Raw genomic sequence first — 144179 nt, forward strand, 5'->3', positions numbered from 1 at the left:
GCAGAAGAACCACCCAGCTGGTTCACAGCCCAAATTGCCCAGCTACAGAATCAAAAGCTAATAAGTGTTCACTAAAGGCACTGAATTTCAGAGTGGTTTGTTATACAACTGAAATAAGGCCCATTTACTGTCCCCATCTAGGCCAATCCCTCATACAGATGAGGAAACTGAGACCTGGCAAGGAAAAAGACCTGCCAGGGTCACAAGCCTTACTGGCAGCAGTAAAAGGGGGAAAGCGTTAGCTCACAATCCAGGAAACCCATTGGCTATGATAGTCCTGCTAGGATCACAATCGATACTTAAGATCTTGAAAGTATCTAGAGAATATCAATGCTTTGGGCAGAATCTGGTATCACATTTCTTCATGATCTCCTTTTGTTTTTCAGAGGTTGGAAAGAAAAATGAAAACTATTGAGCAATGCAACTGGAAATGTCTTTTCTGGTCCCAGACACAGGGAGGACAGGCAGGTATATGCAGGGTTTTGTGGATCTGAATCTCTCAACTCAAGGGCCCAACTGTGAGCTTTCTTAGCAGCTGAAGTAGTTCGGGGGCTTTTCCGGGGCGCCAGGTTGGGGAATCCCATTTTTACTCTGTCCAGGATGTTTCCTGGTGCCAGGGTGATAAGACAGGGCCTCTGGGTAGGGCAGATGCTTCCAACTCTGGAAAGGGTCTTCCCTGCTCTTCTCATGGCCTCTATGCCTGGCATACTAAGGAAGCCCATGGCCCATGCTGTTGTACCTGTCCCCCCAGCTCTGAAAAGTGAGTGCCTCAGTAAAGCATACTGAGTAGTCCTTGTAGAGTGTAGAAGTGTTATTACAGTACAATGGGCGCACAGCACTACGCTCTGGGGACACAGAACACAGTACCAGCCCTCAGTGTGATATTTGCCAGGCACCAAAACCCCTTTGGACTTTGCCCAAGTTCCAGTCCAGGGCAGCAGTTCCCCACCTTGTAAGGGGAGGGGAACATAAAGACCTACCCAGCTAGAGCTGGGCTCTGATGTCCTGGGTGCAAGGACAGATTGTAGGTTCAGGGATTGTAGTGGTATGTGCCACCAAGGGCTCTTCAAGGGGATGAGACACTCCCTGTGGACCTAGCCCCTTCTTCTAGACACCCTCTTCAACTCTCCAACTCTCCAGATTGAAGTCTTTTGACCAGTTCCAAGGGGCTACTTTTCACTCCAGGTCTGGGTCTCTGACTGAAGGCCTCAGCCTCTAGCCTCTTTCCCCTTGCTGCCCAAGATCCCTGTGAAAAAAACACTGTCCTAAATCAAGACACAGAAGAGGAGGAAGTGGCGAGTTCTAGAACCATTTTAGAGCTGGGAAACACCAGACGTAGAAACTGAGGGCTGGACCTACCACTGCCTGACCAAGTGGATCAAAATCGCTTGGCACTTCTACCACGAAGGTGCTCTCGTGGGTACTGGCACATCTGACCCTCCCGAACAACCCTACTGGTCATTTTAATCCCCATTTTAGCCATGGAAACTTAAGGTCCAGAGAGATCAGTTTCAGGCACCCTAGACAATGCTCTCTCTGGTAGGGAGGAGTGAACGAGGGAACAGAAGCGGGTGTAGCAGACCTGCTTTCTGGTTGGACAGGAGGGCCAGGGTACCTTCATGAGAAAACACAAACCATCCCATCTCAGAGCAAATTGGGATCCAATCTCTTTATTGTCAGGGTCCCCTCCCTGTGGGCCCCACCCCGCTCCAAGCCTATAGAAAAACCCCAAGCCTGGGAGTGTCCTGGGCAGGGGAGGCAGAGTGTAGGGAAACTCTGTGCTCTGCCCTCTGGCCTGGGCAGTGCCAACAGGGAGGGAGGGTACATGAGAAGGGGATGCTGTAACTCCACCTGCAGAGAATGTGGCATTGGCTGGGACACGTGAGGGAGGTGGTGCTTGCTGCCAGCTCTCCTCTGGGACCCGCTGGGGGTGGTTATCCAGGAGTGGGTGCCCAGCCTGAGGCCTGGTACAGTGTACGCCCTTCTCCTGCTGGTGGCCATTGCTCCTGTCAGACTGAGAAAGAGACACAAAAGAGACTAAGGCTGAGAGGAAGAGCCCCTTCGTGCTCTTGATAACAGCGGGTGGGAAGAAGAAAGAGTGGAATGGTGTTTGCTGTTTGCAAACAGAGATATGCCTGCGCTCTGGCTCGGGCCTCATAACTTTCTGGCCATGAAACCTTGGATGAATCTCCCCCTTCCCTAAGCCTCAGTTTCCTCACCTGAGTCCCCAGCACCTCTCCTGCAAACTGGCTTAACAAGGTAAAACTTAGCCTCCCAGGTAAAACAAACCACGAAGATTGCCTAAACTTAAATGTATGGTGGAGCATCTCATGGCATGAATGTGTCATGCGTATAGACACCTCTGTTGTTTGAGGCGTTCCTCCACCCAAGCCTGTCTTACTCTGGAAACGGCCCCCAAAGGAATGGGGCAGAGTATGGGCAGAGCTGCTGTGGCCTGGTTTCCCTCTAGGGTCGGGTAGAGCAGGGTGGTAAATACCAGCCAGAGAGTGAGCTTTGAGGCCCACACTACCTGGTTCAAATCTAGGCTCCACCAATTACCACCTGGGGACCTTGTGAGATAAGTGGCATCTCCCTGCCCCCTTCAGTGCCTCAGTTTCTACATCTGTTACACTGGCACAGTCACGACCTTGTAGGGCTGGGGTGCACAGGGCATTTCCTCCTGACAGGATCATATCCCAGCACCTAAGTCTGGCATAATCATCACCCTCTGATGATGAGCAGCTCCCTCTCCCCACTGTGCAGAGCTGGGACTGCAGCCACAGGAGGCTCCTGGCCATTTCTCACACACAGAGGACTGCCAGCGTTCTGTGCCTCTGATAAGGGTGTTCCCTCAGACACTTCTCCCTCAATCTTCAACAGGCTCAGCTACACATCACCTCTTCCACCACACCCCTCTTTGAGCCCCTGGCTCTCCAGTCCTTGTCATCCTGCTCACGCTGGGTGGTAATGGTTTGTCTTCCTCCACTAGACTCGGAGCTCTTTACAAGTGGAGACAGGCAACGTGGCTCGGAGTATTCTGAGGGAACTCCTGTTGGGCGGACCTGGCTAGCCCATCCACGGCTGCCTGCTCTGCAACCCACCAAGCCCCTACAAATGGGCATGGCAGGATGTCTGGGGACGACAGAGCCTTCATTGCTGGCCACAGCACTACCCTGCCAGGTCTACTCCACCCCTCCCCACCAGTACCCCCGTACCTGCTTACTGCAAGGCCCCATCCTCCGCATCTGTGTCCTGGCTGTGCTCCTGATAGGGAGGAGACAACAAAGGACCACATATCACTCACTGCAAGCTCTGTCCTACCCTGGGGCCCAGAGCACATATGGAGACCACACTCAGAAAGGGGGAGGGACAGCCAAAGGGAGTAACTATGGGACCAGTCTAACTAAAGGCTGGCTTGGGATCCCAACAGGGTAGTCTGAAGGCCCCACAGGAGAGAAAGGACCAGTCAAGGAAGTTCTAGGTGTGCCAGGGGGCACATTCTGCATAGAAAGACCTTCTTAGGTTGGAGTAGACTGAAAGTCTAGTAGATCGGTGAGCTCCCCATCTTAGGAGCGTCGAAGCCTTCGTTAGGGCCTCTATGGAGACTACTATGCCTGAAAGAGTAAGATGGGGTATCAGGCTAGGTTTAAATAAGAAGAGACAAGCTGGGCATGAGGAAGACCTCTCAACTGTTATGGCCATAAGCCCATCTGTCCTCACACCAAGAACCCAGCCATGTGGAGAAAATTCACAGACCCGCTGAAGGCCAGGCTCCAATCCTGGCTCAACCCTTATTAGCTACAACGCCCTGGGCAAGCTACTTGACTCCTTTGAGTCTCATTTTCTTCATGGTGTAAAATGTGACAAGAGTAATACTTTGCAGAGTTCAGGGCTGCTGTTAAGGTTAAATGAAGTTTAAAAGTGTGAACTACAGGGCCTGGTGCTCAGTGTTAGGTAACTGAGTACCAGGCACACAACAGACATCTTATAGACTCAGAATCTGGTCTACTTTCCCACTTAATATGAGCTCCTTGCCTCAATCTGAAGAATTCCAATAACAAACAGAGAGCTCACTCCCTTTTGAGACAGCCTGTTTTCATTCTGAGGCAACAACGGCTTTTAGAAAATCCTCAGGTGGAGTAGATACCCACACTCCCTGTGGCTTCCCCAGGCAACCCCCTCGTGCTCCCTGGAACTCTGCAGACCGTGTGTGTTTCCTTGAGTCCGTGACTCTTCCCTTCTCCAACTCATGTAGAAGACAGAGTCTAGAATGGGCCTTAGGCTAGAGAGAGGTCTGCCCCAGTCCTCAGTGGGATTTCTGACCAGCAGCTGAAATAGCTAAGTACTCCCTGTTCGTTCCCCCCTCTTCCTCACAGGACTAGAATCCCTGGGAAGGAAGGAGGGAGCTCATAGGGCAGCCAACCAGCTCAGAGGTTCCCCTTCTCCCTGCAGCCCTCCTGCAACCAAGGGTGCAAAGTCCAGTCCCAGTCCCAATTCCCCCTGCCCACCCCCGCATGCCCTCACCAGCTCTTCCTCGCTGTGTGTTAGCAGCCCCTCCTCATCACCGTCGTCTCGAGCCTGTGCTTCTCTCTGGGGCACGCCCACCTCAGAAGCTGTGTCCTCTTGGGGGGCCGGTGGCCGGCTGCTGCCACCACTATTGCCACTGCCACTGCCGATGGCGCTGCCACTGCCACTGCCGCTCTCGCCCTTCTTTTTGCCATCTTCAGGCGGAAGCGGGGGATGAGGGGAATAAAAATCAACCTGGGGCAGCTGCTGGGGGTAGCACCTTAGCAGAAGCTAGGCCTCAGCACAGTGGGTCCAGGTGGGATTGGAGGCCACAGTCCCTCTCTGCCCCATGCACTGTCCTCCCCACACTCTGCCCTGTGCCCCTGGCCACTGATCTGGGCAGGGACCCTTGGAAGCTGACCTGGATTGGACTTCTGCTCCGCGGCAATCTGCTCCAAGCGACCCAGCAAGGCATCGATGTTGGACTTGATCTGGGTCAGCTCTGTCTTGATGGCATGCAGCTCACTGCTCTTTACTGAGAGTGGAGGGAGTACAGGGATGTCACCTAAGGGCTGGGAGCTTGACACTAACACAAGACCCTAGCCCCATTCTGTCAACTAGGAAGACAGGCCAGTGACAGAAACTATCCTTGTCCTCGGTCTTTTTCTGGCCAGGGAAAAGGCCAGAGCTGCCTGTGGCTTCCCCCTGAGACTTTCTGGAGGCCCTTCTGAACCTGGATCTCCCCCACCATCCCCAACCCCTCCAACTCTGAAAGGGACTGGGGATGGATAAGAATGGAGGTGTGTGGTGTGTACCTCTGTGTGCACCTGAGCAAGCATGTGTCTTTGCTTATGTTAGAGAGTGGTATCTTTCAAGGTGTGTAAATGTGAGTGTTTTACAATCAGATTTCCTGGGTGCCTGACCACGTGTGCACACCAGAATGAATGTGGAGTAGCGAGCCTGTGTGGACCTGTCCTTGTGCTTACTAAAGGAAAGATGACACCATTTCCTCCCTGGGCTCCACTTCACAGCACTGGACTCTGTGCCTAACCCAAGACCCTCCTCCACAAATGTCGGTCTTTTCCTCTTAGAAATGCACGAAAATACTCACTTGGTTGTGTTAGAGCTGCAGAACTGTGGGAGATTTGTTCCTTTATCTATTTTCCAATGTAAAAAAATGTGATTCTATTATTTTGCTAATGACAAAAATAAAAATTACCTAGGAAGAAGATATAGTCACTCACACTTGATCTTGGCTGAGCCGGTGGTGGTGATGGCTGTGGAGCGGGCAAAGAGCTTGACAGGTATGGTGGTTTTCACACGTCGGACCAAGGGGACTGTGACCCGGGGTCGCTTCACAGGGACTGCCCTGGGCACTGGTACTGGTGACAGGCGGCCCCGATAGTCGAAGAGCCTGTGAGAGCAAACGGGCCAGAGGCTGCAGCATGGCCTGTGGCCACCAGGGGGCGCTGTGACCCTGGACCAACACATGTAGGGCTGGTGAAGGGCTGGGTAGCCTGTACTACATACCTCATCCTGCTCCCAGTTAGGTCCTGAGGGTGAAGAGGAAGGGCTTTCTGGACCTCAGTGACCTTACTACATCCACCTTTCCTACCATTCAAGCTGGGTAAGAGCAGGGGAGGTGACAGGTGGTAATGGTTATAGCCCCATTCAACAGAGGAGCAAACTGACAACAGCCCCAGAAAGGAGACTTCCCTAGATCACCCTGATGCCCAGTCCTGCTCTATTACCTGACCTACTTCTGCTCAGTCAACTGTACCCCAAGCTCTCGTCAGAGTTTGCAAATTTCCCTAAAGCAGTACAAATCCCCAGCTGGAAACAGAGAGGTGACGGAGTGAGAGTCAATCCCTAAGCCTGCCTAAGCCTCAGTTTTCCCATCTGCCTAGTGAGGATGGCTACCCCAAACTCTGTGACCCCCCACATCCCCCAAGGCTGCTGTGAGGGTAGAGCATGAGAGAACTTGGTTAAAAACACACGTTAGAAGGTGTGATAGGTGAAGGGCCAGGGTACCGAGACCCTCAACTCAGGGGCCTATGACCTCAGAGGCATGAGGCTGGAGTCCAAGCCCCTTTCCTCATTCTGGGCCCCCAGTCACCCCATCCTTCTCACTCGACTTTGGAGATGGAGGGGCAGGGGGCCCAGTGGAGTATCAAGGTTAGGCAGCTCGGTCAGACCCTCTATACCAGACAGTATGCTGCACCCCCGACGCCATCACCCAGCCCTTTCCAGGAGGGCTTCTCTTCCTGATCAGGCAGAAACTCAGTAAGCCAAGTAGGGGTTTCTCCCACTGCTGCTGCTACCATCTTTCTGCACGGAACAGCAGCCACAGGGGTATACTATGGGATCACTTTCCTGATGACAGCCAGGTTACCTGCTATCACTAGGCAATTCAATGCCCCATGCCTTGGTACTCCTTTGTTTAGGGAGCCCCTGCCCTGGGGTGGTGATGGCTGGAGATGGAGAGTCTCTGGGAATGGACCCAGTCCCAGACCCTGCATTTCTGCCCCTAAGGGGAGGGGGCGGCTCTGGCCTTGGTCAGAATCACTGAACCACAGAATCCCAGAGCTGGAAGAGCCCTGAGGGATCACTTGGTACAAGCCCATTTCAGACTGGGAGGGGATTTGCCCAAAGTTGTGTAATCTATTCAGTGGCAGAGCTGAGATTAGCACCCAGGTCTTCTGACTCCCAGGCTAGGGCACTTTCCACTACATTGCACTGTCTTCTGAAACCACTCACAGGTGAGAAAACTGAGGCTCAGAGAGGTCTGTTCTTCCGGGACAGCCTGGGGCAGGCTGAGAGGGAGGGAGGGAGGGAGGGAGGAAGAGAAGCAGGAAGGAGGAGAAGCTTGGGCCAGCCCCCACCATTATTTCCAGAAGAATGGCTGGTGCCATGGACGCTGGGGTCTGGGTAGGCTTGGGGGTGGGCCACAGCCTACCAGGGACTAATTCAGACCTCCAAAGGACTGCTGGCCTCTTGGCTATAAATATAAGGCTAAGAAGTTCAGACTGAGCTCTGAGGTTCCTTCAGCTGGCTGGGCACCTCAGAGAGGTAAGGAAACCGAACAGCAGAAGCGTGAGGGCTCAAATTCCCTGCACCTGGCCCTGTACCTGTTTTGTATTCCAACTTGTTACATTTACAGGTCCCCTGGCTGTCCAGTCCCATTGAGTCCCACCCCAGGATTAGGAGGGGAAGGGGCAGTCAGAGAGTTGGGAGACAGTGTGGGCTGGGGAGAGCTCTGGCCTGGGCACCTATAGAACTGGACCCTAGTCCCAGCTCTGCCACTAACTTGCGGAGCAGGCTTGGGCAGATGCCTGTCCACAACTCTGGGCTTCAGTTCCCACTTGGAGGACTGAGTGGGCTGCACCAGCAATCTCTCAGGACCCTTCCAGCTTGGCTGTTTCATGCCTGGGCACGCCCCTTCCCCGCTCACCTGTCGTAGAAGTAGTCCCGGTAGTAATCATAGTCAAAGCTGTAGCCACTGGGGAAACAAAGGGGAGAGGGCCGGGGCTTAGAGACGGCCACTCAGCCCACTCTTCGCAGGCCCTCATCTCCAAACACCTCCCCAAATTCTAGGCTTGGCATACTGTCACCACCAGTGTTCACTCCCTCTGTGGAAAGAGGAACCAATCCCACCCAGAGACAGACAAACAAGACAGAGCGCCCCACCTGTATATGGCAGATGCTGCTCTCTTTAGCCCCTTGGGTCTGTTGGGCTTTGGCTCTCCAGCCATGTTGATGTCTGTATGGAGGGAGAAGGCAGAGTCAGATGCTGACAGGATATCAGCACCCATACACATATCACCCTCATGCACGTGTGCAATTTATGTGTTTACATGAGATACACATGAACTTCACTCACTAACATGGACAACAGAGGTCTTCACAAATTAGACTCATACCCACACATCACATGCATATAGTTGTTTATATATTCATATACATTCAGATACATGCATGCATGCTCACAATCACACACGCCACGTACATCAAATTATATGCATTCTCAAGTACACTCACATAAACGCATACGTCAGACACACATCCTCACACATACGTTCACATATCCAGGAAATAAGATCACACACTCTCAACTACACTCAGACGTGGCTCCAACATCCTATACTTAGCTGCCCATATGCAAATGAGCCAATGCACATTTACACAAACCTTCTACCAAACATCTTTATGCCTAGAGCAGAGTTCAGCAAATGTTAGGACCTCAATAAATATTTGGTAAATGAATACATGAATATCTGCTTACACACTCAAGTATATTCTGATACACACATAACTCTACATATATACATGTAAGTAAGGTATGTGTCCACATATTCTCCACATGTTCAGTTACATCCACATACCACATATTCAGGAATACATATCCTCTCAAACATACACAAATATACCGAAGTATGTGAACATATACAAATACTATACAGGCTCCAAGGTAGGCCTCCAGCACGGCCACATCTCATGTACATAACACCGAGACCAAGAGCACCTGCTTCACCTTATGCTCCCAGCCCCTCCTCCTGGCTCTCAGAAAGGGTTCCAACCTAAGCCAAATGCAGCCCAATGTAAGAGGCTGTGCTAGTCCACTCTGTTCCCTTTCTCTGGGGAATCTGCATTTTAACTGGAACCCTTACACTGTGAAAGCAGGGACAGAAGTGTTTTCCTGAAACTTCTAAAATTTTCCCATACAGGCACTGATCTTATGGTGGGTAACGGTTGGAGAAGACAGAAAAGAGGATAAGAGGGAAGCTAAAGAATGCAGGTCAGCACCTGCCCAGGAGAAATCCAGGGGCAGGGCCATGGAGAGATGCTTACCCAGGGTCTGCCCAGCCAGCACCCGCCCATTCTCTCCCAGCACAGCTGCCCGGGCATGGCGCTCATTGGCATACTGGACAAAGGCATAGCCCTTGTGCACGGAACAGCCGGCCACACGGCCATACTTGGAGAAGATGGTCTCCACATCAGACTTCTTCACCACTGCTGTGTTGAGGTTTCCAATGAAAACCCGAGAGTTGATGGATTTGGGGTCATTCTTGTTGGTTACGTTGCTTGTCTGGATCTTCAAGGACATGGTGGCCACCTGAAGAAAGAAAGCCACTGTGAGGCTGGGAACCCGGGTTGGGCTCAAGGGCTACTACCCATGGCCCACAACCTGACTAAACTGGATTGCTTTGTGCCTTCCTACACACACGCCCCTACAGCATACAGCTTCCTCATTTTTGTTCATTTCACTGGCTTCTGACCTCATATAGGTGGCTTTATATATGTCCTGTCATTTGGTACTGACATGATAAGCAGAATTAGGACATTTTATAAGGGAGGAAATGCAAAGTCAGAGGTCACAATGCTAGTGAATAACAGGACAGGGATTTGAACGCTGGTCTGCTTGACTCAATTCTTCTCTTTTAACTGAGGTTACACATTGGTTTATAACATTACGTAAGTTTCATATTGACTCCAATTCTTTCAAATCCACTCTTTCTTTAATGTTCATCTCAAATGCTACCCCTTGCAGGATCTAAAGTTGAAGCTCTTCCACAGCTTTTCTTCTGTTCCTTCAATGTAGAACCATGGTAAAGAGGTCACATGGTAAATGCTAGTAATGTTTGCTCTAAAACAACTTCATATTAAGAAAATTGCTCAGTCTGATCCAGACATGGACCATGACTGTCTTTATTTGAACCAGCCATTTCGAAAAAAGTGAGCTAAACCTCACTGAGCACTCACTGTGAGCTAAGGGTGGCGTGCAATATTGAATAATTCCAAGCCTCCATGAGTTTGACAGATGAGTGGATAAATTAGATGTGGCCCATATATACAATGGAATATTACTCAGCCATAAAAAGGAACTAAATTGAGTTATTTGTAGTGAGGGGGATGGACCTACAGTCTCTCATACAGAGTGAAGTACATCAGAAAGAGAAAAACAAATACTGTATGCTAACACATATATATGGAATCTAGAAAAATGGTACTGATAAACCTAGTGGCAAGGCAGGAATAAAGATGCAGACATAAGAGAATGGACTTGAGGACACAGCGGGGAAGGGGAGGCTGGGACGCAGTGAGACAGTGGCGTTGACATACATACACCACCAACTGTAAAATGGATGGCTAGTGGGGAGCTGCTGCATAGCACAGGGAGGTCAGCCCGGTGCTTTGTGACCACCTAGAGAGAGGGGATATGGGGATATGTGTATACTTATAGCTGATTTACCTTGTACAGCAGAAACCAACACAACACTGTAAAGCAATTATACGCTAATAAAGATGTAAAAAAAAAAAAAAAGACTCCATGAGTGTTATCATTATCCTTCATATTTGACCAAAATCAGACTCCAACAAGTTCATTAACTTGCCAGGAACAGGCATTCAAACCCAGGTCGTTGGTCCCTAAAGCCCATTTCTATCAAATTTATCACTCTCCTTCCCAGAGCTAAATCCACTTTAAATACAGTTGACCCTTGAACAACACAGGTTTCAACTGCATGGGTCCACTTTTATGCAAATACTTTTCAACAGTAAATACAATACTGCATGGTTCCCATGGTTGGTTGAATCCACAGATGCTTAAGAACTGTGGATGTGGAGGGGGCTGACTGTAAGTTATACTCGAATTAACCCCTGAATTGTCCAAGGGTCAACTGTACTACAGTAAGTCAGCATATTTATCTGAGAATTGTTTTTAATAAATTAATTTTTTAGAGTTATCCATTTTACACTTACTATTCAAATTCTGTCCCCTTTGCCTAGAGATGATACTATACCTGCTCTTTGCTCTCTATACTCAGGCAGTGTTTTTTACCCCAAAGGGCTGTACAACTCTCTCCTACTCCCCTTCCTGGACAGGTTATAATCTGGGCACAGGCTCCAAAGGGAAAGGGAAAAGGAAGCTCAATTTCAGTAGGAAAGGCCTATGTAAGCCTTGGCATTTATACCTCCTGGCCATCTTCTGCTCACTGGCATGGGCTGGTGCAACTCCCTTTTGGAACACTCCTATCTTAAAACCTGACCCTAGAGCTATTGCAGAAGGTGCTGAAGAACCACCAGGCAGTATGCATAAAAACTCTCATCAGCTTAGGCTAACCATAAACACCTGCCTATTTACCTAATATTTTAGGGCACAGGGGGTTTCTTTTTAGTGAATTAGAGAAGAGCTGAGTATAAGCTGGGATATCTGTTATCTTTTGTCCCACTAGGGTAAAAAGACCCTTTTCTCCTCAATCCTCCCAGCTTAGAAGTTAGCACTTTCTGACCAGCAGATGGTACTGTTTGCAAGGAAACCATACGCTGGACCTGAGAACGATTCTGGGGAAGAACCTGCTCCTATTATGGGCTTGCAGTAGCAAGGATACTACTCAAGTGTGTGTCATCGCAGGTAAAGGCTGAGGGCTGAGAGGGCACTGCTACTGATGAAGGAGCTGGTGCCAGTTTTGGAGCTGGCGTGGCAAGACAGACTCTTCTGTTACTCAGTTTGCCTTTGAATCCAATCATCAACATTTATAAAGCAGTGAGGGACACAAAAGAGATTGCCCGTGAAAACACTTAACACACTGCCCCTATGCGGGAAGAAATGCTCGATGTATGTGGGTTCCCCATTCCTCACAGTTCTCTGACAATCTCTCTCCTACCTGGATGACAAGCCATTCAAAGGTTAATTCCTTGTGCATCCATGGGTATACAAGAAATTTGTGGGGCTCCTCCATGGGCATCAGATAACTCTCTCCTTTGAGCTATCTCCAGAGCTATCTCCTGGAGACAGCTCAAAGTCATGAAGTTTTGGCCCAGGGAGATGCCACCTGCTTTGGCTGGAGGGAGCCAACCAGGTCAGGTGTGTGGACCAAGACAGAAAGAAGAGAAGGGGGGATGACGGTTCAGAGATCTACTGACGACTGCTAGCTCTGCCACTGCCCTGGCAGGGACATGACCATCGCTGGGTTCCCTCAGACCGCTTCCTGTTCAGTAGTGTTAGTGAGCTCTAACACTACTGAACAGGAAGCACTGCTGAGCACCTGTGCTTGGTGCTATAGTGGGATCAGCATTCACTCCTTGGCTGGTGAGCAAAGTCCTTTGGGTTTGCCTCTACCCAGTCTTTTCTCTCATCACCTGGGGTTTGGGATGATGTATATAAAAGGCCTTTGCAAACTGTGAAGCTCTTTATAAGATCTAAAAGTTACTCTAGTTGAACATCTCTGTTCTACTAATACTGCCATTTCTGGGCCCATTCTAGATGAGGGTCAAGGTCAGACTGGAGCACATTCTGTACAATGCCAAGGAAAGGCAGTCAGAAGCCATGTCACACGGGGGTCAGTTTTCTGATCTGTAGAGAAGACACTTAGGAAATATATGTACGTGGCTGCCCTGCACTGCCAAGGAGAAATGTCTGCCTGAAGCATGCTCCGGGACCCTAACTGCTGTATTCCCCAACCAAATAGCCCCCAATCTGCTTTCAAGGCCTGCACACTCTTCAGAGGGCAGGCTGTGCTGCTGTTGTGCATAATCTCAAGGGGTAGGTATCTCTGGGGGTTCAGAAAAGCTTAAGTATCCACTAACATGTCCATGAAGCTCCTCAAACTGAGGAATGGAGTTGGGGGTGCAAAATGAAAAGAAAGCGTGCTCAGACTAGCTCTCCTAGAACTGCTAGGTTCAGGTACAGAATCCCAAATCCAGATACGGTCTTTCAGGTTATGAAAATACCAATTTGTTAGCCTCACTTATAAGTTATAACCTTTGAATATTGAGACACATGGTACGTGGGTCTCCATCTATACTCTTGTTCTACCCTGCAAATGTTAGAGGCAAGCTTGACAAAGTTGCACAGTAAATGCCCAATAAACATTAGGGAGGAAGCAGTGAGGATAATATCCCAGAAGGTTGTGAGAAGGGCTAGCTGTGGCCCTTAAGTAGGGGTATGGAGGAGTTGGGGGGACTACTAGAGGCTAGGGTTCCAGGCACCTTTTTCTAGCCTCTGACCCAAACACCCTGGTCTGCACACCAACCATCCCCAACTCAATCCTCTCCACACAATTCTATCTTGGCTCTTCTGGGCTTCCCACTAGGTTAGAGCGGGAGCCCTAGAAAGTACTGACATCCTATTCAGCAGAAGCTGATTGACTTGATAAGCTATTTCCCCCCTGGGCCAAGCTCTGCCTCACAGATTAGCTGTGTAATGGACAGCAAGGTGTTTGTAGTCCCCAGAGGCCCCATGCTTAGCAATGAGCTAAGGGGAGGTGGGTAGAGGGATTGTTCTTGTGGAGGTGGGTGGGGGTGGCGGGGCGGGGGGGAATTCAAGAACCCAACTTGTTCCCAGACACTTCTGCAATGTCAGATTAGCAGGGACCTTAGTGAGCATGGAGTTTATATGCCCTTACTCTGAGGAACAGAGGGGAATGGACATGGCCAGGATGCCGTAGCCAGTGAGCAGCAGGGCCAAGAACCCCATAGGTCCTCTGATTCTACGTCTAGGGTTCTTATATTTCATTTTTCCTTCTGGCTGCTAAGAGACAAGCCCCAAGGACAGTGAGAAGCTTGGAGGAGGCAGTCTAGATACGCTGTGTTTGAGATAACTGGGAACTGGCTCCCAAATAAATATCTTCACTTTTACCTGCTAAAACAACTGCTGCATAAAAGCTGGGACCTTAAGCTAATTAAAACCCACCAGGAACACAGGCTTTGAAATGTAATTTACAGCTCAAAGGGATGGGCTGGCTCCTCCAGGCTAATAAGAAAAGAAGAAATTTGGCAAAAAACAAATCGTGTTCCCCAGATGAAACATTTCAGATGGAAGCTATGTTTTGGAAGAGCCAAGCCCGAACATGTGGTAAAGTGACAGGGCTTTGTCAAGGCAGAAAAGCCCTAAAAGGTACCTGAACCCCTGAACTTTGAGTAAATGAGACTCCCAGAGGGGCATCACAATAAGAATAGCTTCTAATTACTGACTGCCAACTATGTGTCAAGAGACTTTACAAACCTCACCCTATTTAATTCTCACAACAGCCCTATGAGGAGGTAATTTAGATAGGGAAAGAAAGCTCAGAGAGACCAAGTAACTGGTTAACAGAGCAAAACCAGAACTGGAACCCAGGTCTGTTTGACTCCAAAAACCTATGCATAGAGATGCCTTGGGTACTGATTCCCATGGTAAGAGTGTGTCACCCTGAGCCAGCCACACCCTCTCCTTGGTCCTCCTCGCCCCTTTCCCTTTTCTACTACAATGCCTCATATTTGCACAGGATTTTAGTAAAGAAAGCCCCAGTTTATTTTCTTGAGCCTGACATTGTTAATCCCGTTTTATAGATGAAAAAGCTGAGGATCATCAGCAAAGATATGTGACTTACTTAAGGTCCCCCAGTTGGTGAAGGGAGTAGCTAGGGGACTTGAATCCAGGTTTCTTGTTTGACACTCTACATGCCACTGTCTCAACTATTCTAAGCCTATGACTCTGCCTTACCAAACCTCATGCCCTCCCAATGCTGCCTATCAGGACCTAGTCTTCAGCCTGACCTCTGAGGCACTCAACCATCAGAACACCCACTTCTCCAACTCTGTAAATCCTCCTCAGCACTGGATCTCTGCCGCTCTTGGTCCTCATCCCCCCCAGCCAGTGCTATCTAGAGCCTCTGTCTGGGCCAGTTCTGCTGGACATCTCCAGCCTTATTCCCAAGCATGGGGATGAGTGGTCATACCAGCCTGTGGCCAGACCTCTGCCCTTAGATAACCCTGGAGCCATCTGGGTGACTTTAAAGGGAAATAGCTATCAGTGATGGGGAGAAGCCAAGCAATTATACTGATCAGTACCTAGGGCCTCCTTGGTCCAGAGGCTCCTGGTTACCAGGCGGCTAGGGATGACAGAACATCTGTTAATCTCATTAAACTCTCCAGGCCCCAGCTCATTATCACTGCCCAAATGATCATTACTGGCCAGACAGGACTAATTTCCCAAGGAATGCTCTTTAGTTCTTGACCATTCCCACTCCCAAGAGAAATCCTAGTTCCCATCAAGCTGAACACTGAGGGCCCCTGGGATGGGTGGAGAGTTTAAGGGGTCTAGACTGCAGGCCCAGGAGGCTTGGCTCTGCTGCTCTTAGTCATGTGACCTGAAACAAGTCTCATAATTTCTGAGTCTTATCAACCTATTCTGAAAACAGAAATAATCTTTTTCCTGATTACCTTTCAAATCTGATATAAAAATCAAATAGTCTAATTGATGTGAAAGTTCTCTGTACATCTGTAACATACTATAAATGAATAGGGGATTATACCTATTTCTATTATTACCCAACTTCTATCCCCTTCACTCATTCAACAAACATTTTTGAGTATTCTCCTCTGTGCTGGCACTGTGGAGGTGCTGGGGAACAGTGTTCACGGGCCTGGTCCTCTACTTGTTTTTAAGAAAGCCTTCTCTCCAGGAACCTGTTTCTTGACTGTTTCCTAATAACAAAAGAATGCACATGAAATAGCAGAAACAGCACAGGCTCTGCAGTCAGACAGGACTGAGTTCTAATTCCAGTCCTACCACTTATGAGATATAGCCCTGGACATGTCTCTTATCCTCACTGGGCCTCAGGTTCCTCAACTGCAAAATGGGAATTATACCAACCTCCCAGGATTAGTGATAATATTTGTAAAGTGCCCAGTATAATGGCTGAGACCAGTAGATACTTACATAAGAAACTCAAATGCCCAATGCCCTATGAAAAGAGATGAATCTAGCCTGGCAGTCTAGATCCTCCACATTCCAGCCCTAATCCTCCTTATCCAGGTTGTCTCCCAATGCTCCAACGCTTCACCTGAGAATAAGGGAGTCAGGGGTAGGGGGCCTATGCATGCTCTCTCCCTTGTCCTAGTATCTGGTACCAAACCTAAAAACTTCGTAAAGTGCTCCCTCCCCATGCCTGTCAAATCACTACTGTATGGGACTGAGAGAGGAAAGAACACTGGTTGGGAGGAGTTCCAGGCTTTGCTGAGCCACTGACTCACCTCTCCACCACACCATGAGGTCTCTAGTCCTACACTCTAACACTAGTATCAGCATCTGTTAGGCCCTGAGGGGAGACCCCAAAGCAGAAACAGAAGGTAGAGCTGGGGCCTCAGCCATCTCTTCCCACAGTGTGGTTTGAGTACATACTCCACCCTCCCTGCATCTTGCACTCTAACCCTACCCTTCACTATGGCCTTAGGCTGAGGTTTAGCATCTGTGACAAGCAGCCCATATAGCTATGGAGGGAAAGGCAACAAAGGGTAGATAGGTATAAACTTGGGCTTACAATCCCCAATAGTGAGTTAGAGCTGGGGAAATGCAAATGATTGTCAGCTTCTTTATTTTTGCCAGAGGTCATCCCCTCCATGCCCCAATAGGAAGACTGGTCCTGGCTTTGCTGCTGATGTACCACATGACCATGAGTTTGGGAGCATGTGACCACGAAGGGCCCTTCCAGGGTTAACATTACCAATACTTGCTGAGCACTTACTACATGTTAGGAACTGTACTATGTCTTCTGCTATGAGGTAGGTGGTGGTATATATAGTGTCCATTTCACAAATGAGGAAACTAAGCTTAGTTGGAGCTTAGTCCTACACAAGCTAGGAAATGGCAGAGCTGGGACCAGTCTGTATGAGACAAGAGGTAGTGCTCTTAACCTTGGCCCAGAATGGCTTTGTGCTAGGCATGCGCTCTACCTGCCAGGAGATCAGTTTCTAACACTTTCTGATCCTTTGGGAAAAAACTCATGGAGCCTTGCTGAGTGCATACTCTCAAGTCCAAGAGCCAATAAGCACTTGCTGTGAGCCTGGGGGATGGACTCCTCCCCCTTCCCATAACTCAAGGGGCTGGCTCCTCACAGTGATGTGGCAAGATTAGTCACTGCTTGCCGTTGGTTGATTATAGCTATTCTTTTCTGTAAATGAAGTTTAGAAGTCATCAAAGGGTTTGTCAGCTGTGACTTATGAGCCTCTTTCCCCGCAGGGAAGTCAGGCAGTGACAAATGCCCCTCTTGTTCTGCCATCCATTACAAGGCAGAAGGTGCCATGTTCCAATTACTGGAGACCCCGATGAAGTTCATGGAAAACCCTGCTCCAGGCTGCAGCCATTAGTCAGGCCTGGCAGGGCTGCCAGCAGAGCTGCCCTAGGCCCAGGCCCCACTGGCTAAGAATGGAGTAAGAGCACATTTCTGACTTTGTGAGTCAGCCCCTTCCACCCCATACTTGTGTTATCTCTGGTGGGTTTATTCTAGACACATTTAAAAAACGAGTAAAAACATGGGCATCGTGTGGGCTGTCTCAAAGTACCCAGAATCAAGACTGCTTAAGACAAACAGACATGCGGAAATAAGGTCATGCTGCCGGTAGAGTAGGTGGGGAATATGATGCTCAAGAGGGAAGAGGATAAAGTACCTATGATGTTCAGAGTAGAGACTGAAAGAACCCTTAGAGATCATCTAGTGTAATCAACTGCCTCAGTACTCAATACCCATTATATGCCAAGCCCTGGCCACCTAAATGCTGGGGAACCAAAAATGAATAAAAGATAGTCCCTACCACTGAGGGTAGATGAGATCATTAAGGTTTAAAGAAGTGACTTGCCCAAGGTCACAAAATAAGTTAGGATCAGTGACAGAATGCGAAAGCAGGTCTCCAGACCTCCAGTGAAGTAGAGAAAGTGGAGTGACAGGGAGCCCTCCTGCATGCCAGGCTCTTTACACAGAACATGGCATAACAGTCAAGAGCGCTAGCTCCCATTCAAATCCCACCTACACACTTATTACAGGGTTTGACTTCTGAAAAGTCCCTCAACCTATCCAAGCCTCAGAACAAATTTATTTCAGAGTTGTGGTGAGAATTAAATAAGATAATACATGTACAATGAACAGTGGCAGGCACATATTAAGTATGCCAAAATATTATTTAACATCAATTTGAGGTAGGTATTATTAATCTTGTTTTACAGACAAGAAGACTGAAGCTCTTTTTCACTTTGTCACACTAAGCCAGTACTTCTCAAAACTACTTGTGGTGAAGAAGCAGTTTTTTGTTGTTTTGCTTTTTAAACTTCCAATCCATTACAGACAAATACATTTGTAAAATACAATAAAAATGTCAAATGACTGTAAAGGTCTCTAAGCGCTTAGTCTCAATTTCTGTACTCATCACACACCAGCAAGTTTGCGAACTAGCATCCATCTATTCAGTGGGCTATAATTTGAGTAGCACAGCTCTAAACCACTCTCACCCATCCCTGTCAACCTCTATAAAAAGCAAAGCAAAGAGAGTTTATTTCATGTCTTTCGAGTCCTTTAACCTGATTTCTTGTAGACTCTGGTGTTATAAAGAGTGATATAAAAAACAATCCTAGTCTTTTTCCTTTCTTCTCAAGAAAGAGAGAAGAGGATGCAGCCAATGATGAGTTCAAGGATTTGCCACCCAACGCTTTAGGAGGCGATGTGTCTTGCTCATCTGCTCTGGATCATGCTATATCCTTCAAGCCAAGATGAGCTAGGCTTAATGAGGACTAACACCTTCCTGAAGCCTGGTGATCTGAAAGGAAGGCCTGTGCCTGAAGAGGCTAGTACTTCTAGACCCTCTCTCCCCAGACTAGAGGACATGAGGAAACCAGCCAGGAAGGGGAAGGAAGCATGTTGTAACTCTTCTTTTTGGTATTTCTAATTTTCAGTCTTGTATCACAGCTACTTACACAGTAGTCTTCTCTCTCCCTCTAGGGAGTTCATTGACAGCAAGATGGATATCAGATTCATTCTTGAATGCCACTGTACACCCAAGAGTGTGACTGGCTGGGGCGGATGAGTAGCTCTTAACCAGTGTGCCAAGACATAATAATGTACCTTGAATCTTCCAGGTGCATGGCTAAATTTTCATCGGTGTACAAAACTTCTTTTTGTTCTGAGCTAATAGGGTAGTACTATTTTTCAGCACAACCCAGAGCTGAGTGGGTCATATGACACGGTGTATAGAGAGGTACAACCTGCTGCTGTGAACAGGGTGCTGCCATCAAGCAGGAATCAAAGCCTAAATGTTTACTGCCATGTGACAGGCCATGTAATATGGTCAAGGGAGTAACCTCTGAAGCCCAATGCCGTCATTCTGCCATTAAACTAGCTGTGTGACATGACCCTCAGTAAGTGTCTTAAGTTCTTTATGCTTCAGTTATCTCACCTATAAAATGGGGGTAGCGATACATATCTCTAGGGTTGCTGGAGGACAAAACAATCTAATTCATGTTTAAAACAATATCTGGCGCATTAGAAAGTATGCTACTGTTATTAGTATTGTTATTGTTAGAACCCAGAAGAACTTCTTCTTGTGACTATGAAAGGTAGTGAGTTCTACTGTAACATTAATCTAGAGCTGAACTATGATCAAGGAAAGAATACTGTCACTGTGGATGCAATAAATTTTAGTATCTGGAAATGTGCCTTGAACATAAAAGGAATCACAGGAGTAGGTACTCATTAAGTGTTAAATGAATAAAGAAATGAGTATCAAGAGTAAAGCAGTCCCCAGAGAGTACAACTTGAGAAGGCGGGCGGCAAGAGGCCCCTAAGTGAAGGTTCCCAGAAAGGCCTCTTTGTACCTTGAAGACCCAGAGGGCAGGTTGTTCTCCCCTTCTGGGCAACAGAGCTGCAAGGGCTGATACTGCAAGAAACCTCTGCTTGCTCACTGTTCAGTATCTCCGATGGAACCTCCACATTCTGTGGCTACTCTATTCTGAACAAGGCTGCAGCAGGTTGTGCCATAGTAGTGTACATGTCCCCATTTCCCTATTGGAGGAACACAGAGAGGGCGGCCTAACCCCACCCAAGACAGACCTTGCCCCAAGTTAAAATAGTAACAGGGGATTATTAGCTTTGAATTCCTGCTTGCCTGTGGAGTCCCAGGTCCTGAACCCCACTTCCACTAGCTGTGTGAACTTGGGAAGGCACTTCACTTCTCTGAGGCTCAGCCTCCTCATCTGTGAAATGGGGATGAAAATCCCTGCCCTGCCCACTTGCAGTGCAGGTTATTGTGAGGGTCAAAGGAGATAACATATGGGAGTGTACTGTTACCTGAGATTGCTACAAAAATGTGGACAGGGATATTCCCTGGGATGGACAGCTCCCGCAGGTCTTCCTAGACAGAGGCACCCTGGCAGTGAGCCAGTTGGCTGGAAGTAGGCGGTAGATGGTGCATAACTTGGCACTGCAGCCATGCACTGTGCCCCTCAGGTATAAGGGCAGTTGATTAAAATCCTTTCCTGTGAAATCAGTATTTTCCTCATTACAACAATCCTTCTCCTTGAAAACACCTAATGCTACCCCTCACAGTCCCACTAAGGCTTGATCCTGCCGAAAACCTATGCACTGGCGTATAAATATATATATTTAATTTCCCACATTCAGACAGGAGAAAAGAAAGCTGACCTCTCTCCAGGGTGCTGATCTAAACACAACTCAGGGCTCTAAGCATCACCCCACAGTGCTGTAAGTTTGGCCCAAAGAGGACCACTGAGAATGATGCCACTGTCATAGCCACTCTGTCCCTCTGGTAACAACATTAATTCCACAAGTATTACTAAGTTCTGACTCTTGAGTGAACCACTGAGCAAGTGCATCCTTGTCTCCTGTTTAAGACCCTTCAGCAGCTTTCCACCACCAAGAACCAAGTCCAACTCCTTAAACATGGTTTACAAGTCCCTTCACTAGTTAAAGCTACCAAATTCATACACAACAATCCCCTAAGAGATAAGTCACACCCGCTTTACAGATGAGTAAACCCTAGTGCAGAAAGACAAAGGCAGTTGCCCAAGGTCACATAGTGAGGACGTTGGTATGAACTGAGTTCTTCCTGAAGGGCTAGGTATCTGACCCCAAGGTATAGACTCAAATTTACAACCGCCTTTTCTTGGACTAGTCTATATGATGCAATATGGGGATGGGGCATTTATTGTTCAGGTGACCCCTTCAGGGAGCTGCTTAGATAAATGTCCCTTGTTGGAAGCTGCCAATCTGAACTCTCTCACTCCCATAGCTGCAGCATCATTGATAAAATTGGCGTAATGACCAAAATGTTCATTTGCATGTAATATGGTACACATTTGCATACCTAAGTTCAGGAGGCCCAGCCACCACGAGCATCAAATAAAAGTAAACCAATGAGGGCTTCCCTGGTGACACAGTGCTTAAGAATCCGTCTGCCAGTGCAGGGGACATGGGCTCGAGCCCTGGTGTGGGAGGATCCCACATGCCGCGGAGCAACTAAGCCCGTGCGCCATAACTACTGAGCTTGCACTCTAGAGCCGGCGAGCCACAACTACTGAAACCTGTGCACCTAGAGCCCGTGTTCTGCAACAAGAGAAGCCACCACAATGAGAAGCCTGTGCACCGCAAAGAAGAGTAGACCCCGCTCGGCACAATAGAGAAAGCCCACGCACAGCAATGAAGACCCAACGCAGCCAAAAATAAATAAATTAATTAATTAAATTTTAAAAACCCAAAAAAGTAAACCAATGAACCACAACAACTTAGGGGGAAAAAAAAGCCAGCCCCCAAAACAATAAGCATAACATGCCCAATACCTAATGAACTTCTAAACTAATTTATTCAACTGATCATGACAGAAGCAGCTGTGGTCTCTAGGGTCTTTTCCCCCCGTCATCCTCTTAGAAAGAATTAACTAACCCTTTCTGGTCCCCTTTCCCCTCAAAAAGGACACTACACTAAACATGTTTCTATACTGCAATAGCTGGTTTAAAAAAAAAAAGTTTCCCCCAAACTTTAATAGATAGATTCTCAGCTGCAGGAGCATGAGCTTTGGATAGAGACAGACCAGGATCAATCAATCATTTACTTACTAACTGTGTGACCTTGGACAAGTATTAAACACCCTGAGCTGATGTTCTCTACTAGGCATACTTCCATATACTCCTTCCCTCCACACAGTGAATCATTTCCTGATTCATATACTAAAACCAAGCCCTGCTGATTTGGCCTCCTAAATATTTTTAGAATGTAGCCCTTCTTTCTCCATTCATATTACCACTCAATTCATCCTCCACACCGTCACAGTATCACTACATGCCTCCTTTGCTTAAAACCAAAATTAAAGTTTTGCTTTATTATTTCAAAATTCTTGGCCATTAATTTGGGTGTTTATACTTGTGTCTTTATTTTTTGAAATTACCATAAGTAATCACCTAAACCCCAACCCCTCTATAGGACATAACTACTGTTAGCATCTTGGTATACTGCCTTCCAGTGTTTTTTCTTGTGCATTATATTTGGATTACATGGTTAGATCATTGATTCAATTCTGTAACATAATTTTTTCAACTAACATTATAACACAGTATATATAACATATCTGTCCTTATTGCTGCATAGCTTTCAATAAGCACCATTTTAAAATAATTATCATTTTTAATAACTTGTAGTTTCCCCATGAGTGGATTTATAATTTAGACTGGCCATAGTTTAGGTGGTCATTTAAGCTTTTTCCAATTTCTCAATATAATAAATAATAGCATCTGAGGGAAAGTTCATTCTATATATTGGATTATTTCCTTAGGACAGAGTGTCCCAGAAGTGGAATTACTGTGTCAAAATGTATGAACATTTTTATGGTTGAGATACACTCTGCTTAATTGTTGTCCAAAAGTGCTGTACCAATTTACACTGCTATCACCAATGAATGCCACTTTCATGGCAACCTCACCAGAATCACGTACTGTATTAGTATGTATGGTGGTGGGCAGGATAGGGGGTGGGGATAGTTAACAGGGGAAAAGCAAATCCTCATTGCTGTTTTCATGTATACATGAAAATAATAGTCTCCCACGATTGTTACACTAAGTTTTGAGTCTACGGAGTTTTTGATTGCCACAAAGAAGTTATTGTAGGTTCTTAGAGGAATAATATGCTGAAAATTTATTTACTCATTTATCAAAAAATCATTTATTGGGTACCTGTTTCTGCCAGACACTGTACAAAGTATCGAAGTGAACAAAGTATTTACAATCCCTGCCCCGGAGGAATTCACAGTCCACACAGTCCAGTGATGAAAACTAGAAACTATGCTTCATCCCTTTCATCTGGATAAGGGTGATGATAGGAACACGTGGGAACTCAGAGGCATGTCACTTACCAAAGGGACAGGACAGAAGGAAGAGGAGGCAGTCAGCAAGAGGAGTCATCAAGAAGTTCTGATCTTGTCCATAGGGATAAGTTGAAGTTGACCCACACATAGATGAGAGAAAACATTTAGAAAAGAGGAAATAGCATGAGCAAAGTTGTGGAAGCTGGACAGTGCTTCCACACTGAGTGAATAATAATATGGACTGCGGTTTCGCTGGAGTGTAGAGTCTAAGACTGGATGTTGCAAGAGATGATAGCAGAGAGCCTGGAAAAGGCCAGATCAGAAAGCCCTTGGGGACTGTTGAAGAGCTTGGACTTCATGGGAGCCATGACTCAGTCCTATGTCATATGCAGAAGAGTGCTCGGTAAGAAGAGACTCAGAAGTCCCTATAGGTGTTGAGCCTCTGAACTACAGAAGCCAAACCCCACTCACAACATCCCGCTGTGTCAACTCTTTTTGTCTCATACGTTAGTCTTCTCTTGCCAAGCAGCGCAGAACTTCTGGGGTATTTTTCACAGCACCTAGCACATTGCTAGGCACATGGCAGGGGCTCCAATAATGCTCATGGATCAACTAACTGGAGGTACCTCCTGCAATAATACATATACTCAAGAAACCCTTACTGCCCTGGCATAGCGCCAGCCAACCTCAGCGGGAGCTCAGTCACTGCCTCTCTTGGCAGATGTACTGCCTCAGAAAGCTACCTCCCCGCTTCTTGCTCCTTCTGCCAAATAAAAAAATGTGCCTGGGTACAAGAAACTATAAAGTATGTGATAACTAAGCAGCACATCGGGTGGCCGGCGGGGAGGCCTGAGGGACATAAATCTCCCCATAGTACATTCCGCAAGCCAAGGGCTCCCTCAGCTCCACTGGCAGTTTAGGAGTGCCACCACGACCCCCCCATAAAAATAAAATAGGTTTTTCCAACTGAGCATGATAAAAGTCTCCTTTGAGTAGTTGCTGACCTTCTCTGAAGTATTACAACTTTCTACATTAATAACATCTGCTTTAATGATGACAAGGATATTAACAGGATGATTATTTCAACAATTAATATAATAGCAAGTCATTCATGCCCTGCTAGTAGTGGTATGAGCTGTGGGCAATGGGATCTGATGTGCTGCCTAAGGTCCATCTGAGGAGGCAGTATTAAAATGATGTTTCTGTGTCATCTCCCCTCCCAGATTGTGAATTCCTGGATGGCAGGGACCACAATCTATTTAATATCGGCATTCCTCCTGCCTTTCAGGATAGACCCTGGGCCAGAGTGGCGCTCAGGGAGTACCTGCTGAAGTGAACTCCAGGAACCACTGTCCCCACCCCCTTCCTCATTCATGCTTTTTAAGAAACAAAGAAGCAGGCGGTACAGATAACAAAGCCAGGAGACTTGGGAGACAGAAAGCAGACATCTTTGCAGGAGCCCAATCCACCCCAGCCTTTAGGAAAGGCTATTTTGTAATATAAAAAATGATCATTATGATTCATTAATTGCTTATTTTGTGGTAGGTGCATTGCTAAGTATTTTACTTCTCATTCTTACAACAAATCTTTGAGGTTAAGAATTATATCAAGGTCACAATGGCCCTGAGACTCTTAGGACAACGACTCTGGAGTCAGACTACCTGGGTTCAAATCCCAGCTCTGCCATGCACCAGCTGTATGATGCTGGGTAAATGCCTTAACTCCTCTGTGCCTTAGTTTTCTCAGTTGTAAAATGAGAATAATATTACAGTACCTTCCCCATAAGGTTGTGAAAATTCGGTGAGATAACATATCAGCAAGTGAAGCATTCAGGAGCTTTCTAAATGAAATTATTATTACTACTGGTCCCATTTAATAGATGGCTCCAAATATCACACTCTTAACATTGCATAAGGTTAAGAGAGATTGCTTCATCAATAAAGCAGGACCAGAACCAATTTCTGATTTGGTGATGGAGGCTGGAGCCAGAAGGGTTTTCAGTGCACAAAGCCACTGATGTCATAACCTTGATGAAAACTCTTCAGGATAGCCTTTGTTTTCCATCCCCCAGGAACATAAGAGTCACTGCCTCCTCTGGACCCCGATATTCTCTACAGACCTCTGTCACAGCAACATTTGCTGCACCTCTGTGATTTACACATCTGTCTTTCTCCATTAGACTCTGAACTCCTAGAAGGCAGAGACTCTTTTATTAATCTTTGCAATCCCAGCCTCCGGCACTGCCCTGGCAACAAGTAGACGCAACAGGTGAAAGAATCCGAGGTGGGCACTGTTTCAGTAAATGGTTTCCCAGTGTTCCTGACATGGCAGCTCCTTAAAAGTGAACTGTATATTTGAAGTTCACGGGACGAACCCAAGTTCCTCATCCATCAGTAGGGCAGAAGGACAGGCAAAACAGTGATGAGAGAGACAACAAAGGAGGATCAGAGCGAGAAGCTGGGGACCAGTGGTGTCTTTGTTCAGTAGACTCCAAGGAACAGAGGCTCAAAAGAGAGGTTGAATCTTCAGCCCAGAAACTGCTGGATCTAAGCTTTCTATGGTGGGGAAGATGTACAAGGTCCTCACCAAGCACAGAGCAACAAAGGCGAGAAACTGCCATCCTCGTTGGAAATCAACACAGCAAGGGAGACCCAGTCTACTCTCTCTGAATTATCTAGTGACCCTGAGATGTGCCCAACCACTGGGCCCTACCATGCTGGCTTAAAGGAAAGAACACTGGGCAAAGAGTTCGAAGACTGGAGTTCAGTCCTGGAAATGTACCAATTTTTCAATTAATAAATACTTGAGGATCTACTATACGTCACGATTGCACTAGGCACCTGTAATACAACAATGAACATATCGCTAATCTGCTGTCAGCCCCTGGAAAAGTCACTACCCTTTCTCTGAGCCTCAGTGTCCTCATAACGACACGTGGAAGATAACCTCTATGTCATAGGATTGTTTTGTGTATCAGATGTGTTTTGCAAAGTTTACGGTACAACTTTGCAAAGGTAAAGGTTGTATTTTTTACTAGAGCTAAACTATAAGGCTTAATAAAAGCAAGGACAGCCCCCACCAAATAAATGCCAAGGACAACTCCCTCTGCCAGGTCTGGATAGAAACCAACGGCACATTCCTAACCACTGAATTCCATGTAAGATGGTGATGGAAGAGCAGAAATCTGACACGTTCTCTTCAAATTCCTCTCAGGATCTTTCCCACAGTTACTGGCATCAGTGTTCATCACTGGGAACTGCACTATGGGCCTCTTGGATGAGCCCCCTGGATGCAACTGAAACTTCTTAAAACAAGAACAGACTTAAAACTTTGTGGGTTAGAGGCACCTTTCCAGACACTGAGCTAAAATTATCTGACCCCTGGTCTTTCAACTGTTTGGAAACATTTGGTGGCTATTAAGCCCGTTGTTTCCTCATTTTCCTGCTTACTGGCATAAACACAACAAAACAGAAAGCTTGATGCTCTAACAATGCTCTCTGATTAGTGGTTTGCAGAATCCCCTGTAATTTTATGATTTGCCGGCTAGAAGAGTAAGAACAATGGAGTGCAAATAGTGGTGTGGCCCAAGGGGGAGTCAGGCACCCTGAACTTTAGACTTTGTTCTACTGTGGACTGGCTCTGTAAACTTGATTACAGACCTTAATTGCCTCGTCCAAAAAATGAAGGAACTGCACCATATCAGTGTTGCATGAACTCTTCCATGAAAAACCAGTGTTCCTCAAGATGTTAATGAGAGTTTCTCAGAAAAGGGGCTCCAAGATCAAATAAAAACAGCAAACTTGGCATACTCCATCCCTTCCTCCCCACCCTCCCCAGTCACATGCACACTAAGGCTCTAAGAAGTCAACAATAAAGAAATGTACTTTGCATTATTCAGTCTGACTTTTTCTAGATTATTAACATCTCTTCTGGGGAAGACACATAGATCTCTCGGGTGCCTGGTCAGCTCTAACCCGCTGTGATTTGTATCAGAAGTACTTAATCAGTGCCTGGAGCACCCCTGTTTCCCACTAACCCAGTTCTCTTAACCCAGTGAGGCACTTAAATGATACTCTGGCTTACAGAAATTCATTACATGTAGTTCACTTTACTGTAGTGAGAGTACTAATATTCTTTATGACATCTTTACTGGAGTATAATTGTTCTACAATGGTGTATTAGTTTCTGCTTTATAACAAAGTGAATCAGCCATACATATACATATATCCCTATATCTCCTCCCTCTTGCGTCTCCCTCCTACCTGCCCTATCCCACCCCTCTAGGTGGTCACAAAACACCGAGCTGATCTCCCTGTGCTATGTGGCTGCTTCCCACTAGCTATCTATTTTACATTTGGTAGTGTATATATGTTCATGCCACTCTCTCACTTTGTCCCAGCTTACCCTTCCCCTTCCCCGTGTCCTCATGTCCATTCTCTACATCTGTGTCTTTATTCCTGTCCTGCCCCTAGCCTCTTCAAAACCATTTTTTTTAGATTCCATATATATGTTAGCATACGGTATTTGTTTTTCTCTTTCTGACTTACTTCAGTCTGTATGACTGATTCTAGGTCCATCCACCTCACTACATATAACTCAATTTCGTTTCTTTTTATGGCTGTGTAATATTCCATCGTATATATATGCCACATCGTCTTTATCCATTCATCTGTCGATGGACACTTAGGTTGCGTCCATGTCTTGGCTATTGTAAATAGAGCTGCAACGAACGTTGTGGTACATGACTCTGAATTATGGTTTTCTCAGGGTATATGCCCAGTAGTAGGATTGCTGGGTCATATGGTAGCTCTATTTTTAGTTTTTTTAGTTTTTTTTTTTTAATTTTATGTATTTTGTGCTGTGCTGGGTTTTCGTTGTTGCACATGGACTTTCCTCTAGTAGCGGTGAGCGGGGGGCTACTCTTCATTGTGGCGCGTGGGCTTTTCATTGCGGTGGCTTCTCTTGTTGCGGAGCACGGGCTCTAGGCGCACGGGCTTCAGTAGTTGCCGCACAAGGGCTCAGTAGTTGTGGCACACGGGCTTAGTTGCTCCATGGCATGTAGGAGCTTCCCAGACCAGGGATCGAACCCGTGTCCCCTGCATTGGCAGGCGGATTCTTAACCACTGCACCACCAGGGAAGTCCCTATTTTTAGTTTTTTAAGGAACCTCCATACTGTTCTCCATAGTGGCTGTATCAATTTACATTTCCACCAACAGTGCAAGAGGGTTCCCTTTTCTCCACACCCTCTCCAGCATTTATTGTTTGTAGATTTTTTGATGATGGCCATTCTGACCGGTGTGAGGTGATACCTCATTGTAGTTTTGATTTGCATTTCTCTAATGATTAGTGCTGTTGAGCATTCTTTCATGTGTTTGTTGGCAGTCTGTATGTCTTCTTTGGAGAAATGTCTATTTAGGCCTTCTGCCCATTTTTGGATTGGGTTGCTTGTTTTTTTGATATTGAGCTGCATGAGCTGCTTGTAAATTTTGGTGGTTAATCCTTCATCAGTTGCTTCGTTTGCAAATATTTTCTCCCATTCTGAGGGTGAGAGTACTAATTCTTAAAGACTCAGAATACAAGACACTTAAAACACTAAGATGGGAAACCTGCTGTTACTAAGCTCCTAATACTTGTTCCATACTGTGCTCACATTTGTCCATACATTATATTATTTAATGCTTAGACAACCGTAAGAGATAGTTATCCTTTATTACAGAGAAGAAAACTGAGGCTTGAAGAGGCTAAGTAACTTGCCCAAGGTCTTTCAGCTAGAATATGATGAGCACCAGATTTCAAACCTAGGACTACCTGTCTCCCAATTCTTAGTTCTGTTTGGGGCTCTGCCACCATAATTACCAGAAGATCGATCACTAACCTTCTTCCCTAACCTTCCCTGGTCTCAACTGTCAAGTGGGAATAGTAATCCTTGCACTGCTGCCCTCAAAGAGTTGCCTTAAGACTCAAAAGCAATAATAGATATGAAAGGGCTCTGTAATATATAAAGATATGAATATAAGGGGTACTTGAAATATTGTGAACAAATGTTGATATTTCCTTTCATGATTTTTAAAGGTATCTGAGGTTCTTGTAGGCTTCCCATGAAGTCAACTGTCCTTAACCCAGTCACCCCACCTCTCCGCCCCGCTCCAAAATAGTGTTCCTTAGAATTTTCCAGTTAGGATTTTGGATAAACAGAAAACACGTCAACTTCTCAGTATTGAGTACTCTTTAGGCTAACTGTCAGAGTCACACTAAGCAGCCAATCTGCTTAAGGAGTCAGAAGTAAAAACAGCAGTGAGGGTGGGAGTGTTGGGAGGCCTGTAGATATAGGAGACTCCTTAAATAGTGGAACATGCCTGGGAAATAGGTCCAAAGGGTCATTTGGGACAGCAGATCACAGAAGCCTTTGTATAAAATCTATCCAGAAGATCAACAAGTATGTTATGTATGGGAGTAGGAGGGGGCAGGGTTGGCCAGCTTCAATTTGTTCTGGGATGGACAACACCTTGGCAGGGCCCTGACCATAGAAACAGTAGTAGATGAGTAGGGCTCTCAACTCATTCTCTAGTCCAGCCTGGGATCACACTCTCATGATCCACACTGCTGTGGCCATCTGCTCCCTTCAGCTTCTGACAGAGTAAGGCCAAAAACAATAGCAAAGCATTCTTGGAACCAGGCCCTGGTCAGGGACAGATAAATAAATAGCAAAGTCCCTGCTCATAGAGAGGAAGGCACTGCACCAACATAGTTTGAGCCTAACCAGAGGTCCTCTTGTAAAACAAAGCCTCTGGCTCATGGGGTATAGTCAGGAATTGTGTGAACTGAATGAATCAAAGGAGCATTCTTCTATGACTTAAGAGCACCTGTGGTGTCAGGAGCCCTGGATTCCAGTCCTCATTCTGGCATGAATAATTCAGTGAATCTGGGCAAATTACCTAACTTCTGTGGACCTCAGTTTACCAACATGTAAAGCAGGCTCTGGCTACCCCACAAGTTGCTATTTGTAGCCAGTGACATAATAGTTGAGACATCTACTCTGTAAATGGCATGAGATGAAATAGTGGGAGCTGACAGAGCATTGGGACACATGGTCTTAAAAGTTCAGAGCCCAGTCTGGGGAAGACTTGAAATAAGCTCCTTTTCTTTCTCCCCAGGCAATTTAAGTCTGCTTTTCTCACACTGAAGTCATTCTTTGCATTTCTATTGAAGGGAGAGGGAAATGTGCCACTCAAGTATGGAACAGAAAGGCTGCCATCTTTCTACTTTTCAAAGTTTGTTCAGATTCACTGTACTGCAAAAGAGAGCAAAAGATTTGGATTTCTAATCCTAGCTTTTGTTAATCAAAAGCTGTAAAACCATAAACAAGCCTCAACCTCTTTCAGCCTTAGTTTCCTCATCTGTAAATTGGTGGAAGATTTCCTAAGTCATAAGATTGTAGTTAAGATTCAATTAATTAATGACGAAAGAGTGTTTTGTAACCCACAAAATGCCACACAAACATCAGTCATTACAGAGCTGTCTTCCCATCAGCTCATGAGCTACACAGGACAGTGGTTATCACTAAATTGACAGGTGAGATAATCAAAGCCCGGAGAAAATACTGATGGTAACACACAGCTCAACTCTGACTTCCTCCAACAAAGGTAATTATTCCTTTTGTTATAGGAGTTATTTATTAGTTTGTTAGCCTCATTAAACTAAAAGATCTCTGGGGGGACAAAGCTACATATATTTTATGCATTTTTGTACCTCAGTGCCCAGCACTGGCACACCAGAAAGATGCTAAAGAAATAATGGCAGTAGAAACACATCTAGAACACCCAGGACTCCTAATTCCAGGTATAGAGTTCTTATAACAGAAGTGGCCCAATCCTCATAGACTGACCCATCATAACTTATCTCTTCCTCAATTCCTCCACCCTAGCAAGACTTTCCATTACTAGAGAGAGTCTCTAAGCCTTTGTAAGTGCTGACCCCTTAGCCTTGAACACTCCTCATATGCTTCTTTGCTGAGCTAATTCCTATTCACCCCTCAGACTTGGAGGCCTTTCTAATCTCCCCTAATACTGGGTCCGGTATTCCCTCTCCACTGCTCCCCCCATGTCTGTTTTTTCATAGAATCCTAGCACACAGCATGTGTCAAAAGTATCTGTTGATGGCTGAATGACTGAAATAGTGGATCTAGAAATCCAAAGGAGATTCTTGGCCTGGAAGTCAGGAGGGCTGACTGTGTCTAATTCTAGCTCCACCACTGCTGTGCTCAGTGATCTCGGGCAAGCCCCAGTTCTTCCTGGACCATCCATAAATGAGCTATCACCTATGAATGAACTCAAAAGCACCGACAATATACGAGACTTAGACTCATGCTAAGTCCTAAGGGTGAGGAACTTCTGAGGCCAGCTGTGTGCTCCAGAGTATGGGAGGCCCAATATCCTCACCCCACGAGCAGCACCAGGTACACTCAACTATGCTGTCAGCAGCCTCCCAGCCTGTTGGTTTACTTAATTTCTCCTGATGAAGTGCCAAGGATAAATCGTAGGTGAGCAGCAGAACACTTTAATGAGACCAGAGCCTAATGAATCTTTTCTTTCCCGTGTCAATTAGAATTTCAAAGCTAGGATCCCCAAGGACCAATTTATTGGGAACAGAGAGAAGCCTTTTGTTCATGAGCTGCTGCCTGAGCTACTTTCCCTGGTCCTGTATGTCTGCTATGTAACAATCTTGCTTACTCACAAAGATGCCACCTGGTGAGACAGACAATACTTCTGGGGTCTGAACTTGAGGAAGGAGAGGAGGGGTCTAGGGTGTTTCTGGAGGTGAGTGGGGAGGTGGTCAGAGAATCAGAGCAGCCCTGACTTGAATGCCACCTCCCGAGGATACTGGTCTTCAAAGAGCTAATAGCGGCAGATCAACTTGCCATTCACCCAACTAAGTATCAGGTATTTGCCTAAGGTATTTTGAATCCTCCCAACAACCCCCAAAGTAGGTATCAAGAGCACTATTTTTTTTTTCGGCCACACGGCGAGGCTTGCAGGATGGGCTCTCAGTTCCCCGGCCAGGGACTGAACCCAGGCTGCAGCAGTGAAAGCCTGGAATCCTAACCACTAGGCCACCAGGGAACTCCCTCAACAGCACTATTTTACAGACAGAGAAACTGTGGCTCTGAGAGATAAAGTAAGAATTTTAAGGAACTAAGGAACTAGCTGAGGAACTAGCTGAAGAACACAACCAGTAGTTGGTAGACAGGGATTTGAACTCACAATCTGAACTTGCAATTCCAGAGACTGGGCTCCTTCTATGAAACCACAGCATCCTTGCCCCAGGGCTGACAGGGCCAGCGGCTGATGTCCTGAATGGCAGAGATGGCCTGTGGGCAGCCGTGGCCACGTTGGACACTTGCCACCGACACGCTGTCTTTCACCCAGGCACAAGCAAGAGTGCCTGTGTATTGCTGGTCCTTCCATTCAATGATGTTGGCAATCTCACCCCGAGAACATAATCCAAGTAGAGTCACCACTGACATTACCCCCAGACTCCTACCCCAGAAATCCTTTGATTTATGACGAGTTGCCAATCCTTGATCTAATAGCTCCCAGGTACCTAGTTCTCTTGCCTCCCATACTGTCCTCTCGAAGTCACACAGGGCCAGCCCAGCTGCCACTGCAATGTCATCAACAGAAGCAAATTCCAAGGTGAGAAGGTAAGCAAGTCAGGTTTCCAAATGGTTATGAAATGGAATTTTAGGACTCTGGTGGGAAAAACACTGAAGAGTGAGGTCAAGAGGTTTGTCCAAATTTACAGAACTAGAAAATAGCAAGAACCGGAACACAGGCATATATTGAATCCTAACCTGGTATTTATCTACCAAGAGCAGGAATAATAAATACAGAAAAAATGAGATCAGTGGTTTAAATTTTTTTTAACTTTTAATGTTGAGATAATTATAGATTCACATGCAGTAATAAATACTTTTTTAGGGGGGAGGGGGGTGCTGTGCCTCATGGCTTGCGGGATCTTAGTTCCCCAACCAGTGATTGAACCCAGGTCCTCGGCAGTGAAAGCTCTGAGTCCTAACTGCTGGATCGCCAAGGAATTTCCCAATAAATACTTTTTAAAAGCACTTAGCACAGTGTCTGGCACATAGAAACCCACCCAAGAAGAGCTGGCTATTAGATAATTAGGAAAAAGGGAGAGGGCATTCAGGATAGGCTTTTGAGGAAGAATTACTAAGTTTCTCTTTACAGAATTCTGAGGTATACCCATATAACACTTTAAATAATCTTTCCAATGATCCCATCAAGCAGGTATTAACATCCCCATTTTACAGATGAGAAAACTGCTCTCAGAAGTCAACGAACTTATCCAAGATTACTTTGTCCCAGTACATGCCAAAGCTGGGATTCAAATCCAGATATATCCAATTCCAAACGCTATGTATGCTCTTTCTACATTTGCTTCTCTCAAGATAATACGGGCTGGCTTAAAAGACAAGCCTGGATGTAGACTGGAGGTTAAGAGCAGGCTGCCGGTTAAGTAGGGGGGATAGCATGAACTAGGATGCGAAATTTAGCAACATACTGTCTTTGCAAAAGAGTGGTAGTTCGAAGACATTGGCCAGAATAAAACAGCAAACTCACATGACAAAGACAAAATAAAAAGCTAAGGGGCAGATGGCAGAGGGTCACTGAATGCTAGCTGCTCTTGCCAACTATGTGGATCACAACTTGACTCCCCTTTGCTGGACACTAAAGAAAGAGAGGTAGCATGCCAAAACTGAAGAGCCATAGGAAATCAAGTTCTACCACTAACTAGTTAAGTGGCCTTGGGCAAGTCACTCGTCCTTTCTGGGTTTCTAATACCAAAGGATCAAACTAAAAGATGTCCAGGGACCTCTCTAACTTTGACCTTCCAGGAATCACTCTATTACCAGGTCATGTGTACAAATGTGAGTCTGAGAAATGCTAATGCTGTGATTAAGCAAAGAAGCCTGAAATAAAAAGAGTAATGGTATGACAGGAACCTTGGGTACAGGGATAGAGAAAGAGAGCTAAGTGAGAGAGAGGAGAAATAAAGGAATTAAATGGGATCCAGGTTAATCTTGGATAAAAGCCAGAAGACAGCAGGCAGGCAAGGAAAGGGAGGCTGAACCAGGAGAGTTACCAATCCTGGCCTTCCTACTAACTTGCTATGTGGCCCTGGATATTAGCCTCATTTTTCCATTGGCCAAATGCAGGGTCCTATATGTTCTGGCCTCAGCTGTCCCCTCTCCAACCTTATCCCTGCTTCTTTCTCTTTGGTGCTGTTCCAACCACACTGTCTGCCTCCTAGTTTCTCTACAAACATGCTCTTTTCTTGGGGCCTAGCCTGCATATCTTTCACACATATGAAATAATCTAATAATTAATGATTTACTCATTTTCTGTCTCCCCCACTGAAACAAGTCCCATGAAGGCAGTCTTTGTTTTGTTAACTACCGTATCTCAGCTACAAGAATAGTATCAAGCATTTGTTGAATGGACCCCTAAGGTCCCTTCCAATTCTGGCATGCTATGATTAACTTATGGGCTTATGGAACTGGTGAAAATCTCAGAAGTTCAAAGTTCAAGCCTGGGTGAACTTAGGTTAAACCTGTCCTTTTGGCTCCAATTTTTGACATTTGCTTTGCCTCAGAGGGTCTTCAAAAATCATCTCCAAATTTAACAATCACATCCTAACACACAACTACACACATGCACAAATAGACAAATATATACCACTTAATTCAAGAATTATTATCGTATGCTAGATGTGAAACACAGTATTGCCTTAACCTGGAAAATGAGGCCTTATGCAGTTCAGCCCCAACTTACTTTGATAACTTTAACCCTAACCACACTCCATTCCTGAAATCCTATGCTCTGGCTACAATGGACTGTTTAACTCTTCTCTGAGACACACATGTGAGCTTCTGTGCCTTTGCCCTCATTGGTCTCTTTGCTTGGAAGCTACAGACTCCCCTTCTCAACTGCCAAACACTTCATCTTTCACGACTGTCAAATGTCTCATCTTTGAAGTCCAACTCAAATATCACCTCTTTTGTGAAGCCTTCCTTGATCTCTCAGGCAGTTAGTGTCCACCCCTCCTCCAAGTTCCCAAAGCACTCCACATGCTTCCATTATAGTGATCATCACTGCCACCTACTTACTTTATCTACCTCTTCTCCTTGATCAATTATGGGCTCCAAAGGCCTTGACCATGTGTTTGCCTTCTCCTTATTCCTAAGGACCTACCTCTGTGCCTGGCACAAATGTTTATCATAGTGGATGTTAACATGGCACCACAACTAATAACACTTCTTAACCTTCACTGGCACACTCGATCAGATAGTTCTTCCAACCAAAAGTTGGTTTCCTTCATACTTCTACCCACTAATATGAACTCCTATGGGACTGGAGAAGAAACTGGAAAGAAAGAGGAGAAATGGTATTTGCAGAGCCTTGAATGTCATGCTAAGGACACTGGATTTTATTCTAGAGGTTTTATGAGCAAGAAAGTGATAGGAATAAGATCTGTATCTTAAAACCTATGGAGAGAAAAAGGGGGTTATATTTCAGGGTCAAAGACTGGAGATGGGGAGACAGGTTAGTTGACAATGGAAAAGTCTCAGTGAAAACGGATTAAGATCTGGCCTTGGATGGTAGCATTGGGGATAAGACGATGGGCAAAACATTTCAGAGACAAAACCACATAATGAAAGCAGTTGCCTACTTTACCTGAGTGAAACTCTGCTCAAAACAAACTTCCTCCAGGTGGAACTTTGTGACCTCTTTGCATCCAAGATGGCCCTGAGGGTAACCAGAGCAGAGAAAAAGCCTCCATGACTAGGTGAAGGGGAAGAAGCAAGCCTAGGATTAGCAAAGGCCAAGCTCCAAGCCAGAGAGTAGGGCTGTAGGAGACAGCTCAAGGTCCTGCTAATAGCTGCTACCTGCAGAAGTTTCTGCAAAGAAGTCGGGTCTGTGCCCTGAGCAGAAAGATGCCCTCCTGACTTGGAGAGCTCTAGCCAGCTTTAATACCAGAGACTCTGATGATTTTCAGTGGTGCTTTGTTAAGGAAAATTATCCAAAAACTGGAAGTAAAGGAAAAAGATAACTGTGTGAACTTTTAAAGTCATGTTAGGACATTTTTTTTAGTATATATCTGAGAGTCATCTGATACTCTTGGAGAATGGAATTTTGTTTGACTTACTGTTCACAAACAGTTAGGGCCCAAATATTTTAAAACTCTGCAAAGTTAGAGGTTAACATATAGCAAACTGAGAAGTAGAAAAGATAACATGAAATGTTACATTTTCATTAGGACATTAATCAATTTTGGATCTAATTTAGCAATCTCATTTCAGCAACCCTTTTTCCACTAAGAACATAAATCCAGTTTCTCAGCTATTCTCTTTCTGCTAGTTCCCACACTGAGTTAAACAAAACTTGACACATGCTCACCACATGGATGAGAATTATGCCCTGACATAGTACACACATCCATAGGCCTGCCTACCTACCTCACATGAACCAGATGCCAGGAGGCAAAAGAAGCCTGACATCCAGGCACAGGATTTTAGTGAAGTGAAACAGGTGGTCACTTATGAAATGACATAAAGCTCAGTGTAGCAGAAAGGGCACAAAGCTGACAGTCAGACCTGCCACTAATTCATTGTGTGACCTTGGGCCTATTACTCACTGCCCCTTGCTGGGCCTCAATTTCACAATTATAAAACGGGTAAGTTGATCTAGGTCAGTGTTGTTTTATAAACTGTGTTCCTGGCAACTCTGCAGGTTTAAGGCAGATGCCTCAGAGCCTGTCTTTGATGAGGGTAAGGGGGAGGCTGGACTGGTGGATTCTGGGCCCACCACTGCCACTTCTAACAGAGCAGCTCTGTTTGAGATGTTGAATTATATGTTTAAATAAAGGGCTCCTCCATAAACTTGATAACCGTTAGTTAAGATCTCTTCCCACTCTGACATCCTAAAATTCCATCATTTTATGGCAAATGATCCTGGGGACAATACAGAGCCAAAAATACCTCCTCTGACCCTATACTTAAAAACATATCATTAGAAGAGGGTCTCATTAAGAAGGCCCTAGCAGTTGAGTAGGAAGGGGTGAAGAAGGGGACAAGTGGGCAGAGGAGGGCTCAGAAAAGGGCAGAGATTAAAGGCCTGCCCCTTTTGCAAATGAAGATTGAGTGGAACCCAAGGCCAGGGACAGAACCCTTTCAGGGAGGGCTTAGATTCACTGGCCTTATCAAGACTAAGGAGTTGAACTCTAGCCCCTGACTCTGCCACATAAAGGCAGATGCCTTCAGTTTCCTTAGACTAAAATCTCTACAAGTAAGGTGCTTTGTAAACTGAAAAATGATTACAGATTTGAAGACCTATTAGAGCAATCTTACTCTTAAATCTTTTATATTATTCTCCTCTCCTGCCAGGTCCCTGAAGGAGGCTCATCACACTTGAGTGTATAGACCCTCTCTCTTCTTCCTTCCTTACATTTCAGAGTTGGGCATACAAGGGGCTTATTGCTTGGAATAGTCCCCTCATTCAACTTTGAAAATGACAAGTACACTTCTTACTAGGGAGTCCATGTTCCATGTTGAAGATGGAAACCTGGCCTCTCGCTTAGTGATTGGACCTCTGGGCCACACACGTGGATCCTAGAGAAGTTGGTTTGAGGCAGGGCAGAGCAGAAGAAACTCATGGGAAAATGCACTGAAGGCATGGAGATATTCCCATTATACTAAAGCCACTGCATACCCCTTCCTGGGCACTCTTGAACACTCTACCCTCCTGGAAGGGCAGAGGCCAGAGGCAGTATGACACTCAGGAAAGAGCTTATTATACACTAAATGCATGGGGTCTATGGAAGGAGGAGGACCTGAGTTCAAAACCCAGCTCTTTCACAGACTAAGTATATGAACTCTGGCAAATTCATTTACTTCACTGAGCCTCAGCTTTTCCCTCTGGAGCTATTAATAACTTAATGAGTTATAAAGATTAACGAAGATAATTTTAACTTAAAACACCTATGACAATACCTGGCACATAGTAGGCACTTGATAAATGTGACTTCCATCAACAGGGAAAGGGCAAATAGCGAAAGATGACTGAACGTGATTCACATGACAGGTAGGGAGGACTAGGGGACGAACCCCAGCGAGTAGATCAGAGCCATGAGAGGCTCAGAATGGGAATGGGCTGATTTGGAGAGTCTGTTGTGCTATTCTAAGAGCATCTGGATCCTGTACCAGCCAAAGCAAATCAAACAGGAGTGCTTATGAAGAGCTTGTTTCTAAAACAAGTACGGGCTGTGTTATTGACACACGCCACAGGGGAATTGAGAAGACTGTTGGCAGAGATGTTAAGAAAGCTGACAAGCTTTCAGTTCCAATCTTTGCTACTACCTACGTATGGGTACAGCTGACCTTGGCTCCAGAGGAGAAAACCCTGGACTGAGACACAAGAGACCTAGGTGCTGGTCTGAGAGTGACTCTGAGCAGGCGACATCATCTCTCAGGTCTCAGTTTTTTCTTTCTCCTCCAAATAATAACAATTCTTTACATGCCTACTCTATTATCACTATCCTCATTTTCTATGGCTCAGAGAAATTAAGCTAATACAGGCAGGCATCTGAATTCCAGGTCTGCTGTTAAAGCCAGTAGTCTTTCCACTCTATTGCATCATCTCTCAGTGTTAACTGACGGGGTGAAACCAGGTGGACCAAGGCATTTGAGGACTTGAAAATTTTATGATTCTTAGCAGCCTGAAATTGTGGTTTCAAGAGCATTCTAAATATATACTGTAATGCTAACCTGCTAGTTAAGAAGCCTTCTCCTATAAATGAAATCCTCAACACCAAGGGCAAAAGCTGAGTACAAGCCAACTTGAGAGCTAGAGGAGAGCGGACAATGAAATTTTAGGAAGCCCTGAAGAGGCCGTTGGAGAATACATTGCCTAATTCATTTTACAGATGGGGATATGGAGGCTGCAAAAAAGAGAAACAGCTTGACTGGGAACACCCAGAACGTGGGTGACAGAGCACAAACTGGGTTCTACGCCTCATGGACTCTCTCATACTCGTTATCTACCCAGTCTCCAACATTCCAGGCCATTCTGATTTTCTCACTGATATTTTTTTTCCAAATGCTGAGTGACAGGCAGGTCACTGCCCCTGCAGCCGACTCCCAAACACTTCTCGTTTGTAGGTAATGGCTCTTCCTTTCTGTCTCTGCTGCAGCGTTAAGCAGGACTGAATCTGAGTCTTCTCTTTTGGCCCCCTCCTCTTTTTTTCCTTTGAATGACAGACAAAGTGCCTTTGGAGGCACAGAACTGGAAGAGACATACCAGCAATTACAGATCAACTTTCTACTTCATTCCCTCTTTTTGGAGCTGAGGAAACTGAGGGCCAGAGATATTAAATGCTTTCCCAAAGTTGAGTTAGTAGAACAGGCTTAAGAGCCTGGGTCACAATACTCACCTTCTACTACAGTCTGACACTGAACACAGGGTATCAGAATTTATTTCAACCACTAGTGGCTGAACACCAATCCAGGCCAGGCATTTTTTTCATCATCTCCTATTAGCATCGCAATAACTGTATAGGCATTATTGTCCCATTTTGCAGAGGAGGAAACTACAGCTCGGAGAGGTTAGTCACAAAGGAAATGAATGTCACAGCAAGGATTCAAATCTTTGGCTTTAAAGCTTCCTCTCTTTCCCCAGCAGCATACAGCCTGAGATTTTTAAGAATATACACAATGGTGGGAAAGATGGAGTTAATTAATCTTCCTAAAGACCAGTTATCCATAATCCTCCTAAAGACCAGTTATCCTGTAGATAACTTTGTCTATTGCCCTATGCACTTAAGTACACTAACTCTTGATATATTACGCTAACTGAGGAGATGGGGAGGGAGACGAAGGTAAGGGAGACCAGTAGAGACTCCTGATCCAAAATGACAGATACCTCAAAAGAAGCAATTTCTGCTTTTGTGTTAACGTGACCTTTTGTAGGATAGTTCTGGGGCTTTTTTCTGCATCTGCCCCACTAGGTCGTAAGTCCCCTTTATTCATGTCCTACTCATCTCATGATTCGGGTATCACACTTGCTGATGGACCTTGGTTTCCTGATTTATGGTTTCCCAGCTTGGGTTTTTGATCTCTTGGCCTTATTCTTAGGCTCAGATCCCTACCCCTCTGCCACAGTCAACGGCCTTAAAACTGCCCTCTAGGAGCTGTCAGTCACTCTTCTGTCAGGCTTGCTGCTCCAGTGGGACACAAACGTGCCTCATGAATACAGGCAAAAATCTTCAACAAAATATTAGTAAACCAAAACCAACACCATACAAAAAGGATTATACACTATAACCAAGTGGGATTTATTCTAGGAATGAGGTTGGTTTAAAATCCAAAAATCAATAACATAGTGCCATGTTAGTAGAATAAAGAATAAAAACCACACAAACAAAATCCAACATCCATCCATAATAAAACCTCTGAGTAAACTAGAAATAGAAGAGAACTTACTTGGCCTGATAAAAGAAGTCTACCAAAAAACCCTACAGCTAACATCATACTTAATGGTGAAAGACTGAATACTTTCTCCTTAAAATTGGGAACAAGAGGGCTTCCCTGGTGGTGCAGTGGTTGAGAGTCCGCCTGGCAATACAGGGGACCCGGGTTCGTGCCCCGGTCCGGGAAGATCCCACATGCCGCAGAGCGGCTGGGGCCGTGAGCCATGGCCGCTGAGCCTGCGCGTCCGGAGCCTGTGCTCTGCAACGGGAGAGGCCACAACAGTGAGAGGCCCGCATACCGCAAAAAAAAAAAAAAAAATTGGGAACAAGGTAAGCGTGTCTGCTTTCACCAATTCTGTTCAACATTGTACCGGAGGTCTTAGCCGGTACAGTCACGCAGAGCGATTTTATGGACGTTAAGATTATGTCATTCCTCTACTCAAAACTCTCCAGTGGCTTCCTATTTCACTCAGAATAAAGCCCTACACGATCTGAGTCCCTGTCTACCCTTGTGACTTCTTCTCCATAATCCACTCTCCCTATTGTTCACTTCATCTCTAGCTACACTGACCTCCTTTTGTTCCTCAAGACACTAAGCATGCTCCTGTTTTAGGGCTTCTGAACTTGCTGAACTCTATGCCTGGAATGTTATTCCCCAAGATATACACATAGCTCATACTACTTCAGCTCGTGCATATTTCTGAACAGATTTTATTTTCTCACAGAGGCCTTCTTTCATCACACAGTCCCTCCCTATTCCCTTACCTTGCTTTATTTTTATTCCTATGTACTCATTTGTTTATCCTCCACTAGAATTTGGATACAAGAGAGAAAACTACATTTCAAACACTTAAAACTGTGCCTGGCATATGGTGGACACTCAATAAATACACACTGAATGAATGGACATCTTTAAAAAGATATTCATGTACAGGAGAATGAATAAAGGCGGGGTTGGGAGGGTGGGAACCACTGTCTCAAGAGTCTGAGAAGGACCAGGGTTTTAGGTCATGGAGAAAGAGCCAGTGTAGAATAGAAAAAAACTTGGTTCTCTCAAGCCAGATTCTTCTAAGTTCTAAGCTTAGGTCTTTCAGTCACTGCCTGTGTATCCCTCTCTAAGTCTCTGGAACTTATAAAATGAGAATATCACCATCTACCTCCCAAGCTGTTATGAAAACGAAATCAATTTATGTATTCAATATAGCACCTGATAATATAGTAGATACTACAAATAATTAAACATTCTCTGATACCTCTGTCCCTCAAGAAGAACCTAGAACTACCTTAAAAATTACCTAGCTCCACCTTATTGAAATGCATAGATGTCTACAGGGCTGTTGCCCCTTAAGTTTGACCTTCATACCCATTTTAATTTCTTTCTTATCATTCTTCTCTTACCTCTCCCTTACTGTTAGCTTTCAGCTCTCACCTCTAGCTGCTGCTAATATAGCAGCTCCTCCTCCCCTTTTTATATGCCGCTCTTAATCTTATGGAGGTTTAGAAACCAGATTGCTAAGCTTGTTACAACAAAACATAAAAATAGGAATAAATTAGTGCTGTGCAAGGTCTTAAGGATGACAATGCTTTGCTACCTTCTTGTTTTTCAGTTGGACTCTGGAAAATTGAGGATGTTAGATAAATAAGATACTATATGGGTATCAGTATATTATACAGTACTTTACATAGAATCATTCATATTTTAAAATAGTCAATAGTAGAACTTCTTCACAGGGCAGTTGTCACGAAAACAATAAAAGCCAAGCTTGATGCCCAGGCCATGTAAAGGCCAGAAGCTATAGAACATTAGATTAACCAAGACAGAAAGAGAGGACAGCAAGAGTCTGGAGATTCAGAATAGGAGGGAAGGTTGGCCAGTGTGGATTCCAGGAGCATCAGGTTGGAGGACAGATCCCTCTGTGCATCCTCAGGCAGGCAGAGGGAAGAACAGAATGCCCCTTGCTACAGAGTAAGAAGAGAGTGACCTATGTCACTGGTCAAGAGCGAGAGAAATGGTGGGAAAACTGGAATGCCCACAGCCTCTGATAAGATATGAGGCTGCAGTACAAGTGCCTTTTTCACTAGCAGTTGGAGGGTGGGGGTTGGGGGAAGGCAGGGAACCTAGGGCCAGAAGAGGAATAGCCCTCCTGTTCTAACATGCTGGGGATGGACTCTTGAAACCAACTATAATATCTGTACTGGCAGTGGCCTTGGAGCCAGGTTGTGTGAGCTCATTTAAACCTGCACTCTGCAGCCCACATGCTGCAAATCATGGCTGCCAATGCTGCCTGGTTTTTTGTTTGTTTTTTTTTTTGCGGTACGCGGGCCTCTCACTGTTGTGGCCTCTCCCATTGCGGCAGGCTCAGCAGCCATGGCTCATGGGCCCAGCCGCTCCATGGCATGTGGGATCTTCCCGGACTGGGGCACAAACCCGTGTCCCCTGCATCGGCAGGCGGACTCTCAACCACTGAGCTACCAGGGAAGCCCTGCTGCCTGGTTTTGTCTCTGTGCCCTGGAAAGACTGAACTTGTGGAAAGACTGAACTTCGGGTAGGGCCTGCAGAAGGAGAGGAGGAGAAGGGTCTGGGAGAAAATTTACAGTGTAAATTTCCAAGGCAAAACCTTCCCTTCTACCTTTGGGGAGTGGGGTGGCAAATAGGTCAGGGACTGAGATGCCAAGGATACTTATAACACTTTCTTCTCACCTTCTCTCATTTCAGTCATGCTGTTTTACAGTTCACAAAACTTTCCAACTTGCATCTCCCATTTGATTGTCTACAATATCCTGCATGGTTGGTGCACACAAAATAGACATATGCGTGCAGTGAGGCACTCCAATTTACAAATAGGAAAATAGAGATTATCCAAGGGCAAATACTGAACGAGAAGATAAAAACCCAGGTTTTCCAACTGCAACTCAGCTCTCCAGGTCCCCATCTGTGCTGGCCCAAGTGCTTATGGAATCCCACGTGTTACAGATGTTTTCTTCTCCTTCCAGTCATATTTAGCCTTGGCCTCCGCCTGCTTGAAGGTTCTTCCTTTCCCCCTCACTAAAAATGCCATTGCTCAGAAAGGACCCCCCCAACTCTTGCCTGCCCTGCCGGGCCCTTCAAATAACTAGACCTCCTTCCTGAATCCCTAAGGAGGTCTGTTTTCTTGAACTTTATAAGAAAAATCATGATTCCAGGGAGATGAGCATTCCAAGGAAAGCCTGCCAAGGCAGAGAGAACAATGGTATTCACAGTTAGACTGACCTGGGTTCTAATATCAGCTTTACGGATTCCCAGGTGTAAACCTGGGCAAGTTACTTCAGTTTCTTGAGTCTCAATTCCCTCATCTATAAGATGGGGTTTTGTCTAGTTTAAATGGGATCCATAACACTATTGGTTCTTAATATGTTGATTTCCCCTCCTGTTTCACCATCTGCAGTCTTCCTTCTAAGATCCCCTGGACTTCCCTCTTCACACAGCCCCACACTAATCACTCCGTCCTCACCTCCACTGATGATCACATTCTGCAGGACTGATAAAACCACAGGATTTTCTGAAGCTGACTCTGGGCTTGGTAGGTCACAATCAAGACTGAAATCAGGAAAAGTCTCTAAGGGCTATGAAGTCACATTAAGAGAGCTTAAGGGAGAAGGGGTTTAGCTGTCAGGTCCAGAATACCCCCCAGCAGAAAGCAGCTGGCAGAAGCCAGAAGGAATTGAGCATGCTTTGCTTTATTCATGGCAAACGATCCCAGCCTGTCTCATGGCAGCTCCAGGAAAGCAAGTTCAATTCTCCTCCCAGTACAAAAGGCTGCCTATGACAGTCTCTTAGGCATGGAGTAGGAGAGGAATTATCTGCAAGTTACCTGTACTAAGGGTAAAAATAAGCCCCAAACTAGTTACCTTGTATCTTGGCCCAAGTTTGCCCAGAGTTTGCCTAGGCACCCTCACTCACCAGTACCAAGGCTGAGCTCAGCCAGCAATTTCCTCTTTTGCGTTACAGGGTCAGTACCAACTGTCTCAGGGAAGAGGGCTCACCTATAACAGAGAGAAATCAGTCAGGGTCTTGCTCAGAACAGGCATGAATTTAGGTCAATGAAGGCATGCAAAGTTCCTGCCCTTACATGTCTTGCATCCTAGCAAAAGATAGGGTAATAATTAAATATATAGTTTCAGGTTGTGCTATAAAGAAAAATAAGCAGAGTCAGGAAAGAAAGAATGACAAGGAGTGAGAATGAGGTCTATTTTAGATCAATCAGTCAAGGAAGACTTCTCCAAAAAGCAATTGCTAGACAGAGACCTGAATAAAATAAGGGGGTAAGACCTGCAAAGATCAGAGGGAAGAGTGTTTCAGAGAGGGGAAATAAGTGCAAAAGCCCTGAGGTAACAATAGGCAAGAGTAAGCTTGTTATGCTAAAGAACAAGAAGTCAACATAGAATATAGGAATGGGAAGAATGAGGTTCCTCCAGGCTTCAGTAACCTGGAACCCAGCTGGGACAAACTTCCAAGCACTCTTGAGATTGATTTCAGGTTTCTCTGCTCACCTCCTCCTCTGCTGCGTAAGGGACAGAGAAACTCCTATATATTACTTGGAATGTGGGGTAGAGAGAAAACAGAGAAACTCCTATGTATTACTTGGAATGTGGGGCAGAAATGACTGGGGTAAGGAGAATAGTTGCATATGCCAGGCACTGTTGTAAACCCTTTATTTGTATTAACTCATTTAATCTTTACAAACTCTTGTAAGGTTGGTGTGTTATTACATTTCCCCATTTTACTAATGGGGAAACAGACAGAGAAGTTAAGTAAATTTGCCCCAAGTCACACAGCTAATAGATGGTAGACCTGGGACTTTAACCCTGGAAGTCCAACCTCCAGGGCTTGCCTTCTTAACCACACACTATACCACTTCTCAAAAACAGAAGAGGGCCTCCCTGGTGGCGCAGTGGTTGAGAGTCCGCCTGCCAATGCAGGGGATACGGGTTCGTGCCCCGGTCTGGGAGGATCCCATGTGCCGCGGAGCGGCTGGGCCCGTGAGCCGTGGCCACTGGGCCTGCGCGTCCGGAGCCTGTGCTCCGCAGCGGGAGAGGCCACAACAGTGAGAGGCCCGCATACCGCAAAAAGAAAAAAAAAAAAAACAGAAGAAAAAACCCAGGAAACGCATTCTCTAGTCCTAGCGGACATGGTTCACAGCCCCCATTTATATCCAAGTCTGAGATCCCCTCCATTTACTTGCAGTCCAAGCTTTTTACTGAATACCAGCTGAATGACTCCCGAGTCCTTCGGCAGGTGATTCCAGAGGATACTGTGATCACAAAGCTATGATGATAACCACAACAACAATAGCCATTTAATAGCCACTAACATTTAATGCACACTTTGAAATAGACTAGGTACTGGGCTAAGCACCTTACATGTACTATTTTATTTCAGAGAAGGAATGACAGTTGCTCTAAGACCTGGGTAGAGGGATCTGTGGGGGACTCCACGCCTGGAACAAAGCAGCAAACACGAGGAACTAAAGGATCCCTGTAGGCCAGGGTCAAAGCACAAAGGCAGATGCACTAATGGGTGGGTGGTAAGAGGAAAGGACTATCAGCACCTCCAATTAACATGTCAACAAACTGAACTCATCTTCCATTTCCCAGCCCCCATGTTTCACCAAATGGTATAACAATTCTCCAAAGTACATTTTTTTAACATCTTTATTGGAGTATAATTGCTTTACAATGTTGTGTTAGTTTCTGCTGTATAACAAGGTGAATCAGCTATATGCATACATATATCCCCATATCCCCTTCCTCTTGCGTCTCCCTCCCACCCTCCCTATCCCACCCCTCTAGGTGGTCACAGAGCACCGAGCTGATCTCCCTGTGCTATGCGGCTGCTTCCCACTGGCTGCTTCCCACTAGCTATTTACATTTGGTAGTGTATATATGTCCATGCCACTCTCTCACCAAGTACGTATTTAGACTCCAGAATGTTCACTCATGCTCTCCAGCCCCTTCTTCCCTCATTTCCACAATTGCCAAGTCCTTGTAGGGGTTTTTTTTGTTTTTGTTTTCAGTCTCTAACAGCTCTATATCCAAATCATCTTTTTATTCCCTACTGTGTCAACTTCCTCTGGGTTCAGGATCTCATTATCTCCTGCCTGCACTGCTGGAATAATTCTTAGAATTTATTGACATTACAAGGACAGGCTGTTACAGCAGCCTCTTCCCTGGTCTCTCTTTCACTAGTCTCCCCCAACCCCTCCTGTTCCAATCTATTGAGCCCACAATGCCAGACTAATGTTCCTAATGCCACTTCCCTGCTCAAAAAAATGTCATGGCTCCCAATCACCTCAGCCTTGCTCTCTAGACTCTCATACCATGGGTCTGGTCATCATCTACCTTACCTCTACTGTGGGCTTTCCAGCTCCCATACTTTTATCCATGTTGTTGCCTCAGCTGGAATGCCTCTCTTCATTTGTACATGTTCAAATCCTTCTTAATCTTCAAGGCCTAGCAATTCAGTGAAGTTATCCTGAACCCTTTCTTACCTCTCTGTCATGTTCTTGAAACATCTCTGGCTGTGACTACTATCTGGCTCTGGCCTCACCATCCACTAAGGCTTCAGAACACTTTCCCTGTTGTTCTTCCTTGTAAAGATTCCTACTGCTTCCAGACAAGGAAAACCTAGTCAGTTAAGATTTCCGTTCGAATTCCTACTACATACATTTATTTATTTATTTATTTATTCATTCATTCATTCATTCATTTATTTATGGCTGCATTGGGTCTTTGCTGCTGCGTGGAGTTCATTCATTCATGCATTTATTTATGGCTGCGTTGGGTCTTTGCTGCTGTGTGGGGGCTTTCTCTATTTGCAGCGAGCGGGGGCTGCTCTTTGTTGCGGAGCACACGCTCTAGTCGCACGGGCTTCAGTAGTTGTGGCGTGAGGGCTCAGTAGTTGTGGCTCACAGGCTCTAGAGCGCAGGTTCAGTAGTTGTGGCGCACCGGCTTAGTTGCTCCGCAACATGTGGGATCTTCCTGGACCAGGGCTCAAACCCGTGTCCCCTGCGTTGGCAGACGGATTCTTAACCACTGTGCCACCAGGGTAGTCCCCTACTACTCTTATCTTACTCTGGATCTATCTCCTAACAAGAGACCTGAGTTTTAATCTGAGCCTCAGATTCCTTAACTACAAAATGGGGATACAATTCCCATCCAGCCTACAATATAGGGATTTTGTAAGAATCGATGTGACAACAGGAGAGGAAAGGGGAAGAGTTGAGATGGGAGATGCAGTCAAATCTTTAACAGCTCTTTTTTTCAGCTGCAAAACCCCAAGTCTTCTACCCAATTAAGCGAAAACAATTCCTGGGCCTTCTTAGCCATGGTCACAACTCTGGGTTAGGGGTTATAGAGGACGCAGGGATGAATGAGAACAAATCTTACCCTTAGGCTCCTGGCAAGAACTGCGGAGTAAAGTCCTGGTAGGACTGTGTCAGCTTCCTACAAAGGATGACTAAGAATATTAGGCAGACTATGGAAAACAGTATGGAGGTTCCTTTAAAAACTAAAAGCAGAGTTACCATATGATCCAGCAATCCCACTCCTGGGCATATTATCTGGAGAAAACTCTATTCGAAAAGATACATGCACCCCAATGTTCACAGCAGCACTATTTATAATACCCAAGACATGGTAGTAACCTAAATGTCCACCAACAGATGAATGGATAAAGATGTGGTGTGTACACACATACACACATACACACACACACACACACATACATGAATGAAATATTACTCAGCCATAAAAAAGAATGAAACAGGGCTTCCCTGGTGGCGCAGTGGTTAGGAGTCCACCTGCTAATGCAGGGGACACAGGTTCAAGCCCTGGTCCAGGAAGATCCCCCATGCCACGGAGCAACTAAGCCCGTGTGCCACAACTACTTAGCTTGCGCTCTAGAGCCCACGAGCCACAACTACTGAGCCCATGTGCCACAACTGCTGGAGCCCACGTGCCTACAGCCCATGCTCCACAACAAGAGAAGCCACCACAATGAGAAGCCTACGCACTGCAACGAAGAGTAGCCCCCGCTCGCCACAACTAGAGAAAGCCTGTGCGCAGCAATGCAGCCAAAAATAAATAAATAAGAAATTAATTTAAAAAAAAAAAGAAAGAAATCAGTCTGACTAGAAGTGGACTCAGAAGCTTCATTAGAGCAAGGGCTTAGGCCAGGCCTTGATGCAGGGTGACATGAAGACGTGGGCTACTATGCACCAGGCACTGGGCTAGGTGTTATGCTGGTAACCCTTGTAATACCCTGTGAAGCAAGTGATGGCATGCCCATTTTATAGCCAAGGTAACTGAAGATGGGGGAGGAGGCTAAGTGTGTCATTCAAGGTCAAACAGCTGGTAAGTAGCAGAGCTAAGATTTGAACCTAGGTCTGCTTTACTCCAAAGCCTAATATGCTTGCTTACTTACTTCATGGTCTGCCTTACTCATTATGTAGCAACATGAAAAGGGACCAGATAAACTCTTAAGTTCTTTCTACCTCAAAAATCCAATGATTTGAATGGGGGTGGGGGAGAGAAGAGAGGAGCAAAGCAGAGGTTTACTGCTGCTATGTCTTTCCCGTAAGACTGTGACCTTACGGCAGGTTTAGGGTCTTATTAACTAAAATGCCCAAGCATCTGACACAGCCTGGCACGTAGGAGACATTAAGTATTTAGGAAACCTGTGAGTGAATAAAACACCAGCCCTATCAACCTTTGTTCTAAGGTCTAGAAGTAAGGTCCAAAATCTCAAGCTCCATGTTCTGACTCTCAGCCCCAATATCTATATCAACTATCTACTAGTCTCTCAGCTGAAGGTATCCTTTTCCCATTCTTGTTTTCAGGAGTTAGGGAAGAGGTGAGAAGAGAAAAGGATATGAAAGGAAGTTAGGTGGTTAACAGAGAAAAGAGAGGTAGAAGAAAGGGGTGAAAGGAGAGAAGGTAAGGAAGGAAACAAAAAGGAAGGGGGTGCCAGGGCAGGATTAAAATGCCTGACACCTAGACTTTGAGAAAGGTTTCTTTTTCCTTCTGATTCCAGAAACAAAATTGTTTTTGTTTTTTTTTTTTAAGAGCAGTAGTAGGAATTCCTCTTTATATATTTTAAATGGAGGGAAATTGCTTGTCCAAATCCCAGACCAAATCTGTCAGCAGGAGGTAAAGTGAAATTCCTCAGGACTCCCACCCTCAGTTCTCACCACCTTCCTGCCCCAGCCTAATCCTTGCTCACCTGGTTTAGGCTGAGGCCTGCAGAGATCAGAAGACATGAAAGTTCTTCCTCTATTCCTCTGCTCCTTCTACAAAGGTTGCTCCAGGCTAATAAGCCCTGGGAGTCTAACCTTCTTTACAGATAAGGGGATACTGATACCCTCTGGACCCATCCACAAAGCTCCCTGTCAGGAAAGTTTTGTTGACTCCTAAGGGAAAAGTGTTTCTCCCCTTCTGCTTAATTTCTCAAATGTGTGTGAATGTACTGGGGTAAAAATGGGATGGAGGAGGCAAGGTCCCTTCAGTACTCTCTAGATCCTGGGTCCTAATACAGCTCAACCCTCTTTAGGTCTGATCTACATATTATATACAGGTATCTCTCTTTCTTACCAAATCAACAGAGAGAACCCTGGGCTGAGAGAAAACCTAAAGGCTAGCTCCAGTTCTACCTATAATGCATTGTGTGACCTTGTCAAATCATTTCACCTTCCTGGACCTTTTTTCCATATCTGTAAAATGAGGGTGATAGTATCTACTATTCTGGAGGATTTTTTGATGCATCAAACAAGATTGTCAAGAAACAGTTTAACTGTTTAAATCTATTTAGTTTGATATAAAGGTAAAGAAGGAATGAGGGGATGGTCTCTTTAAAAAATGAAATAAAATAAAAAGAGGGCTGTACCACCTTTCACTTGAAGAGATCGGCTCTGAGTGAAGAGACTTAGGAAGAGCTGTGGCAGAGACTGTCACTGTCTGTACCTCCACCAAAAGACAGTAAAGCGCCGAGACTGAAAAAGCTCAAGAGCTACATGTATGCAAATACCAACAGTTCCAAGTACAAAGAAGGTTAAGAACCAGTAGAAGTCACATATTACTCAGGGGAAGTAACAAAAAGTAGTAATGACCAATTTAGTGGTGAAGAGCTCAGGCTCTAGAATCACACACCTGGGTTTGAATCCCAGCTCTGTCTCTTACTAGCTTTGTGACCTTAGGCAAGGTATTTACCTTCTGTGCCTCAGTTTCCTACATTTGTTTGAAAAGGTTCCTGCTTCATAAATGTGTTATTGGGAGAAATAAATTAAATAGCATGGGAAAGCCCTTACCTCAGGGCCTGGCATAAGTGACTTAATGATAGATATTATTTTTCCATTTAAATACCACAAAGGATGAATCAAGCAATAAAAAAGGCCTAGGAGAAAAGAAAGAAATGTACATTTGCTATTACCTTATTATGTACCATGAGACCCAAAGCCTTAATTATTCTCATTTATTCCTAATAACCTCTTGAAATCCATAGAATTATCCCCATCTTACAGGAGGAAACTGAGCCTCAGAGAAGTAATTTGTCTAAAACCACACAGCTGGGAAAAAGAACTTACTTCAAGAGGTCTGACTGCAAAACTGTGTTCTTTCTACTACATATATACCTTGCCCTTTCTCATGCTCAAAAATAAGGAGCCCCCACATACTAAAATAGGCTCCAATAATAAAGTGTTAGGGAATGGACCAACTTCTCCCATTTTGTACTCGATGAAGCAACTATTGGTTTTGTATGCCTGGGGAAAAGATGGGCAGGGGTGAAATGCAAGTGCACCATCAAGTTCCAGAGTTGCAGACTGGACTTATCAGGCCTTCCCAAGGAGCTCTCACATTTGTTGCAGTAAAAGAGGAGACAGGGCCTTTTGCCAAACTGAATACCACACCCTAAAGGACAAGATGTTCTAATGCTGTTAACAAACAGGCAAAAAGACGTGAGAGGTGCCAGGGCAGAACTCAAATACCTGATCAAAACACCTTATACCGGGAGGGAATACAATGCTATGTATGAACACTTTTGCAAGAGTCAGCATGTACTGTGTCCTGAGTGCGCATATGGTCCCTATTTCTGGGAAGCACTTTACTATGGCCCAGATGACTGGAAGTTTACTCTTAAGACAAGCATTCCTTCCCTTGGGCTAAACTATTATTTTGGAGCATTCCATTAAAAAATAATAATTAAAAAAAAAAAAGGGAACAGGTCCTTACAGGAGTATATGGAAACCAGGAATCTACAGCTGGCGAGTAGGGGAAAGAAGCCAGGAAGTAAATTAAGAAAAATCTGAGAGAAGAACTGGGGCCTGCATATCAAAGGCTTTGGGTAGGGTGGGGAACCAAGCAAAAGACCTAAGACAAGAGAAAGGGAGTGCTTCAGGGGGCTAAGAAGATATTTTGACAGAAGAAATTATTTCCTACATATGTAAAACAAATTTTTTTAAAAAATAGTACATCCCTGGGACTTCCCTGGTGGCGCAGCGGTTAAGAATTCACCTGCCAATACAGGGGACACGGGTTCGAGACCTAGTTCGGGAAGATTCCACATGCCGCGAAGCAACTAAGCCCGTGCGCCACAACTACTGAGCCTGTGCTCTGGAGCCCACGAGCCACAACTACTGAGCCCATGTGCCACAACTACTGAAGCCCACGCACCTAGAGCCCGTGCTCCGCAACAAGAGAAGACACTGCAGTGAGAAGCCTGCCCACCACAACAAAGTGTAGCCCCCACTTGTTGCAACCAGAGAAAGCCCATGTGCAGCAACAAAGACCCAATGAAGCCAAAAATAAATAAATTAAAATAAATAAATTAAAAAAAAAATAGTACGTCCCTATAAAACCTCTGGTGTTTATAGAGTAGAGCAATCTCCAGGGCATACAGGAAGACTGACTGAAAGAGGTGTTTATTTTTTTTTGGCTGTGTCGCATCTTACTTGCAGCACGCGGGATCTTTCATTGCGATGCGCGGGCTCCAGAGCACACAGGCTCTGTAGTTGGGGTGCACGAGCTCAATAGTTGCGGCACGCAGGCTTAGTTGCCCCACGGCATGTGGGATCTTAGTTCCCTGTCCAGGGATTGTACCCGTGTCCCCTGCATTGTAAGGCAGATTCTTTACCACTGGACCACCAGGGAAGTCCCTGAAAAAGGTGTTTCTGAAGTGATATCTTCCTTTAGAGAGGGGAAGGAAAATAGAAGCTAGGTTCTCTAGGCCTCCGGGGTGACAACCAAGGCAGAAGTGAGCAGCCACAGGACATAATCTTAGCATAACAGCTCCAGGTTCAATCAGGCAGGGCTCACCTGCAGGTAGTCTCAGACCCATTTCTGCTACAGTCAGCACTTGAAGGTGCACAACTGCCCATAGACAGTAGGGAGTACAAGACGGGCCATAGAGCAAACAGTCCTTGTCCCAGGAGCCACGCTTGCCAATCTGTTTTAGTTCTGTCCAGCTTGCCCCCCTAACCTCTTGGCCTCAAAACTCTAACTGCTTCAATCTTCGTGGGGCCTGCTTTTCCCAGCCTGGATCAAACACCATGGTCCTGCAGTTCTAGACTCCTTCCAGTCACAAGAATACCTGACCTTGACTCTCATGAGTGGCTCTATTGCGTGTTGCCTATGCCCTGGCATAATAAACCAACTGGCTGTGTTGCCATGGGGGTTAAAAAAATGACCTCACAACATAATAAAAATGTAGCCAAGTCACAAAATGGCTCAGTAAAACCCTCTTCTGCTCCCCAACAAAGACAGGTGTCAGGATGCCCAGCATATCGCAAAAAGAGGCCCTGGAGGGCAGCTGGCTTCTTAATGACAGGTGACATTAGGGCTCCTGAGCCCAATCCATGTCCATGTATGAGAACACTATACATGCCATAAATAGATGAAACTCAATCCAGGCAGTCTCTAGGCTGCCTGGAAGAATGTCCAGAGAATACAACAGACCTGCAAGACAACCATTCTTGCCTCTGCCTTTTCTGGGCAGCTAACAGCCTTTCTCCTTCCTCAGCTGAAGCTGTCTCCAGTTTCCCCCTTCTCCTTCCCTGAAAGACCAACCCCACAGGAATCATCAAGGGAGGCACAAGTAATTACTGCTTTCTTTTCTCCATGCCAATGAGACAGTTGGATGGTTCCCCTTCCCCCTCTTGAGCTGGAAGCAAGAATCTAAGGCTTTATAATCTGTAACCAACACACCAAAGCTGGGGCCAGACAGTGCGCCGTAACTGAACCGTACAGAAGATGGCTTTTTGTCCCTGATGAGACCAGAGCTGGAAGAGGCCCCACCACTTTACAGAAGGAGTGGTAAGAGCAGAGTGAGAGGATCTGTCCAAAGTCACAGAAGGAAGGCAGTGGCAGGGCCAAAATCAGTCTCCTTACTCCCAATCAGGGCACTTCCCACATCATCCAGACTTCCTCCAGTACAGAATAAATTTGGAGGTGTCCTCAGTGTACCTGGAAACTGGAACTACAAATTTCAAGTTTACATATCAGTTTTTTGAATAGGTATTTAAAAAGCAATGACAATGCTCTGCAGAAGTGGACTCAGTCCCAGAACTGGGGTTCTGGGGCAGAAAGCCAGGATCTGAGAGACAATGCCAATTTCACCCCAAAATTTAAATCACAAGTAGATGGTCAGGCAAAAAAACAATCTGTTAACTTTAGTTGGGATTCAGCTCAGTTACGTGAAGACTGTAGATCCCAAGGGTGGGGTCAGAACTAGCCTTAAGAATGAATTTCAGGGGCCTCCCTGGTGGCGCAGTGGTTGAGAGTCCGCCTGCCGATGCAGGGGATACGGGTTCGTGCCCCGGTCTGGGAGGATCCCATATGCCGCGGAGCGGCTGGGCCCGTGAGCCATGGCCGCTGGGCCTGCGCATCCGGAGCCTGTGCTCCGCAACGGGAGAGGCCACAACAGTGAGAGGCCCGCATACCGCAAAAAAAAAAAAAAAAAAAAAAAAAAAAAAAGAATGAATTTCAGGTCTGGCGGATAAAAGACCACTTTAGTATAGAACACTAGGACCTCATATTTCACAGATGAGGAAATCGAATCTAGCACTATTTTTTTTTTCATACACGTGTTGTTTAGAAGGCACCCAGTCTCGGGTGTTTTTGTTCTAGCAGCCCAAACAGACTAAGACACATGGCTTTATCCTAAATGTCAGAGGGCTGTCTGCTCTCTAAGGAGACTGACCAGTGATTACCTTACTTAATTTTCTGGCCAACTGTCCATGTCATTGCTTCTTATCTCAGGGTAATCACAGAGTTTTGTCCAGAAAACTAATTTTGGGGGGAACTTCTCTCTTTCGCTTGGTGGGGAGTATTTGTCCTCATTTTTATTGGGGTTACCCCATTTATCTGTTTTTATCTCATCTTTCAGGAATTCCTTATTGTTTCATCTATTGGGAGTATTTCTCCTAGTCTTCCAACTATGTCACAGATCTCTAGCAGACGATCACTCATGCCAAAAACCGAATCTGGAAACTGGATTAAGACAATTTCCATAGTTTAAATAACAACGCCAAAAGGGAGACATGTCTTTAAAAAGAATTTAACCACCAACAGATATTTGCAAAATCGCAGTTCAGTACTTTATACAATGGTTATCCTTCAAAACATACAAACTGGGATCTGCCATAACTTGGGCTGTGATACCCCCAAGTGACATCTCCCCTTGTTGCAGGAAAGACAGTGAGGCATGAGAGGATGCTCATGTCCCAGGTCTTAGGCGAGTCCCTGGGATGGCCACCGAGTGTGGCTTCTTGAACAGGAAAGAATTCAAGAGCGAGCCAAACTAAGATGAAAGATGGTTTACTCAGGGAGAAACAGACTCCACAGACAAGAGTGTGGGCCATCTCAGAAGGTGAGAAAGGCCTCGAATCTAGCACTATTGAGGGCATCACAGCGAAAGACCCAGGGTGAAGCAGCAGACAGAAGGATGCTATGGCTCAGAGCTAGCCATGACCTGCCTGCCTAGCCACGGTCAGAGGAAAAGGAAGGCAGAGCCTCTGGGAAAAGGAGCCAGCATATGCAAAGGCTGTGCTGAGAAGAAAATGGTTCAAGTTTTTAAACTGGACTAATTTGTAGAATCTAACACAATTCTTTAATCTCTTTTATTTTTTTAACCTGAAGACAGACTGTCAGCCTCTAAAATCTCTTCCCTTCCCTCTCACTTCTATCCTAGCTCTATCACTTCAGGTTGGAGTCAGCAACTCAAATCCAGTCCTCAAACAATTCTGACTCCAGGCAGGAAATATTTAAAACAGTCTTCGCCCTAACTCCCATCTCCTATCCATACGGCCTGGATGTCAACCCTTCCTCTCTGTTCGCCTGTACCACAGAATTGATTGTGGGGTTCCTTGTGGTATTCCAGGATATTGCCAGTGCTGACCACCAGGCTTCAACTTCTGGAGGGCACAAAATCATGTACTGTATTCTACAAATGGCCCCAGGTCCATGTGAGAACGCCTGCCTCAGGTCACCTGCCTAACACCTCAGGCCCTCCTAGGACTAAAGCCCAGCTCTGAATCCAAGACTAGGCCTTCCCACCAGTAGCCAATCCTCAGAGACTGCCTGCCAGCCTAGACTTATTCTTGAGTTTGCCACTCTCCCCATCCTTCTGCAGGGAAGGCAGCATGGTATAGTAGAAATAGCATGCATACAGATCTGGGTTTGGGCCCTGGATCCGGCCACCTAAACTGGGTATCCTTAAGCATTATTATTTACCTGCTCCCCTATATCCTCTTAAGAGCTTTGATTACTGTCTGTTTTTTCCACCACTCTCCCCTATGGGAAGAGGGAATATTTAGGTATTTCCCTGTATCCTCAATGAGTCAGTCTCTGTCTACTGAATGATCCTCTAAAACTAAGTTCCCACATCTGTAAAACGATATCTGTGATGATATCACCTGTCTCAGAGTTATGAGATAAAGGAACAAAAAAAATGTAAATTGCCTGGATCAGTGCCTGGCCCTTATTCTTATACTCTATCAAGGATATCAGGGCCAAATGTTTATCTGTACTGAACTAGACTGTCCATCCTAGAGACACAATGCCTGCTGAATCCTAGGGTCATCTGGACCTGACCTCCAGTGTCTGTTCCACTCCAGTAATTAGACTGAGTGCCAGTTCCTAGAACCTTGCCAGTAAAAACAGCTAGAGATATGACTATTCTCCTCACAGTCAAAGGCAGTGAATTTGAAGCAAATGATGTATGTATATACACAAATACTCTAGATTGAAAGGAGGGGGGAACACAGGATAAAAGAAAAAAAGGGAAAAGGCTGTGCTCTGAAGTTGAGGTCTTAAAGAAGAAAGCCCAGATCCTAAGAGGTAGCTAAAGTCATTTGAAGGGCCAGGAACAGGAAACAAACTGGCTGAGGTCACACAGTAAACTGAAGGGAGAAATGAGTTTGGAACCCACCACTGCGGTCTCCCATCTAGTGATTTTTCCTATCCTCCAGGGTAGATGCACAGCATTCTAGGAAAAAGGGAGTGAGTCATAAGGGATTCAGTGTAGTGGCAGGGAGAGACGCATAAGGGATATCAAGTGGTACTTACATAGTTTCCTGCTTTGAAAGGTGACTGAGAAAGAAATCAATCCAGCCTTTAGTTTTGCAGGGGGCGAATAGGCTCTGGAAGTTAAAGGGCAGAAATAAACTCAATCTGGCCAGAATAAGTGCCAGCAGTTAGGGAAGGGGAAGGGCACAGGATGTCCTCAAACCATCATGAGCCCTTCTCCCACAACACCAGCGGCTCGGGGAGACCAAAACCCTCTGCCCACCCATCCCCAACTTCACAACTCAGACTGTAAACTATGTTCCAGGTTTTCTAGGATATCTGTCCTTCCCAACAGTGGGCCCTCAGATTTATAAAATTGGGGGGGGGGGTGAAGTATAGAGAAGTAGCAGAATAAGAGTTCTGTGCCATGAGGAAAAATCTGATTGATTCTTTTCTTTGTTCTATTCACAATATTCACCTGAACTTCTGGGAAGATAAGTGATTTGCCCAAGGTCACACAGCTAATAAGGACAAATCAGGACGTGCCTGCATCCTGTGTCCTTTGTGATATGGTGACTTTCAGCGAATTTGACCTTTACAAAGTTCTGAGAGGTAGGTAGGGCAGGTGTTCTCTGTTAAATCATGCTGTCCCTTCTTCTGCAAAGTCTCATTTGACACCTCCCATTCATTTCCGGCTTAGTCCTGACATTTATCTCCTCTTCCAGAACTTTCATAATTACCTTCTAACTCAGAGGTCAGCAAACTTTTTCTGTATAGGGCCAGCAGTCTCTGTAGTATTCAACTTTGCCAAGGTAATATGAAAGCAGTCATAGAGGAACAAATGAGTGTGGCTGTATTCCAGTACAACTTTACAAAAAGAGGCAGCGGACTGATTCAGCCCACAGGCCAGTTTGCCTGACATCTGTTCTAACTAATCTCCTGTCTCCAATCACCCTGTCCCTCAATCCACCACACACACTCATACCACAATCCTACACCCTCAATGGATCCCCTTTGCCTACAGGATAGTTTAAACTCTACGTCATCCTCTATCATATCCTTCCCTGCACACTGTACTCCATCACAGCAGGCTGTCACCTGGCAACTTCTTACCTTCCACCATGCTCTTCCCTAACACCTGCAATGCCCTTCTCCATTCCTCTGCCAATATTACCTATTTCAGGGACAAGCTCAAATGCCAACACCTGTGAGAAGTCTTTTCTGGCTCTGCCTTACATAATTAGTCACTATATGGCTGTCCCTCACCCACTACTGTCTCCCTGCTCCCCCACAATTCTAAGCTTCTCAGGGGCATGGAGTGTGTCTTATTCAACTCTGTATCCCTTGCAGTATCTAACGTAACACCCAGTGTCCACTGACTGAACAGGCTTCTGGGCTAAGAGAAAGTCATTAGAACATGGGAATCTTTGGTTCTAACAGAACCATGAGATGACTCACAGCACCAACAGAGCCTTCACGTTGCTTCAGGGGCTGCCTCCCTCCCTCCCCATCATGTTCCCTGTCTGGCCAGGTAACTAGTTAAGGTAGGGGCCAAGACCAGGCATTTCATTAGGTGGCTTCTAGCCTATGCTATGCGTGTGAAGAGAAGAGGGATCCTCTTTTCAGAGCTCCTTGTCCCTGACCTCAAACTGTATCCTTAATACCAGCCATAAACTGATCCCAGATACAGATTTAGCCCTAGATCATCAGACAGCCTTCTAACAAGTGCAGATCCCCCCGAAGACAGGAGATTTCACCCAGGGAAAGGCTCAGGGCATTCAATCCAACCTCAACTGAAGTGAGAACTCAAAGGTATGTGGTAAAAATCATCATCAGAAGCATCTCCTCTGGATACAAAGGGACCTCTACTGAGATTAAGGGGTCCTGAACACGCCTGTAGCCTACAAGTAAGACTATCCTAGCCTGAGCAAGCTGTGAGGTCAAAGACTAAATTGCTAATGGGGAAAAACAAAACAAACATACAAAAGAATTTTTCTCCTAAGCCCAGAACAGAACAACATTCCATCTGGGTAAGTAAGCTTGTCACAGGCACGGGGTACTTAGCATATCTGCCATTCCAGGATTACAGCTGTCAAGTTTTAATTAGGGTAATTAGAGTTAAAAATGTAATTTCATTTCAGGGATACTTTGAACAGATTCCATCAATTTCTTTTTTAAAGGAAAGGAGGGGAAGGCAAGCAGAGGATTTTGCCATCAGAGAAGCAAAGCCCTGTGCCTGAGCCAACGAACTTTCAAACCACTGCCAAGAACCCCCAGCATCTCTGCAGGCTTGGCCCAGAGTGCAGAAGGCTGCTGCTCTTCAGCTTTCCTCCCTAGTTTCCTCCCTGAAACTAAGTTTCAGTCGGCATCTGCTAATAAATCTACCTTCTTCTCCCTACCTGCTCCTGTGTTACTACCATTCAGTGACTACTATTACAGCCCTAAGTCTAGTAAGGGGCAAGGGCTGTCAATCTGATGGGCTACATGTTAGGGACTACTCTAATGTCCACCCCTTTATCAACTGTTCCTGGACACATCTTTATGCTTTCCTTTGTGCTAGTTCCCTGGTCTGGAGTGCCCTCCTTGCCTTGCCTGCCTCTACTCTTACTCTTCCTTCAAAGCCAGGTCAAAGTTATCTCCCCCAGAAAAACCCACTTCCATGCCTCTGTGATCCCAGAGAATCCTGCATATGCCTCTATTAAGGCACATACAGAATATACTATGGTCTGTTTCCCTGTTTGACTCTGATGTTAGATTGTGAGGTCTTTCAGGGCAGGGACTGGGTCTTTACCAAGGAATCCTTAGCTAGCACTAGCACAAGCCCTGACACATAGGAGATACTCAACAAATATTTGTTGAATGACCAACTGTAGGGGGAGTTTGGTCTGAGCACACTGGTAGCTGAGCATATTAAGCCCTCGGGTTCTACAACGCATAGAAATATCTGGTCGTGAGTCCCTCCCCCCTCCTTGCACAGGGCCAGTTCAAAAACCTGACTCAGCCCTCCCACTGATCCCAAATGATGATTGATCTCTCCCACCAGAGCCTGCTCATTCCTTAGGGACCTTGGAAAGGAGATGAGAAAGCCAAAGCAAGCAGAGCATCTCCCCCCATCCTCCTCAACCACTGGTTTTAAGGGATTTCCTCCAGTCTTTGAAGGGTTCCAGGGAGAGGGCCTCAGCTCCAGTTCAGTCTATAGAAGGGTAAGGGATGGCCCTGGGTTTTTTTTTTTTTTTTTTTTTTAAAAGGGGACTTCCCTGGCCATCCAGTGGTTAAGACTCCAAGCTTCCAATGCAGGGGGCACAGGTTCGATCCTTAGTCAGGGAACCAAGATTTCACATGCCATGTGGCATGGCCAAAAAAAAAAAAAAGGAAAAAATGAGAAAATTCTGAACAGAAAAAGATTCCAAAAAAAAAAAAAAAAAAAAGTTCACTGGCTTGGAATGCAAGTGTTGCAAATGCTCAGAAATGTTGTAGTGCAGTACAACACAGAACATGCTATGTGACACAGGGCAGCCAAGTCACTTCACTTCTCTGAGCTCCAGTTTCCTTTTCAACCTATCCCGGTAAGTTGTTAGGGGAAATGGACACACAAAGAGGCTTAACCCAATATTAACACGAAATGATGTTGCCATCTGAGGAGGGGGCCTGTATTATGTACCTAGCACTATATTATATATGAGTTTATAAAGGTGAGGAAAACATATCGATTTCATAGTAATCAGATTCTCCCCAGCTAGGAGTACTCCTCCAGCTTCCTCCCAGGCTCCCCAGGCCTGGCTGCAGGCCCATATCGATCCACTTCTAATTAGGAACTGTGTCAGTGCTTCTGACAGAAGGTCAGGGCCCAGGCTGCCTCTGTTGGCCTCTGGACAAAGCCTGAAATGCCTTGCCCAGGGTAGACAGAGAATGGACACTTTTATCGTAGAAAAGTATCCCAGATTGAACTCATCATAAAGCAGCATAAAATTTTAGAGCTGAAAAGGTCCTTTATGAGCATGAGCTTTGTTATATTACAGTTGAGAAAGCTAAGGTCCAAAAAAAGATAACTTGTCCAAGGTGGTACAGAAAGATAACGCAGATCTTCTCACTTCTAGTTCTTTCCTCTACATCAGTGTTTCCTAACCTGGCTACACAACAGAAGGACTCTGGGAACTTGTTAAAAATACAGTTTTCCAGGCCCCACCCTAGAAAGTCTGACTTGGAACATCTACAGTGGCTCTGGCTCTTTTGCCAGTATATGATCACCTTCCAATAGGAGTGAACCCTGAAATCACAGGATCCAGTTTGGAACTAGGTTCAAATACACCTTGGCTCATAACAGTGTCATTTAGAAGCAATCCGCTATTGTTTGAGCCAGCCCTCCCCCACCTCCACAATAACAGGGTTACTCTAGAGGCCTTAGTCAAAGGATCTGTCATAAATGGTTCAGACTTCCTAATGGTCCACTAGCTTGGCTGTCGACAAAGACATTTCCTTTCAAAACTAGTCTGAAACTAAAATGTCTCTATGAAGATTAGAAATAATTAAGGGAGATTTAAGGAATAGTGGGAGATGGTGTGGTATTGAGTGTATGGGACTGGGGCACGGGCAGATGTGTCTGTACGTAGGGGAGTACTCGTGTGGATACGTAAGGGAGAGGACAGTGTGGTGTCTGTAAGACGGGCTTGCAGGTACTTTCGTGGCACACACAATCCTGTGTACCTAGGTAGAAAACAGTGGGACAAGGGCATAGGAGGATCAATGTGTGGGTATAACGTATAAGGGAGATAAGTATTGGTGTGTACAGAACAGAAGAAATATGTGCACCGTTGTAACTCAGTTGTGTGTGTATGTGTTGCAAAGCATACAAACCTGTAGGGACAGAAGGGAGTGTGTATGTGTCTGTGTGACCCAGACACCTGTATGCATGAGAAAACAGACCAACGAGCATTTCTGACTCATCCAGCCCTAGCTTTGCTTGAAGGCTCACACCACTCAAGGGCAGGCCTGTCTGCAGAAATTTCTCATTAAAATTGACATTTTGACAACAACTAAAAAAAATAAGATGACAACAACACCCCCACCATCGTGGGAGGTTAAAAAATGTCAATGCTAATAAAACATAAGAGACAGATGAGAAGCAATTATGCCATGATGACTTCTCAGCTTCACAAGAGGAGGTGGTATTTGGAGTTAAATACTGTGTAGCTGATTCACATCTCAACCCAAAGGCCTGGATTCCCTGGGTTGCCTGGGGAAGAGGGCAAGAAAGAAGAAAGTAGGTAGAGAAAGGTAAACAATAAAGCTAAAAAAACAAAAAAACAAAAAACTGGAGCACTAGGGGGACTTCCCTGGTGGTGCAGTAGATAAGAATCCACCTGCCAATGCAGGGGACACGGGTTCGAGCCCTAGTCTGGGAAGATCCCACATGCCATGAAGGAACTAAGCCCGTGCGTCACAACTACTGAGTCTGTGCTCTAGAGCCCGTGAGTCACAACTACTGAGCCTGCGCGCCACAACTACTGAGCCCGTGCGCCACAACTACTGAAGCCCGCACGCCTAGAGCCCATGCTCAGCAACAGGAGAAGCCACCGCAAGAAGCCCAGGCATCGCAACGAAGAGTAGCCCCCGCATGCCACAACTAGAGGAAGCCCACGTGCAGCAATGAAGACCCAACGCAGACAAAAAAAAAAAATTACAAAAAAGAACAACAAAAAACTGGAGCATTGGGAAGATGAAAGAAAGGGAAAGGACTGAGAAGAAATCAAAAGTAAAAGACAAGTGGGTCACAAGAGAGGGAGAAGGGAAGGAAAGAACAGAAAGAAAAAAAGGTAGAAGACAGGAGAAAAGAGAATTTCCTTTAGGCTGGCCTAAAAATTTAGCACACATTCTAGAAAGCATTCTAGCTTAGGGCAAGAGTAAATTAGTAGGTGGGGCCTGACCTCTGTACTTTCTCATTGCTTTTACTCTAACCATTCCCTCCACCTGGAATGTTCTTCTCACCATCTTTGCCAACTGAACTTCCCCTAAATCTCAAAAGAAATATTCAAATGCTACCAGCTTCTAGAAGCTTCCAAGATTTCTCTCAGAAGTTATCTCCAAGAACTTCCATAAACTGCCAGAGCACTTTATCATATTGCATTTATCGCTCAACCGGATACCACAGGTATCTATGTACATATATTTCTGTCATTCATTCTGCAAGTACTACTTGTGCCAGGCCTGTTACAGAGACACACGGGAAACAGAGGTAAACAGCACACTGTCTCTTGGCTCATAAGGTCTCAATTTCAGGAATGAAAGCAGATTCATGTGTGATACAGCACCAGAGTACAACTACTGAAGTAGAAGCAAAGTAGAAAGAAGATCAAAATTAATTCTGCTCATGGAGTGATCAGGGAAAGCTTCACTGAGGAGGTAGCATTTGAACTGGTACGAAAAGATGAGTAGGAGTTTGTCAGGTAAAGACAAAAAGGAGCCCAAAGAGTTTCTACTCAGAGGGAACAGTCAGAACAAAGTGATTCTACTGAACAGGAGCACAGGGAACAGTGGGTGTTAAGCACTGTGCTGCTGACAGAAGGCAGCAAAGTGAGGTGGCACCAGACTATATGAGCCTTATAGTCAAGTCCATAGTTGAGATTTTATCCTTTCCAACCTGGGGTGGAGGTGGGGAAGGAGAAGGGACATTTAAAATACATATAATCTCCTTTATTTAGTTGCCCTACTTTAGAGCAAGTCCTCTCAAAACTCCCGGAAAACAGGTCCAATCCCAGGCTCTGCCTACTGCAGTGGCATCACAAGAATTTCGCATGGAGAAGGGCAACAGTGAGAGAAAAAGAAAGGACGGGGGCGGGGGGTGCAGAAGGGAGGTAGCAGGGTTCAAGGAGGAAGGAGCCGAAAGGGAAGAAAAAGAAGAGGAAGAGAAGAGGCAAGGAAGTCACAGGAGGGAACAGATCTATCTTGGCACTGAGGTTCTTTGTTGCTGAGCTGTCCTCTACATCTTTCTAGGTAGAAAAAATAAGGTCAACATGATGCTAGTCACAGAAATAGACCCTTTGCACCAAGATGAGGCTGAGCATATTACCGCCACCTCAACCCTCCCTTTGCTTAGGATGATAGGGCTGTACTAAGAAGTGGAGTTTGCCCAGCTCTACCAACCATCCCAAAGTATGCCAGAAGCCCCTAGCCCCATGCCCTAAGAGCATGAGGCAGGGGCACCAAACAAAGGTCTAGAGTTTGAAGCAGGGGCCTGCCCAAGACCTAAGGCTGCTGCTTAGGATCCTAGAGGAAAGCTCTGTTACCTTCTCTGGACTTTATTTCAATCTGCAAAACAAAGAGAGTAAATGTGATGCTCTCTAAGGGCTAAGATATTACAGAAGCTGCTACCCACAGAGAATGATATTTAATGTGGGAATTTTCCTAACCTATCAAGTCTTAACTTCATTCTTTCCACTCCGACCTATGACCAGTTTGAAGCCAAGAAGTCAGACTCAGAATGGAAGCCATCCCTGACACTATCATCCATTTGGCTCTGACCAAAGTCTTGTTCTTGCCCAGACCTGTTTATCTCATAGGTCACAAACAGATGCTTAGGCCCAAGGATGTGTTTTGTCTGACCCACACATTTGTTTAAAAAACAAACAAACAAACAAACCTGAGTTAACTGCCAACACTTAAAATCAGACCACTTTTTTCTAATTAGATTTCTAGCTTCTCTTAAATATATCAGAGATCTGGCAACACTAGACCCTCTGGGGTAAAGGTCAAAGGGCCTATTATAATCCTGTAATTTATTTGATGCCTTCTCATTTTATCTAAAAAATTTATGCTAACTTATTATCCATTCCATAACATGACTTAATGTAAGAATAAACTTTTAAACTATTAGTAATAATATTTAAACTAATCCAACTACAAAAAAAAGATTTGAGTACACTTCAGGAGGGCATATGGTTTATCCTGTGATTTCATGTGTCCCAGTCTGAGAACTCCAACATAGTTTATCCGTTCACTCAAAAAATACTTAGGTCCTGTGGTAAGTGCTGGGAAAACATTAATTAACAAGACAGATGTGGATCCTGCCTTGGTGGAGCTCATGGTCCAGCGGGACATAATGCAAAGAAGCCATACAGAACAGAAGGCACAAAGAAACACTAGACTGAGGATCTCAAGTGTATTCCACAACCTAGGGACCCTTAGGCAAGTTGTTTAACCTCTCTAGACTTCTGTTTCCTTGTCTATAAATGGGGAAGGTTTAATTAGGCAGTTGCTGCTGAAAAGTCACTCCCAGCTCCAAATTCTACTAGTATGACAAGAACTTAGCCCAATACCCTTTTCAAGTTCCTAACACTTATTAGCTTCCTCCCTTTATCTGGGAAATCATGATCAGTTGTCATGGAAATTACCATGGTTCTCCACATACTGGATGATGATGTTACAGTAATTACAAGAAGCCAAAGGGAACAGGCAGCAAGAACAGTCACTTACTCAGAAAGCCACCTACTTTCAACACAGAGGAGCTGCTCTCACTGCAGCTAGGGGGAAAAAAAAGACCAGTTACTAACTTAACTTATAAGTAAAACAGTTTTGATTTATACTGGATGTTGTGGTTTCTTCCATGAGACGGCAGACTTCACCCCAGCCTGTGAGTTGTTAGATGCAAAAAAATGCCAATTTTACAAGGACAAGGTTCACTAAGACTTGACTACTTTGCTGTCCTTATGAAGTCCTAAGACAAGCCAGGAGACAGACTTTCTAGGCAACAGAGGCACCAAAAGTTCCTGGTAAAATAAGATAATTCATCTAGTCCCAGGGACTAAGAGCACTGTAACTGGGTTAAGTCCCTTCAATATTAGAGTTCCATCTAGTGCTGAGTTGGCCCAGAGGGACCAAGCAGGTAGCAAAAATAAGTACAGCTGACCAAGTGTTTCAAAGAAAAAAGTGCTAGCCTGGTGATAAATGGCAACAGACACTGGGCTTGGGTAGCAAAGAAACAACAGGAAATGGTGTGGGCTTTGACAAACTTGAGAATAAATATGTCCTATCTAGAACAGTCAGCCAATAAGGAAGTAGCATGTGGAATGAGGGAAAGAAATGAAAAACATGATTCTGTAAACTCAAGCAATTTGCCAAATTGGCCTGGTGCCAATTATGATACAAAGAGTCCCTGGTGCCAGGCTCAAGGAGTGAAGCCTGTAGAATTAACTGGTGACTATTCCCACTCCTGTGAATAGGAAAATGCTCATGGTCAGCACCAGGATCCAGACCCTTCTTCTTCCTCAAAAATCCTACTCCCGGGCTTCCCTGGTGGCACAGTGGTTGGGGGTCTGCCTGCCGATGCAGGGGACGCGGGTTCGTGCCCCGATCCGGGAGGATCCCACATTGTCGCGGAGCGGCTGGGCCCGTGAGCCATGGCCGCTGAGCCTGCACGTCCGGAGCCTGTGCTCCGCAACGGGAGAGGCCGCAACGGTGAGAGGCCCGCGTACTGCAAAAAAAAAAAAAAAAAATCCTACTCCCTCTTCAGGAGAAATCACTCACCCTCATAGCCCACATGCCCAGGCCTCTGATCTCATACATAGCATCTCCACTGAAAACCCTAATCTTCCCAGGCTGGGGTCCAACTCAAAATAAATACACTTCAGGCTAGACACAAACCAAGACCTGCCAGCCTGCAACCTCTGATCCAGAGCATAAGATCCTCTGAAAAGATCTGGAAGAGAAAGGACTTAGGAGTCCCCTATGTACTCTTAACTTTTGTCAGAGGAACTGCTTTTCCAAGGAGCTATCCAGGGTCCTGGATCACTTGGCTCCTGAGCTTTAGAATCCATGCTTTCACAGCATTCTCCTCTGGCTTGATCCACTGTCAAAAGTATTTTTTTTAAAGACTCTAAAAAGATATTAGGTAACTATTATATGCAAGGCACTCCAGTGATACAAATGCCCTAAACTTTACTTCTCCTGACTTTTGACTTCACTACCTATATCAGTTGTACGTCAATCTGGACCCCAATGCCACCTGTCTGCCACCCAAATTACTACAGACCGAAAACACTGCTCTGCTTGACTCTATTCCTATGTAACACATTCATTTTAATGGCTTGGTTAGCCAATAAGATGAAGGTTCAGCAATAAGATGACGGTATCTCAAAAGGATACCTTTAAGAGTCTTCTCCCTGGACTCCAAAACTAAAAGTTCCTTTTATTTGCAAAACAGCACAATTGCCCCATTATGGTCGGATGTCCCTGGGAGTAAACAGTACAATGCTAAATGTATGCACTCTCCTGAATCAAGATGGCATTCCCCATGCTTTACTCCATCATTATTCTATCATCTCCAGATTCCATTTCCATAAAAGCAATAACACCTTTACCAAATAGAAAAGAAAAAGACTAGCTGCCCTTGAAATAGTAACTCAATCCAAGGAGGGAAGGTTTATTGCTGGAAAAACTTTTCTTATTTACCAGATCCCTCAAGCTGGATTTATGAGCAGGGAGAACACAACAAAAATGGTTTTTAGGAAAAGGCAACCGGCAGCAGAGAGGAGCATGGCTTGAAAGAGGGCAAGACAGGATGTAGGGAGGTTAGTTAGGAATCCTATGGGGGATTAAGGATCCTATAGCCCCGCAATGGCCAAAACAGGCTCCATGTCTGAAACAGGGTATGGTCCTCAGTCCCTGGCTGACTACGTGCTCCTTGAAAACAGTCTTATTCGTATGAGTATCACCCACAGCATCTAGTATCATGCCGTCAAATGGTGGGCACTAAAATGGTCACAGGGACAAAGAACACTACTGCTGTAAGAGCTCTCAATGCACACAAAGAAACTAAGGCCCAGAGAACTGAAAATGATTTGCTTAAGCTCACAGAATGGGTGAACGGTGAAAAGAAAAGAGCGTAGGTTTTGAAGGCAAGAAGGTCTGTTCAAATCCAAGGTTGCTGTGAGGCCCTGGGCAAGTTACCCAACCTTTCTCAGTCTGTTTTCTCATCTGCAAAATAAGAATACCTATTTTTGTAGGGCTGCTATGAGGATTAAGAGATACTGCCCTCTAGATACAACCACAAATTTACAGGAAATACAAAGGACAGAGAAACATACTAAACACACCACAGATCTGCAATGAGCAAACTTCTACAGGAAAAACAATCCAATTCCTTCTACATATAAAAGGGGAAAAAGGAGAACGTATAATTTAAAAAGACTAAAAAGACATAACAACCAATTACAGTGTATGGACCTTATGTAAATTCTAAATCAAAATGTAGAAATAAGATTGTGACATTTATAACACAATGGGAAATTTGAACACAATCTGGATTTTGATGGTATTAAGGAATTGTGAAATTTTATTATGTGATAATGGTTGTGTTTTTTAAAATTATCTTTTAGAAACACACTGTGGGACTTCCCTGGTGGCGCAGTGGTTAAGAATCCGCCTGCTGGGCTTCCCTGGTGGCACAGTGGTTGAGAGTCCGCCTGCCAATGCAGGGGACGCGGGTTCGTGCCCCGGTCCGGGAAGATCCCACATGCCGCGGAGCGGCTGGGCCCGTGAGCCATGGCTGCTGAGCCTGCACGTCCGGAGCCTGTGCTCCGCAACAGGAGAGGCCACAACAGTGAGAGGCCCGTGTACAGCAAAAAAAAAAAAAAAAGAAAAAGAAAAGAATCTGCCTGCCAATGCAGGGGACACGGGTTCGAGCCCTGGTCCAGGAAGATCCCACATGCTGTGGAGCAACTAAGCCCGTGCGCCACAACTACTGCACCTGCGCTCTAGAGCCTGCGAGCCACAAGTACCAAGCCCGCATGCCACAACTACTGAAGCCCACGTATTAGAGCCCATGCTCCACAACAAGAGAAGCCACCACAATGAGAAGTCCGTGCACCACAATGAAGAGAAGCCCTCGCTCGCCGCACAGCAGCAAAGACCCAACACAGCCAAAATATAAATAAATAAATAAATAATTTAAAAAATACACTGTGAAAGCTTTTTACAAAAGAAGTATCTAGAGTGGTGATGGTTGCACAATGATGTGAACATACTGAATGCCACTGAACTATATGACTAAAATGGTAACTTTTATATTATATAAAGTTTAAAAATTTTTTAAAAATACATTGTGAAATACTTAAGGACAAAATATGATACCCACGTTTCAAAGCACAGGATGAGAAGTATGTAAGGGTATAAATGAAATAAGATTGACCATGAATAGATAACTACTGAAGCCGAATGATTGGTACATCATGCTTCATTAACCTATTCTGTCTACTTTGTATATGTTTGAAATTTTCCATATTAAAAAAGAAGATTTGGTTAGGTTTAAATCCTGGCAACTCCATTTACTAGCAGTGTGACTGTGGGCATATTTCTTAACCTACTGGTATCTTAGTTCCTTACCTATATGATGTAGAACAACAGAACCTACTTCTTATGGTTGAGGTGAGAATGATTTTTAATATATACTTAGGTATATTATATTTAAATTATATACAATATATATACAATATATACAAATTATATACAATATATACAATTGTATATGTATATACAACATATACAATATGTTGAAACTTTATATGAAATATGTCTATGTCTTATACATTAATTTTACATATAAGATATGCCTTAAGATTATATATAAATTTATATTATAAAGATTATACACACACACAGAAAGGGCTCTCAGCACATAGTAACCATCAGTAAATATCAGCTCTATTAGTATGAACACAAGGCACCAATATGGTGTCTCAACACAGTGGGCACCCAAGTCATGGCAGCTTTTTTTTTTTTTTGGCTGCATTGGGTCTTTGTTACTGCGTGCGGGCTTCTTCTAGTTGTGGTGAGCGGGGGCTCCTCATTGTGGTGGCTTCTCTTGTTGCGGAGCACAGGCTCTAGGCACACGGGCTTCAGTAGTTGTGGCACACAGGCTCAGTAGTTGTGGCTCGCGAGCTCTAGAGCGTAGGCTCAGTAGTTGTGGCACATGGGCTTAGTTGCTCCGCAGCATGTGGCATCTTCTTGGACCAGGGCTTGAACCTGTGTCCCCTGCATTGGCAGGCGGATTCTTAACCACTACACCATCAGGGAAGTCCCATGGCAGCTATTAATAATATAAATGGCAGAGTTAGGTCTAGAACCCAGGTCAGATTTTTAATCAAGTACTTGACAAGTCTCCTTGACAGAAGGTCTAGATACCCTCTGGTCAATGTCCCCACTGGCAGCTCTAACACCCCCAGTGTCCCCTGACAAATACCCCAGGACCTAACACAGGTTCAGGAGCTGACTAATGTTTAACATGCCTCTCTGGGAGCAGGCAGGGTCACCTTGTCTCCCAAAAACAGGTAATTTAAGGTACATTTTCTAGTATTTACTGACAGAACAAAGAAGAAAGACTCTAAGACATGATCAGTGTTCACACCAGCCTTCAAAGTGATTTGGTAAAACTACAGAAAATAAACACCCAGCTAGGGTCCACCAGGCAGGATAAAAGCTGACAAAGAAATGGTAATTTTTCCGAGCAAATATACAAGTAATAGATGAGTGCTGAGAGACTAAGCTCTTTAGGTCCTGGCATTCCCCTTCCTCCCCCTCCATTGTAAGAGAAGACAAACTCTCTTTTGACATACTTCAAGTATGACTGTTTGCTGGATTAATTTCTTCCCCAAAATGATGTAATTATAGGCAAAGGGGTCATTCTCATCCTTCTATCAATTTAAATACAAATTGGCTTGGGAACATTATTACCTTTTCCACCTGCTCCAGGAGACTATGAGAAGGAATCACCAACCCCCAAATTATGGGACATGTCCTCCCCACTCTGCTCATTAGCTGGAATATGGATGCCGCCTTATCTAGTTGCTCATCTGCGTTTCCGCTCAAGTTGTTCCCATTGCACAGAAAGTCCTCTCTCCATCTCTGGAGCCTAAATCTCCTGTGATCATACTTTCTGGAAACAAAGTGGGAGGAGAGAGAAGCACTGCAACTGAGAAAAGATATCCGGGCGCTGCTTCTGGGTAGTCTGGGAGATTTGGCCCAGACATAGAAATATTGGTGTTTCATAATTTATAAGCGCAGCAAGACAGAATATTAGACATTGGGATGGTCCTAGATAATACACGGTCACTATCCTTATCCAACAAGGCCCAGCTCAAATGCTCACTCCTCCATAGATGTTCCCTGGGCACCACACACCCACAAATGAAGCAATCTCTCCCTCCTCTGAACCTACCAATCACTTTACCCCTGTATGGTACTACCTGAGAGTTCCTATCGTGGTTCTTACAATTCACTTCTCTAACTACACTCCAACAAGAATGACATAAAATAAAAAGATAATGCTAACTGTTGACAAGGACATGGAGCAACAGGAATTCTCTCATACACAGCTGATGAGAGTTTGATCTGGTATGCTTCTGAAAACTGTTTGTCAATAACTACTAAAGCTAAAACACTCACTGCTGCCCCTTAACAGTTCTGCCTATAGTCCTTTGCTCCATCATTGCCTCTGTCTAAATGCTTCTAGCATTCTTTCTCCCAATCCCAAGACTGGTCCAGATCACTCTTCCTGATCACCCCAGCTCAAAGAGATCTCCCCTTCTATAGAAAACTCTGCTATTTACCTATTACCTCTGACAAATGACTCATGAATTCTTCACATATAAATTGCATCATCTGGTTTTATAATGCATTTTAGTAACATCTAACTTGCTCCTCACAATAACACTGTGAGGAAGGCAAGATACAGATTATTAACCCCATTTTATAGATGAGAAGATGGAGGTTCAGAGAGGGGAAAATGACTTATTCCAGTTTTCCTGGCCAAATTAGTTCAGGGAACAAGAGTAAGACCTTAGTCTTCCAAACCAAGCTCTCTACACCAAACTGCCTTATTATCAGCTACAACTTCATGATTACCTTGTCTCCCCAAAGAGACCACAGGTTCCCTGAAGACAAGAGTATACTTTACACATTTTCATCCCTCACAGCACCAAGGGAGGACTCAGTGGGCTCCATATAGTTTGGCCAAATTGATTTCAATATTGTCCCCAACCTTTGAGGACGAACACAGGCATATTTCCTCTTCTTCTAGACTTCCCAGGCAATGCGAAATTGTTGGAAGAAATCATGAACACAACACAGCATCCCAAATAACACTTTTTTTTTTTTGAGAATAGGGACAAGGGAAGAGGAAGAGCCCTTCAAGACAGGGTAACCTCAACGTTCCCTCCATTTCCTAGGGCTCCATGCTGCAAAGTGTTCAAAGAAGGCTGGCGGAGATAGCAGCAATGGGCTTCAAGAACCACAGTTTAGTCATAATTAGTAAGTCAAAAACTGATCAAATGGGAAATCCCTGGCGGTCCAGTGGTTAGGACTCCATGCTCTCACTGCTGAGGGCCCGGGTTCAATAACTGCTCAGGAACTAAGATCCCACAGGCTGTGCAGCACAGCCAAAAAAATGCCAGAAACCACACCTCAAATAATTCCATTTGCAAGTAAAATAGCTATTTTATTTCAAAACTGAGTATAAAACTTAATTCAATATGAAACAATTTTCTTCATTCCTAAATAAGAAGCTAGACAATATCAACTCTTTCTGGAAACCAGCCAAAGAACTGATGTGAGAAGAACAGGGAAAGCACTAGGCAGACGTCTGGACACCCAAACCTGAAGGACAATGTTGTCCCCTACCCTAAGTTTCTTGACTTTACACACTGGCTGCTGGACACCTCAGCAATAGAGAAGAAAATCTAGATAACAGGCAGAAGAAAGGAAGAGAAGGAGGGAAGGCCAAAACCAAATTGGAACACTGGAAGTCAGATACTCAAATAGGTCTCCTTGCCTAGTGATACATCCACCAAGTCTGCTATTTCCAGTCTGAACCAAAACATCCAGGCCAAGGAAGCACGGGTAAGAATAAGCTAGGACCTGTTGTACTTATCTGTCTCTCTCTCCAGACTGAATGTAATCTGAGGGCAGGAATCATGTATTGCTTGGTTTTTATGTTCTCCATAGGGAGAACACATAGTAGGTACTCCAAATTCCTAGAACAAATGGTTGAACTTAGGGATGGAAAGCAGTTGGACTTCCAAGCATAATCTTACTACAGCAGCTAGGTAACCTACTTAGCATGGTAACTCTACCTAACACCCTAATTTTAGTAAGAGTTAACTTTAATTGGTGTAAAAAATCAATTTAGGGTGAGTCTTTAAGGTATGAAGAAAAGTTATTCTTGTGTTCAACTGATTCAGGCACAGCTATCATTATTATATTGAGAGCACCATTCCTTAGTGCCAGCTTACAACTATCTGGAAGCACAAAGTCCCAAAGCCTTAACACAGTCTGTGTAAGCAGCAAACAACATTTGACTTCTCAGTGTAGCACGATCATACCTTCCAGAAAGGAAACCCAGACCTAGAGAAATAATGAGTTATGGAAATGATTCTTTTAAATCTACTGCTCAGCTTGCTTTCACTAGCACAAAGAATTACAAAGGAAACTAGACAAACAGATGAACAGACACCATGCAAACACTACCGTTAACTAGGCTTAGTGAAATCCTTAATAAAACAAACAAACAGGAGATAGCTAAATACCAGATAAATGCCTCTGGAATGAAGAAAACCTGGCCAACAATAGGTTGACCAGGTTGTAAATCTGACCTTGTAAATGAGAATACTTACTTGGAATAAGGCAATGATTCTTACCTTGACAAATAAACAGAACTCTTCAGTCTCTACAGATGGCATTTCAAGGGCCAGGTAACCACAGCAGAGGTATCTACCTCATAAAGCCAAAGCTCTAAGGAAATGCAAATTTCTGGTCTAGTGTTTTTCCAGTCCTAGTGGTGTTTGGGGATCTCATAGTGTTTTTTTTTATTTTCCTTTTATCCTATGATTTTAAACAGTTTGCTACATATTTAAATATAACTTTTTAGTCTTGGACTCCAAGTTTGTCCCATGGGACAACAGCTCCAAGTTTATAACGGAACTCAGTAGACAATTTGGTAAATTCATCTCCCAAGCAATTTTTCAGCAATCTGTCCACTCTAAAAAGCAATATCCATCTCTTTATATACTGAAAGGTATCTGCGAACCCAGAATTTAACCCTGTGAGATACTCTCAATACTCTAACAAAGCCCCTTCTTCTTCCAGAAATGAATTCTCAAGCCACTCCCATAAAACCAGACATCAGCCCAACCCCCTTGTTTTACAGACAGGAAGACTGAGATCCCAGGGAGTATTAGGTAATTACAATTAACATGAGTTTGGCAAGCATCAAAGGCCCACTGAAGGCTATTCCCCTCCAGTGGAACTGCACTGGGCATGTTGGGAGGCCGGCCAGATTGGCACTTTAGTCAGTGGAGCACTCCAAATACATATGTCTGAGCCTAAGAAAACCTGAGGTATTCAACCAAAAACTCCCGACCCCTACCCCAGCATAGAGAGCAGGGGGCAGTAGGCAGCCTGAATGGCTCGTCGGGGATGTAGACCAGAACCTAGAGATAATATCCCAACCTTCCTCTCCTCCTCCCAGGAGGCACAGCAGATTTATTCATATGGAGGCCATTATGAAGTGACAGAAAGACTGAGGAAAAAAGAAGGGCTGTAGAAACAGTCAGAAGACATAACTAGCAATACTTGGGCAGATGCCTGTCTCTAGTTATTCGATCATTATTCCTCATTAGAGAGGAACTTCCAACCCTTTTTCTGTCCCCAGGGCTCACCCTTTGGCCCCCTGATTATTTTATGAAGCAATAGGGCCAGAGAAGGAAAGGGGCTTGGCCAAGCCCATACACACTGAATTAGTAGTAGCAGGGAGCAGACCAAATATCCTCAGGCTCATGACTAGGCTCCCAGTTTATCCCACTGCCCCTTTCTCTCTAGTCCTGAGAGTCTGTGAGCTGCATCCATCATGGGTCTGAAACTTTCCTTACAGTACCCAGGGGTCAGTTGTAGGACAGCAAGCTAACATTACTACTGCCATCGTCTCTCCTCCAGTTGTACATTTTATACATAAAGCTAAAACTGAATAAAACTAGGTTTTTAATAGACACTCATGTGAAAACCCTATCTCCACCCCGACGTCCCTACTACTGCCTGAGGAAGAAAGGGGAGGAAGAGGAAGCGGGAGGGAAGAGAAAGGAAGAAAGAAAACACCTCTCCAAGAGATATACTGTCTGAATCATCATCTAGAATCATAAAATGTTATCGCTAGAAGGGACCCTGGGGGTCATCTAGTCAGTATTTTTCATCCTTATTCAAATGAATAAACCTGGCCCTTTAAGTGTAGACTTTTGCCACCTGAGGAAAAGACTGGCACACAGAGCAGAGTCTCCTGACTCCTGCCCCTAATAAGAATCCTTCTTCGTCCCTCCCCATCCTGTCCCACCCCACTCTCTCCCCTCCACTACAGTGTCTAAGCTACTGAGATCTGCTGCCCTTTTGAATGCAAGCTTCTCAAGCTATGTTTTATTCATCTTGGCTTTCTCAGCGCCTAGCGGAGTAAGCAGAGGTGAATTAGAGAGGGACACTAACACACGGGGAGAGCGATGACAAAGAATGTGGTCTGGAGAACACATAAGCTTTCCTTGACTTTAACAGAAGCAGTCTTCAGAGCTGTGCAAGGTCTGGAATGTCTAGGTTCTAATTATTTCCTCCTTTCCAAAACTAGTGTCTACAACAGTTTAGCCAGGGATGGTTATCAAATGTGCTGTGCCATACTCTCCCTCACCTGTCTCCCCTCCCCTCCCCTTGGAGAACTATGATCAATAACTGGATGAGGGTAAATGAAAGCAGATGTAATAAGACCCTGCATGAGAAATCTTCCCCCCACCTTCTTCTCCTGTGTCCTCACCTCAATAAACTGCATCCCCATCTATACAACTGCACCAGGTAGAAATCTAGAAGTCTTCCTTCATTTCTTCCTTACCCTCCACACCAACAATCTTTGATAGTGTCTCACAACTCAATTCCATCTTCTTTTCTACACACACACACACACACACACACACACACACACACACACACCCTTCATTGGAAACACCATCACCTCTTGCCTGCATTACTGCAAAAGCCTCCTAACTGGTCTCTTTGCCCATGGTGCTCTAGCCCTCCAATCCACTCCCCAAAGAGCCACTGATATCCTTCTAAAATGCATACAGGATCATGGTCCCCTCACCAAAATGAAGTCCAAACTCTTCAACCTGGGCAATAAGGCCCTTTCATGACTTGGCCTCTGCTCTGCCCACCTTGCCAGTCTCATCTTTTGCTACATCCACCCATCTCATGCTTCATGCTCCACCCAGAAGTCTTGAGAAACTTACTTAACCCCTCTGGGTTTGTTTCCTCACCTACAGAATGGGAATTATAACAGTATGTACCCCTCAAGATGGTTATGGAAAGAAATGAGTTAACACTTGTTAAATGCTTCAAATGGCATCTGGTAGATATAGTAAATGGCCAAGTCTCACCTGTTACCACCACCATCTCTAGACTTGCTATTCCCTTCTGCCTAGAACAGTCTTACCTGTCTCCTCCTCAGCTCCCCAAATCTCTTCTTTTCCTAGCTTAGTCTTTTCTCTGAGGTCTAGGCCTAGCCAATTTCTCCAACGAACCCCCCCACGCTGACCCTCCAAGGCTGGGTTAGTTCCATTCCTCCGTGCTCTCATGGTGCTTGTCCCTGTCACAACACTTCCCACACTGCCTGTTTCCTTGCCTGTCTTCCCCGAGACACCTAAATTTCCAAGCTCAGTACAGTGTGAAGCAGATGTTTAATAACTGTTCTGTAAATGGAAAACTTTCCAATAATGAGGTGCCTAATGAAACAGAATCTCAACGGGTAGCCTATTCGAATGTTGGTTGGGTGGCTGGCTGGTCTACATGATTTTAAGTCCCTCAACTACAAGATTCTATCCAATAAACATTTCAATACACTCTGACCTTATTATCACACTCAGGGGTTTAGACTTTAATACGTAGGCAATGTTGAGCCATCAGATTTTTAAGGAAAGTGCAACATACTCAGATCTGTGTTTGTTGCCCTATTATCCATCTCTGGAACACCTCCCATCCCAACCCCCTGCTGGCATCATGACAAAATTCCAACTACACTTCACAAACATAAACACCACATCCCACCACCACACCACCCAAAACACACAGACACAGAAGTAGTCAAAACAAAGGGAATTTTGAAAGACTAAAAATGCAGCATTTAATTCCATCTTAACCACCTGCAAGCCATGAGGAGCCATAAATACCCTCTAGGAACCCAAAGCTAATCCCTCTTGTGTGCCTTACTGGAAAGAGGAGGGCACAAAGAGGGAGCATTTCATGAAGATAATCCATTTAATCGTCCTGAGTAGTTCTGATCCAAGCTGCTGTCACAGCACTGCTATTGGTGATCACTGCAGCCCCATATGCCCAAACCCAGGACAGCCAGAAAGGAAGATGCAAACAAAGCAAGGGCGGGGAGTCCTCTGAGTTCTATTTCAAGAGCAGGAGTTCCCTTTGGAAGATACAGAAGGGGCAGGGGGTGGGGGGCGGTGAGAGGCTTAATCAGAGTGGTACAGCCAGGCCTAGGCTCTTGCTCTGGAGCTGCATGCCACACCTTACTGCAGATGAGAACTAATAATCATTTTGCATTTTCAGAGCACCTTGGGCTTAAGGGAGGCACTAAGAGTACCAGCTTTGCCAGTCACAAAAGGACAAATATTGTATGATTCCATTTATATGAAGTACCTAGAGTAGTCAAATTTCACAAGGACAGAAAATAGAATGATGGTTGCCAGGAGGGAGAGCAGAGGAAGTGTTTATACAGAGTTTCAGCTGAGGAAGATGAAAAAGTTCTAGACACGGGATGGTAGTGATGGTTGCACAACAATGTGAATATATTTAACACCACAGAACTGTACATTTAAAAATAGTTAAAATAGTAAATTTTATCTTACATGTATTTTTACAAAAAAATAAATAAAAAGCACACCAGCTTTAAAGTGATATTGTCTGCAGTTATCAATTACATGATCCTGAGCAAGTCATGTAACCTCTCTAATCCTGTTTCTTCTTCTGCAAAAGGAGTTTAATAATATACCTAATTCAAACAGTAGCTCTGAGGACTAAATGAGATACTCCACAGAAAGTCCTTAATCCAGTGACTGGTACGTGGAAAGTACTTAATACTTAGCCTACTACTACAATGCACTTTCACAGCCATTTTTCATAGTCCCCACCCAACCCTGTGATAGTTTACAGATAAGGAAACTGAGGCTCAGAGAGCCACAATGAGTGACTGAGTTCATGATGCCACATCAAATCAAATCCTTTGTCCATGAGAGATGCCCTGTACTCACCACTTGTTAATCCGGTGATCTAAGTAAGGCAAGTGCCCTAACCTTGCTATGTCTTAATTCTCAATTAGAGTTGTAAAAAGGAGATATAAACCAAACTCTGAGAGCTCCCTCACAGAACTGGATGAGAAATGAAATCAGGTAACAGTTATAAAAGAGAACTATAAACCATAAATAAAGTACTATAAAATAACAGTGGTGACTTATGAGAACTGGTACTCCTGTGCACAAAACCTGGCCTCCTTTTAATGCTGGGACTAAACAACTTCTTTGTGATTTCAAGTTACTTGGGATTCTTGGTCTTCAGACCTGAATAAGTAGTTTAGTGCCCTTTCAAAAGGTGGCAGAGTACGGTAGAAATAAAAATATTACTGCACTGGGAGTCAGAAGACTGGAATTCCAGTTGTGATTCTGTCACTAAAGCAGTATGTGAATTTAGACAACTTACTTCCCCTTCCCAAGGTTCAGTTAACAGGAAAGAGGGAAAAGGCAGATAAAAGAAGTTAGACCAGGTAAGACCCCTTCCAGGTCCTACATACCACTCTTAAATCCAGAATCTTGGAAAGGGGAGAGTACAGCAGACCTCCAGACTCCAAAGAACTAAAGCACACATCAGGAGACATCGCAAGAGCTGGCTTAGGAACTCCCCTGCCTGATCTTTAGACACCAGGGATCAAACACACTGGAAAACTAGAACACTTGCCAAAGTTAAATTTAGTTCACTTTTACCCCTCTGGGCCTTATCTGAAAATAAGAGAAATAAATCTCTGTTTGAAGGCAGGGAGTTGAAGCAATTGACTTGAACCCCTTTCTGCTCCCCCTCCCCCAACCAGGAGCTATAAATCTAAACCCTATAGAGAACAAGCGAGGTTTGGTGGGAGGAACAAGCCACAAAAAACGGATGGACCTCACAGCTTTAAACGACTTACACCTTCCCTGAGCCAAAACCCCAGGGAACTTCAGTTGTGCTTGAGATCTGGAGTCCTCTGCATCCATCAGCTTCTAACGGGCAAGGAATCAGGGAGAACGGAGTTAGTTAGGTATCCCAACTAACGATGTGACTCAAAATCCGTTCTGCACTAAGAGATTACACAAGTTCACACTAAGAAATAAATAACAGGTACCAGCACCACGGCTTTACACTTCTGTGGCTCCTACCTGTAATCTGGAACACATTACTTAACCTCTCTGGGCCTTGACTGCTGCTTTTGTAAATGGGGATAACCTCAGAAGGCCGTCGTGAGCATCCTATGAAATAAGGCTTGCGAAGTTCCTGAGTCAAGTCCATTAAATGTTACCTGTTGGTATTAAACACTTCTCGCACACATTAGTTTCCTCCCTGAATCCACAAACACCCTGCGAGGCGACTTTCTTTCTCCCTGTTCACTGAAAGGCAAACTGAGGCTCGGCGGCGAAAAGGCTGCGTGAAGCGCGGAACACGGCCCCAGCTCGAGGGCCTGCTGTTGTTCCTCTGAGCCCAAGGTGTGCAACAAGCCCAGGACCGGGAAAGGGGGTCCGAGGAGGCGCTCAGGCCCGTAGGGAGCGAGGCAGGACCAGTTTTGATCGCCTCCGGGAACCCGCAGACCCAGCCCGGGAGGGGGAGCCGGAAGAAGCCCGGGGCCGAGGCCAGAGCCGGGTCCCGGCCCGCCCGAGGCCTCCCCAGCGCGGCCTCCGCTCCCCCCTCCTCCCCTCGCCGGGCGGGGCGGGGCGCGAACACAAAAGACTCCAACTTCCGAGCGGGCGCGGGCCCACCCCGCGAACTCCCGGCCCAGGTCCGACCTGCGGGGAGGAGGCGGGCAGGGAACGCCAGGGCTGCCGGGACCCAGGGCGGCAGGCCCGGGTGGAGGGAAGGTGCGGGGTGAAGGGGCCGGGAGTTACTCCGGCTCCCGGGACTCCCCGAACGGCCGAAAAACAGAGTTTCTAAAAATAGGCAGCGACCGGCGCGAAAAGGTGGGTGACCGAAAAGGAGCAAGGAGTACCCCCTCCCCGCACCTTTAAGGAGACGCCCGCGGCCCCCACTCACCCGCCCTGAGAGGTCTGGAGAAAGCCGCGCGGCGCGGAAGGAGGCGGTGCCGCCGCACTCGGGGGCGGAAGGGAGGGAGCGAGGGAGGGAGGAAGAAGGCGGCCCCGGCTGCAGCGTGAGAAACTGATCACACGCCCGGGAATCGCCGCCGCTACCACCCCCTCAGCTTCTCTCTGCTCTGCCCAGCCTGCGCCGCGCTGCTCGCGCACCTCGCCGCACTGACAGCGGCGCGAGCCCCGCAGTCGAGAGTCCTTCCCTTGGCCGGCACCACTGAGGCGCGCCGGGGTGGGGGCGTCCGGAGCGGCTTCCCTCAACTCGGCCCCGCCCGCCACTCCGGCCCTGGCCCCGCCACCCCCTGCCCCCGCCTCTGTCTCCAGAGACGGGCCCGGCAACTCAAGCGCGAGGAGTCCGCAGCCAGGCCGTGACACAGCCCGGCCCCTGAGGCGCAGGGGCTCTTCCTACCCCCTCAACCTAGCTTTGGAAAGGCCCAGAGCTACGGCGGGGAGAAGAGGAAGGAGGGGTCGGGGAGGGGCCTGACAAGGAGGAAGGACTGAGGTGGGACCCTGAGGAAGCGGGGCTAGGGCGGGAAGAGAGACTGGTTTACCCTGGAACCTAGCGTAAGGAGGGGCGGGTCTGAGAGAGTGATGATGCATTGAAGAGAGGCGCGCGAGAAAAGTATGGAAGACATTGGCGGCCTCGCAGAGCCGGGCTTGAAAGGAGGGGTTTGGGCGGGGCTAAAAGGAGGCCTGCCCAGAGGAGGAGTCAAGGGTGGAGGGAGGCCCGGGCGAGGTTGCGGGAGGAGGGGCCCTTAACGGGGCGTGTTGGAGGCGGGGCTGAAGAAAAGCTCCGAAAGGAGAAAAGACTGAAGCGGGACAGAAGGAGGCGGGCCCGGAAGTTGAGCCGGGAGGAGGGGGCCCAAAGGTGGCCACTCTGGGGAGGAGCCGGAAGGAGGCGTGACCCAAAGGGCGATGGGGTTCGGGAGGGGCTGGAGGTGGGCGGGGCCTGGAGATGGGGCCCAAACTAGTTGGCGGTGGGCGGTGCCCGAGGGATGCGGAAGAGAAGAAGTGGGGCGGAGCACCAGGGCCTTTCACTTTGAAGGGAACCTGGTGAGTAGAGTAGGCGAAGATCCACGCTGCCTTTTGGGAGTGGGCGGAGACGCCGCCGTGAGGGCGGGTCTGGGGAGGAGGTGCCACTTTCACCTAAAAGAAAAAGGTTAAATTCAAGCAGCTTTACCCTTTTGGGGTGCGAGAAATGTTTTATAATTTGATCTGGATCTGGATGTTTGTCCTCACTACTGAATAGAGTTCTCCTGTCGAAAACTCTCACCTAAATCAGTGTTCCAGCCTCCACGGAACAGCCGGAGGGGTCTTACCAGAGCACACGAGGATGGTAAGCCCTCAGTCCTCAGCTGTAGACTTCCCTGAATTCTAGGAAGACAAATTCTCCATGCATCGTCCGACCTGTGATTCTGTGATTGTATTTTTCACATCACTTCCCCCAGAACCTGCCTAAGAGACTGGATTCCTGAGCACGAAGCAGAGTTTGAAAAGAATCCTGCCTGGCTCTGCCAGACCAGCAGTTATAGCTACACTTGTGTTGTTTGATGACCTGTCGCTGCTTCAAAAAAAAGAAAAATCAAATTAGAGAGATGGTGACAACTGAGACCAAGGCCAGGAACGTTCTTTCCCCACCTGTTCTGACGCCTCAGGTCTCTGCTTAAATATCAACTCCTCAGAAAGGCCTTCCCTGAACACCCAGCTTAAAGATGTTCTCTAGTCTGACCTCTTGTTCATTTCCTTCATGGCATTTCTTAGTCTTGTCATTTACTGATCTGTTTATGTGTTTCTGCCCATGTTCCTCACTAGAAGGTAAGTTCCATGAGACCAGGAATCTTTGACTGTTGTGTACGGCACTGTGTCACCAGACTTAGTGTTCAATAAAAACTTGAGTGGATGAATGAGTCAGTCAACCAATTAATGAATCTGGCCCCGGGCTTCCCTGGTGGCGCAGTGGTTAAGAATCCGCCTGCCAATGCAGGGGACACGGGTTCGAGCCCTGGTCCGGGAACATCCCACATGCCGCGGAGCAACTAAGCCCGTGTGCCACAACTACTTAGCCTGCGCTCTAGAGCCCCTGAGCCACACCTACTGAGCCCACGCGCCGCAATGACTGCAGTCCGCGTGCCTAGAGCCCGTGCTCCGCAACAAGAGAGGCCACCGCAATGAGAAGCCCGCGCACCGCAACGAAGAACAGCCCCCGCTCACTGCAACTAGAGAAAGCCCGCGGGCAGCAATGAAGACCCAACGCAGCCAAAAATAAATAAATAAATAAATCTATTTTTAAAAAACATGAATCTGGCCCCTCCCAACCTCCTCTGCTCTGTTTCTGGCCTCTCCTTGGCTCCTCACCTCCCTCTCTGTGTACCAGCCTTACCACGTTTGCTTGAATACACCACAATCTCTCAGCACCCTCTGATAAGACACTTGGATTGCTCCTTCCCTTCTGCCTAGATGCCTCCTGTTCATCCTTCAACACTCAGCTCAAGAGCCACCTCCTCTGAGAGGCCTTCTCTGACCTCCCGTCAGCACCCCCACCCCACCAGGAAAGTTGAAGCACTCATCCCTTCCTGTTCATGGCCTCAGTTATAAAACTTCCCTGTGCAGGTGACATCGTCTTCCCTGCTGGCATCCTGCTGACACTGAGGATTATGTTCGTGCCCTATAAAGTCCTGTGTGACCTGCCTCCTACTCTTATTCCCTATTGTATTGTTCTCACCACCTCTCACTCTACTCCAGCCACACTGGCCTCCCTCCTGTTCTTCTGACATGCCAAGCATACGGCTAACCTTAGGGCCTTTGCACTTGCTCTTGTGTCTGCCTCAAATGCTCTCCTCCCAGGTATTGCCATGGCTCACTCCTCCTTCAGGTCTCTGCTCAAATGTCACTTCTTCAGGCCTCTCTGAGGAAGTGACCCACATTTAAAATAGCAACGCTCCACTCCTCTGCACTTCTTCACACACTTTCTTGTTGAATTTTTCTCCATAGCACTTATCACCACCTGAAATATTACATGTTTATTGTCTCTCTCCCATCCCTACCTTCCACTACAGTGTGATCACCACAAAGATAGGATTTTGTCTGTTTTGCTCATTCCTCAGTACCCAAAACAGTGGGTCCCCATTTAATATTTGTTGAATGAATGGCTATGAATTCAACAAAGAAATGCTAGGAATACTCTGCATCGTCCAGAAGAATCCCTGAAGATTAGAGTATAAAGGGAGATGTTTCTGAGGAAATGTGCTGGCAACACGAGCTAACATGGAGCATTTACTAGTTGCCAGGCAATCTGCTAAGCGCTTTTCAAGCTGATTCCCACAACAGCCCTATGAGGTAGGTACTATTATAATCCCTATTGTACAGAAGCTCTGGCACAGAGATTAACTTTCCCAAGGTCACACAGTTAATAAGTGGTGGGGTCCAACTTTAGAACCTGCATGCTGAATCACTACCTTCTAATTATTAAAGATCTACCACTATTGGTCCAATAAAGGCGAAGAATGAGGATGAGACATCCTTTTGCCTTCTGAGCAGTGTGATATAGGGTCTGGTACCTAGAGTTGCGGCAGAATTTTTCCTTAGCCACCATATTAGTCAGGGTTCTCCAAAGAAACAGAACCAATAATTTATATTTAGATATATAGAAGAGATTTATTACAGGAATTGGTTAACAGTTGTGTGGGCTTGAGAAGTTCCATGATCTACCGTCTGCAAGCTAGAGAATGAGGAAGGCCGATAGTATAATTCAGTCCTGGTTCAAAAGCCCAAGAACCAGGACCACCGATGTCCAGTGTCCTGAGCAAGAGAAAATGGAAGTCTCAGCTCAAGCAAAGGAGCAAATTCACCCTTCCGTCTTTTTGTTCTATTCAGGCTTCACCAGATTGGATGATGCCCACCCACATTGCCTTTCTTTACTTAGTCTACCAATTCAGATGCTAATCTCTTCCAGAAACACCCTCATAGACACACCCAGAAATGTTTTACCAGCTCTCTGGGCTAAGGCCCATCAAGTTAACACATAAAATTAACCATCACAGCCACCATGAGGGAAGTCAGCTAGAGAACACAGCCATCACATAGAGGAGGGTAGGACTGAGAAAATATTGCAGAAAAAATGAGCCAGAGACCTGATAAAGCCATACCTGAAGCTTGACCCACCTCTGGGCTTTTCTATGGACTAATACCTCTTTAGAGTTTGAGTATTTTGAGTTGGGATTTTTTTGTGTGCGTGTAATTTACAATCAAAACGGACCTCCTAACAAAAACAGATGAGTAGGGTTCAACAGGTGGAGGTATTAATGCCTCACATTTTTATGAGGTATTTGTTTACAGAATGCTGGCGGGGATTCCAGACAGAGGGAATAGCAAATATGAAGGCAGGAATGTAAGAGCTAAGTGTTTCTGCAGTGCAAGGTATGAGTTGAGATGAGAAAGATGAGATGTAAAAGGTAGGGTAGAACTAGTATCTGGAGGAACTGGTTTCTCCACTCAACTTCGTAGCTGGTGGGAATCATTGAAAGGTTCTGAGCAGAAGTTGCTTTGAAATGATAAAGTGTCAAGGTTGGAAGAACCTGTAAAAGCAATCTGGTTCAACTCTAGGATCTGTTTTTGTCTGCATTTCATGGATGAGGAAATGTGACAGGCCAATATCTCACAAATGGTAGGTGAAGGAGCAAGGATTTGAACCCAGGGCCATCTGAGCCCCAACACATGCTATCAGTGACCTCCTCTGTCCACCACTGGGATTCTGCCTTCTGAGCTCACCCTGAATGGGCAAATCCTTTTTCAGAGATTTGACAATGATATTTGTAGAGCTACCCAGACTAGGATTAAGAAGATGGATTCAGGGGAGAGAAGAGTAGAGGGACCCAACAGGTGTCTTCACTGGAGGCAAAGAAAAAAGGAGATGAGGAAAGCAGGCGAATGAAGAGGAGGGAGCAGACGACAGAGAGGTGATGGGGAGAATCAGCAGGACCCGAAGAAGGAGCAGATGGAGATGGAGGGATGTAAGAAGGAAGAATTCATTAAGGAAGACACAGGCTTGTCATTAGAACAGGGATTGCAAAATCAGATACCAACAGAGCCAAGTAAGTACCATAAATGAGCAAAGTGGGTCAGGTATAAGATAATAGGGAGTCATGGGGTCTTCAGCAAGCTGGGAGTTCATGCTCATTCTAAAGAAGGCACCTACTAATGTGAGAGTATGGGCTCCCAGTGTGGGCAGTTGCCAGGTCTGAGAAGAAAAATAAGCTCTAAATTCAAATTCTTATACAAAAATCTTCTGGTTTTTAAATGCTGGAAACTAATTCAAATTTTAAAAAGAAAAAAAACACTGTGCTGGCCAAAAGACACACATCTTAAGGCTGGGTTTGGCTTGTGGGCTGCCAGTTCATGTCTTCTTATCAGTTTGGATCCAAACTCCCGTTCACTGCTTAACAACACTGTGTGCTCTCGAGCAAGTTACTTCACCTTTCAAGTCCCAGGTTCTTTTTTATTTCCCCTGATTTAATTTTTTTAATTTTATTGAAGTATAGTTGATTTACAATGTTGTGTTAATTTCTGCTGTACAGCAAAGTGATTCAGTTATACGTATTTATTCTTTTTCATATTCTTTTCCATTATGGTCTATCACAGAATATTGAATATATTTCCCTGTGCTATACAGTAGGACCTTGTTTATCCATCCTCTATATAATAGTTTGCAACTGCTACTCCCAAACTCCCACTCTTTCCCTCTTCCACTCCTCTCCCCCTTGGCAACCACAAGTCTGTTCTCTATATCTGTGAGTCTGTTTCTGTTTCATAGATATGTTCATTTATGTCATATTTTAGATTCTACATATAAATGATATCATATGGTATTTGTCTTTCTCTTTATGACTTAGTATGATAATCTCTAGATCCATCCATGTTGCTGCAAATGGCATTATTTCATTCTTTTTTATGGTTGAGTGACATTCCATTATATATGTGTGTGTGTGTGTGTATGTGTGTGTATCCCACATCTTCTTTATCCATTCATCTGTCAGTGGACATTTAGTTTGTTTCCATGCCTTGGCTATTGTGAATAGTGCTGCTATGAACACAGGGGTGCATGTATCTTTTCAAACTATAGTTTTGTCTGGATATATGCCCTGGAGTGAGATTGCTGGATCGTATGGCAACTTTATTTTTAGTTTTTTGAGGAACCTCCATACTGTTTTCCATAGTGGCTGCACCAATAAGTCCCAGGTTCTTATCTGACCGCACATCATAGGGTTGCTGTAGGATCTTTTAATTTATTTTTTTAATATTTTACTTGTTTATTTATTTATATGGCTGCACCAGGTCTTAGTTGTGGCACGTGGGATCTTCGTTGCGGCGTGCAGGGTCTTTAGTTGTAGCATGCGGGATCTAGTTCCCCGACCAGTGATCAAACCCGGGCGCCCTGCATTGGGAGCACAGAGTCTTAACCACTGGACCACCAGGGAAGTCCTAAGGGCTTTTTATGTGTTTGTTTTTTTATTAATTAACAGTAAAGTTATTTTTTAAATTTATTTTATTTATTTTTGGCTGTGTTGGGTCTTTGTTGCTGCGCGTGGGCTTTCTCTAGTTGCGGCAGGAGGGGGCTACTCTTCATTGCAGTGTGCGGGCTTCTCATTGCGGTGGCTTTTCTTGTTGCAGAGCACGGGCTCTAGGCACGTGGGCTTCAGTAGTTGTGGCTTTTAGGCTCAGTAGTTGTGGTGCACAGGCTTAGTTGCTCTGCAGCATGTGGGATATTCCCAGACCAGGGCTCAAACCCGTGTCCCCTGTATTGGCAGGCAGATTCTTAACCACTGCACCACCAGGGAAGCCCCAGGACTTTTTAAAATAAGACAAATGTATGTAGAGCACTTAGCATTCAGTGCCTGACATAGAGCAAAACACTCAGAATGGTTTTATCATCAGTGTGAAAGTTATTCTTTCTCCTAAAACCCATAAACTCATGAACTATTAGAAAAGAAAATGTCCCCAAAGACATCTCATCCAGGGGTTTTAAGCCTGTTAAGCTACAGAGACCTCTTTTAAGGCAGACCTTTCACAGAAAGGCAATGCATAATCGGATGGGGGAGAGGAGTGGCTTTGTTTGAAGTGAGGGAGGGGAACCCAGAGTCCTGCCCAGTAGGCTTCCCCACCCCAGCCACAAACCACCCTCAAACAGTGGTCCCTCCACAGGGTGTTGCAGAACACGGCTTTGAGAATCACCATTCTATTCCAGGTGATAAGGAAACTGAGGCTCAGAAAGGAAAGGAAACTGAGGCTCAGAAAGGTACAGAGATCTGCCTAAGTTTCAGTGACAGGGAGGGATTCCTGCTTCCCAAGCTAATGCACTTCCCAACTGGAATGACACACCCTCCTTCCTGTCCACCTGCTTGAGAATAAACCCTCTTTTGGCCCCTCCCTGACTGGAGTGAGGAGTAGCCCCACTAGAATTACCCCAGAGCCCCAGGGTATAGCCAGGGTTCTCAGTTGCAAAGTGAAAAAAAAAAAAAAAAACCCAAAAAACTCAGGCTAACAGAAACAGAAAAGGAATTTATTAAAAGGGTATTGGGGAGCTCCCAGAACTGATGGGAAGGCTGGACAGCCAGGCTCAGAGAATTGAAATGACGGGATCAGGGACTTGGATGTTGCTAGGACTCTTTTTCCTCAGTCCTTGTCTTTCATTCTCTGTGTGTGAGCTTTTCTCCTCAAGACTGGACACTTGGCTGCAGCAGCTCTCAGCACTCAACAACTCTCAGCTGCTCCACTAGTGAGACGGAGGCTTTCTGCTTCTAGTCTTGACAGAACTTTAAGCCTTCCTTAAGGGAAGGACTTAGATTGGTCCAACATGAGTAGGTGCTCATCCCTAGACCAGTTATCCATGGGTGCGGGGCCAGGTACTGTGACCGGCCCACCTTGAGCCAGGTGCCTACTCTTTAACCAATCATTGTGACTAGAGAGGTTGGGTGAATAAGTAGATGGCAGTGCCTGTTGGAACCATATGGTCAGAGAATTTCTCTCCTCCAAGAAGCCTATCTTATCTCCCTTGCCACACACATTTGCAATTAGCTAAGTATAAGTGAAATGCTTCACTCTCCAAGATTTGTTGCCCTTGGTTTACAACTATTAAAGCATGCATCCAGCTCAACTAGAGCATGGAAGCCTGTCTTGTACACTTTTGTAGCCTTCCAGCACAGTCAAACAAGAAGGCCCCATGAGTGCTCTCAGGTTAGACTGGATTGAGCTGACCTTTGGAGACATTTAGTCCAACTTGCCCATTTTACAGATAGAGAAGTAAGTCTAGAGAGGGGAACTCACATGTCACATATGCTGAAAGCAGGAGAGTTGCAGAACTAGAGCTAGAGCCTTCTCAACTTCTACTCCAGGGCAGGTTAAATTCTGTGTTTAACATTTGGATGCACCTGTTGGCAAGTCTTAGGAGCCTGGAGCTCCCAAGTATTCAGTCATTGGTGACATCAGAGCCAGAAATCCAATGATCAGGGCTTAGTTCCAACCCCAAATCTGTGTCTTACTGGACAAGCTCCTGAAGCTAAGCCCCAAATTGCACCTCTGTAAAGTGGGCATAAGTTATGTTTACCTTGACAGTTGCTGGGAAGACTAGAAATAATGTGTATAGTATCCCCTGACACATAGAAGTTCCTCAAGAAATGGTAACGTCTTCTAATGATTGTTATTGATGATAAAGAAGATGAAAAACAAGAGCCCTGACTTCTCAAAGGGAAGAGAATCATTCCTGAGGTTGGTCTCTTGGAAAACATGAATCCATATCTTCTCTATCCCAAACAAATTCCCTTTGGGAGGAAACAAAGGAAATCCCTTTGTTAGGAAGGAAGGAAGGAAGAGAAGGAAGAAGAGTTGGCAGACTGCGATTGTCTCTGCCTCTCTATGAACCTTGCTCTGCTTCCCCTACCCCAGACTGCTCCACCCCACTGCCATGCTGAATTCAGGTCACACTCACACTAGTGTGAGACCACCAGCTTTGTGGCAGGATTAGGGGATCCCCATGATAGTAGATAGCAGGCTTGGAGCACCTGCTCCTGGCATTCTAGGTTATGGGGGAAGCTCTCATAGGTCAATGCAAGGCTGTGTGTGTCACGTTTCTCACCGGCTCAGCCCTCAGAGCCTTGTCTCTCCTCTCTACCTTACTACTAAGTCTCCAAATTAGTTTTTTTTTATCAAACAATAGACAGGCTGGCATCTTTAAAGTATGGCCTTCATTAAGTAGGGAGAAAATCATTCCACACCTTCCCTCCCAATGCCTCCCTCACCAGGGGCTTCCAGTCTCCTAACGAGCGGGGACACCTCCCCCCACTTCCCAGGGAACTTCGCTCCACCCCCCACCCCCACCCATTGCATCATAAGAATCAACACCAAGATCAGATGCTGCAGCATTAATTGAAATTGACATTAAGGGCTCGCTTGCTCAAGCAGAAGCACATGAGAAGAAATATAAACAAGGAAAGCTTTGCATCTGTTCTAATGAGAAAAACCATCTCTAGAGCATCTTATTCAAAAAGGATTGAGTGCCCGGGAAATAACAGATACGCAAGGCCTTCCACCCCCTCCCCACCCCCAATATTCAGAAGAATCACATACACTTCCTGAGATTTTTCAATCTATCTTGCTGCTGTCCTGGCCTCCCAGATGCATTCTGCAATTCTCCAGCACATTCCCCTTTATGTTCTCCATCTGCTTCTCCAAATCCACTTCTCCATATTTTAACAGTTCTCAGTCAGATTTTTTTTTGCTGTTGTACTTCAAGAGTTCTTGACCATGTGGCCCAAAAACTTAGCTTTGGATCCAATCAGGAGACCCTAAGACTAAAAGAGTCCTAGCTGGAATAGAGGGGAAGATGCACAATTATGCAGGTTTCTGCATAAAGACATAAAATTGTTATTCAAATTGTGCTCTAAGTGATACATCATGTTTTTAAAGGGTGTTAATGGGTGGTTGTCGGTTACAGATACTGTTTTTGCCTGCACAGTATCATGTCCCCCTCTTATTGACATCAGTTCCTGACTTTCCTATGAACCTCCACTCCCATTCTTGGTCCAGCCCATAAAGAGTGTGGATGCCAAAGTTAGACTGCCTGAGTTTGAATCCTAGCTCTGCCTTTTACTAGCTGTGTGAACCAGGGCAAGTTCCTTAACCTCTCTATACTTCATATAAGTAATATGGGGAATTGTCAAAGTTAGTAGAAGGAAAGAAATCATAAAGATCAGAGCAGAAATAAATGAAATAGAAACAAAGAAAACAATAGCAAAGAGCAATAAAACTAAAAGCTGGTTCTTTGAGAAGATAAACAAAATTGGTAAACCTTTAGCCAGACTCATCAAGAAAAAGAGGGAGAGGACTCAAATCAATAAAATTAGAAATGAAAAAGGAGAAGTTACAACGGACACTGAAGAAATACAAAGCATCCTAAGAGACTACTACAAGCAACTTTATGCTAATAAAATGGACAACCTGGAAGAAATGAACAAATTCTTAGAAAGGTATAACCTTCCAAGACTGAACCAGGAAGAAATAGAAAATATGAAGAGACCAATCACAAGTAATGAAATTGAAACTGTGATTAAAAATCTTCCAACAAACAAAAGCCCAGGACCAGACGGCTTCACAGGTGAATCCTATCAAACATTTAGAGAAGAGCTAACACCCATCCTTCTCAAACTCTTCCAAAAAATTGCAGAAGAAGAAACACTCCCAAACTCATTCTATGAGGCCACCATCACCCCGATACCAAAAACAGACAAAGATACTACAAAAAAAGAAAATTACAGACCAATATCTTTGATGAATATAGATGCAAAAATCCTCAACAAAATACTAGCAAACAGAATCCAACAACACATTAAAAGGGTCATACACCATGATCAAGTGGGATTTATCCCAGGGATGCAAGGATTCTTCAGTATATGCAAGTCAATCAATGTGATACACCATATTAACAAACCAAAGAATAAAAACCATATGATCATCTCAATAGATGCTGAAAAAGCTTTTGACAAAATTCAACACCCATTTATGATAAAAACTCTCCAGAAAGTGGGCATAGAGGGAACCTACCTCAACATAATAAAGGCCATATATGACAAACCCACAGGAAACATCATTCTCAATGGTGAAACACTGAAAGCACTTCCTCTAAGGTCAGGAACAAGACAAGGATGTCCACCTCGCCACTATTAGTCAACATAGTTTTGGAAGTCCTAGCCACAGTAATCAGAGAAGAAAAAGAAATAAAAGGAATACAAATTTGAAAAGAAGAAGTAAAACTGTCACTGTTTGCAGATGACATGATACTATACATAGAGAATCCTAAAAATGCCACCAGAAAACTACTAGAGCTAATCAATGAATTTGGTAAAGTTGCACGATACAAAATTAATGCACAGAAATCTCTTGCATTCCTATACACTAACAACAAAAGATCAGAAAGAGAAATTAAGGAAACAATCCCATTCACCATTGCAACAAAAAGAATAAAACACCTAGGAATAAACCTCCCTAAGGAGGTAAAAGACCTGCACTCAGAAAACTATAAGACACTGATGAAAGAAGTCAAAGATGATAGAAACAGATGGAGAGACATACCATGTTCTTGGATTGGAAGAATCAATATTGTGAAAATGACTATAATACCCAAAGCAATCTACAGATTCAATTCAATCCCTATCAAATTACCAGTGGCATTTTTTACAGAACTAGAACAAAAAATCTTAAAATTTGTATGGAGACAGAAAAGACCCTGAATAGCCAAAGTAGTCTTGAGGGAAAAAAACAGAGCTGAAGGAATCAGACTCCCTGACTTCAGACTATACTACAAAGCTACAGTAATCAAGACAATAATGGTACTGGCACAAAAACAGAAATATAGATCAATGGAACAGGATAGAAAGCCCAGATATAAACCCACGCACCTATGATCAACTAATCTATGACAAAGGAGGCAAGGATATACAATGGAGAAAAGACAGTCTCTTCAATAAGTGGTGCTGGGAAAACTGGACAGCTACATGTAAAAGAATGGAATTAGAACACTCCCTAACACCATACACAAAAATAAAATCAAAATGGATTAGAGACATAATGTAAGACCAGACACTATAAAACTCTTAGAGGAAAACATAGGAAGAACACTCTTTGACATAAATCACAGCAAGATCCTTTTTGATCCACCTCCTAGAGTAATGGAAATAAAAACAAAAATAAACAAATGGGACCTAATGAATCTTGAAAGCTTTTGCAAAGCAAAGAAAACTACAAACAAGACAAAAAGAAAACCCTCAGAATGGGAGAAAATATTTGCAAACAAATCAATGGACAAAGGATTAATCTCCAAAATATATAAACAGCTCATGCAGCTCAATATTAAAAAAATAAACAACCCAATCAAAAAATGGGCAGAAGACCTAAATAGACATTTCTCCAAAGAAGACATACAGATGGCCAAGAAGCACATGAAAAGCTGCTCAACATCACTAATTATTAGAGACATGCAAATCAAAACTACAATGAGGTATCACCTCACACCAGTTAGAATGGCCATCATCAGAAAATCTACAAACAACAAATGCTGGAGAGGGTGTGGAGAAAAAGGAACCCTCTTGCACTGTTGGTGGGAATGTAAATTGATACAGCCACTATGGAGAACACTATGGAGGTTCCTTAGACAACTAAAAATAGAATTACCATATGACCCAGTAATCCCACTACTGGGCATATACCCAGAGAAAACCATAATTCAAAAGGACACATGCACCCCAATGTTCATTGCAGCACTATTTACAATAGCCAGGTCATGGAAGCAACCTAAATGCCCATCGACAGACGAATGGATAAAGAAGATGTGGTACATATATACAATGGAATATTTCTCAGCCAAAAAAAGGAACGAAAATGGGTCATCTGTAGAGACATGGATGGATCTAGAGACTGTCTAGAGTGAAGTATGTCAGAAAGAGAAAAACAAATATCATATATTAACGTATATATGTGGAACCTAGAAAAATGGTACAGATGAACTGGTTTGCAGGGCAGAAATAGAGACACAGATGTAGAGAACAAACATATGGACACCAAGAGGGGAAAGTGGTGTGGGGTGGGGGTGGTGCTGTGATGAATTGGGAGATTGGGATTGACATATATACACTAATATGTATAAAACAGATAACTAATAAGAACCTGCTGTATAAAAAAATAAAATAAAACTCAAAAAAAAAGGATTGTGGGGAATTGCGTGGAGGATTATATGAGTTAATTCACATAAGGTGTGGCTGGTGCATAGCAAACACTCACTAAATCTCATCTGTTATCACTATTCCTATTTAGTTCAGAATGGGCTGCCCCATTGCCCCTAGCTCTGGTGATAGCACTTGACTCAGTCCTGGCCAATCAGGACATTCCCCGCACCTCACTATGGAAGGCAGCCAATCAGTCATTTGGACTGGGGGACTTGCCTGGTGGCGCAGTTGTTAAGACTCTGCACTTCCAATGCAGGGGGCCCAGGTTCAATCCCTGGTCAGGGAGCTAGATCCCACATGCATGCCTCAACTAAGAGTTCACATGCCACAACTAAGGAGCCCACCTGCTGCAACTAAGACCCAGTGCAACCACATAAATAAAAACAAAAAAAATAAAAATAAAAGAGCTAGAAAATGCATGGAATAATTATTTCTTTGAAAAAAAAATCATTTGGATTGGTACCATGGGTTGAAACCTAATCTGTTTTCTGAAAACCTGGTCTTGCCAGTCCAAAGCTGTAAAGCAAAAGGTAGCATCAGTTTCTGGGCTGGTTCATCAGGAGAGAGAATTCTGAGTAGGGAGAATCAGGGACTATCGAATGTCATTCTGCAGGCGAGGTGCACTGTCTCTACTCTAGCCATTGGTCAGATACCATGAAAATACTTGTGTTATGCCATTATTTTGGTGGACCCCAATGAACCACGCTTCGCATTAGCCATGCTCATTTTTTTTTTTTTTTTTGGCCGCATTGGGTCTTTGTTGTGGTGCGCGGGCTTCTCATTGCGGTGGCTTCTCTTTGTTGTGCAGCCCAGGCTCTAGGCACGTGCACTTCTGTAGTTGTGGCTCAGGGGGTCTAGAGCACAGGCTCAGTAGTTGTGGTGCATGGGCTTAGCTGCTCAGCGGCACGTGGGATCTTCCCAGACCAGGGCTCAAAGCCGTATCCCCTGCATTGGCAGGCGGATTCTTAACCACTGCACCACCAGGGAAGTCCCTAGCCATGCTCTTATGTAATCTCCTCTTGGGCTTGGCCATGTGACACACTTTGGCCAATAGGACATCAGCAAGCATGATGCAAGCAGAGACAATAAATGCTTGCATGCTGGCTTGTCCTCTTGGAATGCTCGTTCTTGGGAGCCCTGAACAACCATCTACGAAGTGTGGCTGGAGAGACCACATGGAGAGAATCAGAATCCCAGCCATCAACCTACCTGCCAGCTGAATGCAACCACAAGAGTGATCACCAGCAATATCAGTAGAAAAACCACTCACCTAAGCCCAGCACAGATTGTACAATCACAAGCAAATTAAATGGTTGTTTTAAACCATTAAGTTTTGGGGTGCTTTTTAACTTAGCAATAGACAATCAGAACAGCAATCATGGGAATTCCTTGGAAGTCCAGTGGTTAGGACTCCACGCTTTCACTGCTGAGGGCGAGGGCTTGATCCCTGGTCCGGAACTAGGATCCCGCAAGACGTGGGGCGTAGCCAACAAAACAAAACAAAACAGCAATCATGTTTAATAAACTTTCCTAGCTCCACAGAGTTCTCAAAGCCTTCCTACATCTAAGAGAGTGTGATTCTCGTTCCCCTGTTGGGAAAGCTGAAGCCCAAGGAGGAAAGTGACAGCCCCAGCCAAGCAGAAGCAGAGTTGCCACGCTCATCCGCTTCGTAATCAGCTCCTTCTACAGCATTTCCCACTGCGCATGAAAAAAACTTATAAACAGCAGCGGAAGGAAGTGTTGTATAGAAGGAGCATTGGCCTGGGAGTCACAGTGGCCCAGTTTGAAGTTGGCCATTGCTTTGCTGTATGAGCTTAGACAGCTCGAACTGCTTCTGCTTTCCCCTCTGAACCTCAGTCTTTCCGATGGTTCAGTGAGGGCGAAACAAACTCAAAAGTTCACAGGACCTGGGAGATAACAGACAAGGGAAGCAGGTGGGGGGTGCGGGGGGTAGCTGTGTTAGTGGGTGAGCGCATGCCCATCTAAGGGAGGTAGTGGCTACCCAGCTCCAGCTGGGCCCAGCATGGCCAGATAGCCTGGTTATGTTTTCCTTAGAGAGACAGGAAATATGGTTATGAAGCAAAGTTTTCCAACGTTAAAATATTATGAGAGGTCGGCTGACTTGACGTCTTCCCCATGGGCAAACGCGGGAGCCGGAGACGGAGACGGAGCCGGAGCCGGAGCCAGAGCCAGCTGCTCAACTCCCTAACTAAAAAGCAGAAGAAGCATCTAAGGGATTTCGGCGAGGAGCATCCCTTCTATGACAGAATTGCTTGGGGGCTTCCCTGGTGGCGCAGTGGTTAAGAATCCGCCTGCCAACGGAGGGGACAGGGGTTCGAGCCCTGGTCCGGGAAGATCCCACATGCCGCGGTGCAAGTAAGCCCGTGCGCCACAACTATTGAGCCTGCACTCCAGAGCCCGCGAGCCACAGCTACTGAGCCAGGGTGGTGCAACTACTGATGCCCGCGAGCCTAGAGCCCCTGCTCCGCAACAAGAGAAGCCACCTCTCGCCGCAACTAGAGAAAGCCCGGGCGCAGCAACGAAGACCCATAGCAGGGTTTCCAGAAAGGAAGCAAAACCACAGACTTGTCAACTGTCAGAGAGTTTATAGATACTTCAAGTTCTGAAAGTGAAGCATAGAGTGAACCAGAACAAGTTTCTGGTTACAACAGACTACTTGCCACATTAAAGGATGTCTCCAAGGAAGATGAGGAGGAGGAAGAGGAAGAAGACAGTGTTCTAGATGAGACAGAAATGAATCTTGAAGATGGCGATAGTGACGTCATTGTGGAGGAAGAGATGGCAGTAGAGTCTACTGACATGCAGAAGAGATCCACTGGATCTGCTCCTTGGGATGAGAAAGATAATGATGTGGATGAAGAAGATGAGGAAGATGAGCTGGACCAGTCACAGCACCACATTCCCATCCAGGACACCTTCCCCTTCCTGAACATCAGTGGTTATCCCATCCCCCAGCCCCATCCCCCCACTGCCTCAGGAAAGGGATGTAGTGCAGAAATAGTAAAAAAAAAAAAATGGGGTTTTCAAAGGAATATGGATTTGTGGAAACGGCCAGGCGATGGTGAGACGAGTCTGGGAGTGGAAGGAAAGAAGAAGCTTCTCTGCTTCCCCGTCAGCTGGATTCTTCCTCCCCGGTCTCCCTGGGAGAGCCCTGTGGACCGGCAAGGCCTCAGGAGAGGCTGGTCCTGAAATCAGACTGCCCGAGCGTGGTGCCCAGTGCCTCAGCCTCCCTCTGTGACCTCAGGCAGGATACTCAGCCTATCTGTGCCTCAAAGCCCTCATCTGTAAAGTGGGGCAAACAACATTAACCTCCTAAGGATGAAATGAGTTAATACACTCAAAAGTGCCCAGAACAGTACCTGGCACAAAGCAAGCTGTCTCTGTGATGAATACCCTCAGCCTGGCAACGGCTCTCTGGCTCCCTCACCTCTCTGACTGCTTCCAGGTCTCCACGCCGGGCTCCTCTCCCCTCAGATCTCCGTTTCCTCCGCACTCTATCCATGGGCTGGGGCCACTGTGCCACCCCCTCGATTCGCAGGTGTGTATTTCCAACCCCTGGTTCATCTCCAGGCCCCAAACTGCCTGGCTGCTTCTGGGATGTTGAGGTGCTCACTCAACCAGTCCTGCTTCCTGCCCTCTTGGTAACGGGATTATCACCTGCCAGCTCATCCAGCCATCTTTCTCCATGGCCTGTGGCATTGATCCTACTGATTCTTCCAGAAAGCTCTCAGACTAGTCCCAAAGCAACGGTCCAGTCAGGTGGTAGTATTAATGTGGTGGGCAGAATGGTCTCCCAAAGATGCCCATGCCCTGATCCCCAGAACCTGGGAATATGCTCCATGACGTGGCCAAAGGGACTGTGCCGATGTCAAGGTTACTAATCAGTGCTCTTAAAAGAGGGAGACTAAGGACTTCCCTGGTGTTGCAGTGGTTAAGAATCCGCCTGCCAATGCAGGGGACACGGGTTCGAGCCCTGGTCCGGGAAGATCCCACATGCCATGGAGCAACGAAGCCCGTGTGCCACAACTACCGAGCCTGCGCTCCAGAGCCCACGAGCCACAACTACTGAGCCCACGTGCCACAACTACTGAATCCGCGTGCCTAGAGCCCGTGCTCCACAACAAGAGAAGCTACTGCAATGAGAAGCCCGTGCACCGCGACAAAGAGTAACCCTCGCTCGCTGCAACTAGAGAAAGCCTGTGCTCAGCAACGAAGACCAAACCCAGCCAAAAACTTTAAAAAAATTTTTTAAAAAGTGGGAGGCTATCCTGGGTTATCCAGGTGGGACTAATTGAACTCCACCAGTCCTTATAAGCAGAGAATTTACTCTGGCTGGATTGGAGAGATAAGTGGTGTTTCTTGCTGGGCCCCCACTTAACAGCCCCAATGCTCCTCTTCCTGGGAAAGCACCAGGTCAACGTTTCCTCTTTACCCAAATCCCCCCCTAGATGGCACCACCTCAGTCTGTTGCATGAATGAGGATCACTAGAACATTCATGTCACATTTCACTGACAACCCCCATTCTCGATTCCACAGGGTGGAATTTCCCTAGCTTACTCAATTATTTTGTTATCTCAGTTAACTGAGAATTTCCAATTTAGATATTAGATGTTCCCAAAGCTAAATTTACACTCAAAAAGTGAAGCTTCTGTTTTTAGAAGCTTGAGTCAGCTCAGTCTGAAACTCAGCCCCACCTCCCCCGTCTAGCTGTGTGATTTGGGCCAGTTCCTTAACCTTTCTGAGTCCCATGTCCATGTCATCAAATGAGGATAATAATGATAATAGTAGTTCTCACCCACACAGGATTTGTTTTGTGGATATAATTCTATAAATATATATACAGAACATACATAGATGATGTATAAAGCCATGTGAGATACAGTAAGTAGTCCATAAATGTATGCTGTAGCTGTTTGTATTATGTATGCTATTCAAAAGATTATGATCTTTCTTTCATCTCACATCCATCAGAATGGCTACTATAAAAAAAAAGGGAAATAACAAGTGTTGGTGAGGACGCAGGGAAAGTGGAACCCTTGTGCCCTGTTGTGAGAATGTAACTTGGTGCAGCCACTATGGAAAACAGCATGGCAGTTCCTGAAACAATTAAAAATAAAATTATCATATGATCCAGCAAGTCTACTTTTGGGTATATATCCCAAAGAACTGAAAGCAGGGGCTTGAAGAGATATTTATACACCCATGTTCATAGCATTGTTTGCAACAGCCAAAAGGTGGAAACAACCCAAGTGTCCATCAGTAGATGAATGAATAAACAAAATGTGGTGAATCCACACAATGGAATATTATTCAGCCTTAAAAAAGGAAGGAAATTCGGACACATGCTACAGCCTGGATGAACATGGACATTATACTCAGTGAAAGGATATTATACTCAGTGAAAGAAGCCAGTCATGAAAAGACAAATACTGTTATGATTCTACTTATATGAGATACCCAGAGTAGCCCAGGTCATAGAGACAGAAAGCAGAACGGTGGTTGCTGGGGCTGGGATGGGGGGACAAGGGGAGTTGTTGTTTCATGGGTGCAGTTTCAGTTCTGCAAGATTCAAAGAGTTCTGGAGATGGATTGGGGTGATGGCTGCACAACAGTGTGAATATATTTAATGCCACTGAACTGCACACTTAATAAAAGTGGTTAAGATGGTAAATTTTATGCTATGCATATCTTACCACAATAAAAAAAATGAGAAAAATGAAAAAAAATATTATGAATTCAATTGAATTTTTTTAAATATTGTGTAGGACCAAATATTACATCCATTTAGCCTTCAGGCTGCTGTTTTGAAACCTTTTGACCACATAATTTCAAAATGTCCTTCCAGAGTTTACACTGGCATCAAAGAAGTATTCCTACCTATCCTCCTCTGCCCTACACACACAGAGCAGCTCCTTCTATCCCACTCAGGTCATAGAACCTGAGTAACAGGGAAACCTTGGGTGTGGCCACCATCTTTCTCTCCATGGACTCCAGCCCTCTCACCCTTCTTACTATAGGGAAAGGGGTGCAGAGATCCAGCCTCAAATGCCTAAAGTTGACAGGGCCTCATGGAGGGCCAAAAGTGGAAGGGAAGTAACACCTATTAAGCCTCTACTTTGTGTCAGGCATTGTGGTAGACTCGTTATAGCATCACCTAGTGGTGAAGAGCCCAGGCCCTCCAGTCATACACACCTGGGTTTGAATCCTGGCTCTGACACTTGTAAGCTATGTATCCTTGGGCTTGTCCCTCTTCTGGCCTCAGTTTACTCATCTGTAAAACAGAAATCATAATGTTTCCAGTTTCTCAAGGCTTTGGTGGGGATTAAATAAGAAACTGTATATTTGGCAGATATTGTGAATTGGCTACCCCCAAATTCTTTACAACCTCCCTTGCCATGAATGCTGGCTTGGTGTTCTAGGCTTCCTAGCAGGTAGGGTTGCACGAACAACCCAGATGACAGAGTTTTGGCCAATGATATGCAAGTGGAAGTTGCTTGGTGTTACTTACCAGAAAAGTTTTTTTATATTTATTTATTTTTATTTATTTATTCATTTGGCTGCCTCGGGTCTTAGCTGCAGCATGCAGGATCTAGTTCCCTGACCAGGAATCAAACCCGGGGGCCCCTGCATTGGGAGCGTGGAGTCTTAGCCACTGGACTGCCAAGGAAGTCCCAGAAAAGTTTTTTTAAAAAGACAGGCTCAACTGACATTCTTCAGCCTTTTGCGCTTCCCCTCATGTTCTGCCTGGAACAGAGACGTGATGGACAGAGGAACAGCAGCCATCTTGAAATCTTGGGAACAGAGGTTGACTTGATAAGAATGTTAAAGCAGAAAGATGGAAAGAGCCTGGATTCCTCCAGACTTCTTATGTTAGATAAATAAAGCTCCATAAAATGTATGTGCCACAGTTACTTTTCATCTATGCTACTTGCTGTCAAGCACATTTCTGACTCACACAGTATAATACCTGGTTCACTGCAATACTCAATAAATATTAGCTATTGTTATTTTGCCTATGTTACTTTTCATAATCATAACCATGGGTGGTTATGCTGCGGGTGTTATCACCCTCAGTTTAGAAGTGGAGAAATTCACACTTCTTCCCAGAATGGGTTGTAAAATTTCAGCGAGATGGGTAGCCATAATAACAGCAAACATTTATCCTTGCTCGCTATGTTGCTGGCACAGTTCTAAGTACTTCACATATATAAACTCAGTTAGTTCTTACAGCAAACCTGGAGGAAAACACTTTTATTCCCACATGATAGATGAGGAAACAGAGTCAGAGAGGTTAAGAGATTTGCAAGGTCATATAGCTAGCCAGCACTAGATTCAGGATTCGAACTCTGCAGTCTTAGGACAGTGTCTGGCATCTGTGTGTGTGTGTGTGTGTGTGTGTGTGTGTGTGTGTTTAATTAGAAAAAAAGAATGCAGCTCATAGATGTTAAGTGACTTGTCTAAAGCCATACAGCCAGAAAGAGGTGGCTGAACCCAGGATTTGGACCCAAGTCTGGCTGACTCCAGACCCACATCATTAAGGGAATCCCTGTGGGTGAAGAAGTGTGTGGCCTGCCATGCTGGGTTTTTTGGGGGTTTTTTTTGTTTGTTTTTCTTACTGGAATTTTTATTTCTTTTTTTTCTTTGAATTTTTGAGTTTTATTTTATTTATTTTTTATACAGCAGGTTCTTATTAGTTATCTATTTTATACATATTAGTGTATACATGTCAATCCCGATCTCCCAATTCATCACACCACCAGCCCCCCCCCCGCCGCCACTTTCCCCCCTTGGTGTCCATACGTTTGTTCTCTAGTGGCCTGCCATGTTGAAGAGTCACATATGTTTTCACTATGCGGCAAGGCAAGGAAAAGCCTAGAGCCATCCTCAAGGCTGCTGCCCTATCCAGATGAAGAATCTGAGGCTCAGAGACGGAACACAACTCACCCAAGTTCGTCCAGCTAAGAGGGCAGTGATGGGCCAGGAATCCAGTCTACTCTATGACTGTGGGGACTAAGGGGTCTGAGGAGATCTGTTCATCCCTGATCGCAATGAGCCTTGGAGACAGAAATGTAGCGGCAACAAGGGACAACCCAGACATTACTTGTATTAATTAAGAGGGCATTAAATTGAAGGGACACACGCAGGCCATCAGTTACCAGCCTGTGCTCTGACAGCCTCGCCATTCTCTATGAGTCCAGCTGGGCTTGTGTGGGGTGCAGAGAGCTGCCCCTCACACCCTGGCTCTCTACTAAAGTGCTTAATTGTCTGAGAAAAAATACCAGCACTCCTGCCCAGCTCTGGGTGAAGTTGCAATAAACTAATTGAAATTAAGTGGCTTGGATCTCAGAAGGGAAGGGGCCACCGGTAGGGAAATATAGAGCACACATTCATTCAACTAATATATGTTCAGCATCTTATGTGCCAGGCACAGTGCTATGAGCTATGAATATGGCAACAATCAAAGTGGGTAAAGGCCCCGTCCTCATGGAGATCATATTTGTGGGAGGATTGAAATCTACCCTCTACAACTCATAGGTGCAAAAAAAGTATAGGTTCTTTACTTTTTATAAGTGACAGGTTTTTTTTCTTGTGCCTCCCCTATCTATTATTGAGAGAGAAAAATATAAACCTGATTATTAACAGTAACTTAGTCTCTTCCAGTTTAAAACCATCTCACATAAGTTATCTTTTGAGTAAAATGTTCATCTTTCTGTGCCTTCACCCCTTCCTCTACTCAAGATGGTGTCTGGGTGTTGGCCAATCCACATATGGATCCTTGTGCTGTCCTTGGACTGTTACCTAAGAGGCCAGGGGACAGCACATGGACCTATATGTGTACCACCCTCCCCTCCCACCTGATTCAGTGATAGGGTGGGAAACCCCAGGATATTGGTTTAGAGGAATGAAAACCCATATGTAGCCAACTGCCAGAGCCCCGCCCATATCTCCTCATCACCCCACCCATGCTCCAAGGATGATTACTGCAGGTATGACCCAAAAGACCTGGCAACAGGAGCATGCTTGGCCTGTGCACTGGATAAGGCAGAAGTACTAGTGATGTAATGCCCACAAAAATACCCTTAAACCAATGACCAATGGGGAGTTGATGGCTACACCATCATCCTCACCCATTGTATGGAATAACTCTGAGGGGTGTCTTTAATTGCCTCCCAGAGTTCCCCAGTGGGATTAGGCTTCAGTTGCCCACAGTGGTAAATTATTTGATCACACATGATTTATTCACAGGCTTTCCTTCTCTGCCTCCCTCCGCACTCCACTATCAGTATTTCCTGGGATCATCCCCCAAATAAACTAGTTGGTCTCAAATTCTGGACCCAAGGGCTGCATCTGAGGGAACCCTAAGACATCATCCATTTAATATTTTTTAAATGTCGTATCCATTATATATTTTATTGGGGGGATGATAGATAATAAACAAATATAGTAGAAGTTCTTTTATCTCATGTTATCGAAACAGATATTTGATCAGTGCATCAAAAGTATTAGTTCAAATGTGGATTAATCATAACATATGATGCATACATACCTTAAACATTTTAGTCTAATTTTAAAAAAGTAAATGTATAGTTAAGTGCCAATCTTTTGACAAAGGGCTAATCTTCAGAATATTCTGCATTGCTCACTAAGGCTTCTGGGTAAGTGGAGATATGCTTGGGGAGAGCCTGAAGAAGAGGCAAGGGGATGACAGAAGGGAACTGATCAGTGAGAGCCAGCTCTAGAACTCAAGGCTTTGAGTCCCAAGGCTTGTAAGACCAAGGCTTGTCAAGGTTGGAATGACAACCTTGTCAAGGTTGGAATGGAGTCAAAATTGCAGTGAAGCCGCTGGTTGTCAGCCCTTCCAGGGGCCCAGGGACAGTAGGTGATCATGTTTCCCAGCAACACTGCTCCAAAGACATGGGCAACTGCTGTCCAGTTTCACATCCCAGGCCAGCTACCCTGGAGGAACTGAACCTGACCTACCCACTGACCCACAGAGACAAAACCCAGAGGGCCCCCAAAGACAGCGTGAGAAGGAGCTGCCTCCTGGGATAGTGTGTTGCTTTATGGCAAGGTCACAGGGCATCTATGTAGGAGGTTCTCCCAGATTGCCCCACCCCCAGCCATTATACAGTTGGGCCTTCTAAGGAGCAGATTGGAGAAAGGGCTTAGAACCAACTTTATAATTCTCATAAGGAGCACTGCACTTCATACAAATTAAAGTGGTTTCATGGTTCCTAATGATTTTCCCAATGACCATGCTAGTGTTCCCCATTTTTATTCTGGAAATGGAGTCATGAGCCAGACCAGTTAGAGACATCTGGAATTTTTCACACCAGAGCTGAGGAAATGTTCTCTATCCTCCAGGAGTTGCTAAAGCTGAAAGGCTATGATTCTGGAGTTGCCAGAGGCCACATTCCCCTCCGTGTAGAGAATGACCATCTGTGAAAGGCAGGAATGACTCCAACAAGCAAGAGAGAAGAGAGAGAGAAAAGCTTGACAGCATTTTAGACTGGATGTCTAAATCCAGTCATTGCTGGGGTCACCTCCACTCTGTACGATCCATGGTTTGGTTATGTGAGTCAATAAATCCCCTTTTCGTGCTCAAAGTAGTTAGAGTTGGGCTTCTATCACTTCGAGCAAAGAATCTTTGACTAATACAGATATCCTCAGCAATGGAAAAGATGAGGAGCTTTCAGAGGGCCTCCCAGGCAACAGATGTTCACAGGCAGGGGCTGGAGAGAGAGGAAGAGGAACACAGAGATGACTGCATATAGGAAATACCTTGCAGGGACTCCTAGGAATACATATACCCCTGCTTAATTCTTCTTTTCGCACACACACACACACACACACCAGGGATAAAGGGGAAAAAGACCTTGAGGAAAATATATTGTTATAACACAACACTCTGAGTCAGATACTTACTATTTAACCTCCTTGTAAAGCCCAGACCCTCGGTGTATTCTCTTTCACTATATAAGGCAGCAAAGAAAATATACACTTTAGCTATTATTCTGACTCTTATTCTCTCTCTCTTTTTCCTGAATCATTTCTAAATTAATTTATTACCTTTTATAACCTTATATAACCATAAAAACTAGAACAGATCCATTCTTTATGAGGAATTGCACAATTTGTATCTCCTCTCAAACAGAAGGCCTCATGTGCATGTAAAAGCTTGAACATAAAGCACTGGGGTTATTTGTCAATCCAAGAGCAGGCCCCAGCCTGGTGGGCAGAGGAGGGAGCTTAGAGAAATAAACTTGGAATCAACGTTTTATTTCCCTTTTATTATTGGAAAGAAATGTTAGTTAATTGAGAAAAATGAGTGTAAGTTTTTCTAAAGCCCTGTTCTGGGAGGTGGGGAAGGAGTTCATTGTATGAATAGTCATCATTTGAGGGTTAATTGTTCTTTAATACTTTGGGATTGAAGGGAAATTATGGAGGAGGGCTTGAGGGCTTGAGGTCCTATATGAGTAAAAAATGCTGAGAAGAGACACCACGGGCTTTTGATAGATGATAGATTAGGCTGTTGTCAGGAGTATCTCTGTCCCTCCCCTCTACCTCTGTGGATGGAGTATACTTCCTCACCCCTTGACTCTGGGCTTGGCCATGCGACTTGCTTTGGCCAATGGGCTTGAAATATGCTTGTGCAGTTGGGCACCCTCTCTTGCCATTCAGCCATCATCAGGAGAGAAATAAGTTCTGGTTAGCCCGCTGGTTCTAGGAGGAGAATGAGAGATACATGCAGCAGAACCACCCAGCTACCAGGAAACTCATAACCCAAAGCTAAATGCTGTTGTATCCCACCTAGAGTTTCAGGTTGATTGTTATGTGGCATTACTAGAGCAATAGCTAATTGATAGAACACATTAATGTGATTTCCCTTGAACAGGCAAACTCGTGAAGACTGGCAATATTTGGGTTGTTTTACTAATAAAAGTTAAATTCCTGATGTGAGCAAATCTTTTACCTTTTATTATTACTGGTTTAAGTGGAATCAGGAGTTGGGGAGAGAATGGTGGAGTTTTAGCTCTGGGACCTCACAGCACAATTAAACTTATCTGATCCAGGGCATGGAGTTTGTGGTCAGCATATCCATGGATGTGGTTTGTTGGGAGAGGCAATCCACCTCTCCCAACAAACCGTGGGCCCTAAGTTTCCATGTACATTCTTGCTGGATATGCCAAGAACGCAAGGCCCTGACTGCCTTCTACTCAGGCCATTTCTCAGGACTGTGTTTGTAGCAAGCAACCTTAACGGATGAAGTAATGTCTTCCCCAGACAAAGAGCTGACTAGTTACTGCTCAGTGTAGAAGCAGTAGATTCTCCAAACTCAGTATTCTTCTCCTACGGCACAACTCACTGTGTGTGCAGGCCCACCTGTATCACCTCCTTGGGACTTGGGAGACATGGGAAATCAGAGTATGCCTGACAATCTGGCTACTCTTTCTCTGTAAGTAATACAGTCCCTGGCTCTGCCCCAGAACTCCGTCTTCTGCTAGCACCCATGAAGCGGTCTAGCTTCTCAGCTTGTAAGCAGGGTAAACTCTCAGACCCTTCACAGCTCCTGACATAAGTCATCTCTCATGAATGTTAGTTGTCCCAATGCACTACACAGGGATGAAGTCTGTGAACTCCTTTATATTTAAACCAAAAAATAGATTAACATAAAAATAGAAGTAAACAAGCCTAAAAGTATGTATAATTTAGGCTGGGATTATTCAAAGGCTGGGCTCAGTAAGGACTTGACCACAGCACCTACACATGGCTCCTCTATGTTGCTTGGGCTTCCTTATAGCATGGCAGATTCAGGGTAGTCAAACTTCTTACACGGTGGCTCAGGGCTCCAAGAGCAACCCCTAGGAGAGGTCATTAGGATGGGTCCTAATCCAATATGACTGTTGTCCTTATAAGAAGAGGAGATTAGGATACATGCTCACACAGAGGAGAGACCATGTGAAGACACAGGGAGAAGACGGCCACCTATAAGCCAAGGAGAGAATCCTCAGAAGAAATTAATCCTTTCAACACCTTGATTTCATACTTCTAGGCTCCAGAATTATGAGAAAATAAATTTCTGTTGTTTAAACCACCTAGTTTGTGGTTCTTTGTTGTGGCAGCCCTAGCAAGCTAATACAGGGGTCTAGAGCTAAGCAAAGAGTTCTTAGATGTGACACTAACAGCATGATCCATTAAAGGTAAAATTGATAAATTGGACTTATTAAAAACGTTTGCTCCGCTCCTTTTAACAATAGAGGATAAAGGGACAAGCTACAGACTGGGAGAAACTTGTTGCAATCCACACATCTGACAAGGGATTATCTAGAATATATAAATAATCTCAATACACAACAGTAAAAAGAGAAAAAAACCCAATTAGAAAATGGGCAAAAGTCATGAATAGACTTTTCACCAAAGAAGAGAAACAGAAGGCAAATAAGCACACAAAAGATGTTTAACATCATTAGCCATAAGGAACTGTAACTCAAAACCATAATGAGATAATACTACATGCCTATCAGAATAGCTAAAATGAAAAATAGTGACAATGCACAAATGCTGGTGAGGATGCAGAGAAACCGGATCATTCCTACATTGTTGGTGGAAATGTAAAATGGTACAGCTACTCTGAAAATCATTTTGGTAGTTGCTTATAAAACTAAACATGCAGGGACCTCCCTGGCAGTCCAGTGGTTAAGACTTCACCTTCCATTGCGGGTGGTGTGGGTTCGATCCCTGGTCGGGGAAGCTAGGATCCTACAAGCCTCGTGACCAAAAAAACAAAACATAAAACAGAAGCAATACTGTAACAAATTAAATAAAGACTTTAAAAAAAAAAGGTCCACATCAAAAAAAAAATCTTAAAAAAAAACAACTAAACATGCAACTATCATACAATCCAAACTGTTTGTAAGAGCCCCAAACTGGAAACAGCCCAGATGACTTTCAATGGGTGAATGATCAAAAGAGCTGTGTTATGTCCATTTCATGGCATACTAGTCAGCGAAGGAACAGACTATTGATACACACATCAACCTGGATGAATCTCCAGGAATTAAGCTGAGTTAAAAGGTCAATCCCGATAGGTTACATACTGTATGATTCCTTTTGTACAGCATTCTTCAAATGACAAAATTATAGATGTGAGGAACAGATTAGTGTTTGCCAGGAGCAAGGGAAGATGAGGAGAAGGAGGTAGTGTGACTGTAAAAGGGCAACACACACGATCATTGTGGAGGTGGAACTGTTCTATATGTTAACTGCGTCAATGTCAATATGCTGGTTGTGATACTTCACCACAGTTTTGCAAGATGTCACCACTTGGGGAAACTGGACAAATGGGACATGGAATCTCTCAGTATTATTTCTTATACTTCCATGTAAATCTATAAATGTTTTATGTTAAAAGAGAGAGAGAGAATGGGAAAGCTTTCTTTACTGATGTGAAAAGATCTCACTGTTAAGTGAAAGAAAAAAAAGGATCAGAAGAGAGTATTTGCATGCATAGAGAAATCTGGAAGGATACACACAGAACTAATTCAAGTGATTCCCTGAGGAATCCCTGAGGGTGGGGAGAGGTGGATGAGGAAGGGGGAGGGTGGGAGAAGTATAGACATTTTGATAATGTTGGCTTTTTTAGGTTTTGAACCATATGAAAAACAAAAAAAACAAACAACAAAAAAGATCCTTCTAGGTACTTCCCTGGTGGTCCAGCGGGTAAAACTCCGTGCTCCCAATGCAGGGGGCCTGGGTTCGATCCCAGGTTGGGGAACCTGCATGCGTGCTACAACTAAGAAGCCCGCATGCCTCAACTATGAGCCCACATGCTGCAATGAAGATCCTACATGTTACAACTAAGACCCAGCGCAGCCAAAATAAATGAATAAATAAATATTTTTTAAAAAAAGAAGATTCTTCTAGCTGCTGTGTGGAGAGTGGATTAGAAGGGCCAAGTGTAGAATTGGAGAGACCGGAAAGACTTTGTCTATCTAGAGAACAGCAGAACTCCACATTCTTCAGTGCATCATAACCTGCCTTCTGAAACAAATCTAACTGTTCACCTCTGCTGAGAAAGCTTTTCCACCCCTAGGATAAAGAACAGCAGCCCGGCATGACATTTAAGACATTTCACAATGTGGTCCCCAGCTGATCTTCCCAGGCTCATCCTCTCTCACCACCCCTTGAATCATGATGTTCTCTTTTATCTGAACACTTGAAGAACTATCACACCTCTGTGCCTTTGCTCATGCTGTTCCTTCTGGCTGGAATGCCCTTCCTGCACACTTCATCCTTACAATCTCCAGCCCCTTAAGACCAAATTCAAGGTTCCCTTCCTTTGGATGCTTTTCTGACCAGTCCAACTCCTAAAGCCCATACACAATTAATTGCTCTCTGTGGAGGGTTCCCAAGGCACTTTCTCTAACTGCCATTTTATCATTTGTGACATTGGCATACACTCAGGTGTGAGTTTAATTAATTGTTATTACATAATTAATTGAGTGGTCATTTGCTTAATATCCTTCTCCCCCGCTAGACTGCCAATTCCAGGAGGGTAGGGACCATGACTGTTATATAATCTTACTGACTGGGACAGTGTCTAGGATCCTGGAGCTTACAGCTAAGGGGCTCTCTGGAAGCCTTGGGATCTTGAGCCCCAATTCTCTTAAAGGAGCAGCGTTCTGAATGGTGACGCCCAGAGCATGTTCTCACTGGCACTGCAAAGGACTGAACCATCACTCTCCTTGGTCAGCTCACACAACCCTATTACTGGACCCCTACCAGGCAAGCCACTAATCTCCCTGAGGTTCTAACAGATGTAAGGGGTTAAACCCCGCCAGCAGGGCTGAGTGGATGGGGGAGCCTAGAGCTCCATGTCCCACACAGTAGCCACTAGCCACAAGTGAGTATTTAAACTTAAATTAATTAAAATTAAATTAAATTAAAATTCAGATCCTTAATCAAGCTAGCTCAGTAGCCATCTGTGGCTAGTGGCTACTGTTATCGGACACTACAGAACTACAAAACATTTCCATCATCATAGGAAGGTCTATTGAAAGTCATTGACCTAGAGAATTACCACCACCCCCTTTTTTTTTGGCCACACAGCTTGCAGGATCTTAGTTCCCTGACCAGGGATTGAACCCAAGGCCATGGCAGTGAAAGCACCGAGTCCTAACCACTGGACTGCCAGGGAACTCCCGAGAATTACCCTTTACTGAGTGCTTCGCACAAAATATAGCAGTCTGTTGAAGCATCTCAGTGCGTGTGCTTAGGGGCCAGACTGTCTGGATTTGAACCTCAGCTCTGCCAGTCACTATCTGTGTGGCCTTGAGCAAGTTACTTCACCTCTCTGTGCCTCATTTTCTTCAACTATCAATTGGGAAACAGAATAGTATCTACCTCATGAGGTTGCTGTGAAGATTCAATGAGATAATACATGTAAACACTTGGAATATTACTGGCCCACAGTTAATGCTCAGCACTTTGTTGGTTTGTTGTCATTTTTTGTTTTTATCCAAACCTCACAACAATCCTATGAGATAAGTGCTATTATGATTCCCATTTACAGATGGGGAAATTGAAGCTCAAAGAGCTGAAGCAACTTATGCAAATTCACATGGTGAGAAAGTGGCAGAGCTGGCTTTGAACCCCAGTGCCCTCGGTTTTCTAGACTTCTTCCTTTTTGAGGGGTGGGGATGGATCTGCCCCTAGCTCCAGCTGGAACTTGGTCTAGTTCCATAGTTCTCCTTGCCAAGATGAGCTCCTGCCATCCCTTACTAGGAGCTCCAAGCACTTGACTGATGCCCCGTCCCCACCAGCGTGAGGCCTCTGCCATCAGCTGGCATCCATCAGAAAGCCTTCTCCTTCCTGCTGCCCTAGATGAGATGCTGGACCCAGAGCACTGTGCAAATGGAACATGAATTCTGCTGACAGGGTTAATAAGCCTCCTAAATCAGCACTTGGACTTTTTGCTTTACATATATTACTCAAGTTACATGTCAGGGATTAATATACATTATAAGCCAGATGTGCCGGTTACATATTTCTCTCTGGAACATCTCTTGGGTGCCTCTTGAAACTGCTGCTGGTGTTAATCCCACATTCTTCCCACCATGCTTGGGCTCTGGTGGGGCCAAGCTGTAAGGAACCAGAGGCTGATTTTTCTCTTTGGATCCAGGCCCAGCTGCTTTGGGTTTCACAACCATTTCTGTATCTTTCTGCTGTGCAGGCTGTGGCTTTCAGCCTGTTGTGTCCAGTGCTTAGCCAAGGTCTGGGTACATAGTACCTATACGGAGGAGGTGGCAGAGGCTGCTGATTGCCTACCTGAGGTCTATTTTCTCCTTGTTCCCAATGAACAGAACCCTGATATTGTTTGGGGCTGCAATGTACCAAGCTAAAAATATTCACCTTCCCTATTTCCTTGTGGCTAGGTACAGGTATAAGAGTCAGTTCTGGCCAATGAGATGGAAGAAGAACCATACTGGGGCTTTGTGGGAAATCCTTACATAAGGACCGTCCCTCACTTCTTGATTCCTTTTCTCTCTGCCTGGAAAATAGTCATGATGGTCACAGCTGCAGCCATCTTGCAGCCATGAGGTAACAAGTATGAAAATGAAAGCCTACATGCTAAGATGGAGGTGTAGAAAGATCGAAGGAATCTGGAATCACGTGGCTATATCCGAGCCTTTGTACCAGCCCTATTATGCTTCCACCAGACACATTTTTATATAAGATAAATAAGTCCCCATCTTAAGTTTGCAGTTACTGGGGCTTATCACACTCCTGATACATTTGCCTTCAGTGTCCCTGGCATCCACAGAGAAGCAGCTCTTGGGGAACCTCCTCAGTCCTTGCTTCTCTTCTCTGAAATGAGCTCATCACCACATTCTTGCCCACACCTGCTTCTCAGAAAGTTTTAACCACATTCCCTGCTGGGTGGGCAGTGGACCATGGCCATAGCTGATTGAGTCAGTGATCTAAACCTGACCCAACCAGATTCTCTCCCTGAGAATTTCAACTGGACCCAGAGATTTGCATTCAGAACACACAAAGTGGCATCTACAGCCCATAATGGCCCTGGGAGTGTTTTGTTTGTCCTATCTAGTGTTTTTTTGATATTAGAAACATCAAGCTTCCCATAAAAATCTGGATTCCTGGCTTCTCTTGAAACAGTTGGGCATCACTGGGCTCACATTCCACATGGCAATAAATGGCTGCTGGTGAGAAGTGGCTGTTCCCTCTAGATAGGCACACAATCTTCCATATTCCATAGTCCCCACCTTGCCCCAGTGTGTTTTTACACACGGCTCCACGTCACTTATTCCTGTTGCTTGCCTGGCTCCTTTTGGAACTGGAGTTTAAGATATCTGCTCCAATTAGTCTCTGTAAGGCCCTTGAATCATGGTGATGATAATAATGCTGCTGGTGAAGATAACAATAGCAACAATTATTGATGGTTTTATGAACCAAGTAGCTTGGTGAGGGCTTTATGTATATTATCTTATTTAATCCTCAAAACAAGAAGACCCTACTATGATCATTGTACAGAAGAGGAAAGAGGTGCAGTAACTTGACCAAAGCCTCACAGTTAGTAAGCAATACATCTGGGATTCAAACCCAAGCATTCTGGCCTCAAAGTGGGTGCTTCCCAACCAATAGGCTATACTGTCTTCTCATGAATTAAGACAAAGCCACAGCTGGAGAAGGACGTGGCAGATGCACAGAGAGAGTGAGAGAAACTAAGGTAAGATTGGGAGGCAGAGAGCGGCTGCCATGACCCCTGGCTGTTTTCTGGTTCCTTGTGAAGCGTGGATGCACTCCACACAAGGAAACCTCAACCAGTTGGAATTCATAAATGCAAGCAACAGAAACTGACTCTGGTAGATTTCAGCAGAAGAGGAATCAGTGAAATAGACACTGGAGAGCTTTCAGCATTGCTGGGAAGGCTGGAGAACCAGAATGGCCACCACGGTGGCAGAAGCACAGGGCTAGTCGGGTAAGGACCCTGCTGCCCCTACCACAGAATGCCAGACCTTTCAGCTTCCCTTTAACCCTGCTAAAGCTTCACATCTGACGCTAGGGACTGCCACTGGCCCTACTGCCTGGGCTGCCCCAGAGACAGAATACTGCTGCTTCTGTGGCCACTGTCACCACACTGGGCTTCTCCATTGTCTCTGTGTCTCTGTATCTCCTCAATCAAAGTATAGTGTGTACCCCTAAATGCCTAAGCCCAGGTTCCATGCCCAAACCCTAGTTTCAAGGGAGCCTGAGAAAACAAGTAACTGGCACTTCCACATTCTACATCAGGAAGTGAGCTCTACTTCCCACTAAGACTCATATTGGTGGGAAATTCTCCAGACATAAGTATGGGTTTCTGAGTCTGAGCAGCCAAAAGGGACAACTGTGCATGAAGATTTTTAAACTGGCTAGCCCAAGTGATACATCATTCAGGGTTGCATTAGGAAAGAGAGGGCACACTCAAATGGAATCAAGGAGAATAAAGAAGAATTTATAACGGTGCAAGAAGGGTTAAGGGAAATTGGTAAAGGATGGGGAAACACCTCAGAGATTGCAACCATTAGAGGGGGCATTGTGACTCCAGGCCTGAAGGGGCAAGGAGAGGGGGTGCTTATGGGAATGTGGAAAGAGCTGGAGTTGTAGGAGAGGGTTTTCTAGAATGGTTCCAGTCTGTGTCCCCAGTGAGGAGGGAGCTGGGGAAATAAATAACTTCATTTCTCTTTCCTTCCATCCTCCAGTCTTCTGCAGGTGCCTCCCATTGGGCAAGCCCAACAGGAAGCCAGAGAGTAAAGGATCCAGCTGACATAGTCCATAGAGGTGAGCTGCTGGGGCACAGCATGCCTCGTGGGGGGAGGGTGAAGGCTAGATCTGGAGAGTAAAGAGAATAGCCAAAAACGCATGGTGTGATCTTGGTTCTATCACTTAATCACTTTGAACTGTTTTCTCCACTTTAAATTGAGAGGCCCTGACATTCTGTGGGTCTCTCAGGCCTTGCTGCTGACCACTCTGTAATTTCTTCCTTTTTGGCCTGTCCTGTAAGTTTGCCGCTATGTCAACCTCCATATAAAAGTCAACGCCTTTTTTTTTTTTTTTTGCGGTACGTGGGCCTCTCACTGATGTGGCCTCTCCCGTTGCGGAGCACAGGCTCCGGACGCGCAGGCCTAGCGGCCATGGCTCACAGGCCTATCGGCTCCGCGGCATGTGGGATCTTCCCGGACCGAGGCACGAACCCACGTCCCCTGCATCAGCAGGCAGACTCTCAACCACTGCACCACCAGGGAAGCCCTCAATGCCTTTTGTTTCCAAAAAGCAGAGACTTTCCTATGTGGTCACAGGGATTCACAGGGATTCTCCTTTGCTGCAGGTGGAAACAATTCTCCATCCAACTCCCCAAATCCTGACTTGGTGACTCCTCTGGAATTTTTCCATACGGAACAACTTGCCCTGCTAAGGCATAAAATATCTGCTCAGATCTCAAGAGCTGTTCTGATGGAGCTGTTTATTTATCCTTTAGTGCCTCACTCATTCTCTTCTTCCTCTCACGACTTGATTCTCCAGCAAATTCCCATCCTTGCTTCCCATGTTCCGCTTTGAGTGATCATCTCTCTGTGACCCAGATCTTAGCCTTGCTCTCCTGCTACTGAAAAGAACATCACATCTCTGCCTTAATTACATTTTGGTGACTCCATTGCCAGCATGGTTTGAAATTGTTCTTGCCTAACTTTCTAGTGGAAAAAGCAAAGTTTCTCCTTATTCCTTAAAGTTTTGAGTGAGCAATGACACTATGAAGACTGAGCTCAAAGGAGTGACATTTAGCATTGTGATCATATAATAAAATCTGTGCACAGTTAAGACAACACATGTAACACATGATTACAAATGTTTAATGTGTACATATACAACAAGAGACAATTGTGTTATCAAAAAAAATTAGCACCACAATTCTTAGGGAGATGTGGCAGTATTGTGGACTCTGATATTCCACACAGACACGCCACCCCCCGCTTGAAGAATGAAGGACTTGTTCCACCAGCTGCTGGGAGTACTGCTGGCAGGTGACCCTTAGCTGTAAGCCTTCTTTGAGAATTTCCTTGGCAGCTGCCTTTTTGAGGCAGCCTGTATACAATGATTGATCCACTTGGGAGCATAGATACCTGGTCCTCTTGCCGCCATTCAGGACAACTTTGAAGACTTATCCTAGCTTCAGAGTCCCCCATGGAATCAGCTGAGGCTTTTGTTCTGACATCATAGTTTGACTTCTCCCTCTGCTCCATCCTATTCCTTCCTCTCTCTTCCACAGGTGTTGATCCCAAGAGCACTCCCCAAATAACTCCCTGCATGCTAATCTCCATCTCAGAGTTTACTTCCCAGAGAACTCAACCTGAAATCCTCCGCGTGCGCATGCACACACACACACACACACACACACACACCCCTTGTGTCCATGCCCATTGGAATGTGACTTTGCAGCTTCTCCAATCAAGAGATAGGGTCTATTTCTCCACTCCTTGAATCTAGGCTGGCCTTGTAACTTGTTTTGGTCAATAGAATGAGGCAGAAGTGATACTGTACCAGTTCTGAACCTGAGCCTCCAGAAGTCTTGCATGCTTCTGCTCTCACCCTTGGAGCCTGCCACTACCATAAGAACAAGCCCAAGCTAGCCTGCTGGAGCATAAAAAACATGTGGCCAAGTCATAACTATTCCCCAGCCAACAGCCAACCATCCCCCAGAAGCAGAGGCACCTAGCTGACCACAATGTATGAATGAACTTAGCCAAGACTAGAAATACTACCTAGCTGAGCCCAGCCCAAATTGCTGACCCAGAGAATCATGAGCTAATAAATAGTGTTGTTTTAAGCCAGTTAAATTTTGGATGGGTTTGTTAGCTATGTAGCAATTCTTAACTGATACAAGAGGGAACTGTACTTGAGAAACCATCTTGCTAATATAGAAAGTAAAACTGGGGCAGGAGTATCAGGCCACAAGCAACACAAGGGATGATTAAGCAACTTTCCATGAGAAAATGGAAGGAATTTATTTTTTTTGCCCCAGTGAAGTAGGTAGAAAGATGAGACTGGGGGTGGAGGCATAAAAAGTAGATAAGGAGGAGAAAGTTGTCAGCAAGATGGTATGTGATTGGGAACAATATGGGTAGAAGCAGCAGGTGGAATCCCCTACTGGCCGTGGGTCTGTATGCATGGAGATGGGGTAGCAGAAGGACATTTAAGCACAGATGAGCCTAATAGTTATTTTGAACTTCTTTGCATTTCACTGATGTAACCATTTCTTTGTTTATTTGCATGCTATCCAACTTTAGAAACAAGAACACTCCCACTCTTCTAGTGGAGGTGTAAACCAGGACATCTACTTCGGAGAGCAATTTGGTAGTATTATTATCTAGCACAGTACAAAATGCGCATGCCCTTTGACCAGCAATCCCACCTCTAGATTTTTATAGAGAAATACTTGTACATGTGTACCAGAAAACACGTACAAGAATGTTTGCCCTTTGCAGCATTGTCTGTAATAGAGGAAATTTGGAAAAACCTTAATCGTCTATAAGTAGAGCTTTAGATAGATGAATTTGTATATATTCATACAATGAAACACTATATAACAGTTAATATGAATGAACTACACATATATTTATATCTAACTATATATATCATCAGAGACAGATCTAAAAACACATTATTGCATGAAAAAGGAAGTTGCAGAAAATAAAGTATGATACAATTTTTGTATATCTTAAAATCACACAAAACAATGTTATAAGCATTTATGGATACAGTATATGCAGTGAAAATATGAAAACAAGATTTGGAAGGTCAGACACCAAATTCCTGATGGTGAATTCTTCTGAGGAGGGAAGTGTACATAGGAGATTTCACTTTTAACCCTACTAGATTTACAAAATCAGAAGCAAAAACTATAAAATGATATCATTAAATTCTGAGAGTTGGAGGGCATGGGTGTTTGTTAGATTACTCTCTGTTCTTTTCTGTATTTAAATTTTTTACCAACATTGAAAAAAAATTAATTTTACCCATGAATGCTTTTTGTGATTTGGGTGGTTTATTTGTCTGTGTGTGTGACTGAGTTTCACATCTGGGTCACAGATTCATGCCAGAACCAGGCCCCAGAGGTGGATGTTACTGAGCATGTGGACCCCTGGAGTGTCCAGACTCTTGCAGAGTACTTTGTGGATCTACAGACTGTGGACCAGGAATCTGAATCAATCTTACCAAGATCACCCACAGTGAGAGACTCTAGGGTACATCTGGGTTACATGTATAAATTGTTACAGGCACTGACACCAGTGGTAAACTGGTTTTATAAATTACATGAGCAGTGAAAAAAACTCTTCTCACTTCGCTAATTTTCCAGTGTCTGTGCTCAGGGTAGAGATGGATGCATATCTTGGCATATTTTCTTGCAGTCATTTAGAAAATTAACTCTACTGTTTTGGGAAAATTATTCCACCCTATTATGAAGAATTCCAATAAAGCAGAAAAAGGTAAATGTGAAAGTAGAAATAAAAACCACACCAAATTCTGTTGTCTAGAAATTACGAGAGATGAACATTATCTGAAACATCTTTCTATGCCATTGTAAAATTAGGAAGATGAGATAGAAATATTTTATTAAAATGGGATTATGTTATAGATTCAATTTTTAATTCAAAAGTATTACATTTATGTTATTATAATTTACTAGAAGAAAAAGGAACTGGAGAGAAACTAAAGGGATTGTTGAAAGCCAAATAAAGTTTCTTTATTTCAAGAGATCATTTCTTAAAATATCTCTCTAAATTTACAAAGGAGAGATTACAAAAACATTAAAGTTGTGGTCATTATGTTTTTATTTTAAATTATATGTTTCAGTTCTTTCTATCTCCCCACTTTGAAAAATGATGAGCACTCTTACTTCTTTTTACCTCCCAGTTTTTGTTATTTATATTTTTTACATTTTTTTACAATTTACTTTTACAATTTTTAAATACAATTATTCTACAATTTACAGATTTTTGTCAATTTTACTGTGTTCTAACAATAAGTCTCATGAATTTCTTTTAGGCATTTATATATATTTTTTACTATAAGCCATATATCATAAAATTTACCACCTTAAAGTGTACAATTTAGTGGGCTTTAGTGTATTTACCAAATTGTGCAAGCACCCCCACTAATTTCAGAACATTTTCATCACCCCCAAAGAAATCCTGTACCCATTAGCAGTCACTTTCCTTTTCCTTTTTAATTTTATTGAAGTACAGTTGATTTACAGTGTTGTGTTAATTTCTGCTATACAGCAAAGTGACTCAGTTATACATATATATATCCTTTTTCATATTCTTTTCCATTATGGTTTATCACAGGATATTTAATATAGTTCCCTGTGCTATACAGTAGGACCTTGTTGTTTATCCATCCTATACATAATAGTTTGCATCTACTAATCCCAAACTCCCAATCTTTCCCTTCCCTCCTTGGCAACCACAGATCTGTTCTCTATGTCTGTTTCTGTTTCATAGATATATTAATTTGTGTCATATTTTAGATTCCACATATAAATGATATCATATGGTACTTGTCTTTCTCTTTATGACTTGCTTCACTTAGTATGATAATCTCTAGGTCCATCCATCTTGCTGCAAATGACTTATTTCATTCTTTTTGATGGCTGAGTAATATTCCATTGTGTGTGTGTGTATATATATATATATATATATATACCACATTGTCTTTATCCATTCATCTGCTGATGGACATTTAGGTTGTTTCCATGTCTTGGCTATTGTGGATGGTGCTGCTATGAACATAGGGGTGCATGTATCTTTTTGAATTATAGTTTTGTCTGGATATATGCCCCAGAGTGGGATTGCTCCATCATATGGCAACTCTATTTTTAGTTCTTTTTTTGCGGTACGTGGGCCTCTCACTGTTGTGGCCTCTCCCATTGTGGAGCACAGGCTCTGGATGCGCAGGTTCATCGGCCATGGCTCACGGGCCCAGCCGCTCTGCGGCATGTGGGATCTTCCTGGACCAGTGCACGAACCCACGTCCCCTGCATCAGCAGGTGGACTCTCAACCACTGCGCCACCAGGGAAGCCCTATTTTTAGTTTTTTGAGGAACCTCCATACTGTTTTCCATAGTGGCTGCACTAATTTACATTTCTATCAACAGTATAAGAGAGTTCCCTTTTCTCCACACCCTCTCCAGCATTTATTATTTGTAGAAGCAGTCACTTTTCACTCCTTCCCTCCCCACCTCCCTAGTCCCTAGCAATCATGAACCTATTTTCTGTCTCTATGGATTTGCCTATTCTGAACATCTTATATAAATGGAATCATACATTATGTGGCCTTTTGTGGTTGGCTTCTTTCATTTATCATAATGTTTTCAAGGTTCATCCATGTTGTATCATGTTTCAGTACATTATTCCTTTTTATGGTTGAATAATATTCCATTGTATGGATATACAATAATTTGTTTATCCATTCATCAGTTGATGGACATTTGGGTTGTTTCCACTCTAGGGCTATGATGAATAATGTTGCCATAAACATTTGTGTACAAGTTTTAGTATGAACATGTTTTTAATTATCTTGGTTGAAACCTATGAGTGGAATTGCTAGGTCATATGATAGCTTTAGGTTTAACCTTTTGAGGAACTACTAGATTGTTCCAAAGTGGCTGCACCATTTTACATTCCCATCAGCAATGGATGAGGGTTCCAATTTCTCCCCATCCATCCCAACACTTATTAGCCATTTTTTTCCTTTCTTTTATAGCCATTCTATTAGGTGCGAAGTAGTATCTCACTGTGGTTTTGTTTTGCATTTCTTAATAACTAATGGTGTTGAGTATCTTTTCATGTGCTTCCTAGCAATTTGTATTTCTTCTCTGGAGAAATGTTTATTCAAATACTTTACCCATTTTAAAATTATTTATTTATTTTATTTTTGGCTGTGTCAGGTTTTTAGTTGCAGCACGTGGGTTCTTCATTGTGCTGCGTGGGCTCAGTAGCTGAGGAGTGCAGGTTCTGTAGTTGTGGCTTGCGTGCTCAGTAGTTGCAGTGAGTGGGCTTAGTTGTCCCACGGCATGTGGGATCCTAGTTCCCCAACCAGGGATTGAACCTGAGTCCCCTGCATTGGAAGGTGGATTCTTAACCACTGGACCACAAGGGAAGTCCCTGCCTATTTTTTAATTGGGCTTTTAAAATTGTTGAGTTGTAAGAATTCTTTATGTATTCTGGATACTAGACTCATCAGATGCATGATTTACAAATATTTTCTTCTATTCTGTAGGTTGTCTTTTCCCATACTATTATGGCACAAAAGTTTTAAAATTTTGTCTAAGTCCAAGTTATCTATTTTTCCTTTTGTTTTTTGTGATTTGATGTTATATATCAGAAACTACTGCTTAAACCAAAGCTACGAAGATTTTCACCTATTTTCTTTCTAAGAGCTTTATAGTTTTAGCTCTTATATTTGGATGTTTCATACATTTTGAGTTAATTTTTGTACCTGGTGTGAAGTAGGATCTAACTTCATTCTTTTGCACACGGATGTTTAGTTGTCCCTGAACCATTTGTTCAAGGTCTCTCTCCTGGCCTGTAGTTGGCTGTCTTCTGCCTCTGTCTCTTCATCTGGTCTTCCTTCTAGGCTTGTCTCTGTCAAATTTCCCTTATATATAAGGACATCAATCATTACTGGATTAGGGCCCACACTAATGACCTCATTTTAACCTGATTACCTCTGTGAAGACCCTGTCTCCAAATGAGGTCACATTCTGAGGTCTTAGGTGTTAGAACTTCAACATATGAATTTTGGGAGTCACAATTCACCTCACAACAGTTATCAGTTTTGTTCAGTCTGCCAGGCTGTTGTTTTGGCTTTTTTTTCCTGCTTTTATTATTTTTTGCTCATCTTCTTAAGTATTAGAAAAGGAGCAAACTATTAGGACATTTCAATCAACTTTCTTAACCTGGAATCCTCTTCAGTTTCCTTTGTAACCCTTGAATCACAAAGTGTTCATTCTACTCCTTGCCTTCACTGCCTATGGGAAGAACTATATCTGCACAGTCCAATTTGTAGCCACTTGCCACAAGGGGCTATTAAGCACTTGAAATGCATCTAGTGTAAATTGAATGTACTCTAAGCTAAAACACACATTGATTAAAAGACTTAGTATAAAATAAGAAATCATATAAATGAAAAATAAAAGATGGGGAGGAGGGAAAAATTAGGGGTAGGAGATAAACCAACACAAACTACTATACATACAATAGATAAGCAACAAGGATTTACTGTATACCCAATATCTTATAATAACCTATAATGGAATATAATCTGCAAAAAAACTGAATCACTATGCTGTACACCTGAAACTAACACAATATTTTAAATCAACTATACTTCAATAAAAAAGTAAATAAAAATAAATAAAAGAGTTTAAATGTATATTTTAAATATAAATTGTATTTTAAATTACATATGTGGCTTGCATTTGTGGTTCATATTATATTTCTATTTATTCTGTATATTTCTAGAAATATACTTTATATTTCTAGAAATATACTTTACATTTCTAGCACTGACCTAGACTTTAGAAACCCAAAATGTCTGATACCCACCCTGGTGGTGGGCAGTGGTTGGGGTTGGTGGGTTACCTTGTATATCCTTCCCAAGGACATGGTGATTTGCTGGTAACTGTTTTGTTGAGACAGAAAACACACAAATTAAGTCCTTATCAGGTCACTGTGCTGGTTAATTCTTCAGTGGGACATCTCAGTACATATCTACCAGTTCAAGGTATCAATTATCATCATGCCCTGGTGTGTTCCTTGCCTCTCCCGATCTCAACTATCACCTTTCATTTCGGAACAAAGTCCCCAAGCTCTGGTACCTGCTAGTTGGGTTGCAGCTTCAGTCTGAGGCAGCCTGCATTTGAGTAATAATTTATTCTCTGAACAGGCTCTTCCAGCCTTTGCAAAGGATTTGCCAAATGCATCTCAAGATGAAGACAGGTTCCCCTACCCCTTTGTCTTTCCCTTCTATCATTTTAGAATTTGTAAGATGATGTAAATTTCCCTTCATCTTGTCTGAGAAGAAAGTGTAAATGAGTAATACCCACTGAAAAATGTAAACCTTGGGGAGCCCAGAGCTCCTATTTGAGGAAAACTTCAAATATCCATTCCAGATCACACACAGGCCACCCAGAGGGAGGCATCCATTGTGAAATTCAATTACCAGACCTCAGTTCAGCTCCTCCCTGGAAGACCAATTAATTTCTCCCCCTTTTCTGCATGTGGAGGCTCTTTATAAAGCCACAATTAAGGATTTTCCAGAGGCAGAGAATGTCTTCCCTTTTAGGTAAATATAATGAACAGGAAATGGACCTTTATTCTGCTTTTGCTATGGGAGGGGCTCCCAGGGGCAAAAAGCAGCCTACACCCTGTGGACAGAGCCCCACTTCCAAGTCTCTACCAGGCAGGTTTCCTGGGTCAGCCAAGGGAGTGGAAATTCTAGCATAATTTCTTTTTCCACATTTATGGAGGATCTCCTCTGGCCAGGCACTGGGGAAACCACAGAGAACAAAGCCTCTGCAAGCTTACAGTCCAGCGGCAGCAAAACAAGGGCTAACAACATATGAGCATCATGGGATTCTGTGAGGGTGAGGGACAGCTGTGTGATAGCAATTAGATACCTCACCTGATTGTCCCTTTTTAATTTTTTTTCTTTTATTTTGTTGTAGTTTCTTTTTATTGTTTTTTGCTACAGAACCCTTTCAGTGAAGCAAATCTCATGAGGAAGAAGAACAATATGTAAAAGAGACACCAGTGGGAACTGCTCTGGTTGAAGGGGGGATGGGTACAGCAAAGCCTCCCAGAATAAACCCTCCCCTTGCTGCCTAAGGCAGCCCCTGAACTTCCATCAGGCACAGTTTAAAAACCACTGGGTTGAAAAATTATCTCCAGAATGTGCCTCTACTATCCTGCAAAAACCCTCCCCAAGCTGCAGCAGTAGGCAACCACCTTCTCACCTCGACGTTGTCCAAAGCCAAAAACTCAGCCTTCCGGTAGCAATATCAGTAGCACCTGACTCATCAAGTTGTTGTGAGAATTAAATATGAGGTATGCAGAACATAGTAGGTGCACAGTAAATGGCCACTGTTATTCTCATTATTATTCAATCTTGTACCCTGAGACTCAGAGTCAATTTTCCCCTATCCATGCTCACACACTGACAAATGGGGTTGTGTCCTGCCCCATTGTGTCTGTATTCCCATCCTAGTCACCTGTCCTGTCCCCAGGCCTATTTCTGGTTCTGAGCTGGAGGACTTCTGATCTCCTTTTCACAGGGAGGACAGTCCTTCCAGGCTCCAGCTTTGAATGGAAAGGCTCTTAGCTCCAGATCATTGTTTCACAGGGCCCCAAGGCCACATCTGCATGGATACTAAAACATCTGTCCCTAGTCCTTGAAGTCCATGGATGTCCCCTGGGGGCTGCTGCAATATCAGCTGAGAGTTGACTGTGCTTGCTTTAAGATCACACTTATTTTCAGGCACTTAAGGATTTCCCTTTTCTCCTTCTAAACTCAGGCATATATTAAAGAAATATGTTTTGGGACTTCCCTGGTGGTCCAGTGGTTAAGACTCTGCGCTTCCACTGTAGGGGGCCAGGGTTTGATCCCTGGTCAGGGAACTAGATCCCACATGCCACAACTAAAAGATCCCACAACTAAAAGATCCCGCGACTAAAAAAGATCCTGCACGCCACAACGAAGATCCAGTGCAGCCAAATAAATAAATAAATTTCTTTTTTTAAAAAAAGATATGTTTTAAGATTTCTATCCAGCATTTCTTTGTGTTTGTAGCTGGAACAAGGGTCCACATAAACTTGCCATATTGCCAAATCAGAGTTCTCTCTTTCAAATAATTGTGCAAAGATTTCACATTCACTTTTATTCTTTTGCTCTACTAAAAGCCTGATTCTCTTTCTTCTAAGGAAAGACCACCAACATTTACTATGCTGTAGATTTCTGTCTCGTGTGGGGGTTATGTCCTAACTTCAACACTACAAGGAGAAAATTACCTGTTGCCAAAATTACCCTTGAAAATTCTGTATAAATTACCTTTTAATCACCAGGACTTGGATCTTTAGGAATTAACTTCTTTGGTTTTTCTTCCCATTCAGCTGTGGCTCTTTTTTCCTGGTGCAGTGAGAGCCCAAGTCTACTGAGAAAGGAAGTAAGAAGGATAATAGGGTAAATGTAAAATAATACATATAAATTTTATCTAATAACTGAACCTGTATAATTTATACTGAATCTATCATAGTCTTTACATCCTAACATCATGACATAACATTTCTTTTTATGAATCAAACCGTCTTCCAAGAAGGGGGCCAGTTAAATGGAAGTCCCCATTTGTGCTCTGCTGAGCACTTTAGAGGGTGTTGGACGTTTCTTGTACAAGAAGTAAAGGCTAAGGAGAGAAGAGTCATTTTGTGTACAAGAGGGAGAAGAATTTGAACAGGGGTGAGGAAGGCAATCCCAGGTAGAAGGCTGAGAAGAAGAAATGGAGGTAGTTGGAGGGAGAGAAACAAGGAACCAGAGAGAAGGTGAGAGGATGGAGACCATATGGGGTGACATGGTGAGGGGTTGTCACAGGAGGCGTGGCTGAAGCTTAGAAACTGCCATGTCTAAAGACAACTTGAAGTTGTTTTGTGACAAGCGATAGATTCCTCCTTTGCCCGTCACACCCAAATGTTTTTTGTAAGCTCTGCAATACTCACACAAAAATTTTTGAGTTGGAGTTTATGTATGGGAATTAAGGAAGGGGTGAGACTTTACATCTGATAAACATAGTGCAGAATCATAATCGCTTATACAGCACAGTGTCTGTTCTGGGCGCTTTATATACAGTGATTTACTCCATCTTTATAACAACCTTGAAAGGTAGGTGTTCTTATCATCTCCATTTTACAGATGAGGAAACTGAGGCCCAGAGAGGTTAACTAGCCCAAGATCACACTTAGAGTAAGAATTGGAGCCAAGATTCAGACCCAGGAAGTTTGTGCCCAGAGTCCACACTCAACACTGAACCCCACCACCTTTCTAGGCAGATGTACCAGAAGCCTGGAGTTAGAGGTGCACAAAAGTGGCCCATGAAATTCACAGGACTTTCTTTAGCACTTTCGAACAGGTACTGTTCTAAGTCCTGAACAAGCATTAACCTGCATAGAAGGGAAAGTGGGAGATTTGAACCCGTCTTGGGTCAATCTCAAGAGCCTGGTTAATACACAGCTAAAATATGGGCTGTGTGCCTTAGCTTACTGACTCCTCATAGCCACTTTGTGAGGCTGGCATTATATCCATGAACAGATATGAAAACCCAGGATGAAGGAGGTGACATTCCCTGCCCAAGTTCACAGTAATGTGAGACATTTACATCATGAAGCTGGAATTTGAATTAACATCTGTCTAGCTCCAAAGCCAGGCTCCCTTAGCCTCCTAAAATTCAAAGTATCTTCAAGGTGAGGAGGCTGCTGGTGCCCAGTGCCAGGAGGAGGGAAGCAAGCAAGTTGTTTGCAACAGTTTGTCAGATTAGTGAAGCAGTCACTGGCTCATCCAAGCGGCTAAATGGCATCTAAACATGTTTCAGAAGCACTTAACAGAGGCTTTAGAGATGGTTCCTCCAAGTCAGGAGTCTGCATCCAGGAAGAGTGACAGGGCATGATAGGGAAGCAGTGAATTGGACATGGCACACAGCTTCCCCAGCCAACAAACAACCTCTGCTAAGTTCTTCTAAGTTCTCTGCTCAGGTGTTGACAAATACAACCATGGGAATGAAAGGGCTGGAAACTGGCTTGAAATAACACCCACATTTCATTCCCAAGTTCAAAAGCCACAGTCTATCATGAAACATCCAAGGTCTCAGCATGGGCTGCCAGAGATGCCAGGTGGGCCACAGGCTAAGCAATCCTCCTACAGGATGGGAGACATAAGGAGCAGAATAAGTCCCCCACCCCATGCCATGGCTGGAATAGGATGAAGCTGCCTCTCCAGAATGCAGGTCCAATACAGACGGCCAACAGGCACATGAAAAAATGCTCAACATTGCTAATTACTAGAGAAATGCAAATCAAAACTACAATGAGGTGTCACCTCGCACCAGACAGAATGGCCATCATCAAAAAATCTACAAACAATAAATGCTGGAGAGGGTATGGAGAAAAGGGAACCGTCATGCACCGTTGGTGGGAATGTAAATTGGTATAGCCACTATGGAGAACAGTATGGAGGTTCCTTAAAAAACTAAAAACAGAACTACCATACGACCCAACAATCCCACTACTGGGCATATACCCTGAGAAAACCATAATTCAAAAAGATAAATGCACCCCTATGTTCATTGGAGCACTATTTACAATAACCAAGACATGGAAGATATAGATAGATGATAGATAGATAGATAGATACACACACATATATACATACATATATAATGCAATACTACTCAGCCATAAAGAAAGAATGAAATAATGCCATTTGCAGCAACATGGGTGGACCTAGAGATTATCATACTAAGTGAAGTAAGCCAGACAGAGAAAGACAAATATCATATGCTATCACTTATATGTGGAATCTAAAAAAAAAGATACAAATGAACTTATGTGCAAAACAGAAATAGAGCCACAGACATAGAAAACAAACTTATGGTTACCAAAAATGAAAGTGGGGGAGGGATAAATTAAGAGTTTGGGATTAATATATACATACTACTATAGTAGTAACATATATAGTAGTTACTACTGTATAGCACAGGGAACTATACTCAATATTTTGTAATAACCTACAAGGGAAAAGTATATGAAAAAGAGTATACATAAATATATATATACATATGAATCACTTTACTGTACACCTGAAACTAACACAACATTATAAATCAACTGTTTCAATTAAAATAAAAAGTAAAATAAAATAAAAAAACAATGCCAGTCTAGAAGGGGACTTGGCATGTGAAGCAGGGTCGCTGAGTCAAACTTGATTATAGGGACTGAAGCATAGGAGAAGAATTGAAGCTGAAGTTTCATAAGTGTCCCAGTTACAACTGCTAAATAACATAACACTCCAAACTTAGTGGCTTAAGACAGAAACCATTTATTTTTCTCATGAGCGTACAGTTTGGGCAAGGTTCAGGAGGGAGAGCTCATCTTTGCTTATGCAGTGTCAGCTGAGACAGCTCCCTGAGGCTGGTGGGTCCCTTTCCAAGATGGCTCACCCATGTGATTGGCATGTTGGTGCTGGCTGCCAGTTCTTCTCCATGTAGGACTCTTCTCAAAGCTACTTGGGCTTCCTCACAGCATGGTGGCAGTGTTTCAAGAAAGAGATTTCCAAGAGACAGAAAGTGGAGGCTGCCAGTTTCTTAAGGCCTGTGCCTGGAAACTGGTACAACATCATTTCTACCAATTCATTAATCAAGCATTCACAGATCCCAGACACAAGGGAAGGGGACATAGATCCCATCATTCACTAGGAGGAGTATCAAAGAATTTGGGGGCAATATTTTAAAACTGCCAGCATGAGAACTTTCTCTTGTATCCTATTACAGGGAAAGCATGGCAAAAAGTTTCATTTTTGTCTGCCTCCCCATTCATTATGGGAGGTGGCTGGACTATTGTACTGAGGATTCAGAAACTGTCTTTAGCTTCAGTAGGAAAGAAAGAAGACGTGGTTGATTAGTGACTCCAAGGACAAAAGGGTGGGGAGTGGAAACATATGTGCCAAGTGTTTGCCGTTTATCTCCCAAGGGATGGGTCCAGATTCTGTCTCTGGAAACTACCTTTCTCTGTCTTGTCTCTCCATTGCTTCAGAAACTTCATTTCATTTATTTGTTCATGCATGCATGCATTTCTTCATTCTTACATTGATTTAAGCAATATTTAATAAGCACCTATTCTGCTCTAAATACAGTAGTGCAGTAGTGATGAATAAAGCAGATATGGAAACTGCACCCCTGGAATGTACATACCCTATGGGGGAGTCAGACAATGAGTAGGTAAACAAATATGTAATTAAAATGTGATAAATGCTATGAAGAAGCCCAAAGGGGGCGCTACTGTGACCTGTGCAGGAACCCAGCAAGGACATCCATCAGCTACGGAGAAGCATCCAGGGGACTACACAGAACCTGTCTTCGACAGCCACACCGTGTGGCAGTGAGGAGCAATGGCTATAGTGAACTGATCACACTTCCCCCCAGCTCCCTACAAAACTTTACTGATGCCCTAAGTCCAAATCGTCCCCTAGGCTTTGAAAATCCAGGGATCAGGAGAGGCCCGAAAAGGAAGATTTGGGGCCTTTTTACAAATGTGGGCATGTGAGGACTCAAATGAGTGAGAAATCAAGAAAAAATGGCCATATTTATGCCAGCAAGCTGGCAAAGTGGGTCATTCTGATTATTCCAGTTTAAAAATCCCAAGCACATAACTTGTACTGAGACCCTAGAGCTTGGTGAGTAGCGAATCTGGTTATAAACTGAAAAAGGTGGGCAGGCTATGGGATGGGAGAGAATGGCTCATTCTAGCCAGTACTGGGGCTAGTGTCACTGGCCCCTCCAACTCAGAGCAGGGTTTTCCTTGGTAACTGGAGAAGGGCTGAGCCTGCAGTAGATGTCAAGAGGCCTCAGTTGTAGGGCAGAGAGGAGGCAAGAATAGGAACTGGGCAGAGGTTGGTGGATATCTCATGGGCTGTTCTTTGTTAGATAGCCAAAAAAAAAAAAAAAAAAGGAATTGAAAAGGCATTGGCTTAAGGGCAATAAAGGCAACTGCTCTCAGATGCGATAATCTGGTTGCAATAATCTAGTTGGTTTTAATCTGGCTGCAAATAATAGGAAATCCAACTAAAACTACTTATGCAAAAGGGGTTGTTATTGGCTCATAATCCAAGGATGTCTGGCCTCAGGTGCAGCTTGATCAGAACATCAGGTGAACTCACCAGCTGCTAGTTCCCTCCCTTGTGCCTCTTCAGTTGCTGGCTTGAGTTCCAGGCCTCATGTGCTAACAAGATGGCAGCAGCAGATGCAGCTCTTATGCATTTTTAGGTTGCATGTACTGCAGAAAAGAGAGTCTCTTTTCCAGAATCCCAAGTAAAAATCTCACTGTATCTCATCGGCTTTGACTGGGCCACATGCCCACCCAGGAACAATTGTTGGTGCCAGAAGAATGAGATGTGATGGGTGAGGAATCTCACCCCCAGAGTGGAGAGTGATTTCAGTTTCATCAGATTCCCTATGGACTGATTATGGGGCAGAGTGTTTTCTCCAAGGAAAATTGGGGTGTGAATACTAGAAGGATGAATGGATGTGGGTGGGGTCCATTGGTGAGCTCAAGGAAGACACTGTATCTGAAAGTGGGAACAGTACTGTCCCTAGGGTGCATGGGACCCTAGACAAATATGTTTGGGGGAGCCCCCTGCTTATGTAAATAATTTGATTAGAATTATAAAATTCCTGGGCCTGTGTGAGGTATAGTGATTTACTGAGATTTATTTATGGGTACAGAAGAGATACGTATGTGCACATGAAGATTCTTTGTGGTACCCATCGCTTTCTGTACTTTACTGTCAAATGTGCTGTTCTGGGCTAATGTCCTATCTCCCACTCTGAGAAAAAGGCAGTAACACTATTATTGTTTATAATGCCATGATCTTCAGCCTCTGTTTACATTGAAACAATACAGATCTTCTTGCCTCTGCATTTCCCTAATACCTTTTATTTAATGATGGTTACACCATTACTCATGGGGCTGCATCATCCCTTGCGCTGCCAGTGAATACTGGCTTCCATTGACTGTCAAAGGTCGTGCTTCCTTGATGATGACCACTGATAGAAGTCTTAGCCAGAGTATGGAGAATCTGTGAATGATCATTCATTTTCTGGTCATGTTAAATTTACAACTTGGAATTTTTAGTTGTTAGTATCGAACAACACGTCTTGTAACCATGTCTTCTCTTGAACACTTTGGGTCCCAATCACTGCATTCCTAAAATGGGATCTGTTTCAGTGTTGACCTCACTCCTGCCTACTACACCCCACTACCACTGGGGAGCATAGATGAGGAGCCCATGGGTGGAGCAAGAACAGTTCCATAGGGCTTCCCTGGTGGCGCAGTGGTTGAGAATCTGCCTGCTAATGCAGGAGACATGGGTTCGAGCCCTGGTCTGGGAAGATCCCACATGTTGCGGAGCAACTAGGCCCGTGAGCCACAACTACTGAGCCTGCGCATCTGGAGCCTGTGCTCCGCAATAAGAGAGGCCGCGATAGTGAGAGGCCCACGCACCATGATGAAGAGTGGCCCCCACTTGCCGCAACTAGAGAAAGCCTTCACACAGAAATGAAGACCCAACACAGCTAAAAGTAAATAAAGAAAGAAAGACGTGGACACTGCAGAACAATGAGTAGGCACAGCCACACCCAGAGGACTGTCTGACACCTGACTCAAGGCCTGCGGAAAGGTTGGAGTCCAAGAGCAGAAAGTGCACAGGGTAAGGACACCTGTTGCCACCCTGCAACCATGGGTGCTGCAGACCAGAGGTGGCACTATAGTCTGAACACAGATGTGTGAGAGCCACTGCCCAGGCCCATGTATATGGGTCAGGCCCGAGGGTCAGTGGTAGGCCATTAATAGCCCAGAGCTCCAAACCCCTCCTGCATCTCTTCTGAGTCACTCAAACTGTGTGTGTCAGCATCATTCTAGAAACTCAACCTCATGTGCTACCACAAAAGGAATACCACACCAGCCAGAGAGAGTTTTCTGCTCCTGTGCCACCCTCCTGAAGCAGGTCCCGCTGCGAGACCCCAGGACCACCCCACAGGTACGATCCTGGAGCTCCTCAGGTCATCTGGTCAACCCCACAAGTAGGGTAGAGGGTTGCAGACCACTTTGAAGGGGTGAAGTAGGACAGAAACCCACGCGGACCCCAGTTCAGGCTCAGGGGGACCCATGCAGATGGCACTGCCAGTCCTAGCCCCCAGAGGTATTCTTAGAGAAATTTCAGGTGTGTTTCTGACAACTAGGACTTAACATAGAACCAGGTCTGGGCTTAGGGCACCAGACCTGAATACTATTGCTAGCCCCATCCGGTCTCAGACACCAAAAGGGGGCTTCCTTTGAGAAAGGCACTCCAAAGTGCAGGGCCCCTCAGGTGTGAAGCTGAAGCAGGAGCGCACACCTGCCTGGGTCTCAGGGCAGTACTGAGTGGGAGCTAGCTGAATGTGGAAACCAGATTCACAGTTCAGCTTGACACATTCACTGAGCCCCTGCTAAGAGCCAGACACAGGGTGGAGACAAATTTGAAAGCTGTGAGGCCACAGTGCATTGCATGTTGAGGTGCTGCCAGAGCAATTAGCCCTTGGTTGCGTGGCATTGCTTCACTCCTTTCCGGATTGCCTGAAATGGAGAGCAGGCCCATGCACCCAAGGGCCTGTTTACACCTCACTGCATCCACTGTTTTATTCCGTTCCATAAATATTAAATAACAGGAAACACCAAGGTTTATTCTGTGTATTCCAGGCATTTGTTTATACCTCATTAGTTTCTAGATAGAGCTACTGGGTGGGGAGTGGGGAGTGTGGAGACAGTGAGAAGCCCAAAGAGGTGCATCAGGAGGAGCCCATCCCAAGACTGGGGATTGTCAGTGAAGACAATTCTCTTTCTAGCCTCCTTCCTCTTGGGTTCCTTTCATACCTCATGCCTTAGGAAAGACCCCATTGGTTGTAAGAAGGAGAAAATGACTCAGAAAATGAGACACCTGAGTGCTCGCGTGAGGAGGCAGAGATAATAGTTAGGCAGATAACTATGGCACTTATGTTCAGCTGAGAAGAGGGCTGAATAGCTTGAAAAACAGGGGGATTTCAGAGAATTATTGAAGGAGAAGAGAAGGAAAGATGCAGTGTGGGAGGGTGCAGACCAGGAATTCTAAGGAGTGCCTTCTCTGTGACGTGAGAGGCAAACACCCTTCTCTGTCTCCCATGAAAACTTCAGTGAAACATCTTCTCATTAATGTCCTGTGTATTCCCAAAGCTCCTTCATGCCAAAAGCTCCACCAACGGAAAGCCATTGGAGATTGTATTTCTTCCCTAGGGTTGCCTTAGAAAAGCACCATCAACTTGGTGCCTTAAAACAACAGAAATTTACTCTCTCACAGTTCTAGAGGCCAGAAGTCCAAAATCAAGATGTTATCAGGACCTTACTCTTTCCAAAGGCTTTAGGCTCTTCCAGCTTCTGGCAGCCCCAGGAATTCCTGGCTTGTGGCCACATCACTCCAGCCTCTGCCTCCATCTCCATCTCCATCTTCTTGCCTTCGCCTCTGTTATCTCCTCTTCTGTTTCTTATAAAGATAATGATCATTGGATTCAGGGCTCACTCCAATGATCCAGGATAATCTCATCTCAAAATCCTTAATTACACCTGCAAAAACCTTTTTCCCATTAGGTCACCTTCACAGGTTCTGTGGATTAGGATGTGAACATGTCTTTTTAGGGGAGCCACAATTCAACTCATTGCTGGGGGTAACAACTGATACTGAAGATTTGGGAACTGTTAAAAAACAAAATTCGGGGCTTCCCCGGTGGTGCAGGGAATCCGCCTGCCAATGCAGGGGGATAAAGAATCCGCCTGCCAATGCAGGAGACATGGGTTCAATCGCTGGTCCCGGAAGATCCCACATGCTACGGAGCCACTAAGCCCGTGTGCCAAAACTACTGAGCCTGTGCTCTACAGCCCACGAGCCACAGCTACTGAGCCCACGTGCCACAACTACTGAAGCCCACGCACCTACAGTCTGTGCTCCGCAACAAGAAAAGCCACCGCAATGAGAAATCCGCGCACCACAATGAAGAGTAGCCCCCGCTTGCCGCAACTAGAGAAAGCCCGCGCACAGCAACAAGACCCAACAAAGCCAAAAATTTTAAAAACAAACAAATAAATAAATAAGTTAATTTTTTTAAAAAACAAAAAACAAAATTCAACTGAGTAAATTTTAAAGATCTTACTGGCTTTATTCAATGATTCATGGATCCGGCAGCATCCCATCTAGCAGACAGAAAGGAGCTTCGAGGAGCTGTATGAAATAAAAGAATTTTATAGGCAGAAGGGAGCAGGAACAAGAAATTTATACTAGGCAAAAAGTGGGTTGGTTATGTCAAGGTCACTTTCCTTTAGGGGATGGCAGGTGTCTGTCAGGCAGGTTACCTAACTAGTGCTGATCAGGTGATTCCTAGTTGACTGAGTTAAGATTCCATTCCTCGGAGAGTCAAAACTGTAATTAAATTAATTCTTGGTTTGGAGATCTGGGGCTTAGCATAAGCGACTCCATTTGGGGCCTGTTGTCTTGTTTTTAACAGAACAAAGAAAAGGAGGTGTCATCACAGAATGAACAATGTGTTTAAATCGAACATTAGACATGGCTGTGGCCAATGTTCCCCTCCTGGGCACATCTTCTTGGGTACCTGACTCCTTTCGCCCTGGCCTGTTGCCAAATTCTCTCTTCTCCATCTCCCCTCTGTATGTGATGTACAAAAATCCGTTAAAACAAAGTGCTAAATAAGGGTTGATAATAAGGCAAAGATATGAGACAAATACAAAAGACAATACTTAGATAAAAGCGTAAATCTCTGGTGCTTAATCACTAACAGCAGAACAGCAAGGCTGGACCCTCAGCAGGTATCATCTGCATAATCAATAGGTCTCTTGAAATACTTTCCCAAACAGAAGAGCAATTCTCTCTCAGGGAAGAACTCTAACATCTGTCTGTAGAGAGGCAGTAAGCACAGGCTGCTGATAAAATAACAAGCTTTCTCCCAGCACCTGAAAGCCTTGAAACTGGCCCCTCTGGTTTCCTGTGAAGCTGATCAGACAGAGAATTTGGGTTTCCCTGGCTCCTTGTTCAGGAAGGGATTTTGCGGAGACCAGGGGAGTTCTCCCTCCGCAGAACATTCAGTTAGGCCGTGGCCATCCATGTTTTCTCGTTAGGCCTTCAAGTTGTTCCAAAGAGAAAAGCAACCCTAGCATTTTTCTTTTTATAAATTTATTTATTTATTTTTGGCTGGGTTGGGTCTTTGTTGCTGTGTCTGGGCTTTCTCTAGTTGCCGCGAGCAGGGGCTACTCTTTGTTGTGGTGCGCGGGTTTCTCACTGCGGTGGCTTCTCTTGTGGCGGAGCACGGGCTCTAGGCACGTGGGCTTCAGTAGTTGTGGATTGCGGGCTAAGTAGCTGTGGCTCGCAGGCTCTAGAGCACAGGCTCAGTAGTTGTGGTGCACAGGCTTAGCTGCTCTGCGGCATGTGGGATCTTCCCGGACCAGGGCTCGAACCCATGTCCCCTGCATTGGCACGCAGATTCTTAACCACTGCGCCACCAGGGAAGCCCAACCCTAGCATATTTATGTCAGTTACTTTTGAGTGTTGGGTTATATGGGGAAGGGACATCCCCTCTCTGGGTTCACTTTTTCTGTCACTAGCTGTGATATTGTGCTTTATAGTAAGAAATATATATTTGGTCTTCATCCCTCTTTCTGGCACAGAGCTCCTAAACCTTTGGAATTTCCTAAGTGATAAGAGCTATAAGGTGAAAGGAGTGTCGTTTATTTTTTTGTTTTTTGTTTTTGGCCCCGCCGCACGGCTTGCGGGATCTCTGCTCCCCAAGCCAGGGATTGAACTCGGCCCTGGCAGTAAAAGCCAGGAATCATAACCACTAGGCCACCAGGGAACTCCCAAAAGGAGCATCTTCTGATATTCATAACATGCCCCTTTCAACTACACCTGGGTTTATGTTAATGAATGAGGTGACTTGGAAAGCCCTTAAGGATGACGGCTTGTAGCCAGGGGAACCAACCTGAAACAGAGGATTGATACTTTTAGTCCCACCTCCCATGACCTCCAGGGAAGGGAGACGAGTTGGAGCTTTGAGTTTAATCACCAATTAACAATGATTTAATCAATTGCACCCGTGTGCTGAAGTCTTCATAAAAACCCAAAAGGACAGGGTTCAATAAGGTTCTGGGTTGGTGAACATGTGGAGGTGCTGCGAGAGAACACGTGAGGTGCTCGCTCAGAGAGAGCACGGAAGCTCCAAGCCCCTTCCCCACAAACCTTGCCCTATGCATCTCTTCCATTTGGATGCTCATTCATATCCATTAAAATCCTTTGTAATAAACCAGTAATCTAGTAAGTGAACTAGTTGCCTGAGTTCTGTGAGCTACCCTAGCAAATTAATTGAACCTGAGGAGGGGTCATGGGAACCTCGATTTATAGCTGATCGGTCAAAAGTACCAGGTGACAACCTGGACTTTTGATCAGCATCTGAAATGGGGGTAGGAGGACAGTCTTGGGAGACTGAGCCCTTAACCTGTGCCCTCTTTCCCTCTCTCCAGGAAGATAGTGTCAGAATTGAGCTAAATTTGTAGGACATCAGTCAGCGTCCACTGAGAATTGGAGAATTGCTTGGTGGTGTTTGAAAAACACACAAGAGGACTTCCCGGGTGGTGCAGGGGTTAAGAATCCGCCTGCCAATGCAGGGGACACGGGTTCGAGCCCTGGTCCGGGAAGATCCCACATGCCGTGGAGCAACTAAGCCCGTGTGCCGTAACTACTGAGCCTGAGCTCTAGACCCTGAGAGCCACAACTACTGAGCCTGAGTGCCACAACTACTGAAGCCCGTGCACCTAAAGCCTGTGTTCCGCGACAAGAGAAGCCACCACAATAAGAAGCCCGTGCACCGCAACGAAGAGTAGCCCCCACTCAGCGCAACAAGAGAAAGCCCGCATGCAGCAACGAAGACCCAACGCAGCCCAAAATAAATAAATAAATAAATTTATTAAAAGAAAAAAACACACACACACACAAGACTAACACAAGGAGGGGGGACGCCCAGGACATCTGCATAGAGACCTCAGATGTTGTTCCCTTTTATCTGTTTCAGTACAGGACTTTTTGTCAGATTTCATTTGAAATAAGTTTAAAGACTAGTAAACTCAACAATTTCTAAGGGTTCCATCCAGTTCTAGAGGAAGGGAAATCTTGTAGGATCACTTAGGTCAGTCCTTCTCAAACTTCAAAGTGTATATGAATCACCTGAGGATCTTGTTAAACTGCAGATTCAGCAGATCTAGGATGGGATCTGAGAGTCTGCATTTCTAAACAGCTCCTAGGTGATACTGATGCTGCTGGTCCATGGACCACACTTTAAGTTGCAAAGATATAGACCATAGAAAGTTCTATTGCTTTTACTCTGAATGAGTTGAGAGCCACTGGAGGGGTTTGGGTGGACAGATGACAAGATCTGATATACATTTTTAAAGGATCACTCTGGCTGCTGGGAGGAAAATAGATGGGGGGGGGACGGGTAGGGGGTGGTGAGGGTAGAAACAGGAAGGATAAGAGGATATTGTAATAACCCAAGTGACAGATGCAATAATCCAGTTGAGAGACTCATTAAGAGTTCATGCAAAAGTTTTAATCTTTGATTGATTGATTGATTGATTTTTGGCTGTGCTGTGCTGCTTGTGGGATCTTAGTTCCCCAACCAGGGATTGAACCCGGGCTCCCTGAAGTGGAAACGCAGAGTCCTAACCACTGGACTGCCAGAGAATTCCCAATCTTTTAAATTTAATATTTAAAACTGTTTCCCAAAATATAGGACATATATCAATGGTGGTATATGAGATCATTTTAGGAAGGACAAAAAGTAATCATGTTTTATTTTTAATAGTTATGTGTTTATCACAAGTATTTTTGGTTTTCAGTTTTAGTGATGATATACAATTATCATTTATAATAAATGTTTTCAGTTTTATAAAATGGGAGTTGATTTAAAGTAAAATAGCAAGTAAATTCGCAGTGGCGATACACACATATAGCAAATATGAAGGCAGCTCCCAAATGCCTGAGTCTGGGAAACGCTGACTTTAAAATTTATTAAATTATTACTGGTGGTTTATTTATTTCATAGGGTAATTTTTTTCTTGAAGAATACATCTCACATCCCCTAACAAAAGACAGTGAGAGATTTGGAACCAAAATTTGACACTGGCTTTGCAAGCTACCTTTCAAAAATGCATCCCAGCGTTTAATAAACATTTGCTTCTCACAAAGTCATTGTCCAGAAGGACAGCACTTTAGTAACACAGGGCACAGTTGGAGGGTCACCCATGATGACTGATCCAGGGGGAATGAGCTGGCCTCCAGTTAAAGCAGTGTCCTCAAGTCTGGCAGAACATAGAATCACCTTTTTTTAAAAAAAAAAAAAGCCCAGATCAATTACCTGAGAATCTCTGAGGGTGGGATCTGGGTACCTGTGTGCTTTGAAAGCTCCCAAGTGATTCTGTGCCTGTCCATCACCTTGTTCCTGGGTACAGAGGAGAGGGTATGGCTTTTGGAGTAAGACAGACCTGGGTTCAAACCTTCCACTTGAATGCTGTGTGAACTGAGCTGCTTATTTGACCTTTCGGAGCCTCTCATGCCTCATCTGTACGTGAGAGTAGTCATACCCACCCCGTAGGGTTGCTGTGATGATGCAGTGATGCAAGATCGGTCACAGGGCAGGCCGGGCAGAGGGGGTTCAGTACATTCTCATCCCCTCCTTTCTTCAGTGACACTCCCACCACTTGGAGCCTGACACAGAATAAAGGGGCACCCAGTAGCCTCAGCTTCTGTGAGGGATCAGAGAGCACAGGTTTGAGGTGATAATTCAGGGGGAGGAACAATGCTCATGAATCAAATTCTTAATTCATTATTTTCAATTTTTAATTAATATTTAATAATATCAGTTTTAATTGAACCATTGTTCTCTTGCTCTTTTTGGGGTTTTTTTTGTGCCCACTTTACAAGACTTGTGGGATCTTCATTCCCTGACCAGGAATCCAACCAGGCCCTTGGCAGTGAAAGCCCAGAGTCCTAGCAAACAGTCTTAACCACTGGACCACCAGGGAATTCCCATTTTTTTTTAACAGAACATTATAAGTAAAGCACAAGCTTTCTTTGTACACCTCCCAGAATCCTGGTCCATGTCCCCTTTCCCAATATTGAATTTGGCAGGTGGCTTCCAGACCTTTTAAAAATACACTTACGTATTTTATAGAAACCCATAGAAAATATGTAAGGTTGTTTGTGTTTTTAGTAAATAAGTGGTTTTTTTTTTTTACTGTATATGTGATTATGGAACTTTTTTCTGCAACAACATGTTTGTAAGACTTACCCATGTTGTTATATAGAGCTAAGTTCATTCCTTTTAGCTCCTCTGTAATATTCCTTTGTAAAAATGTACCATAATTTATATAGCTATTTTGCTAGTGATAAACATTTAAATTCTTTCCAACTTCTTGTCATCACAAACAAAGCTACCAAGGACATTCTTGTACCTATCTCCACATACTCATGTGTACTTTTCACTTTACAAATTACTCTTCATTTACTCACCAGTGGAATGAGCTCTGGATTGGGAGTCACTGGATTTTGGGACTTTGGGACTTTGGACATCTGAGTCCTAGGCTCTCCATCCTAGGCAAGGTCTCTATCCCCTTTCACCATGATTCTCTCACCTTAACCATTCCACCTGCCCTGTCACTGAGCTTCTGTCTCCGGCCCAGTCTCTGGTTCCTTCCAGTCCACCCCTAACATCAACCGTCATGTCATTCTTCTACTTAAAATCCTCCACCAGCTGTAGAGCCCAGCCCTCGTGAGAGCAGAGCTTGCACAGGTGAGACGTGGGAGGCCCAGGGGTGGTAGGACAGGCAGTGGCATTGAGAAGGGCCACAGGGGACAGCACAGAAACACAGTGACCTGGAAATGACCCTCCTGGAGAACTCCCCACTGATCACTCAAAAACTCCTCCCTGTGAAGTCTACCTGGGCGTGACTGTTCCTCCTCCACCCCCCACCTCTCATACTCTCACGGTACTATGTCCTGCTACTATTTCAGCACTTTGCACCCTGAATTTTATTTCATTTTATTTTATTTTATTATTTATTTATTTAGGCTGTGCCAGGTCTTAGTTGTGGCATGCAGGCTTCTTAGTTGCAGCATGAGAACTCTTAGTTGTGGTATGCATGCGGGATCTAGTTCCCTGACCAGGGATCAAACCCAGGCCCCCTGCATTGGGAACACAGAGTCTCACCCACTGGACCACCAGGGAAGTCCCTGTACCCTGAATTTTAACATGTTATCTTCCTGCCTATCTCCCCTTTGGCCTGTGAACTCTTTGAATGCTGGGAGTGTGTCTCTGAATTCTCAGTGGCCAAACAGGGCTTGAATCAAGCTTTAGGTATAATCAGTGTTTACTGAATAACCAACGAGCTTGGGCTTGGAGTTTGATGGGCAGGGCAAAAGCATAGCCCTGGCAGGTGGCCAGCATCAGGGTGTCCAACACATGTGTCAACGGGGGTCCTGAAGTTGGCAAAGTATAGTTTGCATCATGCAAAATGTCAGGGGGAAGCCAGACTTCATTCCTAGAAGGGCTGGTGTCTCAAATATCTATCAATATTTCACAGCCATTGCAAGCCTTAGTGGCTTAAAACAACGATGTACTATTTCTTATGATTCCAAGGGTTGGCCAGACACACCCGGGCAGTTCTTCCATGACATGTTTGCTGGGGTCACTCATGAATTCAGCTGGGACTGGAACATTCAAGATGGCAGCTGAGGTGGCTGGGCTTCACTTTTCAGCAGGTTAGTTAGACTTCTTTCTCTGGCTCAGGGCTCCAAGGGAGCAGAAGTTGCCAGGTCCCTTAAGGGCTAGGTGTGGAAATGGCAGCAGCAAGTCAAAGCCAAGTCACAAGGCCAGCCCAGATTCCAGCGGGGAGGAACGGTACCATCTCTTGCCGGCGAGGAGCAACGTGTGAGTCCAAGGCTGGGAAGCATTGTTGGCGGCCATCTTTGGAGGCAATCTCCCACAGCTGGAAAGTCTGGAGCTCTTCTTCCAGATGCCACCCTTTATAGTCACTTTATCTAGGTCTTAGGTGGGGGACTAATGGGAGAGGACAGGTGATTTGTGATTCCTGTGGGGAAAAACCCAGAGTGGTCAAGAAATGCCAAGGCTGTCAAAAAGAGGGGGTGATTGAAGGGAATACAGAGGCACGGCAACAGGAGGAGGGTCAAGGCTGAGGTTCAGGACTGAGCCCCCTGGATGGCAGAGGGGAACCTCCCTACCTGTGTCAGAGGTGAGCTGGTGCCTGTCATGTCAGGATCAACATCCACAATCCGATTTTAGCGAGGAGAGGGGAGAAGAAGCCTCTGGAGGCACTGCCTCCCATTCTGACCTACCACAGGCGTCACCCTTCCCCAACCCCCAGGGATGGCTCTGGTCCTCTAACCCCCGCCATGTAAGGACAAGATAATTCCTTAAGTTTCAATCACCCCCAGTCACAGAATAAAGATATCTGTCCAGTCTCTCCTGCTAATAAATATTTGAACAGCAGTTTGTTAATTTTTCTTACTCTCTGCGACAGACATTAATTGCTATTTTACATTACACTCAACTTCTATTAGTTTAGGATTTACTTCCTCAGTGATACCGCTGGCATTGGGCTTGAATAAAACATTTTAACCTAGACAAGCTCATTAAATTCTTGAAGGTGAGTAGACAGAAGGGAGGGAAAACCTGCCCTAGTTTTGCAGTTTCGAGTGTATCAATTTAAATCCATCTGGGGAGGAAGGTAAATCCTGAGTTTTCATCACACAAAAAAAACCTTCTGTTTTTCTTTTCCGTTAAAAAAAATCTCCATGAGGGCTTCTCTGGTGGCGCAGTGGTTAAGAATCCGCCTGCCAATGCAGGGGACATGCGTTTGAGCCCTGGTCCGGGAAGACCCCACATGCCTCGCGTCCACTAGAGAAAGCCCACCCAACGAAGACCCAACGCAGCCAAAAATAATAAATAAATAAAATAAATAGTAAATTTATTAAAAAAAAAAAATCTCCATGAGCTGATCACTAAACTTACTGTGGGAATCATTTCACAATATATGTAAATTAAATCATTATGCTCTACACCTTAAAATTACACAGTGCCTTATATGAATTATATCTCTAGAAAACTGGGAAAAATTTTTTTGAAATACATAATGTGTTAGGAAAGTTGATTGTAAAAATAATGACACTCAAAACTTAAAATACTAGAATCTATAGTCAATATGACATGATATGAATAAAAGTATCATTTGCATAAAAATAATTGATTTTGTTGGAAATAAGTTCAGTGAATTAAAAACAAAAGTGGATAAACTAGGGACTTCCCTAGTGGTCCAGTGGTTAAGAGTCCACCTTCCAATGCAGAGGACACAGGTTTAATCCCTGGTCAGGGAACTAAGATCCCACATGCCTGAGCCCACGCACCACAACTAGAGAGAAGCCTGCGCACCGCACCAAAGATCCCATGTGCCGCAACTGAGACCCGATGCAGCCAAATAAATAACTAAATAAATATTTTTTAAAAAGTGGATAAACTAGACTTTTTTTTTACTGTGCTGGCTTTAAAAAAAATTGACCAAGGAATTAAAATGTCTTAATAAAATAAATTTTCAATAAATATTGTTACTCTTTTGTATAATTCTGATTTCAAGGATTTAATAGGCTCAGAATAAGAATATTATGTTTCATCAAAGTCTCAGGTTAAATGGCTGGGACAAAATAGCAAGGTCAAAACAGAAGAGTAAAAGTGGCAAGACTAATTTTTCCTCTGCTTATTTCTCTGTATTTGCACTTTTTCAATAAAAACTATTTTTTATTGATGTAAAAAAAAAATCCATCTGGGGAGTGTGAAGCAGGATGGGGGCCAGGGAGTGCTGGATAGTGAAGGATTGAGGCCACGAGAAGGACAATCCTGCTCAGCCCTGTTGGCCTCAGGCCACCAGAACTAGCCCTTTCTCAGAGCTACCACACTCCCAAGCTGGTTTCTGACACCCTCAAACTGTTCACAGGTTTGGTCCCAAATGCCTCATCTTGACCCAAATAGGACTCCATTTCCCAGTCTGTTCTCAGTCATCCTACTTTCTGCCCATTGAATCATATTTTTCAGGGTCTGATTTTACTCTTTGGACCTGACACTCAGCCCTGCTGAGAATGGTGAAGTTTTCTCACCTATTAACAGAAGATGTTATGACAATTATCCTGTTCACCATCAATGTCATTATATTTATCATGCTATCCCTGACCCAAGGGCTTGATCCTGCTTCTGAGACTTCCCTTATCACCTGGGGCACACTTCCTCTGTGACTGTGGCACCCTATGTTGAGAACCCCTCTAGCACAGAAGCCAACTGCTCCCATCCACTTCTTTCTGATTCCAGACCCTGCTCCTACTGGCTTCTATTCCTCCCTCTCTCCCCTACAGGCAATGTGGTATAAACCCCACATACTCTCCCACCCAATGTTGAGAAGTTTAGCGAATTTCTACAGGAAGGTCCTAAGCAGAGGGGAAAATATGGGAGACTATAATTAACAAGACCCAGTTTTTTCACTTAAAGGATCAAAAACTAGGTATCTTCCCTAGCATCAGCTTCAAAACTTGCTGAAACAAGCACGGGTGTTGAACACTGGTCACCAGTGCAGACTCCCTTTACATTTATAGTCATTTTCCCTGTGTTGTTTATGTTGTTTCTTTCAGGAATCTCAACTGGACTCATCCCAATCAACCAGAAAAGTTGTGATCATGTTTAATCTCAAAAGGAAAGGGTGTAGGAGTCTTGATTCCTGACCCTCCCATGTAGCTTCTGACCCATACGCAAATTTGCCCAATTCATCCCCAGCTTCAGCTCTGAAAATCAAAGGTCTACTTCGAGGGGCATGTTTATGGAGCCACAGAACGTCCTTTGTGGCACCTTTCCCCAGAGCAAGAGGTATTGACTCGCAACGTAATTGCATATTTTAGGGGAAAGTTTCTGGAAGAGTCCAAGAAAATCTGCTGCACCTGGATGGTGTTAAATCATTTTATGTTCCAGAATACCTAACATCCTAATTTATAAGGCTACCTGGAAAGCCAAGGAGGAGAAATGCAAGGCAGTGCTCCCAGGGAGAGAACTAGAGCCTCGAGAACACAGGAACCCTTTCCCTCTCTTGGGGTCCAATCTTTCTCTCTTCCCTGCCCTCTGGCCAGCTTCCTCTGCTTCTTTTCCCACATTATGTCTGCATGCCACATAACTTTGTTTGGGTTCCCTCAGAAGTAGACCTTGAGACAAAGATTCAAATACAAGTAGTTTATTTGGGAGTTTATCCTGGGAAATACTGGTCGGGGAGTGGGACAGGCCAAGGAAAGGAAGTGAAAGGTGCCGGTTACTGCTGATCCTCCAGAGAGCTCTGGAAATGGTGTAGAACATGGGTCAGAGTTATCCCACCCAAAAGGCTAGGGAGCTGAGGTATTCATCCCCCCTCCCCGTGACTTCCATTAGTCATTGATGGAGGGCTGCTCCATGGGCATTAACCCTCTGGCACCTCAGCTTTCCTTGCATACAGGTGACTGTGCCCTCAGCAGAAAGCAGCCAGATAAAGCTCTCAGGTGGAAGGTGGCAGGTCCCAAGTGTTTGTAGTAAGCAGTGTTCAGAGTGTCCAGCAGGGGGCCTCACAGTTATGGGCAGTACACTGGCAGTGGCTACCCACTTGCCCCAGCCCAGATGCTATGTGAATTTTCATCACTAACTAGTTCTTGCCCTTTGTTATGGGCTGAATAATGTCCTCCCAAAATTCATATGTTGAAGCCTAACCCCCCCAGAA

The 144179-nt window shown here is 44.7% G+C and overlaps 1 protein-coding gene across 7 annotated transcripts; it reads right to left on the bottom strand.

The window, feature by feature from the left end:
• Positions 1-1654: 1654 nt before the first annotated feature.
• RALY (RALY heterogeneous nuclear ribonucleoprotein) lies at positions 1655-81542 on the bottom strand. 7 transcript variants are annotated; one of them, XM_082644847.1, is made up of 11 exons: positions 81050-81541; positions 57761-57834; positions 45108-45190; positions 9355-9619; positions 8194-8266; positions 7958-8005; positions 5751-5920; positions 4928-5041; positions 4525-4721; positions 3216-3264; positions 1655-2014 (listed from the first exon to the last, which is right to left on the bottom strand). In XM_082644847.1, the coding sequence occupies exons 4-10, from the start codon at positions 9608-9610 to the stop codon at positions 3220-3222; spliced, it is 903 nt and encodes a 300-aa protein (XP_082500973.1). In that variant the 5' UTR covers positions 9611-9619; positions 45108-45190; positions 57761-57834; positions 81050-81541; the 3' UTR covers positions 1655-2014; positions 3216-3219. The 7 variants fall into 7 exon arrangements, with proteins under 7 accessions (XP_082500973.1, XP_082500975.1, XP_082500972.1 ...); XM_082644849.1 differs by lacking the exon at positions 45108-45190 and having other exon boundaries at positions 81050-81542; XM_082644846.1 differs by lacking the exon at positions 57761-57834.
• Positions 81543-144179: the final 62637 nt, after the last annotated feature.

This window comes from Mesoplodon mirus, assembly GCF_964341445.2.
Source record: "Mesoplodon mirus genome assembly, chromosome: 15".
Classification (NCBI taxonomy): Eukaryota; Metazoa; Chordata; class Mammalia; order Artiodactyla; family Ziphiidae; genus Mesoplodon; species Mesoplodon mirus.

What these genes read in the sequence shown, in the direction of transcription:
- RALY (XM_082644845.1), bottom strand. An exon ending in CGGCTCAGCCAAGATCAAGT is followed by an intron (nt 5,042 to 5,750) that starts GTGAGTGACTAT and finishes CTCCACTCTCAG; the next exon opens with TAAAGAGCAGTGAGCTGCAT. An exon ending in CACACAGCGAGGAAGAGCTG is followed by an intron (nt 3,265 to 4,524) that starts GTGAGGGCATGC and finishes CCTCCCTATCAG; the next exon opens with GAGCACAGCCAGGACACAGA.